The sequence below is a fragment of the Bufo gargarizans genome, chromosome 6 (genome assembly GCF_014858855.1).
Source record: "Bufo gargarizans isolate SCDJY-AF-19 chromosome 6, ASM1485885v1, whole genome shotgun sequence".
NCBI lineage: Eukaryota > Metazoa > Chordata > Amphibia > Anura > Bufonidae > Bufo > Bufo gargarizans.
In genome coordinates, this window is record NC_058085.1 from 237,425,670 (window position 1) to 237,547,840 (window position 122,171).

The following is a 122,171-nucleotide window of genomic DNA, read 5'->3' on the forward strand; positions in this document are numbered from 1 at the left end:
CACGGATACCAGAATGGTTGGCACAGGGAGGGGGGGTATAAGGGATGATTCAATGTGTGTGTCTTATCCCTATTTTGCCCTGTCAGGTCTATTTTGCCCTGATGACCTCCAAATATAGAGTCATAACCCTGACAAGGACGGCCCGTCCTGAACCTTACGCTTTTAAAAATCCCTAAAAGACCCTGTTAGGGGAGAGGGATAAATAACTAGACCCTATCAAGGTAAAAAAATGTAAAACACAAATCTTCCAACGCGTTTCGTTTAATCAAGTTCCCCAAGACTTATCAGGGGACGGGGGACCAGTCAGTGCGGAGAGGCTAATAGTGAATAGTGAAAAGCCCTACCACCTCTAGGTGTAAAGAAAAAAAGTGGCCTGGCAGCATCTGATGTGTGGCGGCAGTGTGGAGCCCCATGCCGCAGTTTGAATGGATACGAGGATTGCACCTCATCTCTCAGTTCCGGGTTGTTCGCTGACGTCACCGGTAATACTTACAGGAGTGCAGGGTAGCCAGAGCGTGTCACGTAGGAGCAGGGGGCGTGACAGAGATGTCAGTGTAGCGTCGGCGCTACCTAGCAACACATGACACCACCCCCAGTATCTTGCAAAGCAGGAAGCCGTATGCACGTCCTGTTGTTATACATATCATGTATTCACACTCTGTAGGACATTTAAGTGGTGGAATCCCTTACTGGTGAGAGGAACAAAGGCTATAAGTTCAAAATGTATCCTATAGATGAATATGGACATATCTCTTTATTGTTCTTTGAGAGGCAAAAACAAAAAATAGAAACAAAGCACACCCCTACTGCTGTATGTTATATGAAGGGTGTTTTCAAAAGATACAAAAATTCAAAAAGACTTCTGGGATTATAAGAAACAACCAAAATGTAACCGTTTGTTCTGTCCAAGGTGACTGTAAGTCCTGAGTTTAAAGATCCACCATGACTCTCTTTAGAGAATTTTTTTTATCCCAGTAACCTTCTCTTGGTGGGCAGGGAATTTTTTCAATGCCTACAAATCGGATACATTTTGTTACCCTCATGCAACTCCACTATATGTCTGGCCACTGTTGTACCCCTTTCATTGCGAATATCTCCCATGTGTTCCCCAATGTGTTGGCATACTGGAGACACGTAATCAGGTATATGACCCCTACTGTGCGGCAATTAATAAAATCACGGATTATAAAAGTAGTTTCATCCATATTGCTCTTAAAAGATTTGGTAGTCGGTATTAGGTCACAGAAATTACAATTACCGCAGCAAAAACAACCTGATATTGGATTGTTTAACCAAATTTTGGGGTCCTTTTTTAATTTGGATTCAAAGTGGCTATGCACAAAGTGGTCCTTCAGACTACTTCCTCGCCTATAGGTAATCGAGGGTAGGGGACCAATGACATCACATACGTCCGGGTCCATACGGAGGATGTTTCAATGTTGGGAGATGGTATCCCTTACTCGTTTATACGTGGTGTCAAAGGTCCATTTTGTTGTCTAGTGGTTGCAGCAGAGTGGTACGTTCCTGATTAAGTGCTCTTTGGTACGCGGGGCGTAAAACTTTGTCAGGGTAACCCCTCTCATGAAAGCGTGTTGCAATTTGACTGATCTACAAAATCCTGTTCCTCTGAGCAATTCCGCCGGAGCCTAAGGTACTGCCCAGTCAGAATGCCCCGTTTTAATGGGAAAGGATGACGGCTCTCCCATCTTAGTAAGGAGTTTGTACAAATTCACTAAAATCCTCCCTGGACCCACTCCAAATTATGAAAATATTGTCTATGAAGCGGATCCAGAGAACAACGTCAGTTGTGCCTTGTAGTGCCTTGTAGTGGAACATCCCCAAACACCATAGTCTTCTCCCACCTGCCCAGGAGCAGATTTGCATACAATTGCACACAAGAACTGCCCATCGCAGTGCCCCTGAGCTGCTGGTAAAGGCGACGGTCAAACAGGAGAAAATTCCACTTCAAAACAAACTCAAGTATCTCCCCTATAAAGGTATTATGTGCTATCAGGTGCTATCCCCTGGCCTTTAAGAAGTGTTCCACAGCCTTCAATCTAAACTGGTGTGGTATGGAGGAGTAAAGAGCCTCTACATCAATATATGCAAGCCACCAATCCTTCTCCATAGTAATATCTTCAAGACGCAGGAGAAGATCCCCCGTGTCTCGAATATAGGATGGGAGACTCTATACAAAAGGTCTTAAAATCTTGTCTATGTAGATCTCACAATTCTGTGATAAACTGCCCACACCAGAGACTATGGGGCGACCTTTTAGGGGAGATGTCCCTTTATGAATCTTTGGGAGGCAATAGAATGGGTGTATAGAAAGCAGATAATCTAAATCCTCCTCACTGATCAGTTTATTCGATTTTGCTCTCAATAGTATCGCTTTAAGTTCTTCCTTGTATTGGGGAGTAGGATCAACCTGGAGAGATTCATATCCACTTTTGTCCCTCAGAATTATTCGGCACATGTTGGCATATTGTTCGGTGTCCATTATCACAATATTGCCCCCTTTATCCGAGGGTTTAATGGTAATAGAACGATCCTTCTCAAAGGAGTTGAGGGCCATGGGATCCTCCAGGCTGACATTATGATATAAAGGAAAGGGATCCAATGCTGTCAAGTCCCTTATAGTATTTCATAGAAATGCATCAATGCACCCTGGGGAGGCATTTTACCGCTCTTGTTTTTCCAATTGGTAAAAGGACCCTTATCCCCTTAGCTTGACCGGTTCTTTATCTAGTTCATATAGCAGCTTAACATCATCTAAAATCTCGGCTGGGATACCCAAATCACGGCTCTCCCTCTTGTTTTGTACCTGAAAGTATTTATGCCAGCGTAAATTCCTAGCAAAAAAGGTTTAAATCCTTGACCCAATTAAATAAATTAAAGTGGGATGTAGGTACAAATGACAAACCCTGTTTTAATATCGACATTTCAGGATCAGTGATGATCCGAGAGGCCAAATTGATTACCTGAGTATCGAAGTCTACTGGCCCTGTGTGGGTTGAGGTACTGTGTTTCTGTTCCGTAGAAGGTAGGGGGTCTCTTGTTCCAAAAAATGTGTAGTAACTGTTCCACCTGGTTGACATCCACCTCTGCCTCTAGATCTCCCTTCACGACCTCTACTTTTTAATTATTATTTAATTATTATTTATTATTAAAGCGTCAATCATTCCATAGCGCTGTACATATGAAAATTGGTATATATACATGTTACAGACAATTGCACTAAGCATGAACAAGATGAGTTACAAACTGGTACAGAAGGAGAGAGGGCCCTGCCCATGAGGGCTTACAAGCTACACGGTATGGGAGAAGGACACAGTAGGTGAGGGTGAAGCTGGTCATGGCGGTATACAGGCAGCAGGGTCACTGATTGTAGGCTTGTCTGAAGAGGTGGGCTTTTAGGTTTCTTTTGAAGGATTCCATTGTAGGCAAGAGTCTGATATGTTGGGGTAGTGAGTTCCAGAGGGGGGATGCAAGGTAGAAATCTTGGAGGAGATTGTGGGAAGAGGTGATAGGAGAGAAGGAGATTTCATGTGGGGATGTATCGGGACAGTAGCTCAGAGATGTAGGGAGGGGACAGGTTGTGGACAGCCTTGTATGTATTTGTTAGTATTTTTAAGTGAATTCGTTGGGCCATCGTATTATTATGTTCCTACCCGACTAGTTCCTCCATGCTACAAATATTACTAATTTTCTCATACCACATGGCAATAGTAGGTGGCTCAACTTCTCTCCATTTCATCCGTATTAAAAGCATTGCAGTGGATATCATGTGTGCTGGTAAACTTTCTTTATCAGGTCTATATGTGTCAGTGGGTTTCCACAATAGTACGAATGGGGCCGAGAGGTGCAATTGAGTGGAGCATACAGTACAGACCAAAAGTTTGGACACACCTTCTCATTCAAAGAGTTTTCTTTATTTTCATGACTATGAAAATTGTAGATTCACACTGAAGGCATCAAAACTATGAATTAACACATGTGGAATTATATACATAACAAAAAAGTGTGAAACAACTGAAAATATGTCATATTCTAGGTTCTTCAAAGTAGCCACCTTTTGCTTTGATTACTGCTTTGCACACTCTTGGCATTCTCTTGATGAGCTTCAAGAGGTAGTCACCTGAAATGGTTTTCACTTCACAGGTGTGCCCTGTCAGGTTTAATAAGTGGGATTTCTTGCCTTATAAATGGGGTTGGGACCATCAGTTGCGTTGTGGAGAAGTCAGGTGGATACACAGCTGATAGTCCTACTGAATAGACTGTTAGAATTTGTATTATTGCAAGAAAAAAGCAGCTAAGTAAAGAAAAACGAGTGGCCATCATTACTTTAAGAAATGAAGGTCCGTCAGTCTGAAAAATTGGGAAAACTTTGAAAGAATCCCCAAGTACAGTCACAAAAATCATCAAGCGCTACAAAGAAACTGGCTCACATGCGGACCGCCCCAGGAAAGGAAGACCAAGAGTCACCTCTGCTGTGGAGGATAAGTTCATCCAAGTCACCAGCCTCAGAAATCGCAGGTTTCGAGTTCTAGCAGCAGACACATCTCTAGAACAACTGTTAAGAGGAGACTATGTGAATCAAGCCTTCATGGTAGAATATCTGCTAGGAAACCACTGCTAAGGACAGGCAACAAGCAGAAGAGACTTGTTTGGGCTAAAGAACACAAGGAATGGACATTAGACCAGTGGAAATCTGTGCTTTGGTCTGATGAGTCCAAATTTGAGATCTTTGGTTCCAACCACCGTGTCTTTGTGCGACCCAGAAAAGGTGAACGGATGGATTCTACATGCCTGGTTCCCATTGTGATGCATGGAGGAGGAGGTGTGATGGTGTGGGGGTGCTTTGTTGGTGACACTGTTGGGGATTTATTCAAAATTGAAGGCATACTGAACCAGCATGGCTACCACAGCATCTTGCAGCGGCATGCTATTCCATCCGGTTTGCGTTTAGTTGGACCATTATTTATTTTTCAACAGGACAATGACCCCAAACACACCTCCAGGCTATGTAAGGGCTATTTGACCATGAAGGAGAGTGATGGGGTGCTGCGCCAGATGACCTGGCCTCCACAGTCACCAGACCTGAACCCAATCAAGATGGTTTGGGATGAGCTGGACCGCAGAGTGAAGGCAAAAGGGCCAACAAGTGCTAAGCATCTCTGGAAACTCCTTTAAGACTGTTGGAAGACCATTTCAGGTGACTACCTCTTGAAGCTCATCAAGAGAATGCCAAGAGTGTGCAAAGCAGTAATCAAAGCAAAAGGTGGCTACTTTGAAGAACCTAGAATATGACATATTTTCAGTTGTTTCACACTTTTTTGTTATGTATATAATTCTACATGTGTTAATTCATAGTTGTGATGCCTTCAGTGTGAATCTACAATTTTCATACACTTTTGGTCTGTACTGTATATGGTTTATGGACTTTTTAACTTCTAACCAAAACTGTCTCAGTGCTGGGCACGACCACCAAATATGGGAAATGCCACATGTGCCATCAGTGCACCTCCAACACTGATCAGTTGGAAGAAGGTGTATTCTATGTAGGAATTCAGGTGTCCGGTAGAATCTGGTCAGTATTTTCAGTGAGTTTTCTTGAATCTTTATACACCTGGAGAATCCTTGTGAATGTGATATTATAAACTTTTTACTGTTATCATCCAATTTAATATTTAGCTCTTTCTCCCATGCGGTTAAGTATGTAGGAACCTGCTGATCTCTAGTGGTCAACAGTTGTTTATATATCATCGAGAGACACTTTGGTGGGAGAGAGGGTAACTGTGTAATTTTCTAACCATGTAGGGTCAGGGAGGGGCAGGAATTTATATTTTTTTAAATTTAGCGCATGATGTCTCAAAGTCCCATTTCTGCAGAGTATTCTCTTTTTTTTTTAAAGGCTTTATTTTTCTATTTTCAGAAGGAAAGAAAAACACATCAAATATGGGAGAACAACCCCCGTAACAAGGTATAAACCTCAACCATCACATTCAAATTGACAGGCAAGACAATAGAATTACATATAGATGATGTATCTTCAAGTGTACATGTTATTAATACAGTTCTCATCACTCGCAAAGCAGAGTTGTTTCATTATAGCCTGTCACCATTCACACACCCATTCATTCTGGCAGTGACCGAATCATCTCTTAACTTTCCCAGCTCAATTACACTGTAACCAAGTTCACACCCAGCCAAATAGCCCAGATTTTCCCCAATTTTTCCGGTAGCCCCTGGCTTAATAGGTTAACTTATATACTGATAATGTAGCATTAATAAGCTGGATCCAATGAGATAGTGTTGGTTTTTTTTGGGGGGGGTTCCAATTCAGCAAAATGGACTTTCTCCCATAAAACATCAATAGCCTATAAAGGATTTTGGTATGTTTAGTTGGAATAATATCATTAACAAGGCCCAGTAAACTAACTTCAGGTGTTACAACTGCTGGGAGCCCCAAATGAGTATTAATGTACTTATGCACCTGTACCCAGAATTCAGCAATAACCGGACACTCCCATATCATGTGTAATAGGGTTCCCTTATCATTATTACATCTTGTACATGTGTCTGAATCAAGTCTATGCATGTGTACCAATCTCACTGGGGTAAATTAGACTCTGTGTAACCATTTTGCCTGAATCAGCTGATCCCGTGCACAAATCACTGTCCTCCAGGAGGCAGACAGCTCTTTCTCATGATAATCTTCCAATGCAGGACTATCAGCCTTCCATTTAAGAAAAGCCCTTGTCATCGGCGAAGGTCGGGAGGATAGAAGGAAAAGGCAAGTAGATGAGACCATCTTGGTATGATTTGCCCGTCTGGCGATTTTCTCCATTCCACTATAGTCTAGCCTCAAAGAACCAGCCCCAAACCCTACTCATCACCTCCGTGCTGCACTGCCATCTGCCAACTCCTGATGCGATCCTTCACATAGGCTTCAGGCTAGGGGTCTGAAGCCTATGAGACAGTAGAGCGCTGGAATGGATTTGCTCTAGGGAGGTATGATGTCGGGAAAGAGGCGGAGTCTCGTCATACAGGGGGCGGGGCCTCAAGATATGCAGGAAATTCAACAGAGCAGGATATTGGAGAGAGGAGCAGAAGCTACAGGTCAGTATTTGGAGGAGAAGATTGACTGTTATGTGTACTTGGGGGGGGGGGGGGGTTTGCAGGGGCTGAAGGGAGGAGGAATAATCCTTGTACAAGTGGAGACTGTTAGAGGGGTCTGAAGAGAGGGGGGTGAAGTGATATTATTTACATGGGGACTGTATGCTGGAGGGGCTGAAGGCAGGAGGGGTGATATTATTTTACATGGGGACTGTATGCTGGAAGGGCTGAAGGCAGGGGGAGTTTTGTATTTTACATGGAACTGTATGTTGGAGGGGCTGAATCAGGGCGTGATGTATTTTACATGGGACTGTATGCTAAAGGGGCTCAAGGCAGGCAGCGAAGAGAGGAAGGGTGATATTATTTACATGGGACTGTATGTTGGAGGGGCTGAAGGCAGGGCGTGATGTATTTTACATGGGACTGTATACTGAAGGGGCTCAAGGCAGGCAGCGAAGAGAGGAAGGGTGATATTATTTACATGGGACTGTATGTTGGAGGGGCTGAAGGCGGGGCATGATGTATTTTACATGGGACTGTATGCTGAAGGGGCTCAAGGCAGGCAGCGAAGAGAGGAAGGGTGATATTATTTACATGGGACTGTATGTTGGAGGTTCTGAAGGCAAGGAGTGATGTATTTTACATGGGACTGTATTCTGGAGGGGCTGAAGAGCGACATTATTATTAGCATTAGGGTCCATTCACACGTCCGCAGTGTTTTGCAGATCCGCAATAGACCCGGCCGGCACCCCCATAGAACAGCCTATTCTCCTCTACTCTGCATATACGCGGCTGAAAGAAGGTATCATGGCGGTCTTATCTCCGAATGAAGACGTTGAGGAAGGTCTACATCACAGGACACGTCACTGGATGTAACAGGTATGTGCTGCTGTACTCTACATATAATGGTATACACTATACAGTAATGCCCATCCACATATCTGTTTGAGGGGGGTGGGTGGGCATAGGATTTAGCCCACACTGCCAAAGCCCCAGCCTCCCACCCATCTACTACATTATCTGTACTCAGAGTTACCACTGTGTTGTTTGTGGTATTACATAGGACTGCAGGTGACATCTGCTACATTATCTGTACTCAGTTATCACTGTGTTATCTGTGGTGTTACATAGGACTGTAGGTGACATGTACTGCATTATTTGTAAAAAGGGGCGTGTTCAAAGGTTGGGGGGGAGAAATATTTGGCTTGCCCCGGGTGCTGGCAACCCACGCTACGCCACTGGAACTCTGCCCTGTATGTTCCCTGCTGCTTGCTACCCCTCCTCAATTACACCCCTGTATAATGTACCCTAATACCCCTCAGTTATATGATACCGTATAACTGAGGGGTATCAGGGTAAATTACAGAGGGTAATATAACTGAAGGATCAGGGTAAATTATACAGGGGGTAAAACTAAGGGGTATTAGGGTAAATTATTATACAGGGGTAATATAACTGAGGAGGGCTATCTCAGGGGACATGATGAAGGAGTAATATAACTTATATAATATAAGTTATATTACCCCTGTATAATGTCCCTGATAGCCCTCCTAAGTTATATTACTCCTGTATAATTTACCCTGATAGCCCTTAGTTATCTTACCCCTGTATAATAATGTACCCTGATACCCCTTAGTGTATTTGTGTGTGTGTGTGTATATATATATATATATATATATACATACATACACAATTAGGGTGCACACCCTAATGCAATAAGCTGCGCACGCCTATGCTCGCAAGCATGTCTCAGTTGAAAAAATCTAAAGAGAGATGCTCGTGGTAAGTTGAATTCAGTCTGTAGGTCTGAGAACGTTTAAAAAAAACTTTTCTCGTATACTTGAGTGAGGTATTTGATGCCCCTTTGCGGCCAGAACTCAAAATCAGGTAGAGAATTTAGTTCCACCAGTTTGGAATTCCCCCACGAAGGCGTAACTGGGGATAGTGTACTGCTTTTCCCTCTATCCTCTACCACCACCACAGAGGCATTCCATGCATTGATCACCCCCACCATTAGTGTAGTGAGATGTTGTACCTGGTATTTCCCTGCTCTATACACGCCGCCTCCAATACCACCGCCGGATTATAAGGGTCTGCCTTAATCCACCAGGCCGCATAGTTTAATCGTGTCGCAATGTAGTATAGATAAATATCTGGAAGTGCTAGGCCGCCTCTCTCATTAGTAGCTTTCAAAGTATCTCTGGCTATGCGGGTGACAGATGTAGGGTCTGAAAGTGAGATTTCAGTAAAGTTAAGGGGGTTGCTCTATATATGTATAATAACTTAGGAAGAAGGATCATTTTGAATATATTAATACGTCCTATCAGAGACAGCGGTAATGCCTCCCAATCTTTCAGTTTTTGAGAGATGTGTTTAACTACCAGGTGTATGTTCAAAGCAACAAATTGGGTGACATCTTTGTGTATAACTATTCCCAGGTACGTGAAAGTATTTACCACCTGAAGCGATGACCTGGATGAGACACTCCGAGGGGACAACTCATCGACCGATTTGGCCCAATTCACACATAATCCCGAGAATGATCCATACAGGTCAACTATCTCTAGCAAGGCTTTCAGGGAATGGCCTACATCTCCTAAGTATATCAGCATATAATCCGCATAAAGTGAGATCTTTTCGGAGATACCTGCAATATCCCAACCTTGTATACTATTACTACCTGCTATATACACCGATAGCGGTTCCATTACTAAAGCAAACAGAAGGGGTGACAGAGGACACCCTTGTCTGGTGCCCCTTTCCAGCACAAACGGTTTGGACAAATATCCATTAACTCTTACTCTAGCTGTCGGTCGCAAGTATAGCAGGTGCAACCACTGGATGAATTTTTTTTTAGGACTTCCCACATAAAACCCCACTCCACCGAATCAAATGCCTTCTCGTTATCCAATGAGGCGATCGCGTTGTTTCCTGCATTATCATGCGTGATTTTTAAGTTTGTTACAAGGTGTCTCAGGTTTATGTTTATGTTTATGTTGTTTTCCCAGGCATAAAACCAGATTGATCCATACCTACTACGGATGAAATGACCAACGACAACCTGTTAGCAGCACTTTAGCCAACAACTTAGCGTCTGAATTTATCAACGATATGGGCCTATATGAGCCACACTGATTCGGAGGCTTCCCTGCTTTATGTATGACCACTATAGTAGCTTCATGGAACGATGCCGGCAAGGCCCCACCCTCCAGAGCATACATAAATAGTTTAGTGAGCCTCTGACTCACTTCCTCAATCTGAAAATTGTACCACTCCACAGGGAAGCCATCCGGACCAGGAGTCTTTCCTTTTGCCATGGACAATATTTCATGTTGGACTTCCTGTGGAACCAAACGGCCATCTAATAATTGCCTCTCTGAGTGCGCTAAGGGCTCTTTCACACCTGCGTTCTTTTCTTCCGGCATAGAGTTCCGTCGTCGGGGCTCTATGCCGGAAGAATCCTGATCAGTTTTATCCTAATGCATTCTGAATGGAGTGAAATCCGTTCAGGATGCATCAGGATGTCTTCAGTTCCGGAACGGAATGTTTTTTGGCCGGAGAAAATACCGCAGCATGCTGCGCTTTTTGCCCCGGCCAAAAATCCTGAAGACTTGCCGCAAGGCCAGATCCAGAATTAATGCCCATTGAAAGGCATTGATCCGGCCTTAAGCTAAACGTTGTTTCGGCGCATTGCCGGATCCCACATTTAGCTTTTTCTGAATGGTTACCATGGCTGCCGGGACGCTAAAGTCCTGGCAGCCATGGTAAAGTGTAGTGGGGAGCGGAGAGCAGCATACTTACCGTCCGTGCGGCTCCCGGGGCGCTCCAGAGTGACGTCAGGGCGCCCCAAGCGCATGGATGACGTGATCGCATGGCACGTCATCCATGCGCATGGGGCGCTCTGACGTCATTCTGGAGCGCCCCGGGAGCCGCGCGGACTGTAAGTATACCGCTCCCCCGCTCCCCACTCCTACTATGGCAACCAGGACTTTAATAGCGTCCTGGCTACCATAGTAACACTGAAAGCATTTTGAAGACGGATCCGGCGTGTAATTCCGGCAAGTGGAGTACACGTCGGATCCGGACAACGCAAGTGTGAAAGAGGCCTAACTCGGCCACAGTGTCTAGAAAAAGCATTTTTTTCCTCTGACAATCTGGTAGCTTTAGAGGAATATAGGGATGAGTAATAACTGACAAACTGGTCACATATTTCCTCTGGTGCAGTAAAGAGTACACCCTGTCTATCCCTAATCGCTAGTTCTACTGTTTGTGGGGTTTCTGTTTTAGCCAGATACGCCAACGTTTTCCCACTCTTATCCCCCTCAGCAAAGATGCTTTGCTTCTGAACCATAAGTTGTTTCTGCGTGAATTCCGTTAAGTATAAAGAATACTGCCTTTGAGCAAGAAGCCAAAGTGATTGAAGCTCTGGCATGGGGTCAGCTACGTATGCTCTTTCTGCAAGATCTAGCTTTTCCTCTAATTTCACCTGTGAGGAGAGTAGTTCCTTTCTATGTGTTGCAATCGCCACTATTAATGCGCCTCTTAAGACTGCCTTACTTGCATCCCATACCACCAGTGGATTGGATGAGCCCTCATTAACTTCCCAGTAAGCTGAAATGGCTTCCCTATATGCCACCCCCACAGGAAGAACATCCAACCACATCGGATTCAATCGCCGCGTAGAATGCGGCCTACCGCTCGGTAGTGTAAGGACTATCTGCAGGGGAGCATGATCTGAGATACCTCTCGGTAGCTTTTCTGCAGCTTTCACCCACATTAGCCCTGCCTGATTTGTGAAGGCCAAATCAATGCGGGACAATGAGTTGGCAGAGGCCGAGTGACAGGAATATTGTTTTGCATTACAGTGCAGGTCCCTCCATATCTCCGTCAAGTGATGCGCCTGCGCCCAATATAGTAGTGCGGGGTTATGCCTGGGAGATGGCCTAAGTCTGTAGAGATCCCTATCTAGAATGGCATTAAAATCCCCCAGTATAAACAAGGGAACCACATGAAGTGTAACCACTTTAGCCATGATTCGGTCGGCCACTTCCCTCTCAAATGGTGGGGGTACATAGATACCTACTATTAAGACCTCACACCCTCTAATGTTAGCCTGCAGCAATTCATAATTCCCTGCCGGATCAATGTGCATGGACATCAGCTGAAACAGAAGAGTCTTACTGACCAGTATGGATACCCCTCTAGCATAGTTAGAGTAGGTCGCATGATAGACTTTTCCCACCCATGGTCTTTTAACCGCCAACACTTTTTGACCCCGAAGATGAGTTTCCTGAAAGATAAGAACATCTGGGTTATACTTCTTACTGTAATTAAACACCAGCGCTCTCTTGACTTTGTCATTCAGTCCCTGGACATTCCAGGAAATTAGCTTACATATAGCCATTGTTGCTTAGGAAATATATCCCACTCCCCTCTAGATTCTATAGTGTCACTGCCGCATTCACACACACACACACACACACACACATACCAACTTGCAATTAGAGTAGAACATCCCATTCCGCCCCCACCCTGCCCAGACATCCCCAACTCGTCTAAGCTTCTATATCCCAAACCAACTAATCCTTTTAGCCTAAACTAAGGAAGACACAGTCTACCCAATTGTACTAGAACATAGTATAGGACCTAAATCCCTTGAAACTATTCAATTCCAGAAATGTAGTTCTGAACTAACATTAACCCCTGTTAATACTATTTAATAGTATATCTAGGCTATCCTGCTAACTGTGTGAAGAATCATATCCGTCTAGTAGCAGTTGAGGTGCTCCGCATGTCCAGATCAGAACAATCAGAACCCCATCTGGAGAGTAGGACACTTGTAGCAGTTCTCTGCAATCCCATAGTCCCTCTCTTCATCTCGGACGATGTTGATCGATCCAGTTGGCTGCTTCCTCCGGAGTCTGGAAAAATCTATCTCTGTCTCCCTCTTGGATTCTCAATTTGGATGGGTATATCATTGCATACTTGATTCCCAGCTTTCGAAGACGTGCCCTGATATTTGAAACCTCTGTTGTAAAATCAGGGTAAAAGGATAACTTCGCATGTTCAATTTGAATGTCCTTCTTTTGTCTAGCTGCCGCCAGGATAGCATCCCGGTCTCTGTAGTTTCATATTTTCATTATGAAAGGTCTGGGTGCTGCCTCTGAAGGTAGTGGTCTTGTAGGGACCCTGTGGGCTCTCTCCACCACAAAACTGGATGACAACTCAATGGGACACAATATAGTGCGAATCAATTGCTCAGCATATTCTTCTGGGGCAGAACCTTCAACCCTTTCAGGTAATCTCAGGAATCTGACATTATTTCTTCTATTACGGTTTCCCGCATCTTCTACTCTGGCAAGCAGGATTTTCACCTGTTGTTGCAGGTCTCTGGTTGTTGCAGACGTGGTATTTGCAGAGTCTTCAACATCACCCAGGCGGCGTTCAACCTCTTTAGTGCTGTTCCTCATTTTGTCCATATCATGTCGTAAACAATTGATGTCGCTCTGTAAGTGATCAATCTTTGTTGTTAGTGCCACCTGACATGTAGCTATAGGAGTCATTATCTTGTTAGTTTGGAGCTCAGCATTCACAGCGCCATTCTGGTTTGGATCCATCTCAGTCTGGCTCATATTATCTACTTCTTTTGCTGATGTAGAGCCCGCAGATGACACCGTTTTGCGGCCCATAAGTGAGCTTGGTAACTGGCTTCTGGTATTCACAATTACTGAGGAGGGGGTATAATCAGTAACCCTATAAGCTTCCAGCAGAATATTGCAGCAGTCACCAATGAAGGTCACACCATATGAGGGGGTATGGATGACAATACAGTCCGTTATCTTTATGTGTGAAACAGTCACAGGTGGCAGGGTCCCCTTTCACACAGATTGCCCTCACAGGCGATGTCTGTTTTGGCTATTTAGCCTATATCACATTGGGGTATTTGCTTCACCACCTACAAGGGCCACTGAATAGCTCCTTCACCCTCTTCTCTCATCAAGGGTTAACTTCTTCCTCCTTTCTTGTGTGCTGCCACGTGCAGAGAGGTGCGATTTCTTCTCCCCCAAGCGATTTCCTCACTCCTCAGCAAAGTGTTCGTGACTTGCCAGCACCGGAGCACACCAAAGTGACCCAGGCTCATGTACCTGCGTTCCTGCTTACAGCCGGTGTCTGGTCTCCTCTGCACTGCCTCCGGCACTTGCGCTCATCAAGCCGCCTCCTCCCCGTCCAAGATGGCCGCCGTCCGCACCAGGTAAGGAGCAGTCCTCCTCTATTCTGGCCACCGGATCCTCAGGGACACCGCCAGACGCCCGATATGTCTCACTGGGTGATTCCTCAGTGCTTCAGACAGCAAATAATACCCTTTAGAGTAGTGTTTAGACAGGAATTGGCAGGATATCTTCAGGATGGCAGGGGAACTCGTTCAGCGTGCGTCTTCACTCCATGCCCGGCAGACCACACCCCCCGCAGAGTATGCTCTTTAATGGTTTCCCCGTGAGTGCAACATAGGAATCCTTGGATGCTGTTAAACATGCTAAATCTCCAATTTTTAGACCTGATACTATTGACCAAATTGCTGTCGCTTGAATGGGAAGGTCGAACAGGATTTGTGGGGCGCTAAAGGTGATAAGCGGTTGCCATATAAGTTAAGTGCATTTAATTTACGACATAAACTGATGGTGTGACTCATAAGCTCACTAGTCAGCTTCTCCATATCTGTATTTTCCTTATTAAGCCATAGTAAATATTCTCTATTGTTCCCTAATAAAGCTTTTTCCATATCTATATGTAAAGAAGCCAAAAAGGGTCTAGTAAAGGCTAGCCATCTCTCCAAGTGGATGGCTTGAATATATACATTTATATCTGGGAGAGAGATACCCCCGTGTTTTCTTTTCCTAGTGAGTAAAAAAAAGGACAATCTAGCCTTCTTGTCAGCCCACAGGTATTTGCTCATGATCACCTTTAGCTTATAAAGGTATATTTTGGGCAGTATTATTGGTAAAGAGCGTAATGTGTATAATAACTGTGGTAGGATACAGTGGAGGAAATATTTATTTGACCCCTCACTGATTTTGTAAGTTTGTCCAATGACAAAGAAATGAAAAGTCTCAGAACAGTATCATTTCAATGGTAGGTTTATTGTAACAGTGGCAGATAGCACATCAAAAGGAAAATCGAAAAAATAACTTTAAATAAAAGATAGCAACTGATTTGCATTTCATTGAGTGAAATAAGTATTTGAACCCTGTAACAAAAAAAGACTTAATACTTGGTGGAAAAACCCTTGTTTGCAAGCACAGAGGTCAAACGTTTCTTGTAATTGATGACCAAGTTTGCGCACATTTTAGGAGGAATGTTGGTCCACTCCTCTTTGCAGATCATCTCTAAATCCCTAAGGTTTCGAGGCTGTCTCTGTGCAACTCTGAGCTTGAGCTCCCTCCATAGGTTTTCGATTGGATTAAGGTCCGGAGACTGACTAGGCCACTCCATGACCTTAATGTGCTTCTTCTTGAGCCACTCCTTTGTTGCCTTTGCTGTATGTTTTGGGTCATTGTCGTGCTGGAACACCCATCCACGACCCATTTTCAGTTTCCTGGCAGAGGGAAGGAGGTTGTCGCTCAGGATTTCACGATACATGGCTCCGTCCATTTTCCCGTTTATGCGAATAAGTTGTCCTGTGCCCTTAGCAGAAAAACACCCCCAAAGCAAAATGTTTCCACCCCCATGCTTGACGGTGGGGACGGTGTTTTGGGGGTCATAGGCAGCATTTTTCTTCCTCCAAACACAGCGAGTTGAGTTAATGCCAAAGAGCTCTATTTTGGTCTCATCAGACCACAGCACCTTCTCCCAGTCACTCTCTGAATCATTCAGGTGTTCATTGGCAAACTTCAGACGGGCCTGCACATGTGCCTTCCTGAGCAGGGGGACCTTGCGAGCCCTGCAGGATTTTAATCCATTGCGGTGTAATGTGTTTCCAATGGTTTTCTTGGTGACTGTGGTCCCTGCTAATTTGAGGTCATTAACTAACTCCTCCCGTGTAGTTCTAGGATGCTTTTTCACCTTTCTCAGAACCATTGACACCCCACGAGGTGAGATCTTGCGTGGAGCCCCAGAGCGAGGTCGATTGATGGTCATTTTGTGCTCCTTCCATTTTCGAACAATCGCACCAACAGTTGTCACCTTCTCTCCCAGCTTCTTGCTAATGGTTTTGTAGCCCATTCCAGCCTTGTGCAGGTCTACAATTTTGTCTCTGACATCCTTGGACAGCTCTTTGGTCTTTCCCATGTTGGAGAGTTTGGAGTCTGCTTGATTGATTGATTCTGTGGACAGGTGTCTTTTATACAGGTGACTAGTTAAGACAGGTGTCCTTAATGAGGGTGACTAATTGAGTAGAAGTGTCTAACCACTCTGTGGGAGCCAGAACTCTTAATGGTTGGTAGGGGTTCAAATACTTATTTCACTCAATGAAATGCAAATCAGTTGCTATCTTTTATTTAAAGTTATTTTTTCGATTTTCCTTTTGATGTGCTATCTGCCACTGTTACAATAAACCTACCATTGAAATGATACTGTTCTGAGACTTTTCATTTCTTTGTCATTGGACAAACTTACAAAATCAGTGAGGGGTCAAATAATTATTTCCGCCACTGTATATGTGGTTAATACATTCTTTCTTCCCAACCAAGACAAAAAGGGGAATGAGATTTTATCTTCTGTAATAATGAAGAATAGTTGAGCTGGAATAGTAGCTTAGGGTTGCTAGGGATGTTGATTCCCAACACTAGGAGGCCATTTAAATGGAGTTGTGTTCTTAACTCTCTTCTGTTGTATTGAGGATAAAGAAACTCCTAACGCCTCCGACTTATCTAGATTGATCTTAAAATTGGAGACCCTGCCAAATGCCTCAAAGATTTCTAGCACCTCTGGCATAGTCTCTTCTGGATTGGTGATCATTAACAGTAAGTCGTCTGCGAAGGCAGCCATTTTATGGGTGAAGTTAACTACATGCAAGCCTCTAACTCTAGGAGATTATCTAAACTTTAAAAGCAGAGTCTCTAAGGAAAGTATAAAAAGTGTCTTGTCCCATTTTGAATTTCAAAAGCATCCGACAGAGTTCCATTCACCAGAATACGTTCAGATGGAGAAGAGTATAGTGAGAATATGGCCGTTATAAACCCTTCCGGGAAGCCTCCAGGGTACTCCGCATATACTGCCAATCCACTCTGTTGAACACCTTTTCCACATCCGCTCCCAACAGAACAAGAGGAGTTCTTCTCTTCCTGGCATGGTACACCGCGTGTAAAACTCTACTGACTATGTATCTGCCTTCTCTTCCAGATATACGTTTTCCATTTGTGCGAAATACAAGTTGGTTTATTTCAAATCAGCAGCATAGTGACAGCAACGTTTCGACCATATCTGGTCTTTATCAAGCAATGTGATTATAACATAAGGTATGCGTTAAATAGAATATGTGTGACGCCACCCAGGAAGTGTGGGTGTGTCACCAATATTAATACCATGTCTCCACAAATGTGTCAATCATACATAAGAATATATGTGAATCAAATCGAAGTGTGCATTTAATTAAAATGATTAGTAAGCCACTTCCTTCATCACAGTAGTGCCCCCGTGTGAGGTCCAGTGTACAGAGAAGCGTGCGCTAATGGTCGGTGTGCTTCACATTCCAATGCACATGCGCTGGGTTAATAGACTATTTCTCACTCCAGCCAATGAAAAAACAGGAGTCTGATGACGTATCCTGTTGCTAAGTGCAGGAAAAGATTGCTCTGTAGCCAATAGGGAAAAAGAGGAGTGCCTGATGACGTATGTTGTTGCTAACACATAGAGGCAGCCCAGCGATCTAGTCGCGTCCTACAGGCAAAACTATTTATAGGAAACAACCTACAGGATGACAGATGAACCAGCCGAGAAGAACTAAGCCCAGACCTCGACGACCGAACAGAAGAGGAGACATGGAAACTACAGCAACTGAGTCTTCTGAGGATCTTAGTGATGACACCCGTTTTTTAGGACACAGACAGACAAATGGTAAAGACAAAGGAGAGGAGGATGTAAACACAGACGATGGAGGAAACAATATGGTTACCAGATCCAAGAAACCACCTATGGATCCGAGTCGGAGGGGACAAGCGACTATACAGAAGGACTTCCCCCACTACAAAGCAAGATAGACACATTAGTGGTAAATATTTCTTCATATACTTTTTCTGATCTGGAACTTTCCCTTTTGGATAAGGGACTATCATTTTGTCCCACAACATATATAGACTGGTTTAAGTATGAAATAGATTTGTTTGCCTTCTTTAGAAGATTGAGACTGAAAGCCTTTTTTGCTATGGGTTCATCGGATGATTCATCAACAACTGTCTCCATGGCAACTAGTGAAACTTTGTCACTTAAAAGCCTTAACCTCTGTACTAAGAGTAATTTCCACCTTCCAACTACAATATAGTTGAGGCATAAATTTCTTTAGTCCAAAAAGATGTTAACAAACTTAGACACAGGACCCACAACTTAGGTATAGATCCAACCTTACAAAAATAGAGAGGGACACTTTGGATCAGTTAAGCTGTAGGAAGGAGATCACTATAAAACCAGCGGATAAGGGAGGAGCTATAGTGATTATGGACACAACCAAATATAAACAGGAGATTTTACGTCAACTCAATGATTCATCGGTTTACTAAAATGACCCTAAATTTGAATTCACATGGAGGATCAAACTTTTTGTTGATGACGCGTATGCTGATGATACCTTTGACAGGTCTCTCCATGACTATTTGATTGCAACACATCCTACTACTCCAGTCATCTATGTTCTACCAAAGATCCATAAGGATAGGGACAATCCATGCCCAATCGTGTCTGGAATGGATTCTATCTTCTCTCCAATTTCTGGACAAAATCCTCCAGGAGTTTGTCACCTCTTCTCTCTCCTTTGTCAAAGATACTTCTCATTTTCTCCTCAAACTTCAGGAGTTTGACTTCACTAAAGGCGACGTATTAGTTTCATTTGATGTAGTGAGCCTGTATACCAGCATTGAACATGATAAGGATTTGGAGGCTGTTCAGTATAGACTAGTTGAATCAGATCATACCCCCCGGAAGGCACCGTTTATTCTATCATTGCTGGAAACAGTCTTAACCTGTAACTATTTCCTGTTCAAAGATGATTTTTATATACAATGCAGGGGGACTGCAATGGGGTCCAATGTGGCCCGATCTTATGCTAATATTTGTATGGCACATTTTGAAAATGTACATGTGTATCCATCCAGCCTCTTCCAATATGTGAAGGGCTGGATGCGATACATTGATGACATTTTCTTTATTTGGACAGGAACGGAATCCCAGCTACATGAGTTTAATGACCATATCAACAACATACATCAGGAACTCCGCTTTACTAAGGTCTATTCAACCCAACAATTACAGTTCCTCGACACATTGATATATGTTGAGGGAGATAATTTGAATACTGACAGACAGGAATAATTTACTTCGCTTTTATAGTTCACACCCAAGGGGAATGGTAATTTCCCTATCTTACAGCCAATTTCTACGGATTAAAGAGTAGTCAGTGATGAACAGAACATCCACACTAGACTACAGGAAATGAACAGCAAGTTTGTAAAAAGAGGTTATCCTCCAAAAGTAGTCACAAAGCATCAGGTCAAACCCCAAAATATTACACATGAGGCACTCCTTAAAAAGAGACAGGAAAATAGGAAAATGTGTAGAGTTCTATTTGTTTCTACATATTCTCCCCTCAGTAATAAGGTGGCAGACATTACCAAGAAAAATTGGAGGTTGCTTACACAGGCCTTTCCAGGTGTTCCAGAGTTTCAGAACCCTCAGTTATTGTCCTATAGGAGGGGCACTAATTTAAGAGATAAACTGGTTTATGCTGATTCCCTTTCATCATCACGACCGTTAAATCAGAAGACGGGTTGTTTCCCATGTTTGGGCTGCTGCCACTGGAGCAGCATGATTAAGGGTAACTCTTTTGTGCATCCCCAAAAAGGGAAGAGGTATTACATCAGCCAACATTTTACGTGTAATTCCTCATTCGTGATCTACATTTTACGATCCCCCTGTGGGCGACTTTATGTGGGGGAAACCACGCAAGAGGTAAAGAAGAGAATCACACAACATAAATCTAAGATCCGTGAGGCGGTCTTGGAGCTCCCTGTCCCGGAACATTTCTTTAAATGTGGGCATAATATTTCTCAATTAAGGTTCCAGATAATAGATGGGAGTCGCATACCCTCGTCGTGGTGGCGACTGAGAGACTCTACTTAAAAAAATTGAACTTAAGTGGATCCACAAGTTGGATACCCTAGAACCCAAAGGCCTTAATAGGGACTATAACTTGGGTATTTTTATTAAGTAATTTGTTCCCTAGGTGGATGCTGCAACTACCCTGTGTATACGAGCTATTTGTAACATAAGTTTGGTGCCAAACAAAATGTTGTGTTTTATGTTCTTTTATATTTTTATCACACACTAATTTGTGTCTTTTCCTCTGCTTCTCCCCAGGTGGTGCCCTCTGTGATATCCATGTTTACTTTGGATCTGTTTGCCCGTGCCATTTTTCTGGATAACATATTCCTCTTTTACTCCTCCTGAAAACCATATGATTATTAAAACTTTTTGGGGGGTGAATTATACAAGACAGGTTAGATGAGATTCTTGAGTTACGGGACAGTCTTTTTATGACTTTACCCGGTGTAGGGGTGCTTTCCCCTTTCCCCTGCTAATGTTTAATATTAGGGGGGACATGCTTATTAACGTACGCTGCCTCCCTATAGACATTGGGGTCTACTGGTCACAGTGACCCCTTGAGTAAGATTGAGGGTCAACTGAGAATTGATCACTCCCTTGTAGGGATCGCTTGCGCTTTGATCCTCTTTTGGGGACTCATGTGAGGACTGGGAGACGCCTATGCGAAGACTCTAGTCATATTGAGTCCCCTCTTTTGATTAAACCAATAGTCAGCTGCTCTCTAACTTATCTTCCATTCAGACCCCCTTATTAATTAAAAGATTTTGTTGTGTTTCGTAGTTCGGTTTTTTTCAGGTGGGAGTATTGAGTTTTGCCTGTAGGACGTGACAAGATCGCTGGGCTGCCTCTATGCCTTAGCAACAACATGCGTCATCAGACACTACTCTTTTTCCCTATTGGCTACAGAGCAATCTTTTCCTGCACTTAGCAACAGGATACGTCATCAGACTCCTGTTTTTTCATTGCCTGGAGTGAGAAATAGTCTATCAACCCAGCGCATGTGCAGTGGAATGTAAAAGCACGCCAACCATTAGCGCACGCTTCTCTGTACACTGGACCTCACACGGGGGCACTACTGTGATGAAGTAAGTGGCTTACTAATGATTTTAATAAATTGAATGCACACTTCGATTTGATTCACATATATTCTTATGTATGATTAACACATTTGTGGAGACATGGTGTTAATATTGGTGACACCCCCCCACTTCCTGGGTAGCATCACACATACTCTATTTAAGGCATACCTTATGTTATAATCACATTGCTTGATAAAGACCAGAGATGGTCAAAACGTCGCTTTCACTATGCTGCTGATTTGAAATAAACCAACTTGTATTTTGCACAAATGGAAGAGTGCTTTACGTATATCTGGTACATGCTGGGACCCTCAGCCAGGATCTCCATCTGCAAGCACCACCTCCCCTATCAAGGGTAGATATATATTTTTTCCAATTGCTGGACTCTGTAGTGCTACTTATCTTTTGTTATTTTCTATTTGTTGCTGTGGCGAAACCAACCTCGCCACTGGGTTTTGGAGAGGCCTGTTTACCAGCCTCTTGCCTCAGGATTATGGCCCTTTAAGATACTTTTACTAACTTTTAAACCCCTGAACCTATTCAGTGAATTTTGGATAGGTTTGTCCCCAAGTTATACTGGTTAAATTGATATAAGTTATATGTATGTACAATGTAAACTCACAAAGTTGTAACAATTTATAAGAAGTGTAACTTTTCAGTGTAGGAGATAGCTGAGTAGAAATTGACTCAATTATCTCCTAGACAAAGGGGAGGAATATGCTGGGTGTGTTTCTATTGTCCCATTGTGTCATTGTCCCATTGTGTGTTTAAATGGTGATTTCTGTCCTGTTGTCTCCACATGTGTATTAGCGATTTCCCTTTGTTCTGAGAGATAATTGGATTGCTCCTCGCGTGTCTCCAGGGCAGAGAGGAGGAAACCATGATGCATTGTGGGGATGTGTGGTGTCTGTATCCTGAATTGCTACATATCTGTCCTGTGTCCGATTGGTTGCTGTACTTACATTGTAAGTGTTGTAATATATTGATTGGTTGTATTTCAAAACCCTGTGGGCAGTACTATGTTTGTGGATTGTGAATAAAAGAGGCTGTACGTGCAGGTACAGTCAGATGCTGCTTTTATACCTTCATGAAGTTTTTGGCTCATGTTTGGGGAATGCGATAACTACACTCTTGGGGATTGCTATATCACAATACCCCCCTGAGTATAAGCTCTTGTAAGAGCTTGTTCCTGGTTCCTGTCTCTGCATTTAGGAGAGGTTCACCCACTGGAGCCTGGAGCCTTGTCGTAGGTCCAGGGTGGGTAGGAGATGACGAGACCTCCACCAAGCTTCGGCGGTTCATGGGGTCTGCAGCGCTGACGGTGTCAAGTGGAGTGCTTGGAGTCCTCTGGAAGCACTAGGAGCATCTATCGACGGAGGTACCCGGTCGGGGTGCTAGGCGTTCCGTTACAGTTGCCTTCTCTTCTAAGCACAAATCCCACTTGTTCCTCTCCCACAAGCCCAGGCAGTAATTTGGAAATACGGTGACTCAATAATTTGGCCCACCACTTCAGATAAGTGTTGAGAAGCGAGATGGGCCTATAGCTACCACATAATTCCTGATCCTTCCCCTCCTTGTGAGTAATAGTGATGTGACCTGCCTGAGCCTGTGGGGGAAGTGACCCACCCTGTAGAAGAGAGTTGCATGTTCCTAACGAAGTATGGAGAAATCACATCCTTAAATTTCTTACAGTAGGAGATGGGGTAGCCATCCGGTCCAGGGCTCTTACCAGACGGAATGGTTTGTAAAATCTTGTCTACTTCCTCGAATGTGAAGGGTTGTAGTAAATTAACCTTATCTGTCTCAGTTATAGTCTGTATTTTAAAAGATTTAAGGAAGAAGTCAATGTGTGCTTTTAGTTGATAGCGGGAGGTTCCCTGGTTTGGGTCTTCTCTATTTAAGTTGTATAATGAAGTATAGAATCTGCAAAATTTCTTAGCAATTTCTGGGGTAGTGATCAGCCTATTCCCTTCTTTTTATTTAATAGCTTGTATAAATGTCTTGTTCCTTTGGGATCTTAACAAATTGGAAATTAGTTTAGACCCTTTTTTCCCATGTAAATAGTATTTAAATTGCATTATCTTAGCTGTTTTGACATTTAAAAGGTCTTTCAACTACGAGCGTAGGGATTTGAGTGAGTTTTGCACATCTTCGGTTTGTGTTGTTTTGTGTATATTTTCTAGGGTTGAAATCTGAAAAAGTAAAGAATACATCTTCTGTATCCTTTGTCTTTTAACTCTGGTACCCATGCTAATAAGCTCACCTCTGATGACCACCTTGTGAGTTTCCCATAGAATGGACACAGGAGTTTGAGTGCTGTCATTCTCTTTAAAGTAAAGTATTCTGAGATTTTTTGTGATGTACTGTAATTTTTATTTTTCTCATCTTCTAATAGAGTATCATTTAGTCTCCATGTCCAAGTCTTAGGAGGGAGGTCTTGGAGTTTCAGCAATAAGCTTATCGGGGCGTGATCCGAAATGGTGATATTGCCTATTTTCATGTCAGTAACTGATGTCAGGGAGTGGTTGGATAAGAATATGTAATCTAGGCGCTGGTAAGAGCCATGTACCTGAAAATGATTGTGTAGTCCCTTTCCTCAGGGTTGAGGATCCTCCAAACATCAGAGACACTTAACTCCGCCAAAGCTATCTGAAGTCTGCAGATTTTCTTCTTAGGGACAAGTCTAGCAGAGGAAATAGTGTCTTTGGCATGATCTAAAACCAGGTTCAGATCACCTTCCAAAATGAATATGCCCTCTTCAAAAATCTTTAGGGACTCTAAGGTCAGGAGGAGCCACTTGAACTGTTTGGTGTTGGGAGCGTATAAGTGATGACAGCGCTCAGAATTTTACTTCGAATAAATAGAAATATTCCTTCTGGATCAACAAGTTTTGCCAACATCAAGAAAGGAATATTTCTTCCTATACCAATTGAGACACCTCTCGCAGCAGAAGAGTATGGGGTATGATACCATGTAGGAAAACATTTGCTTGTCATATTTGGGATATGTAAGTGTCTAAAATTAGTTTCCTGAAGGAAGATTATTTCTGCCCGTTCCTTCTTAAGCATATGATAGACCTGGCTACGTTTTTGTGGGATATTCATTCCGTTCACATTAAGTGAAAGGATTTTAACTTCCGTCATGAATCAAGTGATGTAGGCTGAGAACACATTCTAATATATCTGGGGAGGTCAAGAGTGACGCAGGATTAGGACATTTGGGTTAAACACATATTAACACACTGAAAGGGCACAAGGACCCTAAAGTGCCAAATAGCTATTAAAAGCCTAGTGTAAAAGACCATGGGGGAAGTACATGGGTGAGAAAGCTCAGTGAGCACTAGAGCCCCACCCACCCGGCCCTATAACATGAAACTTAACTTGTTTACTAAAACACATATTAACATAGGATTTAGGGGATACAAAGATTAGGGGATACAAAGAGGGTTAGCTTTCATACTCCATTGGTCGGTCAGAGTCTCGATGGGTCTCTCCGACCGTTCAAGTGGAGCCTATAACTGCTCAACAGTATCACTATGGAGAAGCTAACGCAATAAATGAATATGTTACCGCCTTGAATTCAGGCAAATGGAGGAACTAATGTTGAATAAAGAATATTGTTCCACCTCACAACAGTATAACGTTGATTTACAATGTGATAACTTAGTGAAACCACTGTGAATATACACTCACCTAAAGAATTATTAGGAACACCTGTTCTATTTCTCATTAATGCGATTATCAAGTCAACCAATCACATGGCAGTTGCTTCAATGTATGTAGGGTTGTGGTCCTGGTCAAGACAATCTCCTTATCTCCAAACTGAATGTCAGAATGGGAAAGAAAGGTGATTTAAGCAATCTTGAGCGTGGCATGGTTGATGGTGCCAGATGGGCTGGTCTGAGTATTTCACAATCTGCTCAGTTACTGGGATTTTCACACACAACCATTTCTAGGGTTTACAAAGAATGGTGTGAAAAGGGAAAAACATCCAGTATGCGGCAGTCCTGTGGGCGAAAATGCCTTGTTGATGCTAGAGGTCAGAGGAGAATGGGCCAACTGATTCAAGCTGATAGAAGAGCAACGTTGACTGAAATAACCACTCGTTACAACTGAGGTATGCAGCAAAGCATTTGTGAAGCCACAACACGCACAACCTTGAGGTGGATGGGCTACAACAGCAGAAGACCCCATCGGGTACCACTCATCTCCACTACAAATAGGAAAAAGAGGCTACAATTTGCACGAGCTCGCCAAAATTGGACTGTTGAAAACTGGAAAAATGTTGCCTGGTCTGATGAGTCTCGATTTCTGTTGAGACATTCAAATGGTAGAGTCCGAATTCGGCGTAAACAGAATGAGAACATGTATCCATCATGCCTTGTTACCACTGTGCAGGCTGGTGGTGGTGGTGTAATGGTGTGGGGGATGTTTTCTGGGCACACTTTAGGCTCCTTAGCGCCAATTGGCCATCGTTTAAATGCCACAGGCTACCTGAGCATTGTTTCTGACCATGCCCATCCCTTCATGACCACCATGTTCCCATCCTCTGATGGCTACTTCCAGCAGGATAATGCACCATGTCACAAAGCTCAAATCAATTCAAATTTCTTTTCTTGAACATGACAATTAGTTCACTGTACTAAAATGGCCCCCACAGTCACCAGATCTCAACCCAATAGAGCATCTTTGGGATGTGGTGGAACGGGAGCTTCGTGCCCTGGATGTGCATCCTTTAAATCTCCATCAACTGCAAGATGCTATCCTATCAATATGGGCCAACATTTCTAAAGAATGCTATCAGCACCTTGTTGAATCAATGCCACGTAGAATTAAGGAAGTTCTGAAGGCAAAAGGGGGTCCAACACCATATTAGTATGGTGTTCCTAATAATTCTTTAGGTGAGTGTATATCAAACCCATAAATCCTCCAATCATGGATCTAAGTCCATAGGAGCTGATTTCTTCCTCGGCTACTTGGATCTCGAGGTACGTTGCCATTGTGGGACTGTCGGTAGCTTCGGTAGATCCTCTAAGGAAGCCATCGGCAGCCATGATGGAATGTCCAGAGGCTCCATTTTCAATGCCTCGCATATTTTGGGCAAATCTTCGGGTAGTCTCAATACTATCTGTCTGCCTTCCACCGTAGTGCTATGGCCAAATGGGAAGAGCCATCTTACTGGTAACTTCTTATCTCTCAATGCAGATGTGGGCGCAGAGCCCTGCGTTTAGCAAGCATGCTGGCAGCCAAGTCCTGAAATAGCAGAAACTTTTGGTTGTCCAACATAATATCATCACCTTCCCTTGCTGCTTTGAGTATGTCAGCTGCATCCAGAAAATTAAGTAGTGTGCATACTGTATCTCTGGGAGGTTCTCCTGTCGATGGTTTTTGTCTAAGCGCTCTATGATGCCTTTCAATAATAATGGCGTCTGCATGTTCTTGTCCTACACAAATCACTGCAAAAAATGCACCAAAATGATACGCAACTGACAATACTAGCTAATTCCTCAAGCCGATGTTAAAAGCTAAGAACTTTGCCAATATCTTCCAGTCAGGAACATATTGGAGCCACCTGGCTGTGAGTTAATTTCTAGCTTTGTTCAGACCCTGTTCACAAACCACGGGCAGTTTAGTGGTAGGACCTCATGCGTGCTGAGACACCGTGACGTGGTTCATGATGGGCTCCGATATGTTCCTGACTGAAAGATATTAGCAAAGTTCACAGCTTTTAACATCGGCTTGAGGAATTAACTTCCGGCTTGCCATGGTAAAGTTAAGTCTGATCAGACTTCTGCTAAATGCAGAAGTCTGATCAGACTAAGTGCAAAGTTAAATACAGTACAATACACTATATAGTGTACTGTATTGTATTATACAGACATCAGACCCACTGGATCTTCAAGAACCAAGTGGGTTTGGGTAAAAAAAAAAAGTAAAAAAAAGGAAAAAACAAACAAACATTTATCACTGATTAAAAATTTAAAAAATAAAATGCTCTACACATGTTTGATATCACCGCGTCCGCAATGGCCTGATCTATGAAACAGTCCCCCTCACGGCGAATGCCATAAAAAAATAAAAACTATGATGAAAGTGAAATTTTGCCCACCTTACTTCCCAAAAAGGTAATAAAAGTGATCAAAAAAGTCGTATTTACGTCAAAATGGTACTAATAAAATCACCACCTTATCCCGCAAAAAAAAAACCTACATGAGACAATCACCCAAAAAGTAAAAAAATATATGTCTCTCAGACTATTGAGACTCTAAAACATGATTTTTTTTCTAAAATGCTGTTATTGTGTTAAAGTAAAATAAATAAAAAAAACTATACATATTAGGTATCGTTACGTCCGTAATAACCTGCTCTATATAAATATCACATGACCTAACTCCTCAGGTAAATACCATAATTAAAAAAAATGAAAAAGTGTCAAAAAAGTCATTTTTGTCACCTCACATCACTAAAAGTTTAAAAAATAAAAATTATGTCTCTTAGACTATGGAGACATTAAAACATGATTTTTTTTTTGTTTCAAAATGTGTTAAACTTAAATAAAAAAGTATACATTTTAGGTATCTCCGCGTCCTTAAACACCTGCTATATAAAAATAACACATGACCTAACCCCTCAGGTGAACACATAAATAATAAATATATAAGTACGGTGTCAAAAGCCATTTTTGTCACCTTACATCACAAAAAGTGTAACAGCAAGCGACCAAAATGTCATATGCACCCCAAGATAGTGCCAATCAAACCGACATCTCATCCCGCAAAAACATGAGCCCCTACATAAGACAGTCGCCCAAAAAATAAAAATTAAAATATGTCTTTCAGAATGTAGAGACACTAAAAAATATTTTTTTTCAAAAATGCTTTATTATGTAAAACTGAAACAAAACCCCCCAAAAAGTAGTCATATTGGTATTGTAACGTCCGTAACAACCTGCTCTATAGAAATAGCACACGATCTAACCTGTCAGATCAACGATGTAAATAACAAAAAATAAAACCGGTCCCAAAACAGCTATTAATTTAGCAAATTTTCCATTTTAATCAATTTTTCCAGTAACAAAGCAAGGGTTAACAGCCAAACAAAACTCAATATTTATTTCCCCGATTCTGTAGTTTGCAGATACACCCCATATGTGGTCGTAAACTGCTGTATGGCCAAACGGCAGGGCACAGAACGAAGGGATCGCCATATCATTTTTGGAAGGCAGATTTTGCTTAACTGGTTTATTTACACCATGTCCCATTTGAAGCCCCCCTGATGTACCCCTACAGTAGAAACTTCAAAAAAGTGATCCATCTAAGAAACTACACCCCTTAAGGTATTCAAAACTGATTTTGCAAACTTTGTTAACTCTTTAGGTCTTCCACAAGAGTTTTTGGCAAATGGAGATTAAATTTCAGAATTTCTATTTTTTGTTACATTGCCTCAGAAAAAGGGTAATATAGACCAAAAATCATATTTACCCTAAAATAGTACCAACAAAACTGCCATCTTATCCCGTAGTTTTCAAAATGGGGTCACTTTTTTGGAGATTCTACTGAAGGGGTGCATCAAGGAGGGCTTCAAATGGGACATGCTGTAAATAAACCAGTCCAGCAAAATCTGCCTTCCAGAAACCATATGGCGTTCCCTTCCTTCTGTGCCCTGCGGTGTCCCTGTACAGCAGTTTACGACCACATATGGGGTGTTTCTGGAAACTACAGAACCAGGGCAATAAATATTGACTTTTGTTTGGCTATTAACCCTTGCTTTGTTACTGGAAAAAAATGGATTAAAATAACTCTTGTGGAACACCTAAAGGGTTAACAAAGTTTGTAAAATCAGTTTTTAATACCCTGAGGGGTGTAGTTTCCAAAATGGGTGGTTTCTATTATGTAAGCCTTAACAAAGTGACTTAAGACCTGAACTGGTCCTTAAAAAGTGGGTTTTGGAAAATTTCTGAATTTTTTTTAAAGATTTGCTTCTAAACTTCTAAGCCTTGTAACCTCCACTGTCATGGTCTTACCTTCTTACTACTCTCCTTCGTTTGACATGTGCTGGCGGCCATCTTGGTTTCTGGGTTTCTTGTAGCCTCCCACCCTGCGGCTTCTCCTTCCCACTGGGAGGAGCTGGATGCCTAGCTCATATATATAGGAGGTCTGTGGCTTCAGTTCCTTGCTTGGTCCTCCTGTGTTCACATGCTTCTAAGACTGCTGCTGCTTCTGGTTCCTGATCCTGGCCTCGTCTGACTACCCCGTTGGTTCCTGATTCCGGCTTCGTCTGACTACCCCGTTGGTTCCTGATCCTGGCTTCGTCTGACTACCCTTCTGGTTCCTGACCTCTGTCTCCGCAAGACCCTGCTTCGGTTTAGCCATCCATTTGGACTTTTGCTTACGGCTTGCTTTTCAATAAAACCTTCTTATTTTCCACTTATCTCTTGTTGTACGTCTGGTTCATGGTTCCATGACATTAGGACCAAGCCATGAATTCTGACGGTACAGGGCCATCCTCGCTACCTACGCTGGTTGCCAGACTTGATCAGCAGGATCACCTGTTGGGTCGGTTCGCTGTGGCGTTGCAAACCCTGCTTGAACGCACGGCTCATTTCGCTTCCGTTGCCGATGGGTCGGTTGTCGCTCCTGGGCCCGTTCCTACTGCCGCTCCGGTTGTTGCGCCAGAGTCTACCCCGACACCTGTTGCTGCGCCTGCGGTGTCTCGGGGTATGACCGGTTCTGCCCCCCTTCCACAGCGCTTTGGGGGAGAGCCAACTCAGTGCCGAGGTTTCCTTAACCAGGTGGGCATTTATTTCGAGTTGCTGCCACATGCCTTTCCTACTGAGAGATCAAAGGTGGGCTTCTTGATCTCGCTGCTCTCGGACAAGGCCTTGGCCTGGGCCAGCCCTTTATGGGAGAACAACAATCCGGTGGTTGCCGAGTTTTCCGGTTTTGTTGCTTCTCTTCGGAAGGTATTCGATGTGCCGGCTCGTGCTGCCTCTGCTGCGAAGCTCCTTATGTCCATCAGACAGGGTTCACGATCCGTAGCTGAATACGCCATTGAGTTTCGTACCCTGGCAGCAGAGGTGGGCTGGAATAATGAGGCTCTGGTCGCTGCTTTCTCTCATGGTCTCTCAAATGCCTTGAAGGATGAGGTTGCAGCTAAGGACCTACCAGTGGAGCTCGAGTCTCTTATTTCTTTCCTGATTTTGATTGACACCAGACTCAGGGAGAGACCTTCCTTTAAGGAGAGCCTGCGGAGGTCTTCTAACAGATTGGCGCCTACGTTTGCTGTCCCACCCGTGCCTCCCTCTCCTCCCACGCCTCCTGGGGATGACTTGTCTGGGGGTGAACCCATGCAGCTGGGGTTTGCTCGCCTGTCCGAGGGGGAGAGGGTACTCCGGAGACGCGAGGGCCGATGCATGTACTGTGGTCTCGGTGGGCATTTTCGGTTGGCATGTCCGAACCGTCCGGGAAACGCTCGCACCTGAGATCCTGTCGGGGGCAGATCTTGGGTGGAGTCTCCTCGTCCCCGGTTTCCCGTGTTGACAAACCACTGATCACTGTTGTCCTCTCCTGGGTCGGGGGCTCGGTGACGACCCAGGCGTTGGTGGACTCTGGTGCTGGTGGTTTGTTCATTGATAGTGTGTTCGCTGCCGCCAATTCCATTCCTCTGCAGCCTCGAGGTTCCCCACTGGCTCTTGAGGCGATAGACGGCAGACCCCTTCTGCCGCCACACGTGACTCATGAGACCCTTCCAGTGGGGATAGCCATTGGTGCCGTTCACAGAGAGTCGGTCTGTTTCCAGGTGATTTCGTCTCCACACTACTCGGTGGTCTTGGGGTACCCCTGGCTCCAGAAGCATAATCCGACTTTCGATTGGAGATCGGCCGAGATCCTCTCGTGGTCACCGCAGTGTGGGGCTAGTTGCATCCATGGGCCTGTCAAGTTGCTGTGTACTTCCTCGGACTCTCTGTTGCCTCCTGAATACGAAGAGTACCGGGATGTATTCGATAAGGTGCGCGCGGTTGCCCTACCTCCGCACCGCCCATACGATTGTGCCATAGAGTTACAATCTAGTGCCGTTCCTCCTCGTGGCAAAGTCTATCCACTGTCGGTAGCGGAGAATGAGGCCATGGAGGAGTACGTGAGGGAGGCGCTTTCACGCGGACACATTCGCAAATCCTCGTCCCCGGCAGGTGAGTTGAGGCCTTGCATCGATTACAGGGGTCTCAATCGCATCACGATCAAGAACGCTTACCCGATACCCTTGATTTCCGAGCTGTTCGATCGCCTCAAAGGGGCCACGGTCTTTACCAAACTCGACCTGAGGGCGGCATATAACCTGGTAAGGATCAAGGCGGGCGATGAGTGGAAGACCGCGTTTAACACCAGGACCGGTCATTATGAATCCTTGGTTATGCCCTTTGGGTTGTGCAATGCGCCCGCAGTCTTCCAGGAATTCATCAACGATGTTTTCCGTGACCTGTTGCAGCAGTGTGTGGTGGTCTATTTGGATGACATCTTGGTATATTCTGAATCCATGGAGGCCCACATTATGGATGTCAGACGAGTGTTGCAACGGTTACGAGAGAACAGGCTGTTCGGTAAGCTTGAGAAATGCGAATTTCACCGATCCCAGGTAACCTTCTTAGGTTACATCATTTCCGCTGAGGGGTTCTCCATGGATCCTGAGAAGGTTTCGGCTGTCTTACAGTGGCCCCAGCCCAGTGGTCTCCGTGCCCTGCAGCGCTTTTTGGGCTTCGCCAATTATTATCGGAAGTTCATCAGGGACTTTTCTATGCTAGCCAAGCCGCTCACGGATCTGACCAGGAAGGGCAGTAATTTCCAGGTCTGGCCGCTCGAGGCCATCCGAGCGTTTGAGGCTCTAAAGTCCGCCTTTGTGTCGGCTCCGATTCTGTCGCATCCCAACCCTGGGTTGCCCTTTGTCCTCGAGGTGGACGCGTCTGAGACGGGAGTAGGCGCCCTCCTGTCTCAGCGTAGAACACCAGAGGGTCCTCTGCTTCCTTGTGGGTTTTACTCCCGGAAACTGTCTTCCGCGGAGTGCAACTATCAGATTGGTGACAGGGAGTTATTGGCCATCGTGCAGGCCCTTAAAGAATGGAGGCACTTGCTCGAGGGTTCGGTGGTTCCGGTTCTCATCCTGACGGACCACAAGAATCTGACCTACCTTTCTGAGGCCAAGAGATTGACACCACGTCAGGCCAGATGGGCTCTGTTCTTGTCACGTTTTAATTACGTGGTCTCCTACCTACCCGGTTCCAAGAACATCAGAGCGGATGCCTTATCACGGCAGTACTCCGAGCTGTCCGGGGAGGAGTCGATTCCGACTTCGGTCATACCTCCGAATCAGATCCTGGCCGCCATTCGCACCAGCCTGACCTCTCCCCTGGGTGAGCAGATTTTGGCGGCTCAATCTGGTGCTCCCTCTGGGAGACCCAACGGCAGGTGTTTTGTGCCTGAGGAGTTGCGCACTTCGGTTGTTGCGAACCTACCATAACTCCAAGGCCGCGGGGCATCCTGGAAAGAATCAGCTGTCCTGGGCTGTTTCACGTCTGTTCTGGTGGCCTTCTCTACGTTCCGACATCGCCGCATATGTAGCGGCATGCTCCGTTTGTGCCCAGAGTAAGTCCCCTCGGCAACTTCCGTTGGGCCTTTTGCAACCCATAGCCACCGGGGAGCGCCCATGGTCACACCTGGGGATGGATTTCATTGTGGACCTCCCTGCATCCCGAGGCCATACGGTCATTCTCATGATTGTGGATCGGTTTTCCAAAATGTGCCACTGTGTTCCTCTCAAGAAGTTACCCTCTGCACAAGAGTTGGCCACGATTTTCGCCAGGGAGTTCTTCCGGTTGCACGGTTTGCCCAAGGAGATTGTGTCGGATCGGGGGAGTCAGTTTGTGTCCAGGTTCTGGCGTGCCTTTTGCTCCCAGTTGGGGATTCGTCTCTTTTTCTCCTCGGCCTACCACCCTCAGTCCAATGGGGCCGCAGAACGATCCAATCAGGTCTTGGAGCAATTCCTTCGTTGCTATGTCTCCGATCACCAAGACAATTGGGTTGACCTCCTGCCTTGGGCTGAGTTTGCCAGGAACACGGCAGTGAACTCTTCCTCTGGGACGTCTCCCTTCATGGCCAATTATGGGTTCCAACCTGCCGTGTTACCGGAGGTATTCTCTCCCCAGGATATTCCGGCTGTGGAGGATCACCTTTCCGTCCTACGTGCTTCTTGGGTACAGATCCAGAGGTCCCTTGAGGTCTCTGCGCAGCGCCAGAGACTCCAGGCTGATCGCAGACGAGCGCCCGCTCCTTCCTACCAGGTCGGAGACCGTGTATGGTTGTCCACCCGCAACCTCAACCTTCGAGTGCCCACTCCCAAGCTGGCGCCTCGCTTTGTTGGTCCCTTCCGAGTGCTTCGCAGGGTAAACCCGGTAGCCTATGCCCTTGCGCTTCCTCCTGGCATGCGGATCTCCAACGTGTTTCATGTCTCCCTGTTGAAGCCATTGGTGTGTAATCGTTTCACTTCCTCGGTTCCTCGGCCCCGTCCGGTCCAAGTGGGCAATCGTGAGGAATATGAGGTGAGCAATATCCTGGACTCACGCCTGGTCCGCGGTCAGGTTGCAGTTTTTGGTCCATTGGCGTGGTTATGGTCCAGAGGAGCGTTCCTGGGTTCCCTCCGCAGATGTCCATGCTCCTGCTTTGCTCCGAGCCTTCCACGCACGCTTCCCTCAGAAACCGTTCCTTACTCCGCGGAGGAGGGGCCCTTGAGGGGAAGGTACTGTCATGGTCTTACCTTCTTACTACTCTCCTTCGTTTGACATGTGCTGGCGGCCATCTTGGTTTCTGGGTTTCTTGTAGCCTCCCACCCTGCGGCTTCTCCTTCCCACTGGGAGGAGCTGGATGCCTAGCTCATATATATAGGAGGTCTGTGGCTTCAGTTCCTTGCTTGGTCCTCCTGTGTTCACATGCTTCTAAGACTGCTGCTGCTTCTGGTTCCTGATCCTGGCCTCGTCTGACTACCCCGTTGGTTCCTGATTCCGGCTTCGTCTGACTACCCCGTTGGTTCCTGATCCTGGCTTCGTCTGACTACCCTTCTGGTTCCTGACCTCTGTCTCCGCAAGACCCTGCTTCGGTTTAGCCATCCATTTGGACTTTTGCTTACGGCTTGCTTTTCAATAAAACCTTCTTATTTTCCACTTATCTCTTGTTGTACGTCTGGTTCATGGTTCCATGACATTAGGACCAAGCCATGAATTCTGACGGTACAGGGCCATCCTCGCTACCTACGCTGGTTGCCAGACTTGATCAGCAGGATCACCTGTTGGGTCGGTTCGCTGTGGCGTTGCAAACCCTGCTTGAACGCACGGCTCATTTCGCTTCCGTTGCCGATGGGTCGGTTGTCGCTCCTGGGCCCGCTCCTACTGCCGCTCCGGTTGTTGCGCCAGAGTCTACCCCGACACCTGTTGCTGCGCCTGCGGTGTCTCGGGGTATGACCGGTTCTGCCCCCCTTCCACAGCGCTTTGGGGGAGAGCCAACTCAGTGCCGAGGTTTCCTTAACCAGGTGGGCATTTATTTCGAGTTGCTGCCACATGCCTTTCCTACTGAGAGATCAAAGGTGGGCTTCTTGATCTCGCTGCTCTCGGACAAGGCCTTGGCCTGGGCCAGCCCTTTATGGGAGAACAACAATCCGGTGGTTGCCGAGTTTTCCGGTTTTGTTGCTTCTCTTCGGAAGGTATTCGATGTGCCGGCTCGTGCTGCCTCTGCTGCGAAGCTCCTTATGTCCATCAGACAGGGTTCACGATCCGTAGCTGAATACGCCATTGAGTTTCGTACCCTGGCAGCAGAGGTGGGCTGGAATAATGAGGCTCTGGTCGCTGCTTTCTCTCATGGTCTCTCGGATGCCTTGAAGGATGAGGTTGCAGCTAAGGACCTACCAGTGGAGCTCGAGTCTCTTATTTCTTTCCTGATTTTGATTGACACCAGACTCAGGGAGAGACCTTCCTTTAAGGAGAGCCTGCGGAGGTCTTCTAACAGATTGGCGCCTACGTTTGCTGTCCCACCCGTGCCTCCCTCTCCTCCCACGCCTCCTGGGGATGACTTGTCTGGGGGTGAACCCATGCAGCTGGGGTTTGCTCGCCTGTCCGAGGGGGAGAGGGTACTCCGGAGACGCGAGGGCCGATGCATGTACTGTGGTCTCGGTGGGCATTTTCGGTTGGCATGTCCGAACCGTCCGGGAAACGCTCGCACCTGAGATCCTGTCGGGGGCAGATCTTGGGTGGAGTCTCCTCGTCCCCGGTTTCCCGTGTTGACAAACCACTGATCACTGTTGTCCTCTCCTGGGTCGGGGGCTCGGTGACGACCCAGGCGTTGGTGGACTCTGGTGCTGGTGGTTTGTTCATTGATAGTGTGTTCGCTGCCGCCAATTCCATTCCTCTGCAGCCTCGAGGTTCCCCACTGGCTCTTGAGGCGATAGACGGCAGACCCCTTCTGCCGCCACACGTGACTCATGAGACCCTTCCAGTGGGGATAGCCATTGGTGCCGTTCACAGAGAGTCGGTCTGTCTCCAGGTGATTTCGTCTCCACACTACTCGGTGGTCTTGGGGTACCCCTGGCTCCAGAAGCATAATCCGACTTTCGATTGGAGATCGGCCGAGATCCTCTCGTGGTCACCGCAGTGTGGGGCTAGTTGCATCCATGGGCCTGTCAAGTTGCTGTGTACTTCCTCGGACTCTCTGTTGCCTCCTGAATACGAAGAGTACCGGGATGTATTCGATAAGGTGCGCGCGGTTGCCCTACCTCCGCACCGCCCATACGATTGTGCCATAGAGTTACAATCTGGTGCCGTTCCTCCTCGTGGCAAAGTCTATCCACTGTCGGTAGCGGAGAATGAGGCCATGGAGGAGTACGTGAGGGAGGCGCTTTCACGCGGACACATTCGCAAATCCTCGTCCCCGGCAGGGGCTGGATTTTTCTTTGTGAAAAAGAAGGGCGGTGAGTTGAGGCCTTGCATCGATTACAGGGGTCTCAATCGCATCACGATCAAGAACGCTTACCCGATACCCTTGATTTCCGAGCTGTTCGATCGCCTCAAAGGGGCCACGGTCTTTACCAAACTCGACCTGAGGGCGGCATATAACCTGGTAAGGATCAAGGCGGGCGATGAGTGGAAGACCGCGTTTAACACCAGGACCGGTCATTATGAATCCTTGGTTATGCCCTTTGGGTTGTGCAATGCGCCCGCAGTCTTCCAGGAATTCATCAACGATGTTTTCCGTGACCTGTTGCAGCAGTGTGTGGTGGTCTATTTGGATGACATCTTGGTATATTCTGAATCCATGGAGGCCCACATTATGGATGTCAGACGAGTGTTGCAACGGTTACGAGAGAACAGGCTGTTCGGTAAGCTTGAGAAATGCGAATTTCACCGATCCCAGGTAACCTTCTTAGGTTACATCATTTCCGCTGAGGGGTTCTCCATGGATCCTGAGAAGGTTTCGGCTGTCTTACAGTGGCCCCAGCCCAGTGGTCTCCGTGCCCTGCAGCGCTTTTTGGGCTTCGCCAATTATTATCGGAAGTTCATCAGGGACTTTTCTATGCTAGCCAAGCCTCTCACGGATCTGACCAGGAAGGGCAGTAATTTCCAGGTCTGGCCGCTCGAGGCCATCCGAGCTTTTGAGGCTCTAAAGTCCGCCTTTGTGTCGGCTCCGATTCTGTCGCATCCCAACCCTGGGTTGCCCTTTGTCCTCGAGGTGGACGCGTCTGAGACGGGAGTAGGCGCCCTTCTGTCTCAGCGTAGAACACCAGAGGGTCCTCTGCTTCCTTGTGGGTTTTACTCCCGGAAACTGTCTTCCGCGGAGTGCAACTATCAGATTGGTGACAGGGAGTTATTGGCCATCGTGCAGGCCCTTAAAGAATGGAGGCACTTGCTCGAGGGTTCGGTGGTTCCGGTTCTCATCCTGACGGACCACAAGAATCTGACCTACCTTTCTGAGGCCAAGAGATTGACACCACGTCAGGCCAGATGGGCTCTGTTCTTGTCACGTTTTAATTACGTGGTCTCCTACCTACCCGGTTCCAAGAACATCAGAGCGGATGCCTTATCACGGCAGTACTCCGAGCTGTCCGGGGAGGAGTCGATTCCGACTTCGGTCATACCTCCGAATCAGATCCTGGCCGCCATTCGCACCAGCCTGACCTCTCCCCTGGGTGAGCAGATTTTGGCGGCTCAATCTGGTGCTCCCTCTGGGAGACCCAACGGCAGGTGTTTTGTGCCTGAGGAGTTGCGCACTCGGTTGTTGCGAACCTACCATAACTCCAAGGCCGCGGGGCATCCTGGAAAGAATCAGCTGTCCTGGGCTGTTTCACGTCTGTTCTGGTGGCCTTCTCTACGTTCCGACATCGCCGCATATGTAGCGGCATGCTCCGTTTGTGCCCAGAGTAAGTCCCCTCGGCACCTTCCGTTGGGCCTTTTGCAACCCATAGCCACCGGGGAGCGCCCATGGTCACACCTGGGGATGGATTTCATTGTGGACCTCCCTGCATCCCGAGGCCATACGGTCATTCTCATGATTGTGGATCGGTTTTCCAAAATGTGCCACTGTGTTCCTCTCAAGAAGTTACCCTCTGCACAAGAGTTGGCCACGATTTTCGCCAGGGAGGTCTTCCGGTTGCACGGTTTGCCCAAGGAGATTGTGTCGGATCGGGGGAGTCAGTTTGTGTCCAGGTTCTGGCGCGCCTTTTGCTCCCAGTTGGGGATTCATCTCTCTTTCTCCTCGGCCTACCACCCTCAGTCCAATGGGGCCGCAGAACGATCCAATCAGGCCTTGGAGCAATTCCTTCGTTGCTATGTCTCCGATCACCAAGACAATTGGGTTGACCTCCTGCCTTGGGCTGAGTTTGCCAGGAACACGGCGGTGAACTCTTCCTCTGGGACGTCTCCCTTCATGGCCAATTATGGGTTCCAACCTGCCGTGTTACCGGAGGTATTCTCTCCCCAGGATATTCCGGCTGTGGAGGATCACCTTTCCGTCCTACGTGCTTCTTGGGTACAGATCCAGAGGTCCCTTGAGGTCTCTGCGCAGCGCCAGAGACTCCAGGCTGATCGCAGACGAGCGCCCGCTCCTTCCTACCAGGTCGGAGACCGTGTATGGTTGTCCACCCGCAACCTCAACCTTCGAGTGCCCACTCCCAAGCTGGCGCCTCGCTTTGTTGGTCCCTTCCGAGTGCTTCGCAGGGTAAACCCGGTAGCCTATGCCCTTGCGCTTCCTCCTGGCATGCGGATCTCCAACGTGTTTCATGTCTCCCTGTTGAAGCCATTGGTGTGTAATCGTTTCACTTCCTCGGTTCCTCGGCCCCGTCCGGTCCAAGTGGGCAATCGTGAGGAATATGAGGTGAGCAATATCCTGGACTCACGCCTGGTCCGCGGTCGGTTGCAGTTTTTGGTCCATTGGCGTGGTTATGGTCCAGAGGAGCGTTCCTGGGTTCCCTCCGCAGATGTCCATGCTCCTGCTTTGCTCCGAGCCTTCCACGCACGCTTCCCTCAGAAACCGTTCCTTACTCCGCGGAGGAGGGGCCCTTGAGGGGGAGGTACTGTCATGGTCTTACCTTCTTACTGTTCTCCTTCGTTTGACATGTGCTGGCGGCCATCTTGGTTTCTGGGTTTCTTGTAGCCTCCCACCCTGCGGCTTCTCCTTCCCACTGGGAGGAGCTGGATGCCTAGCTCATATATATAGGAGGTCTGTGGCTTCAGTTCCTTGCTTGGTCCTCCTGTGTTCACATGCTTCTAAGACTGCTGCTGCTTCTGGTTCCTGATCCTGGCCTCGTCTGACTACCCCATTGGTTCCTGATTCCGGCTTCGTCTGACTACCCCGTTGGTTCCTGATCCTGGCTTCGTCTGACTACCCTTCTGGTTCCTGACCTCTGTCTCCGCAAGACCCTGCTTCGGTTTAGCCATCCATTTGGACTTTTGCTTACGGCTTGCTTTTCAATAAAACCTTCTTATTTTCCACTTATCTCTTGTTGTACGTCTGGTTCATGGTTCAATGACAGTCCACAAAAAATAAAATGGCATTCCAAAAATGATCCAAACATGAATGTAAATTAATAACTATGTATTATAGAAGTAGAGAAAAAGGAAACTTGGAAATTTGCTAATTTTCCACATTTTTGGTAAATTTTGTATTTTTTTATACATAAGAATGAATTTTTTTTCTCCATTGTCACAGGGTGCCAAAGGCGCACTCGGTCTCCAATCAGCCGCAGACCTGCTGCTTAGCTTCGGGAGCGAGAATCTGTGTTTGGCCTCGTTCCCAGGGCGGCTTTGCTAGCTGGGAGGGTCCCCACTCCTAGGTCTGCCTTGAGCGCCGAGCTGATCACTCGGTGCTCGACTTGTCTGTCTGTCACATGACCCTCAGACCCCACTATAAATACAGACAGCCTGCTGGCCACAGGTTGCCTGTTAATTCTAGGTTCCTGGCTATTTGTTGGACTACTGAATACTCACCTGATCCTGTTCCCTGACGATCCTTTGCCTGCTCCTCCTGTACTGCGTATCCATCCTGGTATTGTGACCTCAGCTCCCACCTGACTACTCTTTGCGGACGCCTCTGGTACTTCTCTACTCTCCTGGTATTTGACCCCGGCTTCTCCTGACCATTCTTTGGTCACTGCGTAGCTCTCTTGGTTCTGACCCGGTCTGTTCACGTTCCGTATTTTGTCTTGTCTGTCTTCCCTGCATATATCCTAAGTAAGGGACTGTCATCCAGTTGTCCCCTGTCACCAGGACTCGTGAGGCAAGTAGGCAGGGCCAAGGGTGAGGGTGGAGCGCAGTGGTCACTATCCTTCCCCCTGTGTGTGTGTGGACGTGACCGTTACAGATTAACAGGCCTTATAACCACTGTATCATGAATCCTCCTATGACCCTGACTGACCATGTCTCTAACCTAACACAGATGGTGCAGGAGCTAGGAGAGAAACTCCGTTCTTTTGAGTTAGGGCAAGGTTCTTCCACTCCTCAGTCCTCCAGTCCACATTTTGAGCCCCAGATCATGCTCCCAGAACCCTTTTCTGGAGACCGGAAGAGGTTTCTCTCCTTTAAGGAGAGTTGCAAACTCTACTTCCGTTTGCGCCCCGTGTCCTCCGGTCCCGAGAGCCAAAGCGTGGGGATTATCATTTCTCTATTACAGGGTGATCCCCAGGACTGGGCATTCTCGTTACCTCCTGGGGACAGTTGTCTAACTTCTGTGGAGGTTTTTTTTCAGGCCCTGGGTACCCTCTATGACGAACCAGACAGGGCCCTGGTAGCCGAGACGGCTCTTAGGGCACTGGTTCAGGGCCATCACCCTGCGGAGGAGTATTGCACCCAATTCAGACGGTGGTGTGTCCCCTCAGGATGGAATGAACCAGCCCTGAAGAGTCAGTTTAGGTCTGGTCTGTCTGATAATTTATTAAAAGATCTATTAGTCAGTTATCAAATTCCAGAGACCTTAAAGGAGATGATGACCCTAGTTGTCCGACTTGACCGATGAGTTAGAGAGAGACGACAAGAACGACAGTTCTGTTCTCAGATGGTGGTCCAGCCAGAGGCCTTTTCCAGGGACAACACTGAGGTCTCCACCGAGGAACCCATGCAGGTTGGCATGACACTGAGGTCTCCACCGAGGAACCCATGCAGGTTGGCATGACCCATGGTAATCTTCTTCACAGACGCGGAGAGTGCTTCTACTGTGGAGATCCTGGCCATTGGATCAACAAGTGTCCTAAGATGGTCCTCTCTGACAAGTCTCCTAAGGCAAGACAACCTAAAGACCAGGTACACCCTGATTTTTCTAAATGTAAGCTTTTGGTACCCATAACAATTTCTCTGGGGGTTAATAAGTGGCCGGGTAAGGCCTTTATTGATTCCGGTTCAGCAGCCAGCTTTATTGACTTTGAATATGCTAGTAAATTGGGTATTACAATGTTTGCTTTACCTACACCTATCCATGTCGTGGCTATTAATGCTACTCCCCTGATTGGTGGTACGGTGAGGTCATGTACCTCTGAAATTTCTCTAACCGTGGGTGTGTGCCACTCTGAGAGATGTTCTCTTTTAGTCCTGGAGAACCTACCGGTTGAGGTGGTACTAGGGTTGCCTTGGCTCCGTTTACATAACCCCACAATAGATTGGTCCAAAGGAAAGTTGGTGAAATGAGGACCTAAGTGTGACTCATGCTTGTCCGTGGTCCAGGCTGGGGTTTCAGTAAGGTCTAATACATCACCCTCAGTTATTAAGGAATATTCTGATGTATTCTCATCCCCTACTCCAGAGGTTCTACCCCCCCATAGACCTTATGATTGCGCCATAGAGCTAATAGAGGGTGCCAAATTTCCTAAAGGGCGAATTTATAATCTTTCTAAGCCCGAACGCAAAGCTATGGAAAATTATATCAAGGAAAGCCTTGCTAAAGGGCATATTAGACCTTCAGTCTCTCCTATGGGAGCAGGGTTTTTCTTTGTTAAGAAGAAGGATGGTGGTCTTAGGCCTTGTATTGATTACCGGAGATTAAATAAAATCACTGTCCAAAATAGATACTCTCTCCCATTGATTCCGGATTTATTTAAACAGGTTCTGGGGGCAACCTGGTTTTCCAAGATTGACCTGAAAGGGGCATACAATCTAATCCGAATCAAGGAGGGATACGAATGGAAGACACCGTTCAATACTCCGATAGGACACTTTGAATATCAGGTGATGCCTTTTGGGCTCAGCAATGTCCCAGCTTTGTTCCAAAACTTAATGAACAATATTCTTAGGGAGTTCTTAGGTAAATTTATTATTGTCTATCTTGACGACATTTTGATATTCTCTCCTGATTTCGAATCTCACGTGTCTCATGTCAAACAAGTATTAGAGGTGTTGAGGTAGAACCAGCTATCCGCTAAGCAAGAGAAATGTGTCGTTGGTGTACAGGAGATACTGTTTCTAGGGCATGTTCTGACTCCTCACGCCTTTAAGATGGATCCTGGTAAGGTTTTGGCAATTAAGGAATGGGTAAGGCCTTCATCCTTAAAGGCCTTACAACGTTTTTTGAGTTTCGCTAATAACTATCGTAAATTTATCATGAATTTTTCTGTAATTGCTAAACCATTGACCGACCTTACTAAGAAAGGGGCGGATTTGGAGAATTGGTCTACCAAGGCCATTTCTTCATTTGAAACATTAAAAAAGGCATTTAGTAGCGCTCCCATTCTGATCCAGCCTGATCAGGAGAGACCCTTTATTGTGGAGGTGGATGTGTCCGAGGACGGCGCAGGAGCAGTCCTTTCACAAGGTCCCTCTAGCCTCACTAACCTGAGACTGTGTGTCTTTTTCTCCAGGAAATTCTCTCCCACGGAGAGAAACTACGACATAGGGAATAGGGAGCTGCTGGCTATTAAATGGGCATTTTTTGGAGGGGGCAAGGCATCGGGTAACTGTTGTCACTGACCATAAAAACCTAATGTTTCTCGAGTCTGCTAAGAGGTTGAATCCCCAACAAGCCCGATGGGCTCAGTTTTTTACCCGTTTTGATTTCTCCATTACGTTCAGGCCAGGAAGTAAAAATGTGAAGGCAGACGCATTATCTCTGAGCTTCCATGCCTTTCAACCCACTGAGGCACCGCCTGAATCCATCCTACCAGCAAACATCTTCTTAGCGGCTCTAACCCAGGATATCTCGGCTCGCATTAAGGCTGAACAACATCTGGCTCCGGCATCCACCCCAACAGATAAGTTGTTTGTTCCCGTACAATTTCGTCTCCAGCTGTTGGGGGAGTGTCAAGATTCTGCCTTTTGTGGACATCCGGGTTTGGAGGGCACTAAGGACCTGGTTTCTAGATCTTATTGGTGGCCCACTCTGACCAGGGATGTCAAGTCCTACGCGTCAGCCTGTGAGGTTTGTGCCAGGTCTAAGACACCTAGGACTCACCCTGCTGGTAACCTACGACCCCTACCCATTCCCATTAGACCCTGGTCCCATATCTCGATGGACTTTATAACTGACCTACCGCTGGCGGAGGGTAAGACTGTGGTTTGGGTAGTGGTCGATAGGTTTAGCAAGATGGTTCATTTCATTCCCCTGTCTAAACTTCCGAATGCAAAAACCCTGGCGTCTATTTTTGTGAGAGAGATTGTTCGTTTACATGGCATCCCGGAAAATATTGTTTCTGACAGGGGTGTGCAGTTTGTGTCCAAATTCTGGAGGGCCTTCTGTCAAAGATGTAAAATTTAATTGTCTTTTTCATCCACCTACCATCCTGAGAGTAATGGGCAGACTGAACGCCTTAATCAGTCTGTGGAACAATTCTTGAGGTTGTATGTTGCTGATGACCAGAAATTATGGGTCAAATTCCTTCCGTTGGCTGAATTTGCTTTGAATAACCGTGTCAATTCTTCTGCTGGGGCCTCCCCTTTCTTTTGTAATCATGGTTTTCATCCCCGCTTTCATTCCTGGTCGTCCGTCTCCTCCTCTAACCCTGAAGCGGATAAACTCTCCTCCGAACTGTGCAGAGTTTGGGCCCGGGTTCAATCGAACCTAGAAAAGGCTCAAAGTTCTCAAAAACTCAAGGCCGATAGGAGACGTTCAAGGGGGGTGAACTTTCAGGTTGGGGATACAGTATGGTTGTCCTCCAAGAATCTATCTCTTAAGGTAGCTCCTCGTTTTATTGGACCATATAAGATCGTTTAAGTTGGAGCTGCCCGGGTCGTTCCACATTCATAATGTATTTCATAAATCTCTACCTTAAAAGTATTTTGAACCTGTTTTACCGTTGAAAGCTCGCCTCCGCTGGTTCTTGTTAGTGATGCTGTCGAGTATGTGGTGTCTAAGATAGTGGATGTTAGGAGAGTGCATAATTCCTTACAATACCTGATTCACTGGAAGGGGTATGGACCCGAAGAGAGATCTTGGGTACCCACCAGGGAGGTTCATGCTCCTAGACTTGTTCGAAAATTTCATTTAGAACACCCTGAAAAGCCATCGCCTGAAGTCTTGGGTCCGGTGGCCCCTCGTAAAAGGGAGGGTACTGTCACGGGGCGCCAAAGGCGCACTCGGTCTCCCATCAGCCGCAGACCTGCTGCTTAGCTTCGGGAGCGAGGATCTGTATTTGGCCTCGTTCTAGCTGGGAGGTTCCCTGCTCCTAGGTCTGCCTTGAGCGCCGAGCTGATCACTCGGTGCTCAACTTGTCTGTCTGTCGGTCATGTGACGCTGGCCACGTCACATGACCCTCAGACCCCACTATAAATACAGGCAGCCTGCTGGCCACAGGTTGCCTGTTAATTCTAGGTTCCTGGCTATTTGTTGGACTACTGAATACTCACCTGATCCTGTTCCCCGACGATCCTTTGCCTGCTCCTCCTGTACTGCATATCCATCCTGGTATTGTGACCTCGGCTCCCACTTGACTACTCTTTGTGGACTCCTCTGGTACTTCTCTACTCTCCTGGTATTTGACCCCGACTTCTACTGACCATTCTTTGCTTAACCCTTTGTACTGTGTAGCTCTCTTGGTTCTGACCCGGTCTGTTCACGTTCCATATTTTGTCTTGTCTGTCTTCCCTGTACATATCCTAAGTAAGGGACTGTCGTCCAGTTGTCCCCTGTCATCAGGACTCGTGAGGCAAGTAGGCAAGGCCAGGGGTGAGGGTGGAGCGCAGTGGTCACTATCCTTCCCCCTGTGTGTGTGTGGACGTGACCGTTACATCCATTTTACCAGTGTCATGAAGTACAATATGTGATGAAAAAACAATCTTAGAATGGCCTGGATAAGTAAAAGAGTTTTAAAGTTATTCACACATGGGACTGTATGTTGAAGGTTGCTGGTGGGGGGGAATGATGTTATTTACATAGGACTGAATGTTGAGGGGGTAATGTTTACATGAGATTGCATGTTAGAGGCGGCTAGGGAGGAGGTGATGTTATTTACATGGGACTGTATTTTGGAGGAGACTGGAGAGATGGTGTGATGTTATTTACATGGGACTCTATGGCGGAGAGAGGGAAATAGTCTTATTTACATGGGACTGTATGTTGGAGGGGCTGAAGGGAGGGGAGTGATGTTATTTACATAGGACTGTATTTTGGAGGGGGCAGGAAAGATGGTGTGATGTTATTTATATGGGCCTGTATGGTGGACAGAGGAATATAATTCCAGGGGGAACTGCAGGAGGCATTATAAATACTGGGGGCACTTCAGGGTGACCATTATGACAGTAGGGGGCTGTATAAATACTGGGGGCACTGTAGGGGTATTATAAACCCAGGGGACATTAGGCGTTCGTGAGGTGTCCAATCAATAGATGTCAATTTCAGGTAACTTGGGTCACCTGCATGAGTATTAGAAAAGTGTTTCGAGGCGCTATGTTTTAAATATTTACGGTTTATGTTAGAACTATGTTTTTTCAGTCTTTCTCTAAGGGTCAGAGTTGTACAGCCAATATATTGTAGACCACATAGACATTGTAGCATATAGACAATGTTACTAGAGCTACAGTTTAAGCAGTGTTTTAGCTTAATGGTCTCACCAGTATTAGGCTAGGTCTACATGACGACATTTGTTGCGCGACAAATAGGGCGCAACATTTGTCGCGCAACATTTTGTTGCACTAATGTCACGCAACAATTTTTATATAAAAATTGTCGCGCGACATTAGTGAAACAAAATGTTGCGCGACAAATGTCGTCGTGTAGACCTAGCCTTAGTGATCAGCACCTCGTTGAGCTCACATAGCAGCACACAGCCACATTTAACCTTAAGGACCGGGCTCATTTTCACCTTAAGGACCAGGCCATTTTTTGCAAATCTGACCAGTGTCATTTTTTGTGTGAATAACTTTAAAACGCTTTTACTTATCCAGGCCATTCTGAGATTGTTCTTTTGTCACACATTGTACTTCATGATACTGGTAAAATGGAGTTAAAAAAATTCATTATTTATAAAAAAAAATACCAAATTTTCTAAAACGTTGGAAAAATTAGCAAATTTCCAAATTTCTCTACTTCTATAATACATAGTAATACCTCCAGCTATTAATTTACATTCCTCATATGTCTACTTTATATTTGGATCATTTTGGGAATGCCATTTTATTTTTTGGGGACGTTACAAGGCTTAGAAGTTTAGAAGCAAATCTTGACATTTTTCAGAGATTTTCCAAAACCCACTTTTTAAGGACCAGTTCAGATCTGAAGTCACTTTGTGAGGCTTACATAATAGAAACCACCCAAGCAAGGGTTAACAGCCAAACAAAACTTAATATTTATTGCCCTGATTCTGTAGCTTATAAAAACACCCTATATGTGGTCGTAAACTACTGTACGGGCACACAGCAGGGCTCAGAAAGAAAGAAATACCATATGGTTTCTGGAAGGCAGATTTTGCTGGACTGGTTTATTTACACCATGTCCCATTTGAAGCCCCCCTGATGCACCTCTAGTGTAGAAACTCCAAATAAGTGACTCCATTTTGGAAACTACGGGATAAGGTGGCAGTTTTGTTGGGACAATTTTTAGGGTACATATGATTTTTGGTTGCTCTATATTAAATTTTTGTGAGGCAAGGTTACAAAAAATTGAAATTCTGAAATGTCATCTCCATTTGCCAATAACTCTTGTGGAACACCCAAAGGGTTAACAAAGTTTGTAAAATCGGTTTTGAATACCTTGAGGGGTGTAGTTTCACTTTTATGGAGTTTCTACTCTAGAGGTGCATTAGGGGGGCTTCAAATGGGACATGGTGTCCAAAAACCAGTCCAGCAAAATCTGCCTTCCAAAAACCATATGGCGCTCCTTTCCTTGTGCGCCCTGCCGTTAGGCCATACAGCATCTTACGACCACATATGTGATGTTTCTGAAAAAACGACAGAATCAGGGCAATAAATACAGAGTTTTGTTTGACTGTTAACCCTTGCTTTGTTAACGGAAAAAAATGATTAAAATTGAAAATTTGGCAAAAAATTGCTGTTATGGTGTTCATTTGAGGGGTTAGGTCATGTGTTATTTTTATAGAGCAGATTCTTACGGATTTATTATATTTTTTTTTTAGCCGATTGGGGGGATGAGAGGATGGTTTTATTGGCACTCTTTTGGGGTGCATATAACTTTTTGATAGCTTGCTATTACACTTTTTGTGATGTAAGGTGACAAAAAAAAGCATCACTTCAGGGGGGACATGCTGCATTATCTCATTATCTGCATGGCCTCAAATCGGGAATGGCCTCAAAATGGGAACGTGTCATGGCCATACAGTGGAGTGGGGTCTGGTAGAGGATGTCCCCACTCCAGTACTGCCTGACACAGTTTTTTTTTTACTAGGCCCATGTGCAGCACGAGGCCCCAAAACATCCTCATCTTGGCTGCACCGACCGGAGTCCAGCCACCAGACCTAGCCAAAAAGGAGCCCGGGTGTTGAGCAATGAACTGTTGAGCAAACAAGTTCATTTGCTTCACCATCAGATTCACAAAGTGGTCACTGAAAAAAACAACTAAAAAAGTCATATTCAGTGAAGCCCACTGTGGGAATCTGGATTCCTGATTGGCCAACAAAGTCAGGAATCACAGTCTCAAAATCCCCTGGGGTACACCAGACAAGTTCACCAGTGGGGGCTCAGGTGGACTTATCTGGTGGGCCGGAAAACTAGTACGAGCCCCAGAGTGGCTCATACTAGTGTGGGCCACAGGGCCCCTGGCATGGGAGTCCCCTTGCTCCGCCTGGCGGCGTCTCCGCCGCCTTGGGGGCTCATCATCATCACTAGATGATGAAGAGAACGCAGATGACAAGAGGAAAGTGGGGTCATCCTCGTCCTCACTGGGGCTCTCGGAGTCGGAGGCAAGCAGGGCGTATGCCTCCTCGGCCAAGAACGTCTGGCAGGCCATAGGGGAGTGTGTGTGTGTGTGTGTGTAAAACTTTAGTGTGCGTGTGTGTTGTGTTGGGGGACGGGTGTTCACGTTCACCACCCTAACAGAAAAAAATATAAACTAAATGTAGAAAAATGAGCCTCAAAAATTAGAAAAAAAACAAAACAAAAACTATTCAAACTCGCTGATCAGCGGTGGGGTGGGCAATGCGCTAACAGTGGCCGGACACTAAGAGTGTCAGCCACAGTCAGCGCACGTACACAAAAAAAGCGCTTGCGCCCCAAAAATTGTGTGTATGTATGGGGGGGCAGGGGGGTAAGCTGCAGCACCCCTGGGAGGTCTAGGGTCGCACGGCTGAGTGTGCTGTGGACCCCAGACCCCAGAAAACTTTTTTTTCACTAAAGTCTCCCCGCCTAATCTAATATTTCCCTAAAACCTGTCCCTGTGAATTTTGGTGGCTCACGTGGGGGTGATGGTGGTGATGGGCTCACTGATGGACGACAGGCTCCTCTCTCCACGATAGCAGTGTGGAGGAGGAGAGCAGAGCTGGGGAACATTAACCCCCACCCGCCTGTCCAGCCAATAGAAAGCGATCCTGAGAGGGTATGTCACCGCCACCTCTCAGGACCTAAAGATAGTGATTGGTGGTGTATTATCACACCACCGATCACCATCCTTTTCTGGGTTATCGGGTCACCGGAAACCCAAATAACCTGGAAATAACTGTGGTTTGCTGCGATTGCCGATACGGGGGAAGGGGGTCACAGGACCCCTCTCGGCATTGTCATAGAGTGCCTGCTGAATGATTTCCCTTTAGCCCTTTATATCGAAATGGTCGTCCCTTATGCCAGAGCCATTTATCATTAAAAATCATTCCTAGAGGTTTACAGATACCATTGAAGACAGTCTTTTTAAATGATATGGAATGTACAACTAAATGGCATGATGAGATCGATAGATGTTCTGAACAGCTAATGGACACATTAATCACTAAACGTCCTTAATAAAGATGAAATTGAAGTCCTTTCAAACTATTTATCATTTTGTCCTACTAGTGGCCTAATTTGTTTGAGCTTTTTGTCAATTTAAACCAGTGCATTCGCAGACTAACCCTAAAACACCACGTCTCACTAAAGGAACCTTCCTTCCAAACACCGGTTCCTATTGACAATATTCACAATCCCTCTGCTAGTCATTTGATTAATGATAACATTAAAACTTTGGTTGAAGAACTGTAAAATGTTCAGATTCCATCACACTTCAAACCTAAATCCTCATTTTATCCTTTAGAAAATACGGGTCCACATTTGGAAACCTTTTATTACCATATTTTTTGCACCATAAGACAAACTTTTTCCCCCCAAAAAATGGGGGGGGAAATGCCCCTGCGTCTTATGGGGCGAATGCTAACATTTTTACATAGCAGGCTGCGATGTATGAGCGAGCGGAGAAGGACTGGGAGGAGGAGCTGGGGGCCGACAATTGGGGCAGGGCCCGCCGCTCCAGTGCTGCACTATACAAATATAAAATGCCTCATTCAATTTAAAGTGATTAAACATGCCCCCCCCTTTTAATATTACCGTACACCCTAACAGCTTCCAATCTGTAGAATGCAGGCAGGCAGGCCGGGCGGGCGGCAGCGTAACTCCCTGATGTCACGTGCCTGCGCCGCCTACTTTATAAATGAACCAGGCGGCGCAGGCACGTGATGTCAGTGAGTGACGCGCTGGCCGCCCGGCCTGCCTGTGTTGTACAGAAGCTGTTAGGGTATACGGTAAAATTAGGAGTGAGGGGGCATGTTTAATCACTTTTAATTGAATGAGACATTTTATATTTGTATACTGCAGCACTGGAGCGGTGAGGGGGGGGGGGGGAATCTGTGGATCACAGGTTTATGGGGGACATCTGTGGATGGCACTGTTATGGGCTGGGGGTCTGTGGATGGCACTTATATAACAGTGCCATCCACAGATCCCCCATAACAGTGCCATCCACAGATCCCCCCATAACAGTGCCATCCACAGATCCCCCATAACAGTGCCATCCACAGATCCCCCATAACAGTACCATCCACAGATCCCCTATACAGGGTCAGCCACAGATCCCCCCCTGTAACAGTATCCTTCACAGGTCCCCCCCATAACAGTGTCCATTACAGATCCCTCATAACAGTGCGTCATCCATAGATCATAGAATGTGTAACATACAAACATAGAATGTGTCCTCTTTTACCTTGTTGATTTCCTTTATGTATTTAAAAGTTTCTATCGTATCCCCTCTGTCTCGTCTTTCTTCCAAGCTATACATGTTAAGTTCCTTTAATCTTTCCTGGTAAGTTTTATCCTGCAATCCATGTACCAGTTTAGTAGCTCTTCTCTGAACTCTCTCCAAAGTATCAATATCCTTCTGGAGATATGGTCTCCAGTACTGAGCACAATACTCCAAATGAGGTCTCACTAGTGCTCTGTAGAGCGGCATGAGCACCTCCCTCTTTCTACTGGTAATTCCTCTTGCTATACACCCAAGCATTTTGCTAGCGTTTCCTGTTGCTCTGTGACATTGTCTGCCTACCTTTAAGTCTTCTGAAATAATGATCCCTAAATCCCTTTCCTCAGATACTGAGGTTAGGACTGTATAACTGATTTTATATTCTGCTCTTGGGTTTTTACGTCCCAGGTGCATTATCTTGCACTTATCAACATTAAATTTTAGTTGCCAGATTTTTTACCATTCCTTTAGTTTTCCTAAGTCCTTTTCCATTTCGTGTATCCCTCCAGGAACATCAACCCTGTTACAAATCTTTGTATCATCAGCAAAAAGACACACCTTACCATTGAGGCCTTCTGCAATTTCGCTGAAAAAGATATTAAACAATATGGGTCCCAGAACAGATCCCTGAGGTACCCCACTGGTAACAAGACCTTGGTCTGAATATACTCCATTGACTACAACCCTCTGTTGTCTGTCCCTCAGCCACTGCCTAATCCATTCAACAATATGGGAGTCCAAGCCCAATGACTGCACTTTATTGATAAGCCTTCTATGTGGGACAGTATCAAAAGCCCTACTAAAGTCTAGATAAGCGATGTCTACTGCACCTCCTCCATCTATTATTTTAGTCACCCAATCAAAAAAATCAATAAGATTAGTTTGACATGATCTCCCTGAAGTAAACCCATGCTGTTTTTCATCTTTCAATCCATGGGATTTTAGATGGTCCACAATCCTCTCCTTAAGTATGGTTTCCATTAATTTCCCCACTATTGATGTCAGGCTTACTGGCCTATAGTTGCCCGATTCCTCCTTACTACCTTTCTTGTGAATGGGCACAACATTTGCTAATTTCCAATCTTCTGGGATGACTCCTGTTGCCAGTGATTGGTTAAATAAATCTGTTAATGGTTTTGCTAGATCACCGCTGAGCTCTTTTAATAGCTTTGGGTGTATCCCATCAGGCCCCTGTGACTTATTTGTATTAATTTTAGACAGTTGACTTAGAACCTCTTCCTCTGTAAAGACATAACAGTGCGTCATCCACAGATCCCCCCATAACAGTGCATCATCCACAGATCCCCCCATAACAGTGCGTCATCCACAGATCCCCCATAACATTGCCATCCCCAGATCCCTCCCATAACAGTGTCCTTCACAGATCCCCCATAATAGTGCCATCCACAGATCCCCAGTAATAGTGCCATCCACAGACCACCATTAGTTCAAAAGCACACCTTTTGGTTAAAAATATAATTTTTTTCTTATTTTCCTCCCCAAAAACCTAGGTGCGTCTTATAGGACGAAAAATACGGCATATGGTTCTTGCAGAGCTACGTGTTATTGTCGAGGCCAATAAATTAACCCCAAATACCCCACATAATTTATCATGTTCCCAGCATAAAGCCATTAATGCACTAATTTCCAATAGAGATATTGTGATAAAAAATGCTGATAAGAGGGGGGGGGGTCGTAATTTTAGACTCCTCCTTTTACAATAACGAGTCAATAAAGATCCTATCCGATACAAATTATTATGAGAAACTAATGTAAGATCCTATTGAAGCTTTTAAAAACTCTTTGTTCAAATTTATTAATAGGGGATTCCATGAGAAAACCCTTACTAAAAATAAAACCTTCTATAACATATTTTCATTTTCTTACCAAAATTCTAAAGTCTCTTCTCTCTATTGTTTTTGTGACGAACTATGACCGTCGCGGCCACAATACGCCACAAAACCGTCACAGCGCCCCTAGTGGTCAATCCGCAAAAAGGCCTCCCAGCCACTTTCAGCACACCGACAGTCTAACTTGAGTCCGTACAGTCGATAGGCTGAAAGCGCAGGGATTGGACCGCCGATTGACTGCCAGTAAACGTGTGAGCGACCGGACCGGTACCACACACAGGGTAGTTTAACTGCCACCACCTTGCAATTTATGGGAGCAAGGAACCCCCTATCGGGATAACAGAACCGAGTAGCTTTCTCTTCGGAGAGGTTAGGGTAAGTTTTTGCAGTGTTTGAAAGCAGGCATATGGCTAGAGAAATGACTGGGAGGTCATTTATTATATGTGTATATACAATACAAATTATCAAGATGTACATTAATTATTAACACAATAATCAAGGAAAGTATAGTCCAATAAACAAAAAGGGAGAAAAAAAGAAAATACTTATTGTCCGCAGAAAAGATGTCTGTCGGTGAAATAGTCCGTTGCAGGGATAAAGTCCAAGAAAGCCTTTGTCCAGAGTGTTACAATCCAAATGTGCCTACAGCCCACGGGTTCTCTGGCTGAGGCCTTCTTCAGGTGTGGTTAAAAGTGGAGAACTCCTTTAGCAGATTCTAGGCCCTTGTTATAAGGATCCCAGAATCAAGACGGGGAATTGAGAGTCCGCCTGCTGGGGCAGGCTGTATTCCTGAGGTGAATGTCAGTTCTGAAATATGGTATGTGCCCTATCTCTGGATGTCTCCGCTGTCCACAAGTAACAAGCACATATTCACATTCCCCACAAAATATGGAGTTCAGGGATACCAAATATGACTATTATAACTGGTTCTATGATGGGGTAACACCATAACTTTACCTGGGCATCTCCTAGAGTTATGTTTGTCATATGCAAATGTCCAGTGAATTCTGAGTGACACGATGACGTAATTTTTACGTCCGTAAGATGCCTGGTCTCTCTTAAAAAGAGTAAAAATCATATCTCAGATTCATGTTTCAATCTGGGAACCTTGGTGCCGGCCTGACTGACTCAAGCTAGCTTACAAACCCCTTATGTCAGCGACACCAAATGGCTCCCCCCAGGTGTAGTCTTCACACCTAGCTGTGATATCTCTGCAGAAAGGGAAGTTCTTTTGTGTAGGGTCAACCTAAGGAAACCAGCTGTAATTGCGTTATCTGCTGGGCATCTATTGACTGACTTGAACAAAAGGACTATTTTGTTCTCTGGGTACACAGAAGGAGATGCTCTGAGTAATCAGATTGTAGGTTCTGGGGCCTATGGAAATAAATACTGTTTAATAGACCCATTGATCGATAAGGGATAGGGATATTGATAATATTGGGAGGACGGTTCAGTATTCTCACGGATCATCAGTGACAGTTTTCTCTTCCCTCTTTTTCTTTTCTCTTCTCCTTGCTATCTCCTCCTCTTCCCTTCCATCTGCTTTTTTCCCTCCACTCATACTCAGTTTTTTGCTTGATTTATTTTCTATTAGACAGATGTAGATCACCCAAAGTTTTCATCACAAGGGTGGGAGAACAGGAAAACCCTGTTTAATGTTCCCATTATGAAACAATTCTGGAATCGTGCAAACATCAGTATAACCATATAGGATCTGATGAGGCACCATTATCTTATCCAGACTTGGAGGTCCACAATGCAGGACATAGGTGAGGGATCTGTGGAGGAAACAGCAGTGACTACTGTGCTCTGCGGTTGGCCTGGAGAAGACGTTAAGTTTCCAGGACTTTTATGGTTGCCAGGACACTTTAGACTAGAGAGGAGATAAGGACTTGGAATTCCCTCCAGAAATGGATTGTGCCATAGTGTCTGGAGCACTGAAACAATGGAAGAAATCTGGTGTCACACAGGACTCCTATAAAAGCTTTCCAGTTTATTTTCAAGGCATAAAAAATCTGGACTTGATCCATTGTTCCACTGTTTGAAAGGCTGGACTCCGGGTCTATTTGTGCAACCTGGGATTGTCATGCAATGGAGTGGTGAGCTGACGTTATACATTTTTCTATGGTATATGGAGCTGCATAAGAAGCCAGGTTCTGTCTGGAAGCTCAGGTTTGTGCCTTTTAATTTGTTAAAGGATATAACACTGAGACAGGCATATAAATATTCTGAGTTATTTTTTGGAAAAGAAATGCCATAATCAAAAATAAAAATAGAATTCTGATAATTTTTATAATTCTCCATACTAAAACTGAGGTAAAATATATGCTACATTTTGAACATTAAAATGGCTTAGCTTCTTATGCTGAGCAAGTGTTGACCTATGGTTATAACGTTTCCCACATTCTGAACATGAAAAAGGCTTCTCCCCAGTATGGATTACCTGATGTTTAGCAACATCAGACTTAAGTCTAAAACATTTTCCACATTCTGTGCATATATATGGCTTCTCTCCTGTGTGAGTTCTCTGATGTTTGGTAAGATCCGACTTATGACTAAACCATTTCTCACATTCTGAACATGAAAAAGGCTTCTCCCCCGTGTGGGATCTTCCATGTTTAACAAGATCAGATTTCCTGCTAAACCATTTTTCACACTCAGAACATGAAAATGGCCTCTCCCCTGTATGAATTATCTGATGTTTTACAAGATCAGACTTTAGGCTAAAACATTTTTTACAATCTGAACATGAATATGGCTTCTCTCCAGTGTGAATCCTCTGGTGTTCAGTAAGACTTGATTTCCTTGTGAAGCATTTCCCACACTCAGAACATGAAAATGGCTTCTCTGTTTTGTGAGTTACACGATGTTCAATAAGATATGATTTCCTAGTAAAGCATTTCCCACACTCCAAACATGAAAATGGCTTTTCCCCTGTATGGATTACTTGATGGTTAACAGCAGCAGACCGATGACGAAAGCATTTCCCACATTCTGGACATGAAAATGGCTTCTCTCCTGTGTGAGTTCTCTGATGTTCAACAAGATAGGATTTCCTTGCAAAACATTTCCCACATTCTGAACATGAATATGGTTTCTCCCCTGTGTGTCTCTTTTGATGTACAATGAGATCGGATCTCTGGCGAAAAGTTTTCCCGCATTCTGAACATAAAAATGGCCTCTCATCTCTGTGAATTATTTCATGCTTAGAAAGATTTGATTTCTTTCTAAAGCTTCTCCCACATTCAAAACATGAAAATGGTCTCTCATCTCTATGAATTCGTTCATGCATCAATAAAATAGATTTCCTTTTAAAATCTTTGCCACACTCAAAACACGGATATATTTTAACCACTTTTCCTCCTGCACTTTGTTTAACAATCTGCGATTGACCAGAAGAAGGTTCATTGTGATTAGTGGGATCAGTAGACAGATCTCGGGTGTGAAGGGCTAAGGGTACAGTTGTTATAAAAAGTGTTGTAGAATGTTCTCCATGATTGTCCTCTGAGATTAAGTCACACTTTACTTCATAATCTGGAGATGAAAGGAGATTTCCCACAACATCTTTGGTGCAGTCATCTGCAAAACACAAGAAAGGAGATATTTTAAGATGCTTCCTACATGAAGCTAACCATTAACATAAGAATTTCTCTAGTTCTACCATTATGCTTTCTATAACCAGATAAGATTGTCAAACAAATCATCCTTATAGACCAACATTAAACCTTTAAACAGAGACCTGCACCAATGTTAGATAGGTGCGGGTCTCACCCTATCTATAGAACGGAGCTCCCAAAGTAAAGAAGAGTGCACTGCACTTGCGTGTAAAAAATATAAACAAACAGCAGGGCAAGGGAGAGCATTGGAGCATGAAATGCTCCAAAGCTCATATCAGAAGGGTTGCCTGGGTGAAAATGGGGTTAGGTCCAGGTTCAGAGCTGAACTTGGACAACCCCTTTATGTATTGGAACTTCCTTTAAAAATCTCATACATCACATCCTATCACCAAAATGACATAATAATACAGAACAGAAAAACATTTGCATATTAAGCGTCTAATTGACTCTCCCCAGCGGGTGAGCGGGCAGTGGATCCCAGATCTGTTCGCACCTTGCACCAACTGAGAAGCACGAGCACTTTAGCACTTTATCCAGATTGAACTTCCAGCACCTACCTCAAATATCAGAGACTTCCTCCTGCCAGAGCCTATCTCCCAGGAATCCCAAGAACACCACTCTGGGCGGAGCCCCGACAGAGACACACTGTGGGTGTGGCCTGGTTAGGTACCCTTATTAACCAGGCCCCACTGCGCCAGCGCAGCGGCTAATTGACTCCCCCCAGCGGGTGAGCGGGCAGTGGATCCCAGATCTGTTTGCACCTTGCACCAACTGAAAAGTACGAGCACTTTATCCAGATTGAACTTCCAGCACCTACCTCAAATATAAGAGACTTCCTCCTGCCAGAGCCTATCTCCCAGGAATCCCAAGAACACCACTCTGGGCGGAGCCCCGACAGAGACACTGTGGGTGTGGCCTGGTTAGGTACCCTTATCAACCCGACCTCACTGCGCCAGCGGCACGCCAAAATCAAGCCGGTCCATTCCCGTCTGGGTGTGGACGGGCACGGACAGATTATTAGACTAACTGAGATTGCTGGTGCGCCCTTGGCCGTCACCAAGATTCCTCCATTATTGTGAAACGCTCGCCTGGTCTAATCGGAGAACTTGGGTAACACAATTGACATTTTAATGTCTTTGTCTGTTATAATGTACAAAATTACTTTTGTAATTACTTTTGTAGTTTTAATTTTTATTATGACTTTTACAGTAATTTTATTCCAATAACTGATTTTTTAGGATGGTTATCAATGTGATGATGTACACACGTAATTAGCTAATTGCTCTGAATGGGGCCACATTGTCACTATTGCCGGCACAAACAACAAGGAAATTGACCACACATCATTTGTGGAAATCCGCCATCTTGCCAAAAACCCATAGGCATTTAAGAAGAAGGAAAAGCTTCCCGAAAAAGATTACACCTTCGGGGCCGATTCCAACTCAGAACCAGCATTTGCTGAAAGGGGCACTTCTAGACTGCCGTTCTGCGGTTAAGAATGCAGCCAACATTTATGATTTGATTTTATCTAATAATCTAGACTATTTGTGCTTAACTGAAACATGGTTTTCGGAGGGGGTGGATCCTATGTTGGATGAATTGGTCCCCCCCTTGTACAAAATTCTTCACATAGACAGGGCCACTAGAGGTGAAGGTGTTGCAATGGTCTTTCGTGAGCATCTAATAATGACAGCCCTTAAGAATGGCCCAATTTTCTAAACTTTCGAACACCTAGCTATCAAATGCCAAAAGAGGTCTTTTCAATCTATATTGTCTACCACCCCCCAGATTTAAAAACAGGATTTGATGATGATCTGCTGGAATTGGCCACATCGGCCTTCCTAGATGATCAGAAGAACATCATTGTTTGTGACATAAATTGCTGGGCCGATGATGTGTCCAACATCCAAACCCAGCAATTATTAACATCCCTTGAGACCATTGGCTTCATGCAGGAGGTGACCTCCCCGACTCACAGGGGCGGCCACATCCTGGACTGGATTCTGACAGCCGGAGTGGAGATACAGGTCCAATCCATGAATGATCTGGTGTGGACTGATCATAAAAATATACTTTTTACTCAAACTATCCCCCCTTTAAAAAAAAGCTCCCCATTTTCCAGTGAGAGATAAGACTCTCACCCAACAAAGAAATTAAAAAATTCTTAATTTGGAGGAATTTGGCAATAGCTTTGAGGAGAATCTGAATATAGATGTATTCCACTCCATAGAATTCACAGAAGCAAAGCTAACAGCTTTTAATGATTGTATAGAGGCTACACTAAACACCTTAGCACCTATGAAACATAAACAGCAACCTCGTCCCCCTAATAAGAATCTATCTTGATTCACTGCTGAATTAAGAGAGGATAAAAAGACTACCAGAGCCCTTGAAAAGGCCTGGAGAAAAAATCCCATAGAAGACACCAAAATTAAATACAAAATAAGTATGAGAAAGTATAGTGATAATATTAAAAATACCAAAAGAACATACTACTCAAATAAAATAGGCAATGCGGCTAACAACTCCAGAGAACTTTTCAAAGTGGCTAAAGAACTAGCCAATCCTAGATGTAAGATTGCAACGATGGAGCACTCTCAAGCACTGTGCCAGCAAATGGCCGACTACTTTGCTAAAAAAATCCAGAAACTTAGGGACACTATCCCAACGGTTCATAGGACAGATGAGACACTTTCTTCTTCACTCTCAACCTAGCCTTTTCCCTCACAGAATTTCAGCCCATCTCTGAGGAGAGAACGATTGAAATCATTGGAGCTCTTAGATCCTCCTCCTCGCCTCTAGACCCATGCCCGGCGGCCGTGGTAAAGTCCGCCGCAGTTGCAATGGCACCATACATTCGAGACATTATAAATAGTTCCTTTTCCCCAGCGGTCAGGTGCCGGCTATTCGGAAGCAGGCAGTGGTAACACCCCTGCCTAAGAAACCGGCGCTACCTGTGACCTAGGGTGAGAGGGAGGTTGTTGCACAACTACAGGGATATCTGGAGGCCAATCACATTCTTGACGACTTCCAGTCGGGATTCTGACCCGGAAGGGGTACTGAAACTTGTTTGGTCAATGTCGAGGACGATCTACTGATGGCATTAGACCAGAACGACTCTATGGTCCTAGTCCTTCTGGACCTATCATCTGCTTTTGCTACTATTGACCATTAAGTCTTACTGAATCGGTTGAAAGTGGTAGCCGGATTAGATGGAAAGACCTTGGCATGGATGGTCTCATTTCTCCAGGACAGGGTGCAATGAGTGAAGCTGGGGGTATTTCACTCAGCCGATCTCCCACTGTCCTGTGGAGTACCACAAGGCTTGGCACTATCTCCAGTCTTGTTCAACATCTATCTGAGACCATTGGCCGACATCATCAGGAGCCACAATCTTCAGTTTCATGTTTATACGGATGATACACAACTGTACTTTAGGCTTGCCAAAGGAACAGTTGATCAAGTCGATCTGGCCTGATGTCTCTTGGAGATCGATCACTGGATGAGTGCCAATCATCTAAAGCTTAATGGCACCAAAACTGAATGTATTACATTCAGTGACCAGAAAATTACACCCTAATTGCACCCCAATGGCCATTGTCTTTTGGACCTGTCCGTGAGACAGCCATCCAGGTCAGGGACTTGGGAGTAGTCTTGGACTCCAGATTAACCCTGGCTCCTCAGATAAATCAGGTGGTTAGTACCTGTCACTACCAGCTGAAACTTCTGAGGAGGATCTTAAACTACATCGAATCCCCTCTCAGGAAAGCCTTGGTCAGAGCAGCGATCAGCAGTCGGTTGGACTATTGTAATGCCTTGTACATGGGACTCCCTAAGAAGAACTTGCATAGACTTTAACTTGTGCAGAATGCCGCAGCAAGGCTACTAACGGGTGTTGCCCACCGAGAGCATATCACTCCCTCTCTTAATGCCTTGCACTGGCTCCCTGTTCAACAACGGGTGATGTTCAAGATTGGATGCTTCATGCATAGGGTATTCCATGGTATCGGGCCCTTGTACCTGTGACGTAAATTCACCAGGTACGCCCCGTTGAGGACATTGAGGTCTAGTAACTCTGCGAATTTTAACATCCCGCAAGTTAACAAGATCAGACGTGGCGGTAGATCCTTTTCGGCTCAAGGGGCCAGATTTTGGAACCACCTACCTCTGGCCCTGAAAATGATTCCCAGTCTTCTCTCATTCAGACAAGCACTGAAAACCTTACTTTTCAAACAGGCGTTTGATCTTCCTATATAACACTTATTTTTGGTTCATATAATTTTGGGGGTTTTCCTAAATCTTAGTCTACAAATTCACAGTTGGTAATGTCCCTTCTATTTTAAAGATACCTTTTACTCATGTTTATTAATTTTGTTCTCTTCACATTCTCTATATCTCATCCGAACCCTTTGAACCTTGAGATCCCTCTACCTTTCCTTCCTTTTTCTTGATTCTCCATTTGATAAGTGCTAGGAAATTGGTCTCTGGAATAGGTGCCTTATTCTCTAGGCCTTTGCGGCCCATGGCAAAGTGTCATGCCTTCTTTTTCCTCCCTTGTTGAATCAGCCAGCTAAGCGCATCGAGGCCCTTAGGGTAAGACTGCGTGTACACAAGACTATACATCATCATCAACCCCTTCAGTACCGAGCCACTTTTCACCTTAAATCCCAGGCCAATTTTTGCAAATCTCACATGTGTCACTATAAGTGGTAATAACGCTTTTACTTATCCAAGCCATTCTGAGATTGTTTTCTCATGACACACTGTACTTCATGATAATCATAAATTTGAGTATATTTCACCTTTATTTATAAAATAATCTAAAATTTAAAAATAATTGGGAAAAATTTTCAATTTCCTAAATTAGAATTTTTCTACTTCTAAAAAAGATAGTAATTCCTCATAAAATAGTTATCAATCAACATCCCCCATATGTCTGCTTTATGTTGGCATAATATTGTAAATGTCATCTTATTTTTTTAGGACGTTAGAAGGCTTAGAATTTTAAAAGCCATTTTTCAAATTTTCAACAAAATTTCCAAAACAATTTTTTTAAGTACCAATTCAGTTATAAAGTGATTTTGTGGGTCTTACGTAATGGAAACCACCCATAAATTACCCCATTTTAGAAACTACACCCCTCAAATTATTCAAAACTGATGTTACAAACTTTGTTAACCCTTGAGGTGTTCCACAAGAATTAAATGAAAATGGAAGTGAAATTTCAAAATTTCACTTCTTTTGTTGATTTTTTTTTTTTATCACTTTTATATTACTCTGATTCAGCAGTTTACAGAAATACCCCATATGTGGCGGTATACTGCCCTATGGGCACGTGGCAGTGGTCAGAAGGAAAGGAACGCCATATGGATTTTGGAAGCAGATTTTGCTAGAATGGTTTTGGACACCGTTTTGTATTTGAAGAGACCCTGACGTACCCCTCTAGTGGAAACCCTGAAAAAGTGACCCCATTTTGAAAACTAAACCCCTTAAAGAATATATTAAGGGGGCAATGAGCACTTTGACCCCTAACCTTTTTTCAGAATTTGGAAACACTTGGGTGTGAAAATGAAAAGGTTCAATTCTTCCAAGAAAAGTTTGCTTTAGCCCAAAATTTTTCATTTTAATAAGGGGTAACAGGAGAAAAAGTACACCATAATTTGTTACCCATTTTCTCCTAAATATGGCAACACCCCATATGTGGTCATAAACTGCTGTGGGGGCTCATGGAAGGACTCAGAAGGGAAGGAGTGCCATATGGCTTTTGCAGCGCAGATTTTGATGGATTGGTTTACGGGTGCCATTGTTTTTTATTTTTTAAGTGATTGTCTTATATGGGGGCTCATTTTTTGCGGGATGAGGTGATGTTTACATTGGTACCATTTTAGGGTACATAAGACTTTATGATCGCTTGGTATTACACTTTTTGTGAGGCAAGGTGAAAGAAAATGCTTGTTTTGGCATAGTTTTTATTTTATTTTTTTACAGCATTCAATGTGATATTTTTATAGAGCAAGTTGTTAAGGACGCGGCAATACCTAATTTGTCTATCATTCTTACTTTTGTTAAGTTTCACACAGTGAAAGCTTTTTTGAACAGAATAAAATCTTGTTTTTGTGTTGCATTTTTCCGAGAGCCATTTCTTTAATTTTTTTGGGGCGATTGTCTTACGTACGGTCTCATTTTTTGAAGGATGAGATGACGGTTTGTTTAGTACCATTTTGGTCTGAATGCGCCCTTTTGATCGCTTGGCATTTGTGCACTACGTGAACGTGGATCCACAGTTTTTACTTGAATTAGGTTTCAAACTGCTCCTTACAAGCTTAGACTTCAAATTGGGCACTTTAGAAAACATTACTTTTGGATTAGCAGGAAGTTAATTCCCAATAACTGGGTTATGTTTCAAAACTGACCAAATTTTCTTAAATTTTCCCTCAATTTTCTTATATTCGGTGCTATATTGTGTAAAGAAAGCAAATTTTAAACCTTCCTCTTTAATTTCTTTCTTTATTTTATAACTACCGGTACCTTGTTCTACTTCCTCTATACATGTTTCCAAAAACCTCTCAGATAGAACCTTGCTCTGTTTCAGATAATCTCCTTTTTTGTGCAGTTACAAAAAATCCTTTTGTTCTTACCCTTTGGTACATTTGTGATCAATAAAAAAGGGTCTTATTTTAATATACCCCTCCTCAATAAATATCTCCAAGTCTAAAAAATGAACACCTTGTCAGCTAATAGTCTCTGTAAACACAATATTTCAATTACTGTTGATTATATATTTAATAAACTCTTCCACCTCCAATTCTGAGCCTCTCCAAATAGTTAGTCATCAATATATAATTGCAAAAACACAAATGCAATCGAATTCTGCAAACCAGCACTCTGCCCTGCCTCTATGCTTGATGTTGAATGAGGCATTGGTGTACATTTTGGCCAAAGCGTAATAAGACACTCACCACTTCAAGGTCGCCTCCATGAGTGGTCTCTAACACTAGTTCCTACCTGTTATGGGCCATGACAGCCACACAAAGTCCAGGGAGCGCAGGTACGGCATACACGCCAAGCACACTCTGCTTTTAACCCCGTCCGGTGCCATTACAGCTTTCATCGGATCTAGGGATGCAAGTACCAACATGCATGCTGAGCCCACTATATACTTCTCCTGGAGCCAAATGGCTACTGGTAGGTGCTATATAAGCAGACTCAGTTTTATACTGACTTTAAAACCAGCCTCCAGGGCACCTGCATACAGGGTTGTGCGGGCTGAACCCCCCACATTTTTTTCTTTATCAATATATAATTGCCATATTTTTAGACCACTTTCTCTATTTCTGTTATTAACAAATCCTCAATAAAAAATCTTTCCCAGTACCTCACAAAAATATTTGCAAAACTTGGAGCGCATTTCATCCCATGGCCATCCCATATACTGTAAACAAAATGACCCCCCATGCCAAAAATAATTATGGGTCAAGCAGAAATCGATACATTTTAAAATGATCTTCATCCTCCATCAGGTAAAAGTTTAACGCCCCCAGGGAGGCAATATCTACAGTCACCTAAGCTGTATAATTTTTTTTATCTCCCGTATATATATTTTTTTTTTACTATCTACTGTATAGTATGGCCTCTATCTTTTAATAAAGAAGGTGCTGCTTGTGCATATTTCTGTAAAAATACATCGATTTGTTAGCCTGCGGGTCACAGACATGATCACTGAAACAACTGGTCTACCAGGGGGCTGCTCCATATTTTTGGGCAAGTGATAAATCGCTGGAATCACAGGATATTTAATATCAAGATACTCAAACTACTTTTTACTTAACCACCTCCCGTCCGCCCATAGACTATAAATGTCCGGGAGGTGGTTCTATATTTCTGAATGGACGTTCCAGAACGTCCGTTCAGAAACTGCAGCTGCACGCTAATCGTGCAGCTGCTGATCGGGTTGCCCGCTGTCAGTGAGAAGGCAGGGACAGTGCCCAGGTGTCCCTGCCTTCTAGATCGCTGCATACACAGGATCCAGAAGGCAGGATACACAGGATCCAGAAGCTATGCGCTTCCTGTTCCGGCCCGGTGGTCATGTGACCGCCGGGACCGGAGAGTGCAGGAGCTGTGTGAGGTCTTTCACAGACGATCAGCCCTGCACTGAGGCTGTACAGCGCTGTATTGCGCTGCACAGACTCTCTGGGGGGTGTATTTCTGCTGTAACTGGGGCTATTATGTCAGTCCCAGTTACAGGAGAAATCAACAGTGAAAAAAAAAAAAAAGAAAAAGTGAAGTAAATGTCCCCCAGAGGTCTTGTATGACCTTATGGGAGACGAAAAGTGTAAAATTAAAAATTAAAAAATAAAGTGTTATATTAAAACAAATAAAATAATAAAAAAAAAAGGTTTCACATGTAAAAAAAAAATCCCCAAGTAAGGAATAAAAAAATGTTAAAAAGAAATAATAAATAAATAAATAAATAAAATAGACATATTTGATATTGCCGCGTCCGTGACGGTCGGCTCTTTAAATATATCACATAATCAACCCAGTCCAATGAACACCATAAAAAGAAAAAATAACTGTCAAAAAAAGCTATTTTTGTCACCTTACATGACAAAAAGTGCAACACCAAGTGATCAAAAAGGCGTATGTCCCACAAAATGGTACCAATAAAACCGTCACCTCATCCCGCAAAAAATGAGTCCCTACATAAGAAAATCTCTAAAAAATAAAAATAAAAAACTATAGCTCTTAGAACATGGAGACACTAAAACATAATTTTTTTGGTTTCAAAAATGCTATTATTGTGTTAAAGTGAAATAAATAAAAAAAAGTATACATATTAGGTATTGCCGCATCCGTAAAAACCATCTCAATAAAAATATCACATGACCTAACCCCTCGGGTGAACACCGTAAAAAAAAACCTGTGTCAAAACAAGCAATTTTTGTCACCTTACATCACAAAAAGTGCAACACCAAAAAATTGAATTAAAATGGAAAATCTGCCAAAAAAGTGAAATTTATAAATTTGATCTCCATTTTCCTTTAATTCTTGTGGAATGCCTAAAGGGTTAACAAGGTTTGTAAAATCGTTTTTAAGTAACTTGAGGGGTGTAGTTTCTTCAATGGGGTCATTTATGGGGGTATCCAATATGTAGGCCCCACAAAGTGACTTCAGACCTGAACTGGTCCTTAAAAAGTGGGTTTTGGCAATTTTCCTAAAAATTTTAAGAATTGCTTCTAAACTTCTAAGCCTTTTAACGTCCTAAAAAAATTAAATGACATTTCCAAAATGATGCCAACATAAAGTAGACATAAGGGGAATGTTAAGTAATAAATATTTTATGAGGTATCACTTTCTGTTTTAAAAGAAGAGAAATTGAAATTTAGAAAATTGCTAATTTTTCGACATTTTTGGTAAATTTGGGATTTTTTCATAAATAAAGGTGAAATATATTGACTCAAATTTATGACTATCATGAAGTACAATGTGTCACGAGAAAAAAAAATCTCTGAATGACTTGGATAAGTAAAGGCATTCCAAAGTTATTACCACATAAAGTGAGATATGTCAGTTTTGCAAATTTAGGCCTGGTCAGCAAGGGGGCAAATGGCCCAGATGGGAAGTGGTTAACATGTGTTCATTAAATCCCATAATTAGTAATTCCTCCAACTCTTTGTTAAAATCATCGGTAGGGTGTTCTTTCATCCCCCTATCTCTTTGTCATAATTAATCCTGTTCATTATAACCACAACCCCTTTTATCCGCCGGTTTTATTACAATTTTTTCGTTTCTTTCCAGATTATTCCGAGCCATCCTCTCTTCTTCTTTTAAACTAGCTTTCCCACAGAATTCAGATCATATTTTCTCAAAATCATTTAATATTCCTCTCAACCTCTTAGTGACCTCCGTCTTCCTTGAATCTCTTTTTGTGGATTTGGAAGCAGTGAGGATCATATTTATTAAACTTTACGTAGAAATAGCTGATCAAGTGCTCGGGTATTTTTGAAATCCCAAAGAAATGAAAGTAGGGCACCAGCGCATGAGCAGTGCATTCTTGTTCACTTTGGGAGCTCCATTTTACAGATAGATGCAGGTCCTGGAGTAACATGCCACCAATGTCTCAGGTGAGACAACCCCTTTAATTGTCAATGACATATGCAATATGTCATGACTTTAAATGAATATTGCAGCTAGAATACAAGTCCTAGAACTCTGGATATGGACCTCTTTGCAAATGTAATATGGATACACCTATAAGTGGTAAACCCTATGCCACAGCTCAGTCTTACACTTGAAATTCAACACAATCACCCAGGAGCAGCAATACTGCCATCACTTTTCAAATATGGTCATTAAGGGTTCATGCACATGACCACATTTTCTTTCCGTCTCCGTTCCCTTTTTGCAGCCCGTTGTCACGGGTGAAGTTGCAGATAGCTGGAACTTATAAATAAACAACCGACTGGCTTGATCCCAAACTAAGGAGCATATAGGTGAGCCCTTTAAAACCCTAAGAGCTCTCCCTGACTGCTATGCACATGCAAGGGTCTCAATGCTAGACGATTGCATGCCCACGTACTTAAGACTGTGTGACACCTGAAAACCCTATAATAGCAAGGGGACACGACCACCGGCTCCCTGCACTTAATACAGACTGAGTCAGGGTCACCTAGAATCAAGCCAGCAAGGAAACACAATAAAGAAAAAGACTTATCTGAGCAAATAGCAGCAGCAGCCTCCAGCAGTGAACACTTCATCCAGGAAGTTGCATAAACGCAAAGTGAGGCAGTATGGGAGGGAATATAAAGGAAGACGATTAGTCTAAATAAGTGACACCTCGCAGAAGGAAAGGAGATGACAAAGTGAAACCAAAACAAAGAACGTCATGCAAGAGGTAGAGGAGAACGTCTGTCAGACCTTCTCACAGAACTGGCGGTGACAACCGTATGCGGAACCAATAGCTTCAATGGGTCCGCCAAAAAATGAAATGACTGTCCGTTTCCATATGTCCGCAAGTCCGTTGTACAAAAAAATAGAACATGTCCTATTCTTGTCCGTTTTGTGGACAAGGACAGGCATTGTTACAATGGATGTCATCCGTTTTTTTTTTTTTGCAGATCCGTGTTTTGCAGACTGCAAAATACTTAGGATCATGTGCATGAGCCCTAAGTCACAACACCACATATACACCAACTGCACTCTCGCAATCAACAGGTAACATGGACAGTTCATAATGTATACGCTATGGATAATCAGAAAATCAAAATCTATGGTACTGATTTATATAGATGCATGGGCCGAAGTAGTAAAATCTTTAATTGGTAAGTAGACTTTGCATCACTAAACCGGCACCTTCCTCAGGTATAAGCAATCAAGGAAAACCAGTAGTTTCATTACATGTTTGTGAGGGAAGACATCTAGGGTTGGAGGTTAAAGGATGCAGATACCAAAAGGAAGAAGGTGAAAAGGAAGCTAATGCCAAGAGAATGAAAGTCAAAAGGGAACGGATATAAAAAGAAGGAAAAAATGAAAACTAAATGGCAAAACTGAATGAACCAGCATCTGAATCAGGCATAAGCAATCAAGGAAAAGTTTTTGAGTGCTTTTTAATCTGGCTTTTGGGGAGCAAGATCGACAATTTGGCAATATCAATTATGATATGTCTAGCACTGTATGCTTTACCATTGGAGAATATAGAATAACAGATTACTTTGTCAAAAACAGTCATAAACAGGTTAATGTGTGACTTATTTTCAGAATTTAATGGTTATCACTTACCAGTGCTGATATCTGTAAGAATCTCCTCCTCCTTATACAGATGGGTTACCTCTGCATATGTCTCATCTTCTGTTATGTCTTCAACTTTCATATAACTCAAACTGTTCACCTAATTCACCACATATGGAATAAGATACGTATAATTACGACACACTTTCAGAGGAAACAAAAAATCTGTAATCTACAACTATTATGACAGGAAAATATTCTAGGGCATCAGGTTCTAATATACTACAGTCCCTGCTATTGAATAACTCCGATATTCCCTGTAGTCTACAATAAAAAAAAATTATAGAATATTTTTTTTTTTATATATACATATACTTTTTCTATTAGGTGTACAATAAAATAATTTATTATTTATATCAATACACTATATGAGACTTCTCTATTAACCTCTTATACACAAAATACGCTGGATGAGCCCTTCCAAATGAGGTGTGCACAACCATTTAATATTTTACGTTTACTTTCTACTTTATAGACTGGGTGTGTCTATTTTGGTTGGTGGCACCCATTCCATGCACAACAATTAGGTGAGCCGTCACAAATACATTTCATTCACCCTCTTTATATATTTACAGTCCATTGGAACCTGCATCTATGAGACTCCTATGACATCCTGTGGATAAAGAATTCATGATTGAGACTATATGACTATGGGAATGATTCTTTAATTTAACTGCATTCTGTTTTTATTTTCATTGAAACATTTAGTGAGGTAACACCCAATTGTATTGGTATACGATACTAAACACCTGGGTTACAGAAATACTGTAGAACGCATATCATCTTCTATACTTGTACCAATACTGTGGGTAGACGAATTTTGGTTACATAATCGAGAGTACATACATCTATTTTCAAACTCTAATAGACATTGCGGTCTTTTTGTGGATGAACTTTCATTACAGGTGGATTAATTTTTGTACCTTACTTTATTTTTGATGAACTATCTGCTGGATGGATTTTTTTACAGGTGGATTTTCTCTTGCACTTTAATTTATTGTAGTCTTATTGTGGATGAACTATTTGCTGGAAAAATTTCATTACAGGTGGATTAATGTTTGCTTCATAATTTATTCGGTTGACCTTTGTTATATGGAATTTTCTTGGTCACAGATACATCTTCCTGAATAATTAAGTTGCTATATGGTCAAATGAATGCATGCGGTTTGAAGAATATTCGAGACAGTGGCGTACCGCCCATAGAGGCAGACCACGCCACTGCTATGGGGCCCGCGGCACTGGGGGGCCCATAGCGCAGATAAGGCCCCGCCCACACTATTTGGCCCCGCCCACTCATGACGTGCAGCCGGCTGCTTTTCTCCCCAGGGCCCAGCCCCAACATCAACTCATCGCCGCGCCGCCCCCCCGCCTCCATGTTTAGCTGAATCGCCTCCCAGAGGCGCGGCTAAGTCCTCAACACCCGCCCCCCTCCTCAGCACCGCGCTCTGCAAACACCCGATCCTCCTCTCGTCGGCGTCCCAAATCCCGCGCAGGCGCAGTGCCGGCGATTGCCTGCGCTCTGATAATACGGCTGAGGGCAACAGCTTCAACATCGTCACTGGGCATGCGCCGAGCCCAGTGACGATGTTGAAGCTGTTGCTCTCAGCCGTATTATCAGAGCGCAGGCAATCGCCGGCACTGCGCCTACGCAGGATTTGGGACGCCGACGAGAGGGGGATCGGGTGGAGCGCGGCGCTGAGGAGGGGGGCGGGTGTTGAGGACTTAGCCGCGCCTCTGGGAGGCGATTCAGCTAAATATGGAGGCGTTAGTAGTTTTCATATTTAGGCGGGCACGGCACTTCAGAGGGGCACCATTCCTGGGCACCGTGGAGAAAGAAAAATGCCCCTCTGGGCTCCAGTCCTTACAGCGTCATTTGCATATCCTAAGAATCGATTTTTAGAAGAAAGGACAAGACTGACATGGAAAAGAAGAACACAGATGGAAAAAAGGTACTTTATTAAACATGGATCCATGAGTACCTTTTTTCCATCTGTCTTGTTCTTTTGATTGTGAGTCTTCAAAAAATCGATTCTTATGATATGTAAATGACGCTGTAAGGAGCCCAGAGGGGCGTTATTCTTTCTCCACTGTGCCCAGGAACGCCCCTCTGAAGTGCCGTGCCCGGCTAAATTTGAAAACTAATAACGCCTCCAAGTTCATCTAAATCGCCTCCCAAATCCGATCCTCCTCTCGCTGGCATCCCAAATCCCGCGCAGGCGCAGTGCCGGCGATTGCCTGCGCTATGATAAGATGACTGACGGCACTGCGCCTGCGCGGGATTTGGGATGCCGGCGAGAGGAGGATCGGGGTGTTTGCCGCAGAGCGCGGCACTGAGGAGGGGAGGTGTTGAGCACTTAGCCGCGCCTCTGGGAGGCGATTTAGATGAACTTGGAGGCGTTATTAGTTTTCAAACTTAGGCGGGCACGGCACTTCAGAGGGGTGTTCCTGGGCACCGTGGAGAAAGAATAACGCCCCTCTGGGCTCCTTACAGCTTCATTTACATATCATAAGAATCGATTTTTTTGAAGAAATGACAAGACTCACAATCAAAAGAACAAGACAGATGGAAAACAGGTACTCTGTTAAACATGGATTCATGAAAAAAGAATTTGGGGTAAATTGCTAGTGACAGATTCCCTTTAAGGCTACTTTCACACTTGCGTTCGGAGTGGATCCGTCTGGTGTCTGCACAGACGGATCCGCACCTATAATGCAAACGCTTAGATCCGTTCAGAACTGATCCGTTTGCATTAACATGAACAAAAAAAAAAAACATTTTTTTTTTTTGTTCATGATAGTGCAAACGGATCCGTTTTGACTTTACATTGAAAGTCAATGGGGGACGGATCCGTTTGAAAATTGAGCCATACTGTGTCAACTTCAAACGGATCCGTCCCCATTGACTTACATTGTAAGTCTGGACGGATCCGTTTGCCTCCGCACGGCCAGGCGGACACCCGAACGCTGCAAGCAGCGTTCAGGTGTCCGCCTGCTGAGTGGAGCGGAGGACAGACGGAGCCATACTGATGCATTCTGAGCGGATCCGCATCCACTCAGAATGCATTAGGGCTGGACGGATCCGTTCGGTGCCGCTTGTGAGAGCCTTCAAACGGAACTCACAAGCGGAGACCCGAACGCAAGTGTGAAAGTAGCCTAACATGGCACCCCAAATAAGGAGACCTGCAGGCTGCAGCAGATATCCCATGTGACAGGTCACCCCCAGGAAACCCCTAACAGTTTCTGTAGGTCATGTATAAATTTATTTAATGGGGGTGTGGCATGGGAGGAGCAAGGTCAGGAAGTGGGAGGGGCCATGGTGGGTAGTGGGCGGGGTTAAGGGGCCCAATTCAGATTTTTGCTATGGGGCCCAGTGATTCCTATGTACGCCTCTGATTCGAGATATCCATTATAGGGACCTAACCACATCATGGTTCTAATATACTACGGTCCCTGCTATTAAATATCTCCGATATTCCCTGTATTCTACAATTTGTTAAAAAAAAAATTATAGTAACATAGTACATAAGGCCAAAAAAAGACATTTGTCCATCCAGTTCGGCCTGTCATCCTGCAAGTTGATCCAGAGGAAGGCAAAAAAAAACTGTGAGGTAGAAGACAATTTTCCTCACTTTAGGGGAATAAAAAATTCCTTCCCGACTCCAATCAGGCAATCAGAATAACTCCCTGGATCAACGACCCCTCTCTAGAAGCTATAGCCTGTAATATTATTACACTCCATAAATACATCCAGGCCCCTCTTGAATTCCTTTATTGTACTCACCATCACCACCTCCTCGGGCAGATAGTTCCATAGTCTCACTGCTCTTACCGTAAAGAATCCTTTTCTATGTTTGTGCACAAACCTTCTTTCCTCCAGACGCAGGGGATGTCCCCTCGTAACAGTCACAGTCCTGGGGATAAATAGGTGATGGGATAGATCTCTGTACTGACCCCTGATATATTTAAACATATTAATTAGATCTCCTCTCAGTCTTTTTTCTAAAGTGAATAGCCCTAATTTTTATAATCTTTCAGGGTACTGTAGTTTCCCCATTCCAGTTATTACTTTAGTTGCCCTCCTCTGGACCCTCTCCAGCTCTGCTATGTCTGCCTTGTTTACAGGAGCCCAGAACTGTACACAGTACTCCATGTGTGGTCTGACTAGCGATTTGTAAGGACTTGGTAGGACTATGTTCTTATCACGGGCATCTATGCCCCTTCTAATGCAACCCATTATCTTATTGGCCTTGGCAACAGCTGCCTGACACTGGTTTTTGCAGCTTAGTTTGCTGTTTATTAAAATTCCTAGATCCTTTTCCATGTCAGTGTTACCGAGTGTTTTACCATTTAGTATGTACGGGTGACTTGCGTTATTCCTTCCCATGTGTATAACTTTACATTTGTCAGTGTTAAACCTCTGCCACTTCTCTGCCCAAGCCTCCAATCTATCCAGATCCCTCTGTAGTAGTATACTGGCCTATAGTTTCCAGGCTCTGTTTTTGGACCCTTTTGGAATATTGGCACCACATTTGCCATGCGCCAATCCTGTGGGACATCCCCTGTCAGTATAGAGTCTGCAAATATCAGAAATAAGGGTCTGGCTATGACATTACTTAATTCCTTTATGATACGAGGGTGTATGCCATCTGGTCCTGGCGATTTTTCTATTTTAATCTTTTTAAGTCGCTGATGTACTTCTTCCTGGGTCAGACAGGACACTTTTAATGGGGAATTTATTTTTACATTCAGCATGTCATCTGACAGTTTATTTTCCTCAGTGAATACATTGGAGAAAAAAATATTTAACAGCTTTGCTTTCTCCTCGTCGCTCTCTGCGACTCCCCCCTTATTACTCTTTAAAGGGCCAACACCTTCAGATTTATACTTTTTAACATTTATATAATTGAAGAACATTTTAGGGTTAGTTTTACTCTCTTTGGCAATTAATCTCTCGGTCTCTAGTTTGGCCGCTTTTATTAGTTTTTCACATGTTCTTTTTTTTCCTTATAGTTTTTCAGTGCTTCCGTGCTACCCTCCTGTTTCAGTGAATTATATGCTTTCTTTTTGTCATTTATTGCTTTCTTTACAGGTCTATTTATCCACATTGGTTTCTTTTTGTTCTTTAACCTTTTATTCCCATACGGTATGTACCTCTCACAATGAGATTTTAGGATGTTTTTAAAGATATCCCATTTTGTGGCTGTATTTCTATTTTTGAGGACTTTGTCCCAGTTAGTTCGGCCTATGGCCTCTCTTAGTTGGCTAAATTTAGCTTTTTTGAAGTTTGGTATTTTTGTTCCTCCCTGTAGAAACGCTCCTTTGAATGATAATTGGAAGGTTATTACTTTATGGTCACTATTTCCCAGGTGTCCCCCAACCTGCACGTCTGTTGTTCTGTCAGGCCTATTGGTTAATACTAAGTCCAGTATGGCCGTCCCTCTAGTCGGGTCCTGAACCAGTTGGGAGAGGTAATTGTCTTTGGTTATAGCCAAGAACCTGTTTCCCTTATGAGATATACAAGTTTCAGTTTCCCAGTCTATATCTGGGTAGTTGAAGTCCCCCATAATAACCACCTTATTATGATTTGCCGCCTCGTCTATCTTGTTTAGTAGTAGATTTTCTGTGGACTCTGGTATATTAGGTGGTTTATAGTAAACTCCTATTAGTAATTTATTGTTGTTTTTAGCTCCATGTATCTCTACCCACAGTGACTCCACATGTTCATGTCCCTCACTTATATCTTCACGGAGTGTGGGCTTTAGACAAGACTTTACATAAAGGCAAACCCCTCCCCCTCTCCTGTTTTGACGATCCTTTCTAAACAGACTGTAACATTGTACATTAACTGCCCAGTCATAGCTATCATATAGCCATGTCTCAGTTATTCCCACTATGTCATAGTTCTCCTCACACATCACTAATTCCAGCTCCCCAGTTTTATTAGTCAGGCTTCTGGCATTAGTATACATACATTTGTGAGGTTTATGTATACTTTTTACCCAAAACCTTTCCTTCTGAACTGTTCTAGTCCCTCCTTCCATTCCTCCCCCAGTCCCACTACCTTGCCCCCAGTCTCTATCTGCCCTATCTTTCCCTCCTATAATGTAATTTTCCTCCCCCCCAGTTCCTAGTTTAAACACTCCTCCAACCTTCTAGCCATCTTTCTCCCCAGCACAGCTGCCCCTTCCCCATTGAGGTGCAGCCCATCCCTACGATAGAGCCTGTAGCTGATAGAAAAGTCGGTCCAGTTCTCCAGGAACCCAAACCCCTCCTTCCTACACCAGTTCTTGAGCCACTTATTAATCTCCCTAATCTCCCGTTGCCTTTCTTGTGTGGCTCGTGGTACAGGCAGTATTTCGGAAAATACTACCTTTGAGGTCCTTGCCCTCAGCTTTTGACCTAAATCCCTGAAATCATTTTTAAGGACTCTCCACCTACCTCTAACTTTGTCATTGGTTCCGATATGGACCATGACCGCTGGATCTTCTCCAGCCCCTCCCAGTAATCTGTCAACCCGATCCGCAATGTGTCGAACTCCAGCGCCAGGAAGACAGCACACTGTTCGGCAATCATGGTATACTTTTTCTATTAGGTGTACAATAAAGTAATTTATTATTCATATCAATACACTATATGAGACTTCTCTATTAACCTCGTATACACAAAATACGCTGGATGAACCCTTCCAAATGAGGTGTGCACATATAAAGAGGGTGGTTCGATCCTATTGAAAGGTACAATACTAAATGGGGTGACCAGTTTCTGCCTCTCCATGAAAGGATGGGATACCACACACACACACACACACACACAAGGGACCTAATATCAGACATTTATGGCATATCATGAGGCATTACATATTGAACGACTGGAGATGGAACATTACCAAATACACAATTCTTTAAAAGATAACTGTCACATTTAGACCCTATTTTCAATTTTCATATATGTAGTTACTAATAACATGATATTCCAGAATCAGTTACTATTAGACTGACTTACCCCATATTTAATAAGATTCAGCCCTTAGCAACCAGTCTGCATAAAACTGCAATTTCACTATTCAGTTAAGATGGCCGCCACTGCCCTCACCCTGAGGCTAATCCCGCCTGCCCTCACTAGCCAGTAACAATAGCCCCCCTAAAGGGTTAATCTCCTGCAGCACAAAGGGGTCCTCTTACCACAAGTTGCTTTCATTTATACACTGAACAGACGGCAGATCTCTCTTACCTGGTCTGCGCTGCTCCAACTGTACTTCTCCAAGTCTGCTGAGTGAGGGAGCGTCTGCCAAGCGCAGGGACAGGGAGAAGTGCACACAGCCCAGGCACTGTTATCAGCTGCTGGGGAGGACCTGGCTTTAATCCTTTACTTACAGTCCCTGGCTGTCTGTAATCTGACCTTGCACGCAGCCTGCTTCTGCGTCCTCCGTCCTTCAACACATAGACGGAACATTGAATATAAGGTAATGTCGCACTCGTATGAGGTGGGAATCCAAACAGAGGTGCTCCCACTATCAGACAACACCCAGTCTGAAAATGTGGAATAAATAAATAAGATTAAAGTGGGGCACACTCTTTAAAGTAAAGGGATCTTTAATGGTCTATACAATAATACACAGTAGGTTGATAATACAATGATGGATAAAAAAGAAGATAGTGACCTTATAAGACTAAAATAAAATCAAATTAAATTACAATAAATAAGACATAAATCCCATTAAATATGCTATAAAAATTCATATAATATTCAGAAAATAATCGGTGTAAGATGTGTATTGGCAATAAAATCTTACACTGATATTTATAAGTACATCTGAGAAAAATGAATCTTGATTGAAACCAGTCTTTTGTATCTCTATTGGAAATTAAGCGAAGTCTTTCCTAATATAGATAGTTTGTGTGTGATAGGTTAATAAAGTCGCAACATTGTAGCGATACACTTGTGTATATTTGATCAAATTCAGAGCATGTAGCTTTCAACAGTTCGGATTGCAGCGTATAGCTACAGAATCATACAGCGGCGTCCCGCTGTGTTTGAAGAGAGCGATCGCTTGTGTGGGATCAATGCAGCCTTACCCGGAGGTCTTGGTACCTGACAGTGAGTCCTCGACTCGGTACGATCGACTTGTAGTATCCCGGTCTCAAGGGCTGTTACTGAGCTGGCGTCAATCAGGTTGTGTTCCACGCGGTCTTTGGCGTCTCCAATGACGCAGTGAGTTAGCTCTTCTTGTAACACTGTCCAGACCTTTACCGGGGGTTGCAGTGTCCTGGCTGTCCTTTAAGGGGGATTCACACCAGACGCGTTTCGGGGCTTTGCAGTATTGACCCCTTCCTCAGTGGAAGGGGTCAATACTGCAAAGCCCCGAAACGCGTCTGGTGTGAATCCCCCTTAAAGGACAACCAGGACACTGCAACCCCCGGTAAAGGTCTGGACAGTGTTACAAGAAGAGCTAACTCACTGCGTCATTGGAGACGCCAAAGACCGCGTGGAACACAACCTGATTGACGCCAGCTCAGTAACAGCCCTTGAGACCGGGATACTACAAGTCGATCGTACCGAGTCGAGGACTCACTGTCAGGTACCAAGACCTCCGGGTAAGGCTGCATTGATCCCACACAAGCGATCGCTCTCTTCAAACACAGCGGGACGCCGCTGTATGATTCTGTAGCTATACGCTGCAATCCGAACTGTTGAAAGCTACATGCTCTGAATTTGATCAAATATACACAAGTGTATCGCTACAATGTTGCGACTTTATTAACCTATCACACACAAACTATCTATATTAGGAAAGACTTCGCTTAATTTCCAATAGAGATACAAAAGACTGGTTTCAATCAAGATTCATTTTTCTCAGATGTACTTATAAATATCAGTGTAAGATTTTATTGCCAATACACATCTTACACCGATTATTTTCTGAATATTATATGAATTTTTATAGCATATTTAATGGGATTTATGTCTTATTTATTGTAATTTAATTTGATTTTATTTTAGTCTTATAAGGTCACTATCTTCTTTTTTATCCATCATTGTATTATCAACCTACTGTGTATTATTGTATAGACCATTAAAGATCCCTTTACTTTAAAGAGTGTGCCCCACTTTAATCTTATTTACATAGACGGAACATGCCTAGCAACCCTATTTTAAGCACAGGTAAAAGTAGGAAGTACAGGGAACAAAACTGTGGAATTAAGGGGTAATTGAATACACAGTGAAAAGTTGAAATAGGGCCACCCAGGTGATAATAATCACCACAATCCAATACTCAAAAAAAAAAAAAAAATACGACAGTTATACTTTAATTATATCTACCTGAGGGAATCTATCTGCAAAATCATTAGAATATAAACAACACGAACATCTCACTGGTGTTTCTTTGGTGGAGTCATCTGTAGGAAACACACATATAATTATTCAATACAATGAGCCATATTCACATTTCAGAGAATCTCTAGTTGTTGTGGAAGATGCATCTAAAATTGCATTAATGTTTGCTTAAAAAAAGAAAGCCTATGAAAAGTTCTAACAGCGGTCTAGGCATCCACATGCGATGGTCTTAAACGGGGTAGCCTAATTGCCACATAAACTTGAATTAGGCTACTTTCACACTAGAGTTGCTGGATCCGTTCAGCAAAAACGCTTCAGTTACTGATAATACAACCATCTGCATCTGTTTTGAACGGATCCGGTTGTATTATCTTTAACATTGCCAAGACGGATACGTCATGAACTCCACTGAAAGTCAATGGGGGACGGATTAGTTTTCTATGAATTGCATTGGGGGTCATGCCCACATGCCAGGACGGAAAGCAAACTACAACATGTTGCGGTTTGCTCTCCGGTATGGGAACGCAGCTAAACAGAACGGAGTGCATTTTGGAGCATTTTGTTTAGTTTTGTACCCATTGACAATGAATGGGGACAAAACTGAAGCATTCTGGTATGACGGATCTCAATACCGGAAAACTAAAACGCAAGTGTGAAAGTAGCCTTACTCAAGTGGATGTCTCTTAAAAAAAGACCCTCTGGCTTATTCCAGATTATACAGGTTTTACCCTGTTTTTGTTCTGTGGAGGACAGTGTATTCTACATGTGGGTAATTGTATATATCTGACCACTGTGCTATAGACATTTCTTGGTGATTCCACAAACTTGTTCTCATAGTTTTTTCAGCTAAAAGAAAGGCTGGATATGGGTACGGATTCTATGTCCACGAACATTGTTCAGGTCTTTTATACTTTATTGCTGTTAATTACCACCACCGGATTTTTCCTTCAGACATATTCACATGTCATTTTGCCATTTAGTGTATGTCACTATATTGCCAATTTTTGATCATTTTTTTAAATGACCATTTTCTTTACAAAAAGCAGCAACAAAAAGTCTTGTGTTTCTATGCTGCAGTTTTATCATTTTAATGCCAACCCCTCTGAAGATGTTCTTTGTGTTCATAAATGTGCAGCTGAGGACAAGAAAGGTCTCTTCTTACCTGAATATATGAGACTCTGGGTAGTCTCCATTATGATGTCCTCATACTGATCCTTGTGTCCTTCTAAATACTCCCACTCCTCCATGGAGAAATACACAGTGATATCCTGGCACCTTAATGGAATCTGACACAAAGATACAAACTCAGTGGAGAAAAAGGTCAACCATGGAATTTGTAAAACAACCCTGGTTTCTGTAGTACACATAGCACATACCTAATTATGATGACAGCACATAGTTTGGTTGTGTCTTCCACACTACTATTAATATGGGTCAGAATATTAATGTTTGTTTTGAACATAATTATTAATAATGACGTATGTTGCCTTCGTAATTGTCTGTTTTATTTTCTTTTTAGGCCTTCTGGGAGCAACCACTATTCTCACCGGTTTTCTTTGCTGGTGTGAGAAGACAACTGTTTCAACCTTTTTTAATTTCCTGCAAATCACGCATACTCATAAACACAATGAGGGTATTCTGCTCTTAGCCTGGTAAGGAGCCCAAGGGACTGCACTAACCGTTCTGGAGCACAGCCACACCCCCCTGTGAAGGAGCCCAGCACCGCCTGTATCCAGGAATCTCCCCAGGAATCTCCTCCCCAGATCACTGTAATCTCGCGGGCGCGAGCTTGCGCATGTGCAGTTCCTTTCCTGAGGTTAATGTCAGCACAGGGAAGGAACACTATGCCGGCACTGCGCATGCGCGAGCTCGTGCATCGCGAGATTGCGGCGATCTGACTTTCTAAGCAAGAAGGAGATTCGTGGTGCTGGGATCCTTCACAGAGGGCATGACTGGGTTCCAGAACGGTTAGTGCAGCCTCTTCGGCTCCTTACCAGGCTCGTTTACATATATATATAATCATGTTTTACACTCAATAAAACCACTCAGAGATATGGGACAGGTATATTGCAGACATGCTAGCGGCGATCTAGCCGTGCAGATCCGCATCTCTATAGGGTACAAAGAGGTGACAGAATCCCTTTAAAGCTGCCCATTCACACAAGATAAATGCTATGGTCAATTCTGACTATTTTAACCAATGATCGATTAGAAAATTTCAATGGTCAACAACAGTTGTCTGAAACGTGATTTGACATAATAAAATTTTTAGCTGAAAATACAAGTGTGTCTGATTAATTGCCACTTCTGGAATGTTAAAGGTGTTTTCCAAGTTTTTAATAAAATCCCTCTTCTAACCTGAGGAAGCATGCCAATTCCTCCATCTATGTGCTCACGTGGTCACCTGGACTGTTTTGGGGCTCTTCCTCTTAGGTCCTGATTTGGATGTGCTTCTGAGTTTTCCTGTTCTGCTGCATATTGTAAAGTGAAAGAGCCTGCAGCCAATTCAGACAGTCACATGAGTACAGCGGACTTTTTTTAAATCTTGCTTCCACAGATTTGAAGACAGAGGGATTTCAGTAAAAGCCCAGAAATCCCCTTTAATGGTACAACCATGTGAACAAACCAACAGAAGATTGATTGGCCACATAGTTTGGGTCTCAAAGACTTTTTACATTTTTAACCTCTTTTCCGAAAGCCATAACATTTTTAGTTTTTCCACAGATGTAGTTGTATTGAGCTTGTTTTCTTTGGAACCGGTTGTATTTTTAAATGGCACTATTTCTGGGTACAATGTTATTGAATAACTTTTATACTTTTATTGTGGGGACTGCAATTCTTTTGTGGCATCTGCTTTTATCTTGTTCACTATGCAAAGTACCCTAAGTAAAATTATAACTTTATTCTGAGATTTGTTACAATTACAGCAATACAAAATTTCTGCAGGTTTTTTTGTTTTATCACTTTTTCACAATAGACAATTTTTTTTCAATTTTGGAAAACCATGTAGGTCCTGTCCGTAAAAAAGAGCCGCTGATGGAGGGTCATGTGACCAGGCAAATCACCTCCATGTGATGTCTTCTCCATTCAAACACACTGCACCTGCACTAAACTTTCAACAGAAGAAGTGCAGATGGCAGGTGTATTAGTGTATTAGAATGGAGGAGACATCACATGGACAGGACTTCTGTGTGGACAGCACAAAAGACTTTGTAAACAATGGAGCATATCTTATAAAATATAGAAAATGGTGCAGAATTTCAATAGAGACTATATTAGTAAGTGCTATACAGTGTATAATCATCTCACAAACAAATTGGTCAACAGTAACCATAAAGTGGCCAACCTCTTTAACCAATAAAAAAATACACATCATGGACATCGCCACACGCAAAAACGCTGTACTATTAAAATAGTAATCCCATATGGCGAATGGCGTAATGGGAAAAAAAGGCCAATTCAGCATTTGTTGTCACTTCAACTCCCCCAAATTTTTTATAAGTGATCAAAAAGTCACACACACTTTAAAATGGTATGACTGAAAAGTACAGACCAGCCTGCAAAAAATGAGCCCTCAAATAGCGTATGCATAACTACAAAAAAGTTATAGAGGTGAGAAAATGGTAATGAAATAAAAAAAAATTTTTTCAAGGAATAATTTTTTTTCAGTATTAAAACGCAAGAAAAAAATGTACAAGAGTGGTATTATTGTAATCTTACTAACCTAGAGAATGAAGGTAACAGTCAATTTTCTCACATAGTGAATGCCGTATAAAAACAAAAAAAAAACACACACAAACAATAAACTGTGGCAGAATTGCTTTTTTTCCAATTCCACCCATTTGGAATTATTTCCCACTTTGATAAATACATTTATATTTTTTTTTTTCTCAAGAAATTTTTATTGTCAAAATGTATAGCAAGTGACAACGACATATTGTGGACGCAGCCACACAAGAGTTCTTCAAACATTTAAACTCGATAATTGGTGGGCGCAGCCATCACTTTGGTAAATTGACAACATTTTTGTTAATGTAGAAAGTCCTATGGCACCCGCTCGGGTGCTGCCAACATAGAACTTAGGGTAACAACAATAAGGAACCAATTCAGTAAGTTACCCGAAGGTAAGTCATGAGGGGGGAGGGGGGAGGAAAAGAACAAGAAAAAGAAAAATGAGAGAGATGGTGTTGTTGAGAAGCATCCATAGACATATAATTTCCTACCTATATTAGGCCAATTCAGGGTATCCCTGGGAAATGCACAAGAGCATACAGAGGAGATTGATTACTGAGGCATAGGAAATTTAGCCAGCCAAGGAGACCAGGAAGTATAGAAAAATTTTAACCTGTTCGTTCTTTGGGCCCATAAATGTTCAAAAATGACATTTGTGGATATCCTTTCTGCTAGTTCGTTCACGGAAGGGCTCCTAGATGATTTCCAATGCTTAGCAATCAATAATTTGGCTGTTAATAAAATATGACATAATAAAGGTCTAAATTGAGGGGGGATTCTGTCAATACCTAATGACAAAAGTGCCATAGCTGGGGATAGCAGTAGACTCCGTCCTAAGACATCTTCAATTAGTTTATTTACTTCTACCCAGAAGGGGCGGAGTCTAATGCAATCCCAAAAAATATGGATCAAATTACCAGGCTTCACTTGGCATCGCCAACATGTATTTTCAATGTTAGGATAGAATCTGGCAAGTTTGACTGGGGTGAAGTACCACCGTGCTAGGAGTTTTAAATACCCATCAACCAGATTAGAGTTTCTTGTGGCTTTGTGTGTAGTTCTAATCGCAATCTGCCATTTAGCCAGGGGAAAAGAGATTTTAAAATCCCTTTCCCAGTTAAGTAAATGTGCTTTCTTAGTAAAGTGGTCATCATTTGTCACGTAGTTATATATAACCTTTGTAGGCACCTGAGGAATTTCTTGTGGGCCAAGTGCTGTATGGAGCAGAATTATCGGGACATTTACTTCCCTTTTAGGTCCTTTAACTAAAAAGTGGGTTATTCTAGTAAACTGGTAGCTATAAGAGTCCGGTAGATTATGTGAGGATTTCAGACATGTAAAGGACTTAATAGTATCTCCCTCATAGAAATCATTCAATACCCTAATCCCAGCTTTCCGCCACCCGCTCACCGAGATGTCTGGAATATAATATTGCAGAATTTCTACAGGGATCTCCAAGGTTTTCACCGGTACTTTAGGCTCATCCTTCTGTAACACTATTTTCCATGTTTGGATAGTGGCTTTCATTGTCGGTGCTGTGGGTAGCGGAAATTTCTTATCCATTGCATGTAATAGCAGAAGTGAACGGAGAGACTTCCCCTTATTAAGATCCATTTCTATCTGTTTCCAGCTTGGATATTGCTCTGTGTTAAGCCAAAGTTTTAGCTGTTTTAAGATAAAGGAGTTGTAATACCCCTGAAGATTAGGGACACCTAGGCCTCCATTGGACCTGTGGTTATAAAGTATAGAGGCTGCAATTCTATGAGGACCTTTGTTCCATATGAATGAAAGCATTTGAGTCTTAAACTTAGCTATGACTGAAGCAGGGATGGGAATAGGAAGTGTTCTGAACAGATATAGAATTTTTGGTAGAATCATCATTTTATATATTGTTACTCGTCCCAGCCAGGACAATTCTATTTTGGAGTATCTGATCAAGTCGGCTTGAAGAGATTTGTACATTGTATCATAGTTATACTTTACTATTCTAGATAGAGGAAAGCACAATTGGACACCCAAATATGTAATAGATTGTTCTGCCCATTGGAAAGGGAATTCTTTTCCCAATAACTCTTTCAAGGGTGGAGGGACTTTTATAGCTAGCATTTGGGATTTGGACTCGTTAACTTTATAATACGATACCTCTCCAAATTCTTTAATAATCTGAGAAGCCGCTCTTAAGGAAGGGATGGGATCAGTGATTGAAAGGATGACGTCATCCGCGAACAGTCCTATTTTATGTTGGCGGTTACCGGCTGGGATACCCCTAATCTCGCTTGACACCCTTACCATTTCTGCAAAGGGCTCCATAACCATTAAAAAAAGGAAAGGCGAAAGGGGGCAACCCTGGCGAGTGCCATTTGTAATTAAAAATGGGGATGATAAGGACCCATTTACCAATACTCTAGCTGAGGGGGAAGTATAAAGAGCTAAAATCGCATTCTTTATATAGCCATTAAACCCAAATTTACCTAGAACTGCTGATGCAAATCCCCAGTGGATCCGGTCGAACGCCTTCTCTGCATCCAGGGTAAGAAGCAGAGAAGGCAACGCCATGGACCCAGCTTTCTGCAATAAACCCAGCATCCTCCTAGTCCCATCTGGGGCCTCTCTGCCCTTCGTAAAGCCTACTTGATCGCTGTGAATTATTATAGGCATAAATTTCATAAGTCTATGAGCAAGTAATTTGGCATAAAGCTTAATATCACAATTAAGAAGCGAGATAGGGCGGAAATTTGCGGGGGAGTCTGGTGTTTTCCCCGGTTTAGGTATGGTGACGATGGTGGCTTGTAGCATTTCAGATGGAAATTGGTCCCCAAGTAAGACTCCATTAAAGAGTTTCACTAGATGTGGTTGCAAAACGGAGGAGAATATCTGATAGTATTCGTTGGAAAATCCATCCGGACCGGGTGACTTGTTAGCTTTAAGAGATTTAATAATACTTCCTATTTCGGAAATGGAGACTGGGGAATTTAGTTCCGTTAGTTGTTCAGAGTTTAAAGAGGGCAAATTAATTTTTTGGAGAAAAGCGTCAATGCTTTCTGTGGATGGTTGGTGAGTGGAAGCATCTTTGTTAAGGTTGTATAGCTTCGAATAGTACTGATTGAATGCTTCTGCTATTTTATTTGGATGAGTGATTTTAGATATCTTGTCTGGGGCTAGTATAAAAGGAATATTAATTTTTTGGGCCAGCGGTTTTACTTTCCTCGCCATTAATCTACTTGGTTTATTGTATGACTTGTAATACGCTAGACGCATAGAGGTTAGCTGTCTATCATAATCCATCTGGAGGGTAGAGTGAATTTCATGTCTAATACATTTATATTTTGATAATCAGGGTATGTCGGGATGAAGCTATGCTAATACATTTTTGAGGGGTGAAATGTCTGTGATTGGTGCAGTAACCCGGCAGCTATGGCGTCCGTTGCTCTGTAGAACAGCCGCTATCTTAAAGACCCGACTTCCACCATACACTTACGGCAGAGGTTGGAAAGGGGTTAAGATTGTCCAGTTATGGCATATAGATTTCATATAAAGTGGTGTTCCTAGTCTGGGGCCCCAGTTGATAACACAGAAAAGACAGAAAAGATAGCCGACATGTCCGGTCATGCAGTCTGTCCTCTGTCAGTAGTTTTCACAAACCCATTGACTTCAATGGGTATGTTTGATCCACATCATGAATCAAAGTAGTGCATATCTCTGTTGTTTTTCCACTGACCCATGGTGAATAAACACATTAAAGGGCTTCTGTCACCCCTTCTCTTCCGGGTGTAAGGCTGACGTCATCAGCGCAGGCGCACTGAGGAAGGAGTGGCCAAGTGAGCGTCCTTCTCTCAGAGCGCCTGCGGTACGGCGCAGGCGCGGGACTTGAGCTGCAGGCAGGGCCAGCTGGAGGATGAGAGCGCTCACTGGCCCTGTCAATCAAGTGGAGGAGGGGGCGTTTTTTCAGACAGAGGATGCATGGCTACCAGCAAGTCCACCCAACTTGCTGGTAGTGAAGAAATTTACATATTAAAAAGTATGTTTTTTACTAAAATTACTGCACAGCCCGAGGTAAGAGGGGTATATATAGAATCTGCTTACATTAGCAAATATATTAAGTCAAAAACTGAAAATTGGTGTTTGGGGGGTGACAGAAGCCCTTTAATGTCAATGGATCCATGTGCTTGTTGGCACTGAGCAAGTACGCTCGTGGGCATGAGCCCTAAAGCTGCTACTCTCACTGGTCTAAAACCTGAAAGGATGTTGGCACTGGGCAACAGTTAACTTGCTAAATGTTTTATTTATGTGGCTTCTATGGCCCGGGATTTACAAGTGGCTGTAGAGAGTGGGTGGGAAGGTTGTTCCCATACTATACTCCAGATGTCTATCTGCTGAACTCAGAAAGAGCTGCTCTGAAGCTCTTAGGCTGGGTTCACACCTGAGCGTTTTACAGCGCGTTCCTACGCGCTGTAAAACGCTCAACAGGCAAGAACCAATGATTCCCTATGGGAATGGTTCACACCTGAGCGTTTTACAGCACGTACGATCGCGCTGTAAAACGCCCGACGCCCCAAGAAGTACATGAGCGGGAACGCGCGACAATGGGCGTTCGCTTGTTTTTGTATGCGCGATTGCAAACGCCCGTACAATCGCGCATACAGATCGCTTCATCGCGAACGCTCAGGTTTGAACCCAGCGTAAGGACTCATGCACTGATGAATGTTTTTTTTTACATGTTCTATTATTGTCTGCATTACAGACAAGGATAGGACAGTTAGGGGCCCTTCCGTTCCACAAAATACAGAATGCACATGGTCGGTATCAGTGTATTGAGGACCATAAAACATCCAACAGTCGTGTGCATGAGCCCTTAATGTGCTTAAAAAGGAAGCTGCCTGTGATCATTGGAAAAGCTGTGTGTTCAGACAGCTGTAAAAGTTAGGTTATGCGGAGAAGAAATTACTACCATACTCAGACTGCTTCTGATGACCTTTACAAGATTAGCCTTCCTGCGCTATGCTGCTTATGTAAACATATGGACTATGTGAAACTTTGTAAAGAAATGATAAAATCACCTTTATTAAATATTATTAAAATACAAGGAGGGACAACACAAATTCTACCTAATTGATGAACGACTATCCACAAATGAGAGACCAGTTCAGAAATGAGTCTGATACACTGTGTCGCTGAAAATCAGTGTGAATGGCCACTCAAATGTGGAACAACGAGTCAACCATATACACCACTTAGGACTATGACCATACCCTAGGCATTGACAAGTGGTGGTTGTTGCTCCTCTAATAAAACAGTCCGGCTAAAAAAGGCTCAACACCACTAGCTAGATGTGGTCACAATATTACCTGCTGGTGCAAGCGGCTTGATGCGCTGACATATGGGCTGCAATTCTGGCTATTGGTGCCCTACCAAAAGAGACTCTCTGCCCTATGTCCTAGAGGAGGTTGATAAACATCTGCTCAGATCCTAGTATGCATACAGTGACGGGATGCAGCCAGTATCTATGATGTGGGCACGAATCAATCTCCCATTAAGTGTCTGGCATATTGGCCCCCAACCCTGCTCTACGCGTTTCACCCTAAGTCTGGATCCTCAGGAGCATTTAAATATCTGGGCTGCAGACATACAATCAAGAACTCCAACCGCCTCATGTTCTGAGGTCGGCGGCAGCTGCGCTAGTGTGGCCGTACGCGGCCGCTCAGATGCTCAAGTTATGAGGAGGAGGCCCCTCCCCTAGATTGGATTAAGCCCCTGGGTCGGCCAATGGCGTGAAGGGGGGGGGGCTAACCACAGCTCAGCCCCGCCCACACTGCCTGCCCACTGAACGGAGCGATACCAGCCGGAGTGTCAAAACACTCCAAAGATAACCGGGGACCAAACGGCGGTATTTCATATTGTGGCAGCACGGCAAAGATGATAATCGAGGCAAGTTAAGTAAACAAAAAAAGAGGAAATTCTTACTGTCTATGCACTGAAGTTACGACAGCAGATTTGCTACTGTCACTACAGTCATATTAGGACAGCGATGCTTCAAAATTATTTATCCATACAGACAAATGAGTTTAGGAGGATAACTAGGGCATATGTAAATCCATAGGGAAGTTGAGAAACCTCGGATCCATTTTAGATATAACCCTGGGTTCACACCTGAGCGTTTCTGAGACGCGCGTTTTACGCGCATATTTGTCGCACGTTTTTATGCACGTTTTTTGCAATAGTAAACGCGCGTTTGACGCGCGTTTGTGTGATTGACTGCAGTGTTGTCCAATGAGTCTATGGCCAAAACGCGCGACAAACGCCCAAAAAAAAGCTCAAGAACTTGTTTATGCGTCGGGCGTTTTACAGCGCGTTCAAACGCGCTGTAAAACGCTCAAGTGTGAACCAGGGCCATAGGGAAGCATTGGTTTTCATGTGTTGAGCGTTTTACAGCGCGTTTGAACGCGCTGTAAAACGCTCAGGTGTGAACTTAGGGTAAGGGATATCACTAATGGTGATTGTGATGCATGACAAGAGGGAATAAGCATGCTGCTCCAATGATTTACAAAAAGCACACATGAGATGTGCTCATTCAGACCCCGCGGTTGGACTGTTCGCAGTCTGAATATCCATTGTGCCTCCTTCTGTAATAATTTTCTGTCAAAATCCCCCCCCCTCTTCCAACTTCAATCCCTTGGAATTTGATTGCATTCTTGTCATCCTTATGTAGGGAGGCTACATGTCGCGCAATTGCCGTATCAGCACCATTACGGATGTCACCAAGGTGCTCTGCAATTCTTCTCCGTAATTCGCGAAAAGTCTTTCCTAAATATTGTTTGCCACATTTGCATGTGGCCAAGTACACCAGCCCCTTTGTTCTACAGTTCACAAAAGATCTAATATCAAAGGTTCTGCGTGTAACGGTACTAGTAAATTAATTGCCGAATAACATGGCACTGCACGCCACGCATCCCCCACATCGAAATGTACCTTTAAGATTGGTACTAAGCCAGGTAGTATTCATAGGAGCTTGTAAAAAAATGTGTACTAGGCGATCCTTTAGATTACGCCCACTTTTTCATCTTTGAGAATATTGAGGCACATTGTTCTGTATTGTTCATAATTCATAATCACAATATTGCCCCCCTTATCCGAGGGCTTGATGACAATGGACGAATCCCTTTCTAAGGAGAGTAACGCCTCCATCTCCCCTTTTGTAAAGTTCACAGTACCTCTCCTATAGTTCTCCATTAAACTAAGCTGATCTATGACAACGTTGAGGAATATATCCAAAGATGTGCCCTCCCCCAGTGGCGGATTGTTGGTTGAGGGGGTCGAGATCCGTGAAGGGACCCTCACTTAGACCCCTGCCCCCTTCTTCCATTAAATCCACCAGAAAGCGCGCATCTAATAACTCCTGCTTATCAATTCCCAGCTTTAAGCATTTCTGTTTATCATGCGTATAGAAAAATTTCCTCCATTTGAGCTTACGTATGAAAAGGGTCAAGTGCTTAACCCATTCAAAGGAGTCAAAGGCACGTGTGGGAACAAATAAGAGACCTTTCCCCAACAATTGTGTTTCTGTCTCTGAGAGGTTTCTATCTGACAGATTAATAATTTGTAACGCATCAGAGTTAGTGGGTATATGTGCTGTGTATTTCTTTTGCTCCATACCTCTTAGTGTATTCTCCTGATGCATCATTGTTTTTTTCTGTCCCTCAACCCGTATGTTGGTGTTGGTGGTGTCCCTAAAAAAAAAAAACACGTTGTATTTATCTCCTACCCCTGCCCCCTCTATTTCTTGATTAAATGGCCAAAGAGACACCTTTTATCCATGGATCCGTTTATTTGTATATACACTATATTATCGACCTTTGTGTTTTTTAGACTTGATAAAGGGGTCCTGCGTACCCCGAAAGGTGTCGACTTTACCAAACAAAAAATGAAAAATACTTTGTATCCTCAATTGGGTTGTGAACTGCGCCTTGTGTCCATCCGCACACCGCACAAACCCAGTGCAGACGAGCTCCCCTTCATATATCCCTCTATTTCTTGGCCTCCCCCTAGATGATTGAAAGATAGGGTATTGGGAGGAGGGGTGTGAGGCTCCTTAAAATTCGGTCTCCCCCTCCGAAGAAAGGGGGTTCTGTTTCAATCTCAAGGGTCTTGACTGTTCTGGCCCCCAACTCCAAGACATGTCCCTCCCTAAAGTCTAAAGGTATCCCTCAGAAATTAGGAGTGCTTGCGTGCCTTCAATTGAGCTGTAAAGCGCTCAATCGGCTGCTGCAAGATCAATTCCTTGCATGCAAAATCTGAGTTATCAGATAATTTTTTAGTTCCAGTAATTTGTTCATGGAGCACTCCTCTCCTGCTCCAGGAGTAATCCAATCAATCTGAGTGAGCTATGAACGGACTCTCTTTCCCACTTTTTGAGGAACTCCGGTGATTGAACTCTGACCGATGGTAAAAAGGGAATACGTAAACCCTGTGGAACAATTTTATTTTTAATGTAGAGCTCCAGTGTTTGTATTTCCCGCCAGCCTCTCACATGATCTTTATATGTGTTGGTGAGTTGTTTGAAGGCCCCCATAATACTTAAATTGCAGGTTTCAGGTGGTAATTCTGCCTCAGAGAATACTAACTTTGCCTCATCATTCCAATTATCATTGCAAATGCCTGCTGCCAAAAAACCTGCCATCCCCTAAAAATGGAGATAATAGAACTAAATGAACTGGAGCAGGAGAGGGTGTTATACAACAAAAATTCCCAAGTGCTCCATGAACAAATTACTGGAACTAAAAAATTCTCTGATAACTCAGATTTTGCATGCAAGGAATTGATCTTGCAGCAGACGATTGAGCGCTTTACGGCTCAATTGAAGGCACACAAGCACTCCCAATTTCTCAGACTTTAGGGAGGGACGTATCTTGGAGTTTGGGGCCAGAACAGCCAAGACCCTTGAGAAACCCAAGACCCTTGAAACGGAACCCTCTTCTTCGGAGGGGGAGACCGAATTTGAAGGAGCCTCACACCCCTCCTTCCAATACCCTATCTTTCAATCACATGGGGAGGCCAAGAAATAGAGGGGGCAGGGGTAGGAGGCAAAGACAACGTGTTTTTTTTTTTTTTTTAGGGACACCACCAACAGCAACATACGGGTTGAGGGACAGAAAAAAAACACCCTACGTCCCTGAAAAAAGGCATTCCCAAGGGTCAATACTTGAGACAGCGCCGTAATTGTTCCAGAGTGAGTGACTACCGTGTTGCATCAAAAGATCAGCAACATAAGTTTAGGCGCAGAGGATATCCACAAATATCCTAGCTAGGGCATACCAACATTCCTTAGCTGTGGATCGGAACACATTGTGGAACACATTGCTGGTTCCCAAAGTGACATCAATGGAGAATGATAAGATGCACATCATTGCTACATACGATGAGGCACATGAGGAGGTTAGAGATATCCTCACACAATTCTGGGGAATACTTAAATCCGACCCGGAAGTGGGATATCTCATTGAAGACAGACCAGCGATCATGTGGGTGTAATCTAAAGGATCGCCTAGTACACATTTTTTTACAAGCTCCTATGAATACTACCTGGCTTAGTACCAATCTTAAAGGTACATTTCGATGCGGGGGATGCGTGGCGTGCAGTGCCATGTTATTCGGCAATGAATTTACTAGTACCGTTACACGCAGAACCTTTGATATTAGATCTTTTGTGAACTGTAGAACAAAGGGGCTGGTGTATTTGGCCACATGGAAATGTGGCAAACAATATTTAGGAAAGACTTTTCGCGAATTACGGAGAAGAATTGTAGAGCACCTTGGTGACATCCGTAAGGATGCTGATACGGCAATTGCGCGACATGTAGCCTCCCTACATAAGGATGACAAGAACACAATCAAATTCCAAGGGATTGAAGTTGGAAGAGGACAGAAAATTATTACAGAAGGAGGCACAATGGATACTCAGACTGCGAACAGTCCAACCGCGGGGTCTGAATGAGCACATCTCATGTGTGCTTTTTGTAAATCATTGGAGCAGCATGCTTATTCCCTCTTGTCATGCATCACCATCACCATTAGTGATATCCCTTATATCTAAAATGGATCCGAGGTTTCTCAACTTCCCTATGGATTTACATATGCCCTAGTTATCCTCCTAAACTCATTTGTCTGTATGGATAAATCCTCATAATTTTGAAGCATCGCTGTCCTAATATGACTGTAGTGACAGTAGCAAATCTGCTGTCGTAACTTCAGTGCATAGACTGAATTTCCTCTTTTTTGTTTACTTAACTTGCCTCGATTACCATCTTTGCCGTGCTGCCACAATATGAAATACCGCCGTTTGGTCCCCGGTTATCTTTGGAGTGTCTTGACACTCCGGCTGGTATCGCTCCGTTCAGTGGGCGGGCAGTGTGGGCGGGGCTGAGCTGTGGTTAGCTCCCCCCCTTCACGCCATTGGCCGACCCAGGGGCTTAATCCAATCTAGGGGAGGGGCCTCCTCCTCATAACTTGAGCATCTCAGCAGCCGCGTACGGCCATTCTAGCGCAGCTGCCGCCAACCTCAGAACATGAGGCGGTTGGAGTTCTTGATTGTATGTCTGCAGCCCAGATATTTAAATGCTCCTGAGGATCCAGACTTAGGGTGAAACGCGTAGAGCAGGGTTGGGGGCCAATATGCCAGACACTTAATGGGAGATTGATTCGTGCCCAGTGGTGTATCTTGGTTTTGTGCTGCCCTAGGCGAGACTAAACTCGGGCACCCCCCTAACGCGCGGATGCAAAAGGCAGGGGAGGTCGGGAGGAACTCAGGAGGAGGAAGTAAGTCTTTCAACTCCTTCACTATGTGGCGCCGGTGATGCTGCTCGCATAGTGAAGGATCGGACAAGGGGCAAAAAAATTTTTTTGCATATTGTGTAACTATCACTAAGCAAACAAGGCATTTTGCTGCCCCATTGGCAAGTGCCGCCCTAGGCAAATGCCTTGTTTGCCTTGTGAAGGATACACCCCTGTTCGTGCCCACATCAAAGATACTGGCTGCATCCCGTCACTGTAATGCATACTAGGATCTGAGCAGATGTTTATCAACCTCCTCTAGGACATAGGGCAGAGAGTCTCTTTTGGTAGGGCACCAATAGCCAGAATTGCAGCCCATATGTCAGCGCATCAAGCCGCTTGCACCAGCAGGTAATATTGTGACCACATCTAGCTAGTGGTGTTGAGCCTTTTTTAGCCGGACTGGTTTATTAGAGGAGCAACAACCACCACTTGTCAATGCCTAGGGTATGGTCATAGTCCTAAGTGGTGTATATGGTTGACTCGTTGTTCCACATGTGAGCAGCCAGTCACACTGATTTTCAGCGACACAGTGTATCAGACTCATTTCTGAACTGGTCTCTCATTTGTGGATAGTCGTTCATCAATTAGGTAGAATTTGTGTTGTCCCTCCTTGTATTTTAATAATATTTAATAAAGGTGATTTTATAATTTCTTTACAACGTTACTTCATTCAGTGACATTTATTCAGAGAGTGGAACGTAAACTACCCTCTGTCCAGTGAATTTAGTACTATGTGAAACTTGTCTAAGCAAAAAAGCTTACCATATATTCTTAGTTTTTTTCTGAAGAAAACATTGCTGTTGTTGGACTTTATTTTCTGCCAGACAAGCTTTTGATAAACTTTTAGGCCGGATGCTAACCCACGTATGCTTTCACTTGATTCTATACGCAGATATCATCCAGAACCCTCCCTCCCAGAATTCCCAGCAGTGCTCACCTCTCTAGTTAGCAGCTCAGTAATTTTGTTGGTGAGGTCCAGGATCTCCTGATAGCGGTTTCTCTCATGTATCAGCGAGTGAGGTGGAGACACTGTTATAGGATCCTCAGTTGACTTCTGCACTACTATGTAATCCTGCGCATGGAGAAAGACAATGATATCACTGTATACATTCCATTCACCTCTCCAGTTATGTCCTTGTTATATTAAGAGATACAAGCCATGACATATGACATAATTTCCTCACCTCTTCAGTCAGTAGGTAGATGATCTCTAGGGTGAGCTTTAATATTCGCTCAGCCATATGTTTTCTGTTCTTGTCCATCCTTAACAGTTAAGGCAGGAAACAAATAATACTCTTGCCTAAAGAACCAAAAGAGTAAGGAAGAGCATTTTAAATGTTCTATTTATTGTCCACTAGGACAATAACTGCTTCACTGCCTCAGTCAATCAGGTCTGGTTTACCATTTCTCTCCAGTCTCCCTCAATGTACACAGATAAAGATGATAATTGACTAAATATTAAAATAAATACAGATTAACATAATTAAGATAAGACCTGTCTGGGTCTTAAGGACCAGGCATCTTTGTAGTTTTTTTTTTTTCAATGTCACAAAGAGACATACGTTTTTTTTACTTTTACATCAATGTAGCTGAATTAGAACATGTTTTCTGTAGAATGAGTTGTATTTTTCTACAGAACTATTTTGAGGTAATCCTGCCTTTCCTTTTCTGTGTTTTATATTTTTTTGCCATTTACCATGCAGCATAAATAACATGTCACCTTTATTTTATGGATCGGTATAATAATATTGATACAAAATATGTACAGATTTATATTTTATTACTTTGCACAATTATAACAATTAAAAAAAAAAGAAAAATCATTTGTTTTTACATCGCCATATTCTGAGACTCATAATAATAATCTACAGCAATAGTAAATTTGGTTAGAGGTAGGTCAGTTCTCTCAATTTCACTCCAGCTTAATCAGTGCACCTTGGAAACCTCAGAAATACATATTTGACTCAAGGATACCATCCAACTACAGTTGAAAACCAAATTGCCAGAAACACCAGATTACCAAGGAGTGAGCTCCTTAAATACAAAACAAAACAAGAATATCATTGGGTACCTCAAGTAGTCACCTACAACCCAAATCTAAAAATTCTATGAAAGATCCCCCACTCCTGTGCTACAGAAAGCCCTAATCTCAAAACATTATTGTCAGAAGCGCACTGTCCTCTCAATGACAACAAGAACATTCCCCGGCAAACAGACCTAATGTAAAACCTGTCCATACATAATGACCACTGACAGGGTTCAGGTCCCCAATACATATCAGGACTACAAAATCCCAGGTACGTTCACCTGCACCATGTCAAATGTGGTCCATTTGATTGTATGTACCAAATATCCTACTGGAGGTCTCTATGTCGGTGAAACTGGGCAAAAACTCAGAACAAGAATGACGTCTCATCGCCACACAATAAAAGAAGGAAAGATTTGCTTGTATCTAAACACTTTTGCAGCGATGACCACAACATCACAGACATAAAAGTATTGATATTAAAGAGGAATTTTAAATCACAGTGGGACAGGAGAATCTAGGAATACAAAAGTTCATGATAACCTTTGACACACTCAGATCACGAATGAACGGGTCTCATGGATTTATGTCCATCTACAATCTCTTACGTCATTGGTCCGGTTTTTAAACATGGTGCACGATCACGTGCGCTGTGGGGACCATAGCCGCGGGTGGCGCGCTTTCGGTTATGCTCCGGCTCTCCCTTGTGGCGATCAGAGGAGCCGGAGCTTGTGTGCAGCAGCCCCTGACAGGAGGCTGCTGCATAGTACTTCCTATGGAGCCCTTGCCTGTAATAGGAATCCATAGGAAAGTAGCAAAATCATCATAGATTCCAATGCAAGTGCATCGGAGTCTATGATAATAACAATCAGATAATCAGACGATTGATCATTATAGTTCCCTTTGGGAACCATAAAAAAGTTAAAAAAAAAAAAAGTTTAAAATAAATAAATAAAAAATAAAAAAATTCAAATCACCCCCCTTTTCTCAAAATGAAAAAACTAAAAAATTAAAAAAATACACATCATGGGTGTCGCGATGTGCAAAAACTCCCATAGTATAAAAATGTGAAAATATATTCCCCATACAGCAAACAGAAAAACGGAAAAAAGCATCCAAATAGCCGATTTTAGTTGCTTCATTTTCTACAAACAAATTCAATTAAAAGTGATCAAAAAGTCATACACACCCCAGAATGGTATCAATGAAAAGTTCAGATCGCCCCGCAAAAAATTAGCTCCGTACACATAATTACAAAAAAGTTATAGGGGTCAAAATATGGCGACAAAAAAATAAAACTGATTTTGATTTTTTTTATCACTATCAAAACGCAAAAAAAAAAATACATATAAGATATTGCCAGATTTATACTGACCTGTAGAATAAAAGTAACTGGTCAGTTTTATTGCACATCGAACGTCGTAAATAAAAAAAAACTTAAAACTGTGGTGGAATAGCTTTTTTTTTGCAATTTCACCCCATTTTTTCCCCGCTTCCCACTACATCATATGCTATATTAAATGGTGGCGTTGGAAAGTACAACTTGTCTGGCAAAAAACAAGCCCTCATATAGCTATGTGAACAGACAAATAAAAAAGTTATGGCTCTGGGAAGGCAGGGAGCACAAAACGAAAACGCAAAAAAAACAACCTCCGTGGGTGAAAGGCTTAAGGAAAGTGGCTCTGAGATCTCTTGGGTTTGTTGCATTCATGGACAGAACATCAATTAGAGGACAAAAAAACTTTCACACTTCTTATCTATAATCCCCATGCACAATTTAGGCTACTTTCACACTTGCGTTCGGAGCGGATCCGTCTGGTATCTGCACAGACGGATCTGCACCTATAATGCAAACGCTTAGATCCGTTCAGAACGGATCCGTTTGCATTACCATGAACAAACGGATCCATAGTGCAAACGGATCCGTTTTGACTTTACATTGAAAGTCAATGGGGGACGGATCCATTTGAAAATTGAGCCATACTGTGTCAATTTCAAACGGATCCGTCCCCATTGACTTACATTGTAAGGCTGGACGGATCCGTTTGCCTCCGCACGGCCAGGCGGACATCCGAACGCTGCAAGCAGTGTTTGGGTGTCCGCCTGCTGAGCAGAACGGATCCCAAACGCTGCCAGACTGATGCATTCTGAGCGCATCCGCATCCACTCAGAATGCATTAGGGCTGGACGGATCCGTTCGGGGCCGCTTGTGAGAGTCTTCAAATGGAACTCACAAGCGGAGCCCCGAACGCAAGTGTGAAAGTAGCCTTACTGCTACAACTGTTTGTTTCCTCCTCCACTCATTGATCTGCTTTACATCACTTGTCTCATCTACCTTATTATTCCTATGTGTATAAATATTTGAATCTTCAGATACTGTCTTAAGAGACACCTGATGAAGAGGCCCAAGTAGCCTTGAAAGCTTACAATTTTGTCATCATCTTTTCAGTTAGCTATTAAACGTTATCAACCACTGAGGAATTTACTGGCTACTAAGGTACAAACAGTTAAGTGAACCCTACTGCGTATGGGGCTCTGAAGCAGACGGATGGTCACTGCACATCTGCTAACAAAGCTGCATTGGCAGAAAAGGGTTTAATTTTCCATGGTTGTCTTTTCCAATGAGTCATGTTTTTGCTCCATCGAACAAATGGACATTGGCAAGTCAGGCGAGAACCATCTGAGAACAAACAGTACTGGAAGAACACAAGTTGGTGGTGGCAGCATTATGATCTGGGGAATGTTTTTGTGGCACACATGTGGAAGGCACTCCCAACTGATTAGGGTATCATCCTTGCAGATCACGTACACCCATGCATGCTCATTGTCTTCTGTGGGGCAGATGGGATCTTCCAGCAAAACAATGTGGTATGTCACACAGCTAGAAATATTCCACATTGGTTGGAAGAACCAAGACTTAAACGTACTACCCTGGTCCCTTAAAAGGTTAATTGACAGTAAGCGTGTGGGCCAGACCTGCCCGACCCAGGGTGAGGATGGTGCTCACCAGGGGCGGATTGGCCGTAGACCTTACAGGGAAATTTCCCTGTGGGTTGATGCCCAAGGGGCCACTCAAGCCCTCCTCTCTGCCACTGGCTAGATACATAATGAGCTCTTAGCAGTAATTTAAGAAGTGAGAATCAGGCACTCATGTACCCAGCCAGTGACCACACGTGCCCTACTGAATTCAACTGCTGTGGCCCGCAGCTCCATATCTTAAATAAAGAGAACGTGGAGGAGGACAGAATATTACATCTACTAACGGCCACCACAGAGGGACAGCTTTTAGGGCCATATATTCTGCTTCAGTTTGGTATGTTTCTGATGGGACAGTATTTTGCACTATGGTATTACTTGCGTTGCCCCGCCTTTTGTCAATTTGGACCCACTTACAACATGGGGCCACTTTTAGATTTTTTTTCCAGGGCCACTTTAAGTTCCTAGTCAGCCTCTGATGCTCATCTGATCCCTGATGCTGGATTCAGTCTGTTGGGCTCCCAGACTGGCAGTTCTGCTCCTACTTGTGCCAAGGACAACATCCTCCTATGCTCCCCTTGCGTCATGTGTGCACCATTCTCTTATTGTCGGATAACTCCTTTAATTCTCTGCACTTAAACCCAATTGAGAATCTGTGGAACCACTTTGATTATCATGTTCCCTCTATGGATCCTCCCCCACACTACCTCAAGCAGTGCTGATGCACCTTAGGCTACTTTCACACTAGCGTTCGATCGGATCCGTTCTGAACGGATCCGATCATATTAATGCAGACGGAGGCTCCGTTCAGTACGGATCCGTCTGCATTAATAACTTAGAAAAAATTCTAAGTGTGAAAGTAGCCTGAGCGGATCCGTTCAGACTTTCAATGTAAAGTCAATGGGGGACGGATCCGCTTGAAGATTGAGCCATATGGTGACATCTTCAAGCGGATCCGTTCCCATTGACTTACATTGTAAGTCTGAACGGATCCGCTCGCCTCCGCACGGCCAGGCGGACAGCTGAACGCTGCAAGCAGCGTTCAGCTGTCCGCCTGTCCGTGCGGAGGCGAGCGGAGCGGAGGCTGAACGCCGCCAGACTGATGCAGTCTGAGCGGATCCGCTCCATTCAGACTGCATCAGGGCTGGACGGAGGCGTTCGGGTCCGCTCGTGAGCTCCTTCAAACAGAGCTCGCGAGCGGACCCATGAACGCTAGTGTGAAAGTAGCCTTACTGAGTCACTCCCAGTACATCTAGCTCCTGTCTGTGCTGCACATGGCAGATACTTTGGATAACAATGTGACTGTGTATTTATACTATATTCTAGCAATTCTGTATGTAGCTAATCCTAAATGTCTGAAGTTAAATCTCAAAAAGTGATGGCATATGTGGGGAATCTATGTTCCTGAGGATAAAGCAGACACGGCACAGGATTAACACTGCATCCCCTTTAAGTTTTATTTATCTGCACCATGGCACTCCTGGCCAAAAGCTGAAACTGCATTATGGCCCTATGCACTTTAAGGCTATGTTTAGACATCAGTGGTAAAATCAGTATCTGAAAATTTGTGTGAGGATTTTCTGCTACCCCCTCAAATCTGCTTCAAAGAAGTAACATAGGGTTTTTCATATCAGCTTCTGAAAAAAACTTTTTGTGGCATATAAGGTATGCACATGGTCAATTTATTTTACACTGAAATCAATGAGAAGCTTTTGATGCCGTTTTGAATATAGATTTTATTGTAACAGGAGGCTCACATTGTGCAGAACAGGTAATCAGTATGTAAATGAGGAACACAGGTAACCAATCAGTGAGCATCTCAGTGAATATAAGGTGAGAAGAGCATAGACCCCGCCTCTTTCTTGCTGCTCCCAACTAAGAAGGATACATATAGATTTTTCTCTTATATTGTTACTGATATTTGTGAATTTAACTCCTTCACTTTTCCCCCTCTCTGCCGCCGATATTCCACTGGGCGCCCGAGAATTTTAATCCACTCTTCTACTTACTTTTATAGCATTCCGTGAGTCCCCCAGTTTGTTGCCAGCTTTCGGCGGCGCCATCTTGCGCTGAGTGCCGTAGTCTCGGATATCGCAAGACTTTGAGCGCTCTGCTAAAACTGTGAGGTGATTTGCGTGCGCTGACGCTTCTCACCTCGGAGCTCGGCTAGTCACGTCACAGTGTACCTATTCCACTCCCCCCCCTACGGTTTACTCACAATACCTGCCTTTTTAAAAAAAATATATACTCTTAGATGTATTTATAGATATGTATTTTCTTTTCCATCTTCCTTACACAACTTTTCACAATTCATTACCTCATATTACTTTCCTTGTAAGTATAGCTACTATACTGTAGATATACATATATAGGTTTGCCAAAATATATATATATAAAATCAATACATATATTTGTATTGTAAGGGATCGCCTCTTATTTGGGGGTCATTCTCACAGATACGACTTTAGGACACCAGGTTTCAGGTCCAAACCGTGCATTTATTGTGCACACTCCAACCAATACAGGTTATCATGAAGTCGCAGCTTCACCTAACACATGTGACATCCACATAAAATAATAAACACTTGCCCGGCTAGGCTCTAACTAACACAGAGTTTCCTGACTCACCTAAGTCCTTGTTCACACCCTGTGAACACAAGCGGCTTTCTCAGCCAATGTCCCACAGCCTCCTGGCTGTACAGAGCACAGTACGCCCACTGCCTCCAGTCCAGTGTCTCAGCACACATGGGGAATAGTGGTCTCTCAGCCCTCCTGGCTTGGACCACACAGAGCCTCCAGGCCTCTGTCCACAGGCAACACACTCCCCCCTTGCTGACACCCTGGGAGGTGCTTTGTGCCAGCCTGATTACTTCCAGCTGGTCTCACCTGTGGTGGAATAGGGGTGTGGACCGAACTATCCACCCCTTCCTTGCCTCTAACCCGTGTGAGACCTGTCACTGTCTCACAATATATATACACACATACATGTAACTATTGTTATAGCTACACAATTCCATTTATCTCCCATTTTTTCTCTCCCTTACCCAACCCATACACACATACTGTATTTAGCAACATGAATCCCTAAGAGGAACAACCTAACCCCCCGACCAGTCAACCAATGTTCGTTAGCTATGAAGTATTAACTACGGATTCCATCCAACGAATGGTGGATCAATCCATATCTAGGTCGGTATCTGTTGCTATATAATCAGCCATGGTGTCTGTTCAAGACTCCATTACTAAGTCCTTTTCTTTAGTTGTAAATCAAAGAACTCCTCAGGTTTACCCTTTTACCCCTTCAGATAACTTGCTCTCCGCAGAAGATTCTGTTGCGGATCTAGCCAAAGGTTTCAGAAAATCAGACAAATCTGCCAAAAAAAAGGAGGTTTTGTGACGACCCTAAAGTCCCCAATATCTCAAAATCCCATACCATGGGGACGGGTCAAAACTCAAATGAAAAACCGCATAATTTAGATGGTAATGATAAATGTGGCGATAAATACCACAAAAGACCCTCCCTTCTGGAGGAGACTACCAATATCCGGGCTATGACAGCCAGTAAGAGGGCCAAGAACATCTATTACAAATAAATTTCTTCCACATCTCGATCCAGTGAGTCTGACTGATTCAGAAGAAGGATTGCCATTTTACTGTGGTGATCACTCCTTAGATAATCCTCAAGATTCAGTCTCGGCTAACCAACTCTCGGACTCCCTGGTCCTCGACAGTCAGGGTATCCCCTTTTTCAGCCCTGACCAAACAAAACATCCCAGATCTGGGGAGTGGGTCCCCACCCTCAAATCTAAAAAAAAAATTCTCTATGAGTCAACAAATCCCTAGACAAATCCTCCAGAAATAAATTGAAAGTGGAGTGTCCGAGACCTACCCTGCCTCAGAAAGTATCCCAAACTCCGGAAATATATCCTATTATCACAAAATACTTAAATAAAATGGGAACAAAATCCAAAAAGAGGCCTTGATAGGTCATTCAAATTGTGTCAGGATAAACTCCTAGACCTACTAGGGCCTCTCACAAAAATATTGGACTTCTCCGAACAAGCTGCTGCTACAGTACTCAGCAGCTGGGACCAAAGGGCCATTTGTTTCTTTGGGAATATTAACTCTGCCCTCAGCGCAGAAAGAAGATGTAATGTCTTAATGAAACTGGACCCACAGCTCACTAACCTGGCCAACTCAGAGCCTGATCCTTCTGCTGAGGGTCTTCTCTTCGGAGACACCTGTCACGGTCATATTGGTGTTTGACCGTGACGCGGTTGCCATGCAGACTGGTTGCCGGTGGCAATGTGTTGTTGGCAGTTTGCATGTGCACTTCCCCTTTAATGAGAAAGGACCAAAATTGTCATATGGTCTGAAACGCGTTGATGAAACTATCCTGTATGAAGATTTTTAACCGCATTAATAAAAAGTATTTCCTGCTTAGACGTAGAGCTGGATGTTTTCTCTTCTAATATTTGTTCAACTGCAACCAGGTGCAGTATCCTTGCTCGTCTAGCAGAGGAAGAGGTGAGAGCTGCCTTTACCATTACACTTCCCCTTTAAGGTTTGCCTTACTGTTGTTTGGTGATCAAGGGGTTAATCTTCTTGCTAGTGGGGATTAAGGTGTTTCCTGGGTGTGGCCGCGGGCTTGATATATACCTGTGGCTTGCTGGCTGGGTGCAGTTTTACTACAGCCTTGCTTGGTCTTGGAGCTTTGCTCCTTGCCTGGGTGTTTCTGCCCAGTCCTTGAGGACCACCTTATGGAACATAAAATGTCCTCCCTTATGTAACTTTACCCACACTTGTATGTGTGGTGTGGGTTTATGTTCTGGATGTGTGAAGCATTTTGTTGGTTGTTACATGTCTGGGCTGTTGTTGGTGTTGGTGCCTGCATGTATGCTATACGTCACCCGGTATGTTGATACCTCCGGAAGGGGGCTGGTTTTCCGGAGGGGTGAACCATAAGTCGAGATGCAGTGCTGCCTGGGGCTGCCGTGCACCTTGCTGTATAGGGCCCAGGCAGTATCAGGTGTGCTGGATACCTGTGTGTAGTGTTGTTTGTACGGTGTCCTATTTGGTGTGTGGGCACCTGTACTTTTGCACGGGTTCTAGTCGTGGTGGCTGCGGCAGGTAAGTGTGTTTCTGGTGTTCTTACCTGCCGACTCTGTTGCTGTATTCAGTCGTCCACTTTTCCCTGCAGCTAGGCCTGTGGAGACTCTGGTTCATCCGTGTCTTGGATGAACCTGGTTGTCTCTTGTCCCTGTCTCCTAACCTCAGGAATATTCAGGGATTTCAGGGTTCTGAGGTTTCCATTGTACGGGCCCTTCTACCTTAAGGGTCGGCTCATACAGTTAGGAGAACAGGGCCAGATTTAGGGATGCTATAGGAGGTGACCAGCTCCCTTTTCTTGGTAGCCTGGTCTAGCTGCTACCCATATCCCTTTTACACTGTACGGTGGGGGGTTTCTCTCACTCCCCACCGTGACAACACCCTCATCAAGGAAATAGGCAAGTTTGTCGGAGTGTTTACCTCTCTTGACAAAGCTAAAACATCTTTGAAAAAAGTCGGTCAACCAAAATTTTGGGGGCAGGGGCCGCTTTCCCAGCCGGACCTCACACTTCAGACAGTTTCAGCAGACCCCCTACCACACAGACAGACCTACCACGTCTACATCATCTGCCATACCTACACCATTCTTCCCTACCAGAGGATGCCTATGGAGAGCTTGAGGCCATTGAGGTTTCCATAGATCGAGACCATCGTCGGGTAAGTCTTTCTACCCTAAACTATCCTTATATATCTTTAGGGGGAAGACTGAAACATTTTTTCCAGACTTGGGCTACGCTAACCTCAGACTCATGGGTCCTAACCTAAGATAGTATTTATCAGATAGATTTCCTGTCCCCTACTTCACAAAACCACACCCCTCAGCCAATACTCTTCTCTACTCTAGATCAGAACCTCATAGAGTCAGAGATAAAAGATCTCTTGTACAAAAGGAGCCATCAGCAACATCTTTCTAGTAAAAAAGATGGTGGTCAAAGACCTGTCATAAATTTAAGAACCCTCAACGATTTTGTCACTTACCATCACTTCAAGATGGAGGGAATCCATCTTCTCAGGGACCTGTTACTCCCTCAAGATTGGCTAATAAAGATAGACCTCAAGGACGCCTATCTTACTGTACCTATACACCGTTGCCATCAACCTTACCTACAATTCTTCTGGAACAACCAAAAAATGGCAATTTACTTGCCTTCCATTTGGCCTATCATCCACCCCTTGGTGCTTCACAAAACTAATGAAACCAGTAGTCTCATCCTTAAGATCCCGGGGTGTACGTCTAATCATCTATTTGGACGACATCCTATTATGGCACAATTCCTTCCACTAATCCGACTTCATTTACAATGGACTTTATCCCTTCTGACCAATCGTGGGTTTCTAATCAACTCCAAGAAATCCATTCTTTCCCCATCCAAGAAAATTGAATTCCTAGGTTTCAATATCAATACTGTCTCAGCTTTCCTGAGTCTTCATACCAGGAAACTCTCCCTGATTCTGAAGGAAATCAGATCGGTGTTAAACATCTAGTATCCCTACGCACTATTGGGCGGATCGTCGTGCTGTTATCAGCTTCCATACAAGCCATCTTACCTGCCTCATTACACTACAGAGCCCTCGAACGCCTCAAGGCACAACATCTACGGGAGGGGCTACAATATTCGAACATAATCCTACTCTCTTCAGAAGCCAAGGAAGATCTTCTTTGGTGGCTCCAACACATCCAGATCTGGAATAGAAAAATGATATTCAATTCCTTACAAGATCCGGTCCTAGAATCAGACACCAGTGAATCAGGCTGTGGAGCTCGTTGCGGCCCTTATTCCACAGGAGGGAAATGTTCAGAAACAGAATCTCTCTTACACATCAACTGTTTGGAGCTTCTGGCGGGTTCTTTCGCTCTGAAAAGTATTGCGAAAGGCAGATCACACTGCTGCATCCTACTGCGTATGGACAATATTGCAGCAGTACAGTACATCAAACGATTAGAGGGCACCACTTCCAAGATTTTAAACGATATTGCCAAGGATTTTTGGCATTTCTGCTTGGCGAGGGATATTACCCTGAGAGCAGAATACCTTCCGGATTTGGTCAATTCGGTTGCCGACTGGAATTCCCGATTGCCGATTCGGAACCCAGCGACTGGCAATTGGATACTCTCATCTTACAACAGATCAACAGTTTATGGGGCCACCACCAGATGAATCTATTCGCATCACGACTGAACAGCCAATTACCCATTTTCTTCAGCTGGGGTCCAGATCCAGATGCTCTGGATGCTCTTCGCCAAATCTGGCCACAGAAACGCCTTTATGCTTTCCCCTTTTTCACCTTAATCCCCAGAGTTCTACTTCAGATGATTTCCCAGAGATCGATATTAGTAATCATCACTCCTTGGTGGCCGTCTCAAACATGGTTCCCCACACTACTCAGTCTGGCCATAGATATCCCTAGAGTTTTCCCACTTTCCCAGGATCTTCTCCGAGATCCCTCAGGTCATCGTCACCCTCTGATCTTGTCGGGATTCCTATCATTAGAAGCCTGGTTGATCTCAGGCAATCAGAATTCGATCACAGCCTTTCACAATCTACTCTTGATATCCTCTCTGATGCATGGGCCCCAGGTACCAGAAAGGATTATAGATCAGCCTGGAAAATTTTGCTTCATTGGTGCTCTCAACGGGATTTGGATCCTGTTCATGCATTTATTAGCCATATCTTAAACTTTTTATCTGCATCCTTTGAATTCAGGAAGACCTATAGGACCATAAACCTTTACCATTCTGAGATATCAACGGAACATGCCTCCGTTAACGCCATCCCTGTTGGTAAACACCCAAGGTTCTGCAGACTTATGAAGGGCATACCTTTTAGGAAACCTCCTGAATCTAGATACCACTCCACTTGGGATGTTAGCCCCTTCTAAACCTCTTATTATCTTGGGAGGACAACAAACATCTACCCCTAAAACTACTTTCCTTTAAACTCACGGCTCTCTTATGTCTCATCTCCATCAAGAGAGTGTCAGAAGTCAGAGCTTTGAACATCACTCATAGATCCTTTACCCCTAACAGAGTAACCTTCCGTATTGTTAGACAAACCAAAACCAACCTACACACGTTCTTCTACCCAGCTTTGCCTTTCCATGATAAACTATGTGTTGTCCGTTGTCTAAAGGCATATGAACTTATGACCCAACGTCTACGCACCCCTCAATCTTCACAACTTCTTATCTCCTTTCATAAACCACATCTTCCAGTATCTTCCCCTACACTATCCAGGTGGGTTACTTACCATGCAAATGGCCAGGATTAATACATCAATCTTTGGTGCCCATTCAGTCCGAGGGGCAGTATCGACTAAAGCCTTCCAAAAATGAGGCTCCCTCTCTGATATTCTGAAGGCCGCAGACTGGTCTTCAGAGTCCACTTTTAAAAAGTTTTATTTCAAACCTGACTCTAATGTCTTATGCCCATTTTGTAAACCAATATTATTATCATGGTTTTTATGTACTATTTAGCTTTAAACTTGCACAATGTGAGCCTCCTGTTGCAATAAAATTGAAGATTTTCCTAGCTATTGTAACGGAAAATATAGATTATATTGAAGACAGGAGGCGAACATTGTCCCTCCCTATTAACCCAACCCTGACTGTATATATTCGGTCTCCACAGCATACTAGAACATCTTGGATACTTCATCTCATCCATCCTCAGAAGTTCCTGTTATGCCAGTCTTCTATCATCCAGACCTACGTTTATTCCATTGCTGCCATATTCCGATTACTTCAAGCCGGATCCACTAGTTCTCTGGTCGTCATCAAGAAAGAGGCGGAGTCTAGGCTCTCCTCACCTTATATCCACTGAGATGCTCACTGATTGGTTACCTGTATTCCTCATTTACATACTGATTACCTGTTTTGAAAGAGTAGTAAAAGAAAGTTCTGCACAATTTTCGCCCCGTCTTCAATAAAATCAAAATTTTCCGTTACAATAGCTAGGAAAATCTATAATTACACTGAATCAGTGGCAGAAGGTGTCAAAGAATGCCAAAGAAAATCATAAGATAATTTCACTCGGGCTATGTATCTGTAATGGTGCTGTGCTTTAGAACAGACAGCACCCAGACTGAACAGTGACCCATTCACCTGAATAGGTATCTTCAGATGGACGACTGTCTTCACGAATCAATGGTCCATGATGAGAAAATCACATCATGTTCTTTTGTGCTTTTTACTGCAAGACTGATTTATTGAGTCTGCAGGAAAAACAGACCCATTCATGTGGAATCCATTTTAAAACTAGTCCATGTTTACCATCCAGAACACAAAGAAGCTTGCTATCAGCCATTAGAAAGAGGCTTTAGGTCTCTTATACATGTCCGTGATGACATCAGTGAACTGATGGTCAGTGGTTCATCCGTGAAGATTTCTGTGAAGAATCACTGTTTGGTCCATGTGTTATCTGAATTCCACAGGCTACGTACACCTTCAGGGGCAATTCTTTTATGATTGCATTTTACTAATTTTGGGCTAAAAATATTTTTTCAATTGGTCTTTATTAAAAATATTTGAGCCGTTCTGTCATAAAGCGTTAACTGTTTGGTACTTTCACTTTGTGCTGGTTATCTAATAAACATTATTTCTAAATTACTAAAAGAACATACACATTTATTTAAAGGGGTTATCCCACGATTAATGTAAAAAAATCTGTCCATCCAGTTCAGCCTGTTATCCTGCAAGTTGATCCAGAGGAAGAACAAAGAGCAGGTGGCGCTATACAGATACAATTTCTTAAATAACTCAGAGGCTAAACAAAACTACATGCAATTACAAAAGTATTCAGATCCAGGGGCTGGTTTGAAAACTGTAGCCACATTCTTGTTATTAAGATGAGAATTGAGCTATAATGAGTGTTTAGGTGGGCAGCGATAACAAATTGAAAATGTAGAGCCTGCTACTAGAGCAACTCAAGTCACAGAGACAGGGGGAGGTTTAAGATTTTTAATGAAGACCAACTTAAAAAATATATTTTTAGCTCAAAATTAGTACAAAAAAGTTATTAAAAAATGTTATTTAATTTCATCTGTCCCAAGGTAGACTATTCCATAGATTTATAGTTCTTACAGTACAGAAGCCTTGACACCTCTGGAAACGAAACACTTTCTTCTCTAGGTGGAGACAGTGTTCCCTTGTCTTTTGAGGGGATTTTACATGGAACACCATAAAGTTTGTATGGGCCATTTACACTAACTTGCAAAAGTATTCACCCCCTTGACTTTTTTTGTATTTTGGTGCCTCACAACCTGGAATTACCATGGATTGTTTGAGGATTTGCATCATTTAATTTACAGAACATGCCCACAACTTCTAAGGCTGAGTTCACACCAGCGTTCAGCCTTTCCGTTCTCCTGCTCCGTTATAGGAGCAGGAGAACGGAAAGAACGGATTGGGCACATAACTGAGGCGAGCGGAGCCTACGGACCCCATAGACTATAATGGGGTCCGTTAGGTTTACGCTCAGAAAATGATTTTGGAGCGGAGACAAAAGTCCGCTCCTATAACGGAGCAGGAGAACGGAAAGGCTGAACGCTGATGTGAACGAGGCCTAAGATGTTTTTTTTTTCATTGTGAAGCAAACAACAAATAGGACAAAATAACAGAAAAAGTCAATGTGCATAACTATTTACCCCCCTAAAGTCAATACTTTGTAGAGACACCGTTTGCGGCAATCACAGCTCCAAGTCGCTTTGGATAAGTGTCTATGTGCTTGCCACATCTTACCACTAAAATTTTTGCCCATTCCTCCTTTGAAAACTGCTCCAGCTCCTTCAAGTTGGATGGTTTGCGCTTGTAAACAGCAATATTTAAGTCTGACCACAGATTTACTATTGGATTGAGATCTGGGCTTTGACTAGGCCATTCCAACACATTTACATGTTTCCCCTTAACCCCTTCAGGCCCCTACCATTTTTCACCTTAAGGCCATTTTTTGCAAATTTGACAAGAGTCACTTTATGTGGTGATAACTTTAAAACACTTTTACTTATCCAAGCCATTCTGAGATTGTTTTCTTGTCACGTATTGTACTTCATGACAGTGGTAAAATTGAGTAAAAAAAAAAAAAAAAGTATTTATAAAACAATTCAAAATGTACCCAAAATTTTGACAAATTTGCAAATTTCTATTTCTCTACTTTTATGATAGATAGTAATACCTCCAAAAGTTATTACTTTACATTCCCCATATGTCTCATTTTATAAATGCCATTTCATTTTTTGGGGACGTTAGAAGAATTTCCAAAACCCACTTTTTCAGGACCAGTTCAGGACTGAAGTCACTTTGTGAGACTTACATAATAGAAATCACCCAAAAATGACCCCATTTTACAAACTACAACCCTCAAGGTATTCAAAACTTATTTTACAGACTTTGCTAACCCTTTAGGCGTTCCACAAGAATTAATGGAAAATAAAGATAACATTTCTGAATTTCCCTTTTTTGCCAGATTTTCAATTTTAATCCATTTTTTCCCGTTACAAAGCAAGGATTAACAGCCAAACAAAACGCAATATTTATGGCCCTGATTCTGTAGTTTACAGAAATACCCCATATGTGGTCAGTGGTAAACTGCTGTACGGGCACACGGCATTGCGCAGAAGGAAAGGAACGCCATACGGTTTTTGGAAGGCAGATTTTTCTGGACTGTTTCTTTTGACACCATGTCCCATTTGAAGCCACCCCTAGAGTAGAAACTCCAAAAAAGTGACCCTATTTTGGAAACTACGGGATAAGGTGGCAGTTTGGTTGGTACTATTTTATGGTACATATAATTTTTGGTTGCTCTACATTACACTTTGTGAGGCAAGGTAACAAGAAATAGCTGCTTTGGCACCGGTTTTATTTTTTGTTATTTACAACATTCACCTGACAGGTTAGATCATGTCGTATTTTTATAGAGCAGGTTGTTACGGACGCGACAATACCAAATATGACAACTTTTTGTTGTTGTTTGTTTAAGTTTTACATAACAAAGCATTTTTGAAAGACGTAGTTTTATTTATTTTTGGGCGACTGTCTTGTGTAGGGGCTCATTTTTTCGGAATGAGATGACGGTTTTATTAGTACTATTATAGGGTGCATATGAATTTTTGATCGCTTGCTATTACACTTTTTGTGATGTAAGGTGACAAAAATGGCTTTTTTTACACAGTTTTTTATTTTTTACGGTATTCACCTGAGGTCTAAGGTCATGTGGTATTTTTATAGAGCAGGTTAGTACTGATGTGGCGATACCTAATATGTCAACTTTTTTTTGTTTATGTAAGTTTTACACAATGATTTCATTTTTGAAACAAAAAATAATAATGTTTTAGTGTCTCCATAGTCTGAGAGCCATAGTTTTTTCAGTTTTTGGGTGATTATCTTAGGTAGGGTATGATTTGAGCGGAATGAGATGACGGTTTGATTGGCACTATTATAGGGTGCATATGACTTTTTGATCGCTTGCTATTACACTATTTGTAGTGTAAGGTGACAAAAAATTGCTTTTTTATACAGTTTTTATTTTTTTACGGTGTTGACCTGAGGGGTTAGGTGTGAGATATTTATAGAGCAGGTTCTTACGGATGCGGCGATACCTAATATGTATACTTTTTTATTTTATTTAAGTTTTACACAATAATATCATTTTTGAAACAAAAAAAATGATGTTTTAGTGTCTCCACATTCTGAGACATATATTTTTTTTGGGGGGAGATTGTTCTAGGTAGGAGCTCATGTTTTGCGGGATGAGGTGATGGTTAGATTGGTACTATTTTGGCGGGCATACACCTTTTTGATCGATTGGTGTTGTACTTTTAGTGATGTAAGGTGACAATTTTTTATTTTATTTAGCACAGGTGTTTATCTGAGGGGTTAGGTCATGTGATATGTTTATAGAGCCAGTCGATACGAACGCGACGATACCAAATATGTCTACTTTTCTTTTTTCCCTATTTTTAACAATTCATTTTTTTACTTTATTTGGGCAAAATAACATTTTTTGCTTTTTTTTTACTTGAAACTTTTTATATTTTTGGGGGAAACTTTTTTTTCACTTTCTTTTTTGTCCCACTTTGGGACTTCAACTTTTGGAGGTCTGATCCCCTTTGCAATGCATTTCAATTCTTCTGTATTGGAATGCATTGGCTGTTTGTGTAGTACAGTGTGTATTACTCATACAGCTTCCTGCCTGTGAGATCCAGGGGGCTGGATCTCACAGGCTCTCCACCAGAAGGCAGCCCCAATGCCAAAGGAAGGCATCGGCTGCCTTCTGTGCCATCAGGTCCCCGTCACAGCAGCACGGGGAGCCGATGGCAGCTCCGATCCCCGCCCAACATCACACGTGCCGTGGTCAGCGCTGACCGCGGCACATAAAGGGTTAATGTGCCGGCATCAGTGATTTCACCATTGCTGGCGCATGCAGCAGGGGCCCGGCTATCAGCGACTGCTGGACCCCTGCCACTGATCCGGCGGTCGCAGCTCCTGCACCCGCCCGATCCCCATGAAGTACATGTAAGTCATGGGTCTTTAAGTCCCACAAAGAAATTACGTACATGTACGTCATGGGTCCTTAACCTCCCTGGTGGTACGATATCTTCATTAATTTTGTACCCGGAGCGGTACAAACTTTCGGAGCTGTGGCCGGAAGTTTGAGCCGCACTCCGGAAATGTGGACAGCACACTGGAGGTCCTGAGTGTGGATCGGGGTTACCGCTGCTTGTAATGTAATGTGACCCCGAGCCACACTCGGTATTACCGCTAAGGAGGTTAAGGGGTTAAACCACTCAAGTGTTGCTTTCGCAGTGTGTTTGTGGTCATTTTCCTGCTGGAAGGTGAACCTCCATCCTAGCCTCAAATCACGCACAGAGTGGGACAGGTTTTGCTCAAGAATATCCCTGTATTTAGCACCATCCATCTTTCCCTCCACTCTAACCAGTTTCTCAGTCCCAGCTGCTGAAAAACATCCCCCCAGCATGATGTTGCCTCCACCATGTTTCACTGTGGGGGTGGTGTTCTTTGGGTGATGTGATGTGTTAGGTTTGTGCCAGACATAGCGTTTTCTTTGATGGCCGAAAAGTTCAATTTTTGTCTCATCAGACCAGAGCACCTTCCTCCATACATTTTGGGAGTCTCCCACATGCCTTTCCGCAAACTCACAATGTGCCTTATTGTTTTTAGCTGAAAGTAATGGCTTTCTTCTGGCCACTCTGCCATAAAGATTCAGGTGTACTGCTACTTTGGCTCCTGACGAAGTGCACGAGACATGTGCATAGAAACACGTTGAGCCGTAGATAAGTGTTATTAGGGACTGCTGGTAGCTGGTGGTACAAAAGCCAGGCCAGCAATCACCTCCTATTATTGTGCACCGCACGAGTGTCAGTGTATGAGGGGTGGTATAGTGCACAGCCGTCCCTCTTGCTGAAGACAACTACCCAGTGACTGATTAGGTACTGGACAGTTTGGTATGCTGCGAATGGGTTCCTCTTTGTGAGATACCACATCTCTCCAAGAACACCTGTCTATCCCAGTGGTGATACCATTCCTTTTAGTACTAATCCCACCAGCTCACAACTAGTGCAGAGGCATATACCCTGCTCATTGGATGTTCATAGTCAATCACCACTAGCGGTGGGATTTGATTTACATATCTGATTCGGCCCAATACCACTATATTTAGGTCATTCACTTCTATACGTTTTCTACTTTACACATTGAATAAAACTTTTTTTTTTTTGCTCATTTTAACGTCCCTTCATATATTTGCTCTCATTGTACCAACGTCCAGGGACGTATACTTTCACTACCTTTTTCTTATCGATTATTACACTCTGCCATAAAGCCCAACTCTATGGAGCGTATGGCTTATTGTCGTCCTATGTACAGATACTCCAGTCTCTGCTGTGGAACTCTGCAGGGTTACCTTAGGTCTCTGTGCTGCCTCTCTGATTAATGCCCTTCTTGCCCAGTCTGTGAGTTTTGGTGGGAGGCCGTCTCTTGGCAGGTTTGCTGTTGTGCTATGTTCTTTCCATTTGGTTATGATAGATTTGATGGTGCTCTTGGGGATCATCAAAGATTTGGGTATTTTTTTGTTTTAAAATTGTTTTTTCGATGCAAAACAGATGAAACACCAAAGCGCCCAAGAATAGGCTACTTAGGTAACAAAGTCAATATACCATATGCAGATACAAAATAGATTAAAGGGCTTCTGTCACCCCACTAAAGTGATTATTTTTTTTTGGGCTAGTGAAATTAGTTATATTGCTTTATATGACAATATAATTGTGTTACTTACTTTGATCCAGCAGTTTCTGCAAAAAACGAAGTTTTATAATATGTAAATTCGGTCTCTACCAGCAAGTAGGGCGGCTACTTGCTGGTAGCTGCTGCAGAAATCCGCCCCCTCGTCGTGTTGATTGACAGGGCCAGCCGGGATCTCCTCCTCCGGCCAGCCCTGTCGGCATTTCAAAAATCGCGCGCCTGTGTTGATTCGGCGCAGGCGCTCTGAGATGAGGAGGCTCGTCTCCTCAGCACTCCCTCAGTGCGCCTGCGCCGATGACGTCTTCTATTTCGGTGATGTCATTGGCGCAGGCGCACTGAGGGAGTTCTGAGGAGACGAGCCTCCTCATCTCAGAGCGCCTGCGCCGAATCAACACAGGCGCGCGATTTTTGAAATGCCGACAGGGCTGGCCGGAGGAGGAGATCCCGGCTGGCCCTGTCAATCAACACGATGAGGGGGCGGATTTCTGCAGCAGCTACCAGCAAGTAGCCGCCCTACTTGCTGGTAGAGACCGAATTTACATATTATAAAACTTTGTTTTTTGCAGAAACTGCTGGATCAAAGTAAGTAACACAATTATATTGTCATATATCGCAATATAACTAATTTCACTAGCCCAAAAAAAAATAATCACTTTAGTGGGGTGACAGAAGCCCTTTAAAGTCTCATAATGATATATCATAGTATACTGTACTATTAGATGCAATAACAGATCCGGCATGTATGTATGAAATAGTCGGATTGATGGTTGAGAACAATTGAGATCTAATATACTTTTGCATCTGTGAGAGTATCTTCATGTATATAGAGGCAAGTTGAGACAGAAAAGAAAGTGAGAAAGAAGGGAGGGGAGGAGAGTCAGAGGGTAAATTGGGTAAGGGGGGGGGGGGGAGTATTTTGGCAGCTTACATCATATTACTACATAAGTAATCTCACCAAAACAGGATACTGATGTAGAGTTTGACTGAGTGTGTCAATCTATCCTATAGGGTTGTGTTATCAAACGTAGCATTCACAGTCTATCCGCCTCGCCATAATACCCTGAGTACCAGGAAACTCAATACTATCCGTGTGATCATAGCTATCGGAGAAATTTCTGAAGGTTTTCCAAGGCTTCCATATATCTTCGAACTGGAGAGGTGTTCGGGAGTCCCAATGTGCAATTTGTTCTAGGCGGTATAGTTGATCGCATCTTTGGATCCAATTTTGAACAGTAGGTGGATCTGGCTGCTTCCAACATACTGCTATCAGCAATCTAGCAGACGCCGATAGGATGCTGCATAGTGTTCGTGTATATTTAGGGCACTTGAAACTCCCGATCATCCCAAAAAGGCACAGTTTAGAAGAGGTGGGAACTTGAATACTGCAAATCTCTGATAAAGTCTTGCAAAACCTCTGCCAATAAGGAGCAATTTTAGGGCATTTCCACCAGATGTGGCCATGTGTGCCTATTTCAGACCTAATTCTCCATCAGGGCTGCATTCTGGAAACATATGGGCGAGACGCTGAGGTGTGTAATACCATTGCGTTAGTAATTTGTAGCTATTTTCCTGTAGTTTAACACACCTGGACACCTTGGAAGGGGCTGTCAGAGCGTAATGCAGCTCTTTTCGGGAGAATTTAATGTTTAATTCTGACTCCCAATGCGTAATATAAGGGTGCGATTTAGGACGTATTAGGGCAATTAAAAGATTGTATAATTTGGATATTTTTCCTTTAGGTAATTTTATTTGAAGGGTTAATTTTTCAAATTCTGAATGCTCTTGTGGGCCGGAGATTTTCTTAACATGTTTTTTTTATGGATTGAATAAAATATGCTATGTGAAATGTGGATAGATTAGCCATTGAGGGATGACCTCGCAGGGATTTGGGAATTTTTTTTATAACCTAACCCTGACTTATACTTCTCAACAACATTGTCCCCTACTTGTTTGGAGAGTTCCTTGGTCTTCATGGCAGTGTTTGGTTAGTGATGCCTTTTTGCTTAGGTGTTGCAGCCTCTGGGGCCTTTCAAAAAAGGTGTGTATATGTAATGACAGATCATGTGACACTTAGATTGCACACAGGTAGACATCATTTCACTAATTATGTGACCTCTGAAGGTAATTGGTTGCACCAGAGCTTTTTATGGGCTTCTGAACAAATACATACTCACATGTCGTGCCTTTTCATAGGTAAATACATTGATATCCAATTCATTTTTTAGTCAAGATGGATGTTCATTACCTTTAAGAGCCATGCTCACTATAGTTACAATTTTGTATGTCTTGAGAAGGCCAAAGTAAGGTCACACGAAGGTTTCTACTTTTTAGTGTTATTCTTCTCATGAATGTACCAGTCTGAGAAGAGGCCTTCTTATCTACTTAAAAATTTATGACGGGAGGTAAAGATAAGCTCTATGCAGCTGGTGATAATTACCTATACAATTAGGCATTTATCAATGAAGCAAATATATAGTATTCATGTATTCATTTAATGAACCTTAGTCCTTAGCATAAGACAATCAGTAGAACATATAATATATATTATACTGTTATATGTTATGAAGACAACATGTATCCAGTATAGGGCTGCAACGATTAATCGATGTAATCGATTATATTCGATAACTGGATTCGTTGTCGACGAATCCAGTTATCGAATAATCGCCGATTCGTTGCTATTCGGGCGGGCGGTCGCTGCATCTTTATTTTACCTTTTTACAATGACGCTCCCGCTCCTGTAACAGCCAGGCAGAGCGGACGGCGGCGTAACGTCACTCACTCACGTGACACGCCTGCTCCGCCTCCTTCATTCATGAAGTGGGCGGAGCAGGCGCGTCACGTGAGTGAGTGACGTTACGCCGCCGTCTGCTCTGCCTGGCTGTTACAGGAGCGGGAGCGTCATTGTAAAAAGGTAAAATAAAGATGCAAGCATCGGGGCCGGGGCTGTTAGGGGGAAGGGAGGGGAGGGGAGGGGGGGGGTCTGTCTATGGCACTGCTATGGGAAGGGGGGTCTGTGTATAGCACTGCTATGGGGAGGGGGGAGGATCTGTCTATGGCACTGCTATGGGGAGGGGGGTCTGTGTATAGCACTGTTATGGGGAGGAGGGGGGGTCTGTGTATGGCACTGCTATGGGAAGGGGGATCTGTGCACTGTTATGAGGAAAGGGATCTGTGCACTGTTATGCCCATAACAGTGCACATATCCCCCTCTCCATAACTGCGCCACCCACAGATCCCCCTCTCCATAACTACGCCGTCCACAGATCCCCCTCTCCATAACTGCGCCGTCCACAGATCCCCCTCTCCATAACTGCGCCGTCCACAGATCCCCCATAATAGTGTCGTCCACAGATCCCCCATAATAGTGTCGTCCACAGATCCCCCATAATAGTGTCGTCCACAGATCCCCCATAATAGTGTCGTCCACAGATCCCCCATAATAGTGTAGTCCACAGATCCCCCATAATAGTGTCGTCCACAGATACCCCATAATAGTGTCGTCCACAGATCCCCCATAATAGTTTCGTCCACAATTTGTTTTAATATGGCCTTTGAACATAATTTTTCAAGTAAGATCATATAAACCTCTCTGTTTTGTAATTTTGTCGTTTTTCCCGATTAATCGATTAATCGTAGAAATTAATCGGCAACTAATCGATTATTCAAATAATCGTTAGCTGCAGCCCTAATCCAGTATATTATATATATTTCTCATTAGGAGAATCTTTGTCTGTGAAGATGTGTGTTTTGTAACAATTATTCACCTCTTTGGTATGAGAGGAGGTACTGATATCTCTGAGTAAACAAAATCAGTGAAGTTATTTACGATACACAAATAAACAGTGTGAAAAACATTCAGGGAAGACGCCTAGAGGTCTGTCTCTAATTGCTACAAGTGTCAAATCTAATCCCTATAGCCTTGAATTAAAGCTTTTAAGGTCAATTGTATATTATACCTTTATTCAGACTTACAGAAGTTAACCCTTTATACTAGGATGCAAATAGCTTACACAGCAGTGCCACCTAGGTATGAGTAGGTGACATTACAACAGTAGCAAAAGTGCATTCTGGGTAAGGTTATGATGTCATTTCTTATCAATGATCACACCCATCCGACAATGATTGGAAAGCTCCAAACTAGGAAGGTGTGTCTAACTGATAAGTTTGTGTTCATAAACCATACACAGGACAGTGGGGGAGGGATGAGACAGAGAAGAGACACAGACAAGAAAGAGGAGAGGAGAGAGAAGTGGAGCTCTCTAGAGGGGTCTATCAAGATGAAAGCCATGGTGAGATGTGCTATGATGGACCACCCAGCTTTCCTAGGAGCAGAAGTGAGATTTCCACTAGGACTTGGTAAGAGACACAGAAAATTATATTTCATTTTATTAAGACTAATTTGATAGTGTGGGTGAAATTATACCATCTAGATTGGCGAATAAATACATTAATTAATTGATCATCTCCATATTGAGATGTAGTTTTAGGATATTGTGAGGCTTCATTCTACCTGCAGAAGAATCAAGACTCATAATCTAGCATTAAATAATTGCTTAGATATATATATATATTGATAGAACATTCTTCGCCAAGCTAAGTGATGGATTCCCACAGGAAAGACATATTTCAAAGTCCTTCCTAATTAAGATATGATCTAGCAATGATCCTAGATCCCTGTTATTTGTCCTAATAATCTTACCAAAGTCATATGTGTGAAAATAGTCCAGGATGGGGCGGAAGGATACAGTTATCTCTTCTAAGCTATATCCTTGAATGGATTTGCCCATGCCTGAAGTCATGTGATGTGTAGTTGGTTAGAGGGGGGAAGAATGTATTTAGCATTCCATATTGATGTCTAGGAATAGACATGCCCATCCTGATATCATGAGGTTTTCTCTGAACAAAAGTAATATATATACGTATAACTTATGTTCCTACTTTGATATCCTAACCTAATAGCTTGGTTATAATGTGACAAGTTATTTCCACTCACATGTATTGTTAAGCTTGTAATGCTTTATATTAACGCTATATATATTCATTTGCATGTATCATTGTGTTTATTTACTTATATATGTTTATAATCTTGTAACCAATAAATCTGCATATTTTTATAAAACTGGTGTATTGTTGTATAATGCAGAACTACATGTTTTATCATTAACGTCATCTCACGTCAAAAAGAACTTATTTATCTGAGGAAATAGTCGGCCTCAGATGTGAATGGTATCAATTAGGTTGTCTACGATTCACCAGGTCATGATTTTAAGAATTTATGACAAATTTTATAAAATTAATTTTTTATGATTAATTATTTTTATGACCGTAATTAATAATTCTTAATTGAATTATTACAACCCGACACACATGACAATTTTCTGTTTTCTATTTCTAAACAATAATTTTATTTATATATTTTTCTCATTTCACTTCACCAACTTAGACTATTGTGTTCTGATCCATAACATATAAGACAGATTAACAAGACATTGAACTTAAGGCTGTAATGTAACAAAATACGAAAAAAGTCAAAGGGGTGAATACTTTTGCAAGGCACTGCATATATATATATTTGTAGAAGTAAATCATGTGCCCCCTTAGATGTCTCTTCTCAAAACTAAATAAATGTAATTCTTTTAATCTTTCTTCATAACTAAGACCATGCCCCTTATCAGTTTAGTCGCTCTCCTCTGTACTTTTTCCAGCTGCAGCGAGTCCTTTCTATGGACTGGTGCCCAGAACTCAACTGCATATCCCAGATGAGCCCGCACCAAAGCTTTGTAAAGTGATAATATTACATCACTGCCCCGTGAGTCCATGCCTTGTTTAATAAATTGAACCATAAATCTCCCTACACATTGCTTAAATTGCTAGATTTATATCAAGCTGGCAGCTCAAGGGTGTCCTCTCTTCAGCAGCTTTCTCCCTATTACAGCGCAGAAGGCAGTTGAAGGATGAAACTAAACATGTGCAGCCATCTCAGTGAGCCAGACAAAGAAAAAAGAATAAAACAAACAGCAGGTGGCGCTATACAGAAAGATTTCAGTGAATAACTCAGTGGCTATGCTATATTCCACCAATAGCTGCTTATTTGTGCAGTGTAAGAGGTTCCCAGATTTCAGCCAGGGAACACTGTTACAGGAGTGCATGGCTCCCGCAACCAGACTGCTCACATGCTGTGGTCACATTTGACCACAGCATCTGAGGGGTGAAATGTATGCGATCAGCCTCATAGCTATATTTCCTTTATTTCACTCTCAGGAAGGGGTGAAATAAAGGAAATATATTTTATGGACTGGTGAGTGCCCCGATACATTTTTCTCTGCTGTTGTAGCACTTTTTTAAACTCTATTCAAAATGTGAAGTAAATTATTTTGGTCATATGCTTTAGTGGGCACGGGCAGAGCAGCGATGTGCTATTTAAGCTCCTGTTCTGCACTCGCTCTACTCTAATAGTCTGCATACCACATCAGTACAGGCTATTAGTGGAGCGAGCGCAGGGCAGGAGCTCACATAGCACATCGCTGCTTCACTAAAGCCTCAAATGTTATCAATTTCACCAGGCAGCCGGCCGGATACTTGAGAAGAGATGCCATGCTCCGGCCTGTACAGCGATGGGGAATCCGTACTCCAGTACTCAGAGAACTTATTGCAAAGTGTTATAGGCACCCAAACTTCAGGTGGCTATTTCACTATGAAAAGTAATTAAAAAAAAGGATATTAAAAAAATAATTTCCCTTACATTTAGAATACATTTTAATAAAGTGTATTTGAAGGTTTAAAGGGGTTGTCTCTCTTCAGTAAATGGAATTTATCATGTAGAGAAAGTTAATAGAAGACACTTACAAAAGTATCGTGATCCTTTGCTGGCTAAATTCATTTTTCTATTACATTATACACTTCTTGTTTCCAGGGGTTATGAGCACCCTGCAATCTAGTAGTGGTGGTCATGCTTGCACACTATGGGAACAAGCACCAGCCTCTGGTGGCCAGAACTTAGGTAGCGCGTTAGTGCTTCTTCCTATAGAGTGTAAGCATGACCACTGTTGATGGATCGCAGGGTGGTCGTAACCCCTGGAAACAAGCAATGTATAATGTGATGGAAAAAATGAATCAAGCCAGCAAAGAAAGCAATATGGAGAATCATAATACATTAGTAAGTGCCTTGCATTAACTTTTTCTACATGATAAATGCCATATGCTGATGTGAGACAACCGCTTTAAGTACACTTTAAGGGTTCAAGAAATAAGAGCCCTTTTTTTTTTTTACCATATTAATAATTTGATCTGATTCTAATTGGTTGCAGCTGAATTTTGCCTAAACTTACCCTAAAAGGGGTATTCCCATCTCGGAAAATGGGGGCATATCGCCACCTCTGGGACCCACACGGCATGGCATGCATGGCCACCCTCAATTCGCTTCTATGGGACCGCCGAAAATAGCTGAGTGCTGGCTTGGCTATTTCCTTCGGCCCCATAGAAATGAATGGAAGCGCACAGCGCTTGTGCGCCCCCCACTACCATTAACTTCAATGGGGTTGACGGAAATAGTCAGGCCAGTGCTTGGGTATTTTTGCCGGCCCCATAGAAATCAATGGAGGGTGGCGGTGCGCCCTCCTTCACTTTGCCAGCTCGGATTACGAGATACATTTGGGTCCCAGAGGTGGGACCCTGTGAGGGATGAGAATCCATATTCTATAAACATGTCCTCCATCTTGTGTATATGGGATATTTAGGTCAGGTCCTAAATGGAGCTTACAGGGTTAAATAGACACATAATAATGTCTAAAAACAAGGTCAAAAAGTCAGTTTATGTGTGTTGGGGGGGGGGGGGGGGGGAGAGGAGAGAGGAATGGAAACATAGCTTCTATGGTCTTATGATCTATATCTTATATTATGCAATGGTCTTTTCCCATATATTGTGAGCTTGTCTTTGAAATAAAGAGAAATCAGATACAACTACAGTATATACAATGCTTGTGTCAGTTTCCGAGAGCTCAGATCCCTTTTAATTTGGATTCCAGCAATCATAGGTGAAGGGATATTTCCCTAACAGACCCACACCTATCAGACAGTGGGGATATATACTAGCAATATGCCCCCATTGTCTGAGATGAGAATACCCCTTTAAAGGGGTTGTCTCACTTCAGTAAGTGGCACTTATCTTGTAGAGAAAGTTAATACAAGGCACTTACTAATGTATTGTTATTGTCCATATTGCCTCCTTTACTGGCTGGATTCATTTTTCCATCACATTATACACTGCTCGTTTCCATGGTTACAGACCACCCTGCAATCCATTAGTGGTGGTCGTGTTTGCAGAATTTAGGAAAAAGCACTAGCCTATGCGCACTCCCATGGTCCCAGCCACCAGAGAGGCTGACGTTTTCTCCTATAGTGTGCAAGCACGACCACCACTGATGGATTGCAAGGTGGTCGTAACCGTGGAAACGAGCAGTGTATAATGTGACGGAAAAGTGAATCCAGCCAGCAAAGGAAGTAATATGTATAATCACAGTGCATAAGCAAGTGGCTTGTAATAATTTTCTCTACATGATAAATGCCACTTACCAAAGTGAGACAACCCCTCTAATAAAGTAATTTTTATATTGTGATTACCTCATCTTTCTTTATACCCTGTTTAAATGAAGGTCAAATATTGTTATATCTAATATACTATTATCATAGCTATTATTTATTTGAAAGCACAATTAATTCCAGGGTGCTGTACATCTAAGATAATATAAAACACAATTACAATAGGCATGAACTTGTAACAGTGGTGTGTCCTTCCTGCGCACTGTATCTAATACACATACCTGTAGATACACAGTTGTATCCAGCCCTGTAGCATATACACACACACCGTATAGAGGTACACTGTATATAACACACACAGGACCACCCAAGATTATATGGAAAGTGGTCTACTAGAGGGATGGTCCTCTCAAAGAAAATAGCTAGTGTACATAATACAGGATGGGACTAAAAAATCACAGTACATGTGGTCAAGGGATGGTCTTCTCAAATTTCTTTCACTAATTGTATATGGATACACACTGAAATAATAAACTAACATTACTATCTATATACACTATAAAATGCACACAATACAAACATGCTACATCTGGGTGTATTATTACATGCAGTATAATAATCACAAGGACATGATAACAATAAATACCAGTCACACTTATCCTGATCACAGACCTCTGGTGGGCTGAAGGACCTTTGATTATGTCAAGATCATGTGACCGGTCACATGTATAGGAGAGTGCAGTTGAATCTAAAGGACCTTTGATGATGTCATGACCATGTGAGCAGTCACATGAGCTTCAGGGTTTGTCTGCACTGTATTAGGTTACATTCACATTTTAGGCATATTCTCTGGTTTTCTGTTCTTGTCTAGGACCAGGATCATGTGATGGATGCCAGAGGCACAGGGTGGACCCTATTGACTATAATGGGGTCTGTCATTCTGCCATACTGCAGAGAGCTGTGGTATTTTGTTCCACATTTTTGTCTGACTCTGTGATGGGGGTTTCTAATGGCTATTTCACAGGAGCGGATCCGCTGCGTGAGAGAGAGCCAAGTCCCATTCCGGACAGCAGAGACACTGACCATTAACATGATTGATAATGCTCCGTGCCTCTGTGTGATCTTTTTACTACAAAATCACTGTGAGATAAAGTTGTCACCGTGATTTTGTATTAAAAAGGTCACAGAGAGGCACGGAGCGTTATCAATCATGTTAATGGTCCATGTCTCTGCTGTCCGGAACGGGGCTTGGCTGTCATTCACGCAGCGGATTACCTGCACGGCATGCGCTCGTGTGAAAGGGGCCTAACAGAACATATGTTACAAATGGGAACCTGGCCTAATACACAGTCTACATTGTATGCTTCCTTCATACCTCCCACCTTTTGAAAAATAGAAAGAAAGACAATATGTGCGGCAATTTTTTTAGATGCCTCTAATTTCACTTAAAACATAACG

The 122,171-nt window shown here is 43.5% G+C and overlaps 1 protein-coding gene across 1 annotated transcript; it reads right to left on the reverse strand.

The window, feature by feature from the left end:
- Positions 1 to 53,788: 53,788 nt before the first annotated feature.
- On the reverse strand, positions 53,789 to 121,425 carry LOC122941339 (gastrula zinc finger protein XlCGF26.1-like). The gene is made up of 7 exons (XM_044298483.1): positions 121,386 to 121,425; positions 92,992 to 93,107; positions 92,745 to 92,879; positions 78,411 to 78,534; positions 77,234 to 77,310; positions 67,904 to 68,012; positions 53,789 to 56,087 (listed from the first exon to the last, which is right to left on the reverse strand). Exons 2-7 carry the CDS (start codon positions 93,067 to 93,069, stop codon positions 54,814 to 54,816), a joined length of 1,797 nt encoding a protein of 598 aa, XP_044154418.1. The 5' UTR covers positions 93,070 to 93,107; positions 121,386 to 121,425; the 3' UTR covers positions 53,789 to 54,813.
- Between the last annotated feature and the right edge of the window lie 746 nt (positions 121,426 to 122,171).

Bases quoted from the DNA above. Each gene is read 5' to 3' on its own strand.
- LOC122941339 (XM_044298483.1), bottom strand. From the start codon at position 93,069: ATGGACAAGAACAGAAAACATATGGCTGAGCGAATATTAAAGCTCACC. The intron at 78,535-92,744 runs GTGAGCACTGCT...TCTTTGTGTCAG, and splicing joins CTGAGCTGCTAACTAGAGAG to ATTCCATTAAGGTGCCAGGA. The intron at 56,088-67,903 runs GTAAGTGATAAC...TGTGTTTTGCAG, and splicing joins TCTTACAGATATCAGCACTG to ATGACTGCACCAAAGATGTT.